At 49.2% G+C, this 136863-nt stretch overlaps 11 protein-coding genes, 2 long non-coding RNA genes and 1 pseudogene across 35 annotated transcripts; 5 read left to right on the top strand and 9 right to left on the bottom strand.

Moving 5' to 3' along the window:
* Nucleotides 1-3749: 3749 nt before the first annotated feature.
* Nucleotides 3750-5994, bottom strand: LOC134810289 (uncharacterized). Its single transcript, XR_010157973.1, has 3 exons — nt 5498-5994; nt 5173-5294; nt 3750-5072 (listed from the first exon to the last, which is right to left on the bottom strand). It is a non-coding gene; the product is annotated as an uncharacterized LOC134810289 (long non-coding RNA).
* An 826-nt stretch (nt 5995-6820) lies between these two features.
* On the bottom strand, nt 6821-28573 carry VPS52 (VPS52 subunit of GARP complex). 4 transcript variants are annotated; one of them, XR_010157971.1, is made up of 20 exons: nt 28289-28428; nt 26909-26993; nt 26709-26761; nt 26454-26529; nt 26200-26267; nt 25724-25899; nt 25209-25359; nt 24818-24918; nt 24575-24707; nt 24392-24449; nt 23898-24031; nt 23267-23422; nt 21482-21600; nt 21074-21197; nt 20708-20803; nt 20465-20579; nt 20184-20249; nt 8401-8512; nt 8059-8177; nt 6821-7530 (listed from the first exon to the last, which is right to left on the bottom strand). XR_010157971.1 is itself a non-coding variant. In XM_001169608.5 (20 exons), exons 1-20 carry the CDS (start codon nt 28376-28378, stop codon nt 7384-7386), a joined length of 2172 nt encoding a protein of 723 aa, XP_001169608.2. In that variant the 5' UTR covers nt 28379-28573; the 3' UTR covers nt 6821-7383. The 4 variants fall into 4 exon arrangements, 3 of the variants coding, with proteins under 3 accessions (XP_001169608.2, XP_054541672.1, XP_009449281.1); XM_001169608.5 differs by having other exon boundaries at nt 20472-20579; nt 28289-28573; XM_054685697.2 differs by lacking the exon at nt 28289-28428 and adding an exon at nt 27917-28055 and having other exon boundaries at nt 20472-20579.
* A 54-nt stretch (nt 28574-28627) lies between these two features.
* Nucleotides 28628-33175, top strand: RPS18 (ribosomal protein S18). Its single transcript, XM_063812884.1, has 6 exons — nt 28628-28824; nt 29323-29421; nt 32465-32551; nt 32633-32734; nt 32844-32935; nt 33059-33175. Exons 1-6 carry the CDS (start codon nt 28822-28824, stop codon nt 33132-33134), a joined length of 459 nt encoding a protein of 152 aa, XP_063668954.1. The 5' UTR covers nt 28628-28821; the 3' UTR covers nt 33135-33175.
* Nucleotides 33176-33645: 470 nt separating this feature from the next.
* B3GALT4 (beta-1,3-galactosyltransferase 4) lies at nt 33646-35491 on the top strand. The gene has a single exon (XM_009451007.5). It carries the CDS (start codon nt 34086-34088, stop codon nt 35220-35222), a length of 1137 nt encoding a protein of 378 aa, XP_009449282.1. The 5' UTR covers nt 33646-34085; the 3' UTR covers nt 35223-35491.
* Nucleotides 35492-35773: 282 nt separating this feature from the next.
* WDR46 (WD repeat domain 46) lies at nt 35774-45925 on the bottom strand. The gene is made up of 15 exons (XM_518401.6): nt 45784-45925; nt 45486-45695; nt 45296-45376; nt 45040-45152; nt 44830-44917; nt 44647-44708; nt 44296-44400; nt 44041-44191; nt 43777-43912; nt 43483-43582; nt 37361-37674; nt 37115-37209; nt 36430-36525; nt 36163-36276; nt 35774-36040 (listed from the first exon to the last, which is right to left on the bottom strand). Exons 1-15 carry the CDS (start codon nt 45850-45852, stop codon nt 35942-35944), a joined length of 1833 nt encoding a protein of 610 aa, XP_518401.2. The 5' UTR covers nt 45853-45925; the 3' UTR covers nt 35774-35941.
* PFDN6 (prefoldin subunit 6) lies at nt 45874-47614 on the top strand. 3 transcript variants are annotated; one of them, XM_054685699.2, is made up of 5 exons: nt 45874-45962; nt 46452-46602; nt 46856-46926; nt 47008-47132; nt 47398-47614. In XM_054685699.2, the coding sequence occupies exons 2-5, from the start codon at nt 46539-46541 to the stop codon at nt 47525-47527; spliced, it is 390 nt and encodes a 129-aa protein (XP_054541674.1). In that variant the 5' UTR covers nt 45874-45962; nt 46452-46538; the 3' UTR covers nt 47528-47614. The 3 variants fall into 3 exon arrangements, with proteins under 3 accessions (XP_054541674.1, XP_009449284.1, XP_009449285.1); XM_009451009.3 differs by lacking the exon at nt 45874-45962 and adding an exon at nt 46163-46310; XM_009451010.3 differs by lacking the exon at nt 45874-45962 and adding an exon at nt 46206-46302.
* A 720-nt stretch (nt 47615-48334) lies between these two features.
* RGL2 (ral guanine nucleotide dissociation stimulator like 2) lies at nt 48335-56313 on the bottom strand. 9 transcript variants are annotated; one of them, XM_063812877.1, is made up of 19 exons: nt 55556-55711; nt 55141-55337; nt 53900-54029; nt 53718-53801; nt 53284-53462; nt 53100-53150; nt 52714-53011; nt 52194-52445; nt 52005-52108; nt 51813-51897; nt 51663-51731; nt 51374-51448; nt 50715-50747; nt 50476-50597; nt 50285-50380; nt 50094-50205; nt 49697-49987; nt 49111-49225; nt 48335-48994 (listed from the first exon to the last, which is right to left on the bottom strand). In XM_063812877.1, exons 5-19 carry the CDS (start codon nt 53454-53456, stop codon nt 48783-48785), a joined length of 2088 nt encoding a protein of 695 aa, XP_063668947.1. In that variant the 5' UTR covers nt 53457-53462; nt 53718-53801; nt 53900-54029; nt 55141-55337; nt 55556-55711; the 3' UTR covers nt 48335-48782. The 9 variants fall into 9 exon arrangements, with proteins under 9 accessions (XP_063668947.1, XP_016810741.1, XP_527362.2 ...); XM_016955252.2 differs by lacking the exons at nt 53900-54029; nt 55556-55711 and adding an exon at nt 56066-56313; XM_527362.8 differs by lacking the exon at nt 53900-54029 and having other exon boundaries at nt 55556-55843.
* Nucleotides 56314-56379: 66 nt separating this feature from the next.
* Nucleotides 56380-71119, bottom strand: TAPBP (TAP binding protein). 9 transcript variants are annotated; one of them, XM_009451014.4, is made up of 8 exons: nt 70695-71101; nt 70384-70554; nt 69907-70167; nt 61704-62102; nt 61012-61353; nt 60843-60932; nt 60670-60704; nt 56380-56780 (listed from the first exon to the last, which is right to left on the bottom strand). In XM_009451014.4, exons 1-8 carry the CDS (start codon nt 70729-70731, stop codon nt 56649-56651), a joined length of 1467 nt encoding a protein of 488 aa, XP_009449289.1. In that variant the 5' UTR covers nt 70732-71101; the 3' UTR covers nt 56380-56648. The 9 variants fall into 9 exon arrangements, 8 of the variants coding, with proteins under 8 accessions (XP_009449289.1, XP_001170532.1, XP_063668953.1 ...); XM_001170532.7 differs by having other exon boundaries at nt 56380-58480; XR_010157972.1 differs by lacking the exon at nt 56380-56780 and adding an exon at nt 57772-59094 and having other exon boundaries at nt 60116-60704.
* ZBTB22 (zinc finger and BTB domain containing 22) lies at nt 71108-74750 on the bottom strand. Of its 2 annotated transcripts, none has more exons than XM_063812879.1 (2): nt 74567-74750; nt 71108-73675 (listed from the first exon to the last, which is right to left on the bottom strand). In XM_063812879.1, the coding sequence occupies exon 2, from the start codon at nt 73604-73606 to the stop codon at nt 71702-71704; it is 1905 nt and encodes a 634-aa protein (XP_063668949.1). In that variant the 5' UTR covers nt 73607-73675; nt 74567-74750; the 3' UTR covers nt 71108-71701. The 2 variants fall into 2 exon arrangements, with proteins under 2 accessions (XP_063668949.1, XP_001170858.1); XM_001170858.7 differs by lacking the exon at nt 74567-74750 and adding an exon at nt 74342-74437.
* A 504-nt stretch (nt 74751-75254) lies between these two features.
* Nucleotides 75255-79692, bottom strand: DAXX (death domain associated protein). The gene is made up of 8 exons (XM_001170728.6): nt 79560-79692; nt 78420-78678; nt 77437-78268; nt 77081-77292; nt 76706-76925; nt 76075-76549; nt 75692-75914; nt 75255-75497 (listed from the first exon to the last, which is right to left on the bottom strand). The coding sequence occupies exons 2-8, from the start codon at nt 78624-78626 to the stop codon at nt 75438-75440; spliced, it is 2229 nt and encodes a 742-aa protein (XP_001170728.2). The 5' UTR covers nt 78627-78678; nt 79560-79692; the 3' UTR covers nt 75255-75437.
* Nucleotides 79693-85625: 5933 nt separating this feature from the next.
* On the bottom strand, nt 85626-86096 carry SMIM40 (small integral membrane protein 40). The gene has a single exon (XM_054687003.2). The coding sequence runs from the start codon at nt 85958-85960 to the stop codon at nt 85721-85723; it is 240 nt and encodes a 79-aa protein (XP_054542978.1). The 5' UTR covers nt 85961-86096; the 3' UTR covers nt 85626-85720.
* Nucleotides 86097-86625: 529 nt separating this feature from the next.
* On the top strand, nt 86626-96198 carry LOC471984 (myosin regulatory light chain 12B-like; annotated as a pseudogene).
* Nucleotides 96199-102034: 5836 nt separating this feature from the next.
* LOC129144429 (uncharacterized) lies at nt 102035-108448 on the top strand. The gene is made up of 3 exons (XR_008548865.2): nt 102035-102341; nt 102464-103064; nt 108157-108448. It is a non-coding gene; the product is annotated as an uncharacterized LOC129144429 (long non-coding RNA).
* Nucleotides 108449-121025: 12577 nt separating this feature from the next.
* Nucleotides 121026-122654, bottom strand: LOC456622 (acyl-protein thioesterase 2-like). Its single transcript, XM_054687004.2, has one exon. It carries the CDS (start codon nt 122543-122545, stop codon nt 121850-121852), a length of 696 nt encoding a protein of 231 aa, XP_054542979.1. The 5' UTR covers nt 122546-122654; the 3' UTR covers nt 121026-121849.
* Nucleotides 122655-136863: the final 14209 nt, after the last annotated feature.

Below are 136863 nucleotides of genomic sequence, written 5' to 3' on the forward strand. Positions count from 1 at the left end.
TGTTTGAATGGGAGCATCAAATGAGTCCCCAGCCTTGGAGGTTGGGTTCGTCTGGGGAGGAAAACTAATTGTCCTTTCAGCTCAGCTATATCATCATTCCCAAGGCAGACGTTCAGAAGATTCTTTTCTAGTTCATAGGGAAAATGACACTTAATCCTATGAGAGCCCCAAAGGCAGAGGACATGGGATGTGGTATCAGGAACCTGGAAGACATGCTTTTGCAATGGGGTACACAGCACTTAAGTGAGGGAAACCACCAGGAAGTGGTACTGGCCCTGGAATTCCCTTCATGTCACACAGGGACAGAGAGGAAACTAACAATTTCTAAGGACTTATTCCATACCAGGGGCTGCACATTCTGTGTCTTATATCTATTACAGACTGTTTCTTCATAAGGCAGGTGATTTGTTTTTCTTTTCTTCTTTTCTTTCTTTCTTTCTTTTTTTTTTTTTTTTTTTGAGACAGGGTCTCCCTCTGTCACCTGGGCTGGAGTCTAGTGGTGCCATCTCGGCTCACTGCAACCTCTGCCTCCCCAAGCAATCCTCCTGCCTCTCAGCCTCCGGAGTAGCTGGGATTACTGGCATGCACCACCACACCCAGCTAATTTTTGTATTTTTGGTAGAGACAGAGTTTCGCCATGTTGCTCAGGCTAGTCTCGAACTCCTGTGCTCAAGTGATCTGCCCACCTCAGCCTCCCAAAGTGCTAGGATTACAGGCATGGACCACCATGCCCTGCCTGTTTTGTGATCTGCCCGCCTCGGCCTCCCAAAGTGCTGGGATTACAGGCATGAGCCACCACGCCTGGCTAGTGCCTGTATGTGTGTATGTATACATACATACATATATATATATATATATATATTTTTTTTTTTTTTTTTTGAGACAGAATCTTGCTCTTTTGCCCAGACTGGAGTGAAATGGTGTGATCTTGGCTCACTGCCAACTTCTGCCCCCTGAGTTCAAGCAATTCTCCTGCCTCAGCCTCCCAAGTAGTTGGGATTACAGGCACCTGCCACCATGCCTGGCTAATTTTTGTATTTTTAGTAGGGACAGGGTTTTGCCATGTTGGCCAGGCTGGTCTCAAATTCCTGACCTCAGGTGATCCACCTGCCTCAGCCTCCCAAGTAGTTGGGATTACAGGCGCCTGCCACCATGCCTGGCTAATTTTTTTATTTTTAGTAGAGACACGGTTTTGCCATGTTGGCCAGGCTGGTCTCAAATTCCTGACCTCAGGTGATCCACCTGCCTCAGCCTCCCAAAGTGCTAGGATTACAGGCGTGAGCCACCGCACCCAGCCTTTTCATATTATATATATACTTTTTTTTTTTGAGACAGAGTTTCGCTCTTGTTGCCCAGGCTGGAGTGCAATGGCGCAATCTTGGCTCACCACAACCTCCTCTGGGTTAGGGCAATTCTCCTGCCTCAGCCTCTCGAGTAGCTGAGATTACAGGTATGTGCCACCATGCCTAGCTGATTTTTTATATTTTTAGTAGAGATGGGGTTTCTCCATGTTGGTCAGGCTGGTCTTGAACTCCAAAACCGCAGGTGATCCGCCCACCTCAGCCTCCCAAAGTGCTGGGATTACAGGCGTGAGCCACCGCGCAGGGCCTCTTTTCATATATTTTTAACTAAATTAATAAAACAGCTGGGGCAGTGGCTCATGCCTGTAATTCCAACACTTTGGGAGGCCGAGGTAGGAGATCACTTGAGCTCAGGAGTTCAAGACCAGCCTGGGCAACATGGTGAAACCTCATTTACCAAAAAATACAAAAATTAGCCAGGTGTGGTGGCACATGACTGTAGTCCCAGCTATCCCAGAGGCTGAGGTGGGAGGATTGCTTAAATTCATGAGGTCGAGGCTGCAGTAAACTGTGATCATGCCACTGCATTCCAGCCTGGGTAACTGAGCAAGACTCTGTCTCAAAAAAACTAAAAATTAGGCAGGCGTGGTGGCTCATGCCTGTAATCCCAGCACTTTGGGAGGCCGAGGCGGGCAGATCACATGAGGCCAGGAGTTCGAGACCAGCCCAGCCAACATGGCAAACATGTATTTCAGTGTCTACTGAAAATACAAAAATTAGCTGGATGTGGTGGTGCGTGCCAGTAATCCCAGCTACTCAGTAGGCTAAGCCAGGGGAATCGCTTGAACCCGGGAGGCAGAGGTTGCAGTAAGCCGAGATGGTGCCTCTGCACTCCAGCCTGGGCAACAGAGCGAGACCCTGTCTCAAAAACACAAACAAATAAAGAAAACTCCAAAAAACTGAAAAGTAAATAAATAAATAAAACAAAACAAAATGTGGAAGCAGTAGCAAAGGCTTGACCTTGCTCCAAAATCACAGGTTTTTTTTAAGCTGCGTTCTTATAAACTTCCAAATGAGATGAAGATAAACTTCTGCTGAGAGGGGCATGGTCATGACTTACAGTTTGGGCAGGACAAAGTATTTTCCATCACACACACACACACACACACACACACACACTCACCTTCACACATACAGTGTTATTTCTACTAAGTTGTACTTGATTCTTCTCCAGTGGCTCTGTCTGGAGTTTATTTAATGTTACTAGTTTGCCAATGAATAGACTAAGACAATAAGCAATTTTGCTTTTATTTCTTTATTTTAAAAAACTGCTTGTTAGTCTTATGAGAAAACAAAGTGAAGAATAAAGGTAACTACTGCATGTACCACAGTAGCGAGAGAAAAAAGAGTGTCAATTAATCTAATTGATATTCAGAGGATTGCGTGGCTATTAGTGATGGAGTCGGGATTTGGGCACGTGTACATTTGTTGGATTTTGCAGCCTGGCATCTATATCCCATTTGTCTGGTGGCAGGATCCCATTTTTGCGTTGGGGCCATTATCCTCCAACATTGGGTAGTCTATGGTACTATTCCTCAAAGGACCCTCCCCTTCCTCAGATGAATGTGAGCACCTGACCCACCCTAAGCCTATTGGAGTTCTCTCTTTTTGATCCAAAGTAGAAGCACTGACCATTGGTGTCTGCTGCCTGGATGCTGGAACTATCCTGGCTTCTGTCCTTTCCAAAGACCGCCTGTTCAGCTTTTCCTTCAGTTCTGTAAATATTTTTTCAATAATTTACTATTACTTATTAATCTGCTGCTTCTCTACAACCGGCTGCCTCCTCAGCTCCATGACTCCCAGCCTGGAGTCATAGAACAAAAGCTGAATGTGGGCACAGAAGGTTCAGCCACTGAGTGCCTATATGGTTTTGAACTCATTATTTGAAATTCAAGCTCATTACCTGAAACAGGAAGAACACCTCCTCATAAGGCTGGTATGTGAATTCAATTAGATGAAATATGTGCTCTCCGAGATCAAGGACTTTGATTTAGTCTCTGCTGAATCCACAGTGCCTATCACAGAACACAGAGAAGAGCTTCAATAAATGTGTTGGTTTAATGACAACTGCTTCTGAAAACACTTTGTTAACGCTAGTACGTAACATGAATAGCTGTGTCCATTATGTCCAGGGTGAAGTCAGCCAATTTCGATTCTCCTCTCCTTAAAGTTTTGTCTTGCTTTCTCTTTCTTTCCTTGAATCTTCACACTAAATCTACTTTGTTTTTTAATTTTTTAAAAAGAGATAGGGTCTCACTCTGTCACCCAGGCTGGAGTGCAGTAGTGCAATCATAGCTCACTGCAATCTCTAACTCCTGTTCTCAAGCAATCCTCCTGCCTCAGCCTCACAACTAGCTGGGACCACAGGCATGGGCCACCATGCTTGGCTTTTTGCTTTTTTTTTTTTTTTTTTTCTGGTAGAGATGGGTCTCCCTATGTTGCCCAGGCTAGTCTCAAACTCCTGCGCTCAAGATCCTCTGGCCTCTGCCTTCCAAAAGGATTACAGGCATGAGTCACCACCCTGGGCCTCTGACTACTTTATTTTAAAGCCCAGCCAATTTATATCTTATTATTATTATTATTATTATTATTATTTTTGAGACAGAGTCTCACTGTCACCCAGGCTGGAGTGCAGTGGCCATCTCGGCTCATTACAACCTCCGCCTCCCAGGTTCAAGCGACTCTCCTGACTCAGCCACCCTAGTAGCTGGGATTATAGGCAGGCACCACCACACCAGGCTAATTTTTGTATTTTTAGTAGAGATGGGTTTTCGCCATGTTGGCCAGGCTGGTCTAGAACTCCTGGCCTTAAGGGATCTTCCCGCCTCGGCTTCCCAAAGTTCTGGGATCCCAGGTGTCAGCCACCTTGCCAGGCTGCTTGATATCTTAAAATCAGAAAAGCCACCCATCTTAAGTGGAGGGTAGGTGGGTCCATATTTACAGGAATGGAAGAAAGGAGGATGTTCCCTCTCTTTTGTCCACGTTCAGCAGCTCTGAAATTAATGCCAAGGCGAGCAAACGCCCGCCCCCCACCCCCTGCCGCCCTCGCCTTATGCCGAGACTTTGCTGTTGAACACGAAGTAAACGTTTCCCAGAAAGCCCAGTTTAAGAAACAATTCAGGGCGAGGTGAGGGCACAAAGGTAGAGAAATAAGGGGAAATGATATTTCTTTAAAGAACAGAGATCCCTGAATAGCACCGGGGGCCGTTACAGCCCATGAGGACATCTCCGAGTCCTTCTATATGACACTAGGGACCCCCGTGCCATATACAGACACTGTTCTCAGAGATTAGAAGGGGGAAAGAGGATATTGCCACAGTTCTGTCCTTCGAAATGATTCCAGATGCTTCTGAGTCTGTGAGGCCCCTGTGTCCGTCATCAGCAAAACAAGTGAGGGAGAAGTTTGAGGAGTGATGACCCTAGCAGTTATGGGTTTAAGCCTGGGAATCTTAAGCCACAGAGCAGAGGATTTGGGGGCTGAAGAAAAAGACCCTCCGCAGCTTCAGCGCGAAGAGGGCGGCGGGGGCCGGGGTGGTGGGGGTGGAACCTCGCCGCCTTCCGAAGCAGGAGTAAGCTGCAGAGGCTGCGCGGGGGTTTGAGCGGAGCGAGAACAGCTCCTTCCCTCGATCATGCTGCCCTCCGGAGGTCAGTTTAGGTACCGCCGCTCCCTTTCACGCTGTTTTGTCTCTTCATTGTCTGTTCTGGATCATCCTGTCCAGAGAGACCGTTGGGTCAGAGGGTTCCTGTGGACCCCTGGGGCGAGCTTAATGTCCCCGAAAACTGCGTGCTTCAGTATCACTTGAATGCCCACCGGGTTCCAGAATCACGAGTCTCCAGAGCTGTCCCTTCGCCCCACGGCTCACATTCCAGGTCTGCCCCTCAGTGACTGCTGCAACAACACGCGCTTCTCGATCAGCTCTGAGGATTTGGGTTCTGCGACGGACAGGGGAAGGAAAGAAGGAAGGCTGTGAAGAACCGTGGTGCCTGCCTGCACAGCCCTCCTCGCGTGCGAGCATTAGTTGGCTAAAGTCGCCTGTCTCGACAGTCTCCCCTGCGGGGTATCTGGGGACCCTTTCTTTGGGAATCCACGCTCTTTGTCAGAGTAGCCAATGCCTCTCCTGTCCAAAATCTCATACCCTTGGCCCTTCTCCCGTCCTCGCGCTGAGGCTGGAGTCAGGTCAAATGTCAGAACATCTGGATGTCCCAAGAGTGACACCTGGGAGTGGGTGGGCAAGAAACCAGTAGCGGGAAGGGAAAGTGGAGGAGCAGAGGATTCCCGGGGCCGGCGTCTGGGGTGAGCTCGCGGCCCCTCAGAGCCTGGCACATCGCGGCCTGGCATCCGGCAGGCGTGAGGGAACGCATAGCGCAGCGAGTCAGGCGGGGTAAACCCGGAGCAACGCGGAGGCGGTGAGCCGGGCAAGGGCGAGGTCAGTTAAGGACGCAGTTCTGGCCCCGCCCTCAAGGCACGCCTGGCCAATCAGGAATCGCTGATTCACCAAGCCTCTCCTCCTGCGCTCGCCCTCTTCTGCACTTCGGTCTCAGGCGCAAACACGTTCAAAGTCGCTAGGCCAAAGCGCTGAGATACGGTTTCCCAAGCCAATTAGAGAGCGGCTCTCGGATATGGGGCGGAACCCTGAAAAGGCGAGAGCTGAGATGCCGCTCCGTTCTGCCTTACCACGCCGCCCCCCAGCGTCCGCCAATTAGGAGAGCCCGGAGCCGGATCCACTCTCAGCCTCAGGAAGCAGCAGCCTCCGCTCCGCGGCGGGTGTGCTCGGCAGTCACAGACCCACTCAGGACACCTCCCGTTGCCGACGGGCTAGACCTGCATCCGAAGGGCCTAAGCGGGGAGTAACCGCTTTCTTTCCACCACTCTCCAGGGACCTGGGGAGGGAATGTTTAGGCCGTAGGGGTGGAGGACACAGGAAACATCCCCAAATTACCATTTTTCCTTAACTGCGCCTCTCTTCTTAGGCCTTAAAGGGGTCCCCGTGTCTCTCCAGTCTAGAGCCTAAGTTCAAACGAGGCGTATAGGCGAGGACAGCAGGAAGGCTCCAAGTCAAACAAATGGATGGTACGAATTTCGCCTGGTCTAGCCCTGCCCCAACGGTGTGGGTGTGGGTTGGGTGCTGCAGCCCCCGAGCAAGGGGCTGTCACAGCCACAACCAGAGGAGCTATGGAGCTGCTACGGAGGAGGGATTCCAGAGTCAGCTTGGGCTTGTCCCAAGGGAGCCCTCGGGACAGTGTCTGGGGCTGCGCGGCCTGGTTCTCAGCCCTTGCAGCATCTGCTATTTTAGCCAGGGGCCACCTTCCTCCAATGGCCTGGGAGTAGCTAGAGGTTAGAGGTTACACCCACCAGAAGGGATGTAAGCCCAGGAAGTAGTCAGAAAGGAAAGGTCATTCTAGAGATGGGGCCACCTGAAAAACCTTCAGGAGGAAGGAGAAAGGAAATGGGATAAGTGTCATGTCATATTAAATATTTATTTTCTGCAGACTGACTTCGGAGTAATTCTTGAGCCAGGAGGGGAGAGGTTAGTGTTCAAATTGCTGAGATCTTAGGTCAAAAAGCTACAGAAAAGAAATCACTTTGAAAAACACAATGACTCAGAGGCAGTCACCCCTTGCCAGCAATTCCAAGAGCTGAGGAGGCTTCATGCCTCAGGACATGGTGACTAGTTGAGTGAACCAGAGATTGAGGCAGTGGTTTTTACAGGGGAAGAAACAAGCCTTGGGTGTATGGGAGCAGGAAAGGAGGGTGACAGACTGGTGAAATGATAAAGGCCATTTTGGAAGCCCACAGGGAAGTGGTCTTGGGAAACCTGAAGACACTGGGATATTCAGAAGGCCAAGGGGATCCAGCTTATCCTGTTGGGCAAGGTGCTGGGAGTGAAGGCAGGTAAGCCATGTCAAGGGCCTGGGAAGCAAGGGGAAAACTGGAAGGGGGACCCCAGGTGAAGAAGGGTATGGAATGGGGTGCAGAAGTCCATGGAGATGACCGGCAGATCTCAGGGCGGTTTCTGGCACATCAGAAGTTGGGCTTATGCTTCTTGAGCTCCACCATAAGGTGGTGAATGTTGATGAGCTCAGCCCGGGCAGGGAGGGCTCGGAGCTGCGGCTGGGACAGCACCCGGTGGAAGCGATGATAGAGCTGGATCAGCTGGGTCAGCGCTCCCTGGTCAAAGAAAGTCATTGAGGGATCAAACCGTAAAATGGTGCTAATAGTGATGATTAAGAATCAGGTTAGGCGGCCAGGCGCAGTGGCTCACACTTGTAATCCCAGCACTGTGGGAGGCCATGGCGGGCAGATCACGAGGTCAGGAATTCGAGACCAGCCTGGCCAACACAGTGAAACCCCATCTCTACTACAAGTACGAAAATTGGCCGGTTGTGGTGGCAGGCGCCTGTAATCCCAGCTACTTGGGAGGCTGAGGCAGGAAAATCACTTGAACCTGGGAGGCAGAGGTTGCAGTGAGCCGAGATTGTGCCACTGCACTCCAGCCTGGACAACAGAGCTAGACTCTGTCTCAAAAAAAAAACAAAACAAACAAAAAAAAGAATCAGGTTAGGGCTCATACAGAACTTTGGGCACAGCTAGTAACTGAAGACCAAGGGTCACTTAGATGATGCTGAGCCCAGCAAAAAGATGGGGAAAATAATTAATAATGGGGGATCTGAGTGGGGCCTGGGACTTGCAGGTCACCTGAATGATACTGGTGCCATTTCTGAAGTTGGTGAAACTCCGCATTACATCCTGACTCAGAGATTCCACTGATGATTTCCAGGAACTACCAAAGCCACGGATCAGCTGAGTTACCCGGGCTAATAGCAGGAGGAAACAGTGTCAGAGAGGGATCTGGCTGATCTTCAACTCCACTAAGTTCTCCCCAAGGTATAGCCATCCTTATCATCAAACCCTCTTTTCTGGTATTCTCTCAATCCAGTCTTTCATACTCTATTCCCCCACCATGTAATCTGCATCCTTTCATTTTTCTTTTCCACTTCCCTTACCACTGATCCCATCATTACCATATTTTCCTCATACCTTCTTCCCCTCGAAGTCGCTCAGCCTGTCCACGCTCAATCAAAGCCTCAGCCTCCTTCACAAATGCCACTAAACCCCCAAAAGGGGGAGACAGCAACTCTTCAATGAATTCCTGGAAAGACACAAACACATATACACAGGTGTCCTGGTGTCAGCAGATTTGCCCAATTCTGGCATCATGACTAATGTAGATCCATCTGAATGGCATCTTTCAGCTGCTGCAAAAGTTAAGGAAAATCCTCTATGGAGAAAAATATCCTCAATCCTAATTTTGGCCCATACAGTTCCCCTGGTTAAGATCAAACAATGAACTCAAAGATCACTAGACACAAAAGCAGGGCAGCTACCAAGAGAGTCAGCAGACACAATAAGCAATAGCTGCTGACCTTAAGAACTATCCGATACGGATAGCAGTTGTACTGTGTGCAATGTCTAAAGTTAAGGATAGGCCGGGCACAGTGGCTCACGCCTGTAATCCCAGCACTTTGGGAGGCTGAGGTGGGCAGATCACCTGAGGTCAGGAGTTCAAGACCAGCCTGGCCAACATGATGAAACCCCGTCTCTACTAAAAATACAAAAATTAGCTGGGCATGATGGTGGATGCCTATAATCCCAGCTACTCGGGAGACTGAGGCAAGAGAATCACTTGAACTTGGGAGGCGGAGGTTGCAGTGAGCAGAGATCGTGCCACTGCACTCCAGCCTGGATGACAGAGCAAGACTCCGTCTCAAAAAAAAAAAAAAAAAAAAAGGATGTAAAAATGACCAATTAGTAAGAACTATTAGGAATGAACAGACTTGAAAAAAGGAAATTTTTTTAGATATGAAAAGCCAGTTTTAGAAAGTCAACAGATTAACAAGAATTATACAATGAATTAGAATTTATAACTGAAGAAAGGACTCAGAATGTAGCAGAGACAGAAGATGGAAAATTTTGAGATAGTAGGAGATACAGAAATCTAATTAATGTATCTAGGCACTGAAATTGATGGCTACTAACATCACAAAGAGAGCCAAGAAGACATTATGCGCTTCCTGATGGAAATACATACCACTACCTCTCAAATATCCCTGTAGAAAAAAAAAAACTAATTTAAATCTGACCAAGCCTTTCCATCTCATTACACACTATGAGAAATACACCAGACAGAGGAAGTTTGGCCACACCATGGAATGCAGTCAGCAAAATCTAAACTGTACATCATTCTAGATGACAAATGACTCAATAACTCAGTTTCTTCCAAAAATAAATTGCAGAGGAGATGGAAGGGAAATCTATAGACTAAAAAAAGACACATATATGGACTTTATATGGATCCTGATTTGAACCATAAAAATCATTTATGAAGGCCAGGCACAGTGGCTCATGCCTGTAATCCCAGCATTTTGGGAGGCTGAGGTGGGTAGATCACCTGAGGTCAGGAGTTTGAGACCAGCCTGGCCAACATGGTGAAATCCTGTCTCTACTAAAAATACAAAAATTAGCTGGGCGTGGTGGTGGGTGTCTATAATCCCAGCTACTCAGGAGACTAAGGCAGGAGAATTGCTTGAACCCGGGAGGCAGATGTTGGAGTGTGCCAAGATCGGGCCATTGCACTCCAGCCTGGAGGCAACAAGAGTGAAACTCTGTCTCAAAAAAAAAAAAAAAAAAAAAATCACTTATGAAATAACTGGGGAAATCTGAAGTTATTTTAAATAAGATAATTTTTTTAAGTGTGATAATGTATTGTAGTTTTTAAAACCATCTGTTACCAGGTGTGGTGGCACACACCTGTAGTCCCAGTTACTTAGGAGGCTGAGGTGGGAGGATCACTTGAGCCCAGGAGTTCGAGGCTGCAGGGAGTTATATCATGCTACTGCACTCCAGCCTGGGCACTACAGCAAGGCCCTATCTCAAAAATAATTTTCTTAATAAAAATAACATTCTGATACAGATGAAGTGATAATATTCATCTGTATATGTATAAGATTTAATTCAAAGTAACTGGGGGACACAGAAGGAGGATAAGCAATAGGTGTTGGTATAGATGAAACAAAACTGTCCGTGAACTGCTATACACTGAATATCACTGATGATGCCTGGGGGTTCACTATGCTTTTCTAATAGCATATTGAAATTTCCCATAATAAAATGTTAATTTTTGTTTAATGTAAAAGGGAGATTCAAACAAAAAAACTCAGAAAAGCAAACAACCCAGACAGAAAGATCTGGTAAGAAGAAAGTGAAATTATTATTCCATTTAAAAATAAATTATTAATACTAAAATTAGCCAGGTGTGGTGGTGCATGCCTGTAATCCCAGCTACTCAGGGAGACTGAGGCAGAAGAATCACTTGAACCGGGAGGCAGAGGTTGTAGTGAGCCAAGATCATGTCACTGCACTCCAGCCTGGGCGACAGAGCAGCAACTTGTCTCAATAAATAAATAAATAAATAAATAAATAAATAAATAAATAAATAATTGTATCTTTTCTATTCTTCCCTCAAAATATTCACTTATATCCACTGAGGGTGTCAAATAACTAATATGCTGCAAGGAAGGATCTTTCTATAATCAAGGCATCTTTGTGATGTGATTTTGGACACAGATTAAATAACCAAATTCAACCTATTACAGTTGCCCAAATGCAGTCTCACACACACATATACAAACAATAATGTAGCAGTATATGGTGGGGCACAGGGAGTAGACTTGCCAAAGAAAAGTTGAACTAACAGTGATGACCCCGGCTAGGCAGGAGCCATAAATTATATAATGTGTTGTAAGCATGATATATACACCTGATTTTGAAGACTTCATCTTAGAATAAATTTTAAGTATATCTTTTTTTCTTTTTTTTTTTTTTCGGAAACAGGGTCTTGCTCTGTCACCCACGCTGGAGTGCAGTGGCACAATCACAGCTCACTACAACCTCAACTTTCCTGGCTCAGTGATTATCCCACCTCAGCCTCCTGAGTAGCTGGGACTAACAGGCATGTGCCAACATGTCCCACTCATTTTTTTTTTATTTTTTGTAGAGATGGGGTTTCACCATGTTGTCCAGGCTAGTCTCAAACTCCTGGGCTCGAGCGATCCTCCCTGCCTTGGCCTGTGCTGGGATTACAGGTGTGAGCCACCGTGCTGGCCTCAGTACTATTTTTTATTGATTATATGTTGAAATAATAATCTTTTGGATGTAGTGGTTTAAAAAATTATTTCATCTGTTTCTCCTTACTTTTTAATGTAGCTTCTAGAAAATTTAAAATTATTTAAGTGGCTCACATTTGTTTCTCCTTTTTAATGTGGCTTCTAGAAAATTTAAAATTATTTAAGTGGCTCACATTTGTTTCTCCTTTTTAATGTAGCTTCTAGAAAATTTAAAATTATTTAAGTGGCTCACATTTGTTTCTCCTTACTTTTTAATGTGGCTTCTAGAAAATTTAAAATTATTTAAGTGGCTCACATTTGTGGCATGCATTATATTCCTATAGGAGTACTGGTCTGGACTTAGATGAACTTTAAGCTTTCTGTAACGCAAAAGAGAACACCTTGATAGCAGAGGAGTGACCAGAGGAAACAGTGCACTGGGCTTTAACAATCTTTCCTACGTAGTATGAAGCAGCAGCTGACCAAAAAGGACCAGAAGCATTGATGGCAGCTGGCGAGTCTCTATACCTGGCAAATCCAGTGACAAATCCCAGCTGCTCTCAGCAGAAACAACTGGTTTAAGTGCATCTTTGTGGGTGCCTTAATCTCCTGCAATGATCCCGCCTCAGCCTCCCAAGCAGCTAGAACTACAGGTGCATGCCACTACGCCTGGCTTTTTTTTTTTTTTTTTTTTTTTTTTTAAAGAAATGGGGTCTTAGCCGGGCATGGTGGCTCACACCTGTAATCCCAGCACTTTGGGAGGCCAAGGCGGGCAGATCACGAGGTCAGATCAAGACCATCCTGGCTAACATGGTGAAACCCCCCGTCTCTACTAAAAATACAAAAAATTAGCCGGGCATGGTGCTGGGCACCTGTAGTCTCAGCTACTCGGGAGGCTGAGGCAGGAAGAATGGCATGAACCTGGGAGGCGGAGCTTGCAGTGAGCTGAGATCGCACCACTGCACCACTCCAGCCTGGGAGACAGAGGGAGACTCTGTCTAAAAAAAAAAAAAAAAAGAAAAAGAAATGGAGTCTCACTATGTTGCCCAGGCTGATCCCCTCAAACTCCTGGGCTCAAGAGATTCTCCCATCTCAGCATCCCAAAGTGCTGGGATTACAGGCATGAGCCACAGCGCCAGCAACAATTCTTTCAAAATCAGGAATATGAAAAGGGTTCTCACTATCACCTTTCTGTTCAACTTCTAAACATCATCCTGGGAGTGTTAGCCAGTAGAATAAGAAATCAAAAACATAAGACGTTAAAGACAAAAGACTAGAAAAGATTTATTTATTCCTAGTAGAACTAAACATACGTATTATACCCACCTAAAAATATGGCAAACGACTTACAGTGTCTTTGTGCTGAAAATTTTAAAAGGTTATCAAAAGACATTAAAAGACTATCTTAAAAATTGGAGGAGGCGGCCAGGTGGAGTGGCTCACATCTGTAATCCCAGTTTAGTGAGACACTACAAAAAATTAAATTTTTAAATTTTGTATTCTCTACAGAAAAAAAAAAAAAGCCAAGTGTGGTGCTGTGTGCCTCTAGTCCTAGCTACTCGGGAGGCTGAGACAAGAGAAGCACTTGAACCCAGGAATTCAAGGCTGCAGTGAGCTATGATTGTGCCACTGCACTCCAACCTGAGTGACAGAGCAAAACCTGTCTCAAAAAAAAAAAAAAAAAAAAAAGGATAGGGAGCCCATGATCATGATCATGGATAGGAAGTTTCAATATCATAAAGTATCAGTTCTTCCAAATTAATCTATAGACAATGTAATTCTAATCAAAATCCTTAAAGCCTTTTTAAAATGTGAAAACTTTTCGAGACCAGCCTAGCCAACACGGTGAAACCCCATCTCTACTAAAAATACAAAAATTAGCTGGGTATGGTGGCACATGCCTGTAATCCTAGCTACTCAGGAGGCTGAGGCAGGAGAATCACTTGAACCCAGGAGGCAGAGGTTGCAGTGCGCTGAGATTGTGGCCCTGCACTCCAGCCTGGGTGACAAGAGTGAGACTCTGTCTAAAAAAAAAAAAAATAAAAAAAATAAAAATAAAAAAAAAAAAAAAAAAGAAAAGATTTTCTATAAATGGTTCTGGGCCAACCATCCACATAAAAAAAAGAAATAGATCCCTACCTCACATCACACACAAAAATTAATTCCAAGTAAATTTGAGACTTAAAGGTAACAAAAAAAATTCTCTCTATATATTTTATTCTTTAATTTTATTATTATTTTTTGAGACAGGGTCTCACTCTGTTGCCCAGGCTGGAGTGCAGCAGCACAAACAGGGCTCACTGCAGCCTCGACCTCCCAGGCTCAAGTGATCCTCCCACCTCAGCTACCTGAGTAGCAGAGACTACAGGTGTGTGCCACTATGCTTGGCTAATATATTTTTTTAATTTTTTGTAGAGATGAGGTCTCACTATACCGCCTAGGCTGGTCTCAAACTCCTGGCTTCAAGCAATCTTCCTGCCTTGGCCTCCCAAAGTGCTGGAATTACAGGCTTTAGCCACTGCACCTGGCCAAAATTCTACAATATTAAGAAGAAAATGTAGCATAATATTTTTCTGGCCTTGGAGTAATAAGGAATTTCATTTTTTTTTTTTTTAAACGGAGTCTCATCTATCACCAGTCTGGAGTGCAGTGGCATGATCTTGGCTCACTGCATCCTCCACCTCCCTGGTTCAAGTGATTCTCCTGCCTCAGCCTCATGAGTAGCTGGGACTACAGGTACACATCACCACGCCCAGCTAATTTTTTTGTATTTTTAGTAGAAACGAGGTTTCACCATGTTGGCCAGGATGGTCTTGATCCCGTGACCTCGTAATCCACCCGCCTCGGCCTCCCAAAGTACTGGGATTACAGGCGTGAGCCATCACACCCAGCCCAGGAATTTCTTAAACAGGACAAAAATAATCAGACGTGGTAGATGGTGGCTGTAAGCCCAGCACTTTGGGAGGCTGATGCGGGAGGATCACTTGAGGCCAGGAGTTTGAGACCAGCCTGGGCAACATAGTGAGACTCTGTCTCTACAAAACAACAACAACAACAAAAATTAGCTGGGCATATGGCACACACCTGTAGTCCCAGTTACCTGGGAGGCTGAGGGAGGAGGGTTGCCTGAGCCCAGGAGGTTGAGGCTACAGTGAGCCATGATCACACTACTGCATTCCAGCTTGGGTGACAGAGCAAGACTGTTACTAAAAACAAAGACATAAAAATGAAGGACAGATAAATTCAATCATATTAAAATTACAAATTTCTTTCATCAAAAAGCAACATTAAAAAAACAAAGGCTGGACGCTGTGGCTCATGCCTGTAATCCCAGCATTTTGGGAGGCTGAGGCGGATGGATCACCTGAGGTCAGGCGTTCAAGACTGGCCTGGCCAACATGGCAAAACCCATCTCTACTAAATATACAAAAATTAGCCAGGCGTGGTAGCACGCGCCTGTAATCCCAGCTACTCAGGAGGCTGAGAAAGGATAAGTGCTTGAACCCGGGAGGCAGAGGTGCAGTGAGCTGAGATCACGCCATTGCACTCCAGCCTCGGCAACATGAGTGAAACTCCGTCTCAAAAAAAAAAAAAAGGTGCAAGGATCTCTTGAGCCCAGGAGCCTGGGCAACACAGAAAGACCCTCATCTCACCAAAAAAAAAAAAAAAAAAAAAAAAAAGTAAAAAGATACATACTAAAAGATAATCTGTAACCTATGTATAATCAACAAGATTAGTATGTAGAAGATGCAAAGAACTCTTATAAATAAAAAATACTAGCAGACTTATTTTTTTCTTTATTTTTTGAGAGAGTCACGCTCTGTAACTGAGGCTGGAGTGCAGTGGCATAATCTTGGCTCACTGCAACCTCCGCCTCCCAGGTTCAGCGCCCCTGAGGAGCTGGGACTACAGGCATGCGCCACTATGCCTGGTTAATTTTTGTACTTCTAGTAGAGACAGGGTTCTGCCATGCTGGCCAGGCTGGTCTTGAATTACTGGCCTCAACTGATCCATCCGCCTCAGCCTCCCAAAGTGCTGGGATTACAGGTGTACACCCTGCCCAGCCACAAGCCGATTTTTAAAAGGTCAAATGCTATGACAGCCATTTTACATGAAAAAAAAAATTGTATAGTTGTGGTGACGCTCCTCACACAGAGCACCAGCTTCAGGGAGTCTGTCCCTTGCAGACCCCTGACCCGGCAACGGATGAATGAGGTACACTGACATGCAGATACTCTGCTTTGCCAGTCCAGCTTAGTGTGTCCAGGCTGTTTACAGACTCCCTGAAGAGTACTGTAAACAGTTGCAATGGCGGCCCTGACCAGCTAGTGAGACTCGCATTTATTCAGTAAAGATTAATTGACAAAGACTTGAGTCAACACCACTACGGGGTAACTGACATTGTGGACTTCCTGAGTAGTAAGCAGTTAAGCACCTGCGGTACATCAAAGGTTAGTCTTAAGACCATATGAGTAAACAAGCTACCTAGATAACTTCCCCACATTCCTTTGTTATTACTCTAATTTATTTAACTAAAGGTAAAGATCAGGTCGCCTTCAACCATATCTATTACCGAAGTTATGCAAACTCTTAGGCCTTCCAAGAGGGTTTGTGGCTATCGTAACTAATATTTTTCCCACCAGCCTGACTGAACCCCTACATATAGTTACTAAACATTTGAAATGATGCTCAATGTTATTAGTAATCAGGAAATTACAAATAAAACTCACTGAAATACAGGTTGAGTATCCCTAATCCAATAATCTGAAATCCAAAATGCTCCAAAATCCGGAATTTTTTGAGTATCAACATGATGCTCAAAGGTAATGCTCTTTGGAGCATTTCAGATTTCAGATTTTCAGGCTACAGATGCTAACCAGTAAAAATAATGCAAGGAATCCAAAATCCGAAAAAAATCAAAATCTGAAACATTTCTGATCCCGAGCATCTTTAGCAGCATCCTTGGTCTCTAAAAAAAAAAAGAAAAAAAATGGCAAAGACCTGATAATACCACATGTTGGAGAAAATGTGGCTCAGTAGGAATTCTTACATATTGCTGGTGAGAAGGAACTACTTAGGAAAACAATTTATCATTGTCTCATAAAGATTAATACTGCATATCTTATAAGCAGCAAGACTACTGTCCTAGGTTTATACCCAAGAGAAACTTTTGATGAAGATAATCAATATCTATGTGTGCTAAAAGACATGATTATTCATAAAACAATGCTCACAGAAGCAAGAAACTGGAAACAATCCATTTATAGAATATGTTTAATCACACAAGTCATATATGGCAGTGAAAAGGAATGAGCTATAGCCATATGCAATAACATGACAATATTAGAAAAATCATGCATGAAAAAAATCCTGTGATTCTGGGGTTTTTTGTTTTGTTTTGCTGTTTGAGACAGGGTCTTGCTCTGTTGCCAAGGGTAGACTACAATGGCATGATCATGGCTCACTGTAACCTCGAACTCCTGGATTTCAAAGTGGTCCTCTCGCCTTTGTCTCCCAAATAGCTAGAACTACAGGTGCATACCACCATGCCTGGCTTTTTTTTTTTCTTTTTAGCCTTGCTGTTTTCTTGCCTTGTCTCATCAGTGTTTATATCATTAAAAAATAAAACAACCCAGTGCAGTGGCTGTTTTGTTTTTTAATGATATAAACACTCACAAACACACCACACAATCCAAGAAGTAGCAGCTTGGCAAAAGTCACCATCAAACTATGAAATCCTACTGAAACCATCCCTGTGCTTCTCGTGCACAGGTACTCGTTGATCTATTGCATTTATTGTGTTCTTGCTTTTTTCCCCCTTTTTTTGTGTGTGTTCTTGCTTTTAAAAGTAAAGCTATATATATACCAAAACAAAAATTCGTTGTTTTCCAGTGTCATTAAAAACAGAATCTAGGCCGGGTGCAGTGGCTCATGCCTGTAATCCCAGCACTTTGGGAGGCTGAGGCGGGTGAATCACCTGAGGTCAGGAGTTTTAAGACCAGCCGGGCCAACATGGTGAAACCCCATCTCTACTAAAAATACAAAAATTAGCTGGACATGGTGGCACGTGCCTGCAGTCCCAGCTACTCAGAGGCTGAGGCAGGAGAATCACTTAACCTGGGAGGCGGACGTTGCAGTGAGCTGAGATCATATCGCTGCACTCCAGTGTGGGAGTCAGAGTGAGACTCCGTCTTTAAAAAAAAAAAGAATCATAAGATTTTTCACTTGAGGGCAGTAATTCAAGACCAGCCCAGGCAACAGTTGTCTTTTGTAAAGACAACTGTCTTTACAAAATTAAAAAATTAGCTGGCACACACCTACAGTAAACTCATTTTTGATAAAAGTGCCAAGAACATACACTGGGGAAAAGATAGTCTCTTGGTCAGGCACGGCAGCTCACGCCTGTAATCCCAGCACTTGGGAGGCCAAGGTGGGAGGATCACTTGAAGTCAGGAGTTCAAGACAAGCCTGGCTAACATGGTGAAATCCCGTCTCTACTAAAAACACAAAAACTTGCCCGGCGTGGTGGCAGGCATCAGTAATCCCAACTATTCAGGAGGCTGAGGCAGGAGAATCACTTGAACCAAGGAGGCAGAGGTTGCAGTGAGCCAATACTGCACCACTGCACTCCAGCCTAGGTGACAGAGCAAGACTCCGTCTGAAAAAAAAAAAAAAGAGAGATAGTCTCTTCAATAAATGGTGCTGGGAAAACTGGCTATCCATTACACAGAAGAATGAAACTATACCCCTATCTCTCGCCACATATGAAAACCAAATCAAATGGATTAAAGACTTAAATCTAAGACCAAATTATGAAACTACTACAAGAAAACACTGGGGAAAATCTCCAAGACACGGGTCTGGGCAAAAATTTCTTGAGCCATACCCCACAAGCACAGGCAACCAAAGCAAAAATGGCCAAATGGGATCACGTCAAGTTACAAAGCTTCTGCACAGCTGGGCACGGTGGCTCACGCCTGTAATCCCAGCACTTTGGGAGACAGAGCTGGGCAGATCACCTGAGGTCAGGAGTTTGAGACCAGCCTGACCAACATGGTGAAACCCCATCTCTACTAAAAATACAAAATTAGCCAGGCATGGTGGCACATGCCTGTAATCACAGCTACTCAGGAGGCTGAGGCAGGAAAATTGCTTGAACCTGGGAGGCGGAGGTTGTGGTAAGCTGAGATCGCACCATCGCACTCCAGCCTGGACAACAAGAACAAAACTCCATCTCAAAAAAAAAAAAAAAAAAAAAAAAGCTTCTGCACAGCTAAAGAAACAATAAAGTGAAGAGACAAAGAATATTTGCAAATCCCATCTGCCAAGGGATTAATAACCAGAATATATAAGGGGCTCAAACAACTCTACATGACAAAGTCTAATAATCCTATTAAAAAATGGGCAAAAGATTTGAATAGATATTTTTCAAAAGAATACAAATGGCAAACAGACATATATGAAAAGGGGCTCACCATCACTATTATCAGAGAAATACAAATCAAAACTACAATGAGATCTCATCTCACTCCAGTCAGAATGGCTTTTATCCAAAAGACAGGCAATAACAATGCTGGCAAGGATGTGGAGAAAAGGGAACCCTTATACACTGTTGGTGGGAATGTAAATTAGTACAAACACTTTGGAGAACAGTTTGAAGGTTGCTCAAAAAACTAAAAGTAGAGCTACCATATGATTCAGCAATCCCACTGCTGGGTATATACCCAAAAGAAAGGAAATCAGTACATTGAAGAGATATCTGCACTCCCATGTTTGTTGCAGTATTGTTCACAATAGCTAAGATTTGGAAGCAACCTAAGTGTCCATCAACAGATGAATGGGTAAAGAAAATGTGGGATATATACACAATGGAGTACTACTCAGCCATAAAAAAGAATGAGACTCATTTGCAACAACATGCATAGAATTGGAAATCATTATATTAAGTGAAATAAGCCAGGCACAGAAAGACAAACGTCATGTGTTCTCACTGATTTGTGGAATCTAAAAATCAAAACAATTGAACTCATGTACTCATGTACGAAGAGAGTAGAAGGATGGCTACCAGAGGCTGGGAAGGCTAGTGGAAGGCTGGGGAGAAGGTGGGGATGATTAATGGGTACAAACAAAAATAGGAAGAATAAATAAGACCTACTATTTGACAGCACAACAGGGTGACTATAGTCAATTATAACTTAATTGTACATTTTAAAATAACTTAGAGTGTAATCGGATTGTTTATAACACAAAGGATAAATGCTTGAGAGGATAGATAAAGAAAAAAATAAAATTCATTCTAAAAATAAAAAATTAGCTAGGCGTGGTGGCTCGCACCTGTGGTCCCAGCTACCCAGGGGGCTAAGGTGGAAGGATCACTTAAGCCCAGGCTGTTGAGGCTGCAGTGAGCCATGTTCATGCCACTGCACTCCAGCCTGGGTGACAGAGTGACACTTTGCCTCAAAAAAAAAAAAAAAAAAAAAAAACCAAAGACAAAATAAAATAAAATAGACCAATAATGACAGTATGTTGTGAATCAAGAGTTACAGTAATTCCGCATACCTGAGGTCCATTATGCCACTCCCTACACACACACACACACACACACAGAGCTGAAAACAGCACACAAGGCTGTCTCTTCCCTTTTCCCCACACCCCTACCTGTGTCCGAGCATTGAGCAGCTGCTGGAAGCTCTCAACCTCTTTGCTGTCATCTGCAGCCCGCTCCTAAGGGAAGACAAAGGGAAATGTCTAGTTTGGGGAAAGCAGTCCTTCACTTCAGGATGTCCCCTTCATTCCACACTTATTGTACTAAGCTGGACACTGTGTCAGACTCCAAGAGTAAAACACTGAACAAGACAGGCATCATCTCTGCCCTCACAGAGCTAACAGCAGTGAGGGAAACCGAATTTTCTGGGTAGGAAGGCAAGGAGAAGGAGCACCTATTACCATCAGCACACCCAGCATCATGTCATAGTTGTTGATCAGAAACACAAGCTGCTCCTTCCTTGAGGAGAACTCAGCTGCCACTCGGAGGACAAAATTCTCCACCTCCACCTGAAAAGGCAGAGAGGAAGAGGTGATACCAGAAAGCAAGGTCATCTGGGCCCCATCTGGCTCCTCCTCAGACTCCACCCACTGGCAGCAGCCCTGCTGCTGGGAAGTGTCTCCTGTCTGACCCTCACCTGCAGCTGTCCCAGCAATTGCATGGTCCGTTCATTAGGAATTGTCTGGTTGATGCTGACAAGAGCGGAGGAGAACTCTGCATAGCGGCGTGTGATCTAGGAGAGAGTGGGAAGGAAAATCACACCCACCTCCTGGCCCAACCAACACAACCTCCCAACTTCCTTAGCCAACCCACCTCCATGTGATGTGACTCTACCTTCAGTCCCTCCTACCCACAGTGCACCACTCACCATGAGTTTTACCACGCTCCCAGAACACCTGCTCATAGCGTGGCCCATGACACAACTGTGACCTTGGCCAACCCCCACAATGATGCTTAGAGCCCTGCCTTTCAAGAACCCTTTGTTACCCTTGCCCTCCCTCACATAGTGGGGCCGAGTATCCAACCCCCCTAGGCGCTGGGGGTCAGTGCTTCGGACGCTCTGAACATTCATCTCCAGGATCAGTTCAAACCGTGGCCATAGCAAGGCAAGCACCTGTTCCCAGTACCTGTAGGCTTAATCAGAATCAGAGGTCAGCCAGCAAGGAATGTTGGAGGGGGATGGGAGGGAGTGGGGCATCATTCAGTTTAATGGTCAATAGCTAGTTGTGGGGGTTGGGGGGCAGTGGTTGGAGAAAGGTGAGTCAAAAAGCAGCAGTACTGCCTCTGGAGCAAATGAATGGGAATAAAGGTTGATGATACCAGGTCAGTAGGAGTCTAAGGTCAGGGCAGAGTCATGCAAGACCAAGAGAGTTCGTGGCCTGTTGGGCATCAAGGACCAGAATTCAGTGACCTGTCCAGGGCAGGAACATCCCTCTTTGCTGCAATGTTACGGAACCGGAGAACAATGTGGATACAGAGAAAAACAGCAATGGCATCGTAGCAGTCAGCTAGATAGGAATCCAGGTGTTTCTGTGTGATTGGGGAACAAACAGGATTAAAAGAGAATGTCAGTTTGTTGTCCTCAGTGACTATGAACAAATGCATTTGTTTCTTTGGGGATGATGCACTGGACAGGACAGAAGGGAGAGACGTAAAATGGAACTGCCCCCTGCTTTCCTGTCCAGGATCTACGTTTTTGGCTTTTTTTTTGTTTTTTGAGATAGAGTTTCACTCTTGCCACCCAAGCTGGAATGCAGTGGCACAATCTCGGCTCACTGCAACCTCTGCCTGCCTCCCAGGTTCAAGCAATTCTCCTGCCTCAGCCTCCTGAGTAGCTGGAATTATAGGCGCCTGCCACCACGCCCGACTAATTTTTGTATTTTAGTAGAGATGGGGTTTCATCATGTTGGTCAAGCTGGTCTCGAACTCCTGACCTCAGGCGATCCGCCCACCTCAGCCTCCTAAAGTGCTGGGATTACAGGTGTGAGCCACTGCACCCGGTGTTTTTGGCTTTAGAGACAGGTTGTTGTTTTGTCACCTAGGCTGGATTGTAATGGTACAATCATAGTTCACTGCAGCCTCAAACATCTGGGCTCAAGTGATGTTCCCACCTCAGCCTGCCAAGCAACTGGGACCATGGGTGTGTACTACCATGCCTGGTTAAGTTTATTTTTAAATTTTTTTGTAGAGACAAGGTCTTGCCGCATTGCCCAGGCTGGTCTCGAACTCCTGGCCTCAAGCAATCTTCCTGCCTTGGTCTCCCAAAGTACTGGGATTGCAGGCATAAGCCACTGCACCTGGCCGCACCAGGATCTATGATCACAAGCCTATCACAGCAGAGTTCAGGGCTGAGCTTGGGTCAGGGGTTTGAGCACCAAGATTTGGGGGACCCTCAGTTTTCACGTGCTATTGCCTGATTGTGGGTCAGCAGTAGGGGTAGTCTCAGGGACCCTAAGCACTGAGGATTTCATGGGGGAGTAACACTGTGACAAGTCTAAGTAACAAGTTTTTTTTTTGAGATGGAGTCTCGCTCTGTCACCCAGGCTGGAGTGCAATGGCGCAATCTTGGCTCACTGCAATCTCCTCCTCCCAGGTTCAAGCAATCCTCCTGCCTCAGCCTCCCAAGTAGCTGGGATCACAGGCCACGCACACCTGGCTAATTTTTGTATTGTTAGTAGAGACAGGGTTTCATCATGTTGGTCAGGCTGGTCTCGAACTCCTGACCTTGTGATCCTCCCGCCTCAGCCTCCCAAAGTGCTGGGATTACAGGCGTAAGCCACTGCACCTGGCTATTTTTTTTTTTTTTTTTTTTTTTTTTTTTGAGACAGGTCTCACTCTGGAGTGCATGGCTCACTGCAGCCTTGACCTCCTGGGCTCAAGCAATCCTTCCACCTCAGCATCTCTAGTAGCTGCGACCACAGGCACACATCAACACACACCGGGCTAATTTTTCATTTTTTGTAGAGATGAGGTTGTTGCCCAGGCTGGTCTCAAACTCCTGAGCTCAGGCAATCCTACTGCCTTGGACTCCCAAAGTGCTGGGATTATGGGTGTGCACTACCACGCCCAGCCAAGGCTTAGACATTTTAGAATGAGGCGATCCTGATTTCAGTTCTACCAGAGTCATGACCCCACTATGCTGCTGATGAAGACTGGGGACAAAGGTGTTGAACAGTACAGGAAACAGGAGTCTTACCAGGGTCATGCTGAGTGTACGGCCCATGACAGCATGGAACAGGTCGTGTGCAGCTGGGCCAGACACAACAAAAAATTCACAGATGAAAAGGTATTCGCGGCAGGAATTGTCTAGGAGGGCGTAGTGCTGGCTGCGGAAGAGGGCCTCAAATGGATACTGGGAGAGGAGGAGTAAAGAAGAAAAACAGAAGGGATGGACCCCAACACTGACTTCCCATGGATATGGCTGGAAAATCAGTAAACCTGAGTAATAAGAGCTAGGCAGACCCTTCGCATCTATCTAGGTCCAGGCTGTCTAAGAGCAAGCTGAATGGGCACTGAAAAGGTGGGGGAACATAGGGGTACAAAAAGGGCCTACACCCACCTGCTGTTGCTACTCCTGCATCCACCTCAACACCTGCCTCTGACTGTCATTCCCCTCATCCAGTCTCTCCCCTCTGCATGCCCTTAAGTCAATGGTTCCCAGCTCTTTTCACATCACAGCAGGCTGGAGTGATTGGAGAAGGCCACTCCCAAGTCTAAGGGGATTAAGACAGGGCCTGCAGGTTGGGAAGCTCTGCCCTGAGGTCTGGCCTTCCCTCCCCACCGTGCTCAGAGCCTCTTTCGTGACTGAAGCTTGTTCCTCCTCATACCCTCTGCTCTCCGCGCTGCGCTGTGTGAGGCACCAGGATGGGGGCCTCAAGTTCAGTGGGGGAGATGACAGAGCCGCGGGTTCCTAGGGTGAAAATGGTGTTCCTGCTGCGGAGCGATGGCTTTGAGAAGAATCGTAAGATGGGTCAGAGTCAGGGAAAACAATGAGACCATAACTGGGCCCAAAGACTCACTATCTGTGGGGACCCCAGACAGGCAGACGTGGCCTAGCCAGCCCTCTTTCCCAGTACTAGGGCCCCACGTGCTGACATCTGTGAATGGGCTTCAGGGTGTCTCTCCCTCCCCTGCAATCATATGCAAAACTATGTGTCAAAATAATGTGTGCATCTTTCTGGGGAGGGAGGCTATAGCTTTCATCACATTCTAAAAGGTTTCAGTCCCATAGGAAAAGGTAAGGAGCAGTGCATTGGTGGCTGGAGTCGAAAGTCCTCCCACTCTCAAGGCCTGGCATGAGGGTTCCCCAGTACTAGGATATCTTTCTTTGCTGTATCTTCCACACCCATTAGATCATCTTTCTCAGCGACTTCCTCATACTAAGGAAAGAGAAAAGAGAACTGATAACCGTCTCTTCCCACAACACAATAAAATATTCCTTGCCCAGGGATGTCCCCTCCTCCCAGTCCATGTGCCCAGGAATACCTCTCCCTCCTGACCTTACCTGCACCTTCATGAGCCGCCCCAGGTAAGAGCGGTAGTAAGACAGGTAAATCTTGCTCAGCGTCTCCACATATTCATCCCTGATCTCCTTTGCTGTTGCTCGTTCATTGCCCAGCAGAAACTGATAGAAGAACCTAGGGGGTCAGGAACATGTCAGTCTACCTGTCTCCCAAGAAACCAGATGCCCACACTAGGCTGCTCAAAAGCTCAAAGGCCATCCCATGCACTTCCTTGGGGTTGTGACCTGTACTTCAGCAGGGCCGTCTGGGGGATCTGATAGTTGGTCATGGGTTTCCTGAAGGAATAAATCTTCTGGAGGATAAACTCTCGGATCTTCGTCACTGCCTAGATGTGGGGAACCAAACACAGGGCATGAAGCTGCAACCCTTTTGCTGTATGAGAGGAACTGGGGGAAGCAACAAATGGTAAACATAGGCAGAAGGGTGGTGAATATCTCTTTGGTATTTCTCAAGATTTTCAGGGAAACCCAGAGAGGCAAGAATGGGGCTGCCCAGAAAAGGCATGGTGAAGTTCTTGGAGACAGGCTACAGTGAGCTCTGCCAAGGAAATCCATAGTGAAGATCTTGGGAAGGCTGCTTCCAGTAGCCTCCAGGGTATCCATCCCTACTTCCCACCTTGACCCGGAGCCGATCGAGCACGCCTCTGACATCTGCGCAGGCTGCTGTGCCTCTAGCTTCCTGCTCTCTGACTGCGGCTGCCTTGGCATCCAGCTCCTGTAGCTGCTCCAAGAACCTGGGCTCTGTCACTGGAGCCTCCAGAATTGCCCTGGTTAGCAGGGAGGGGTGGGATGAGTTACAAGGGAGACCCAGACATCCCTAAACCAGACCCAGACCACACTCCTTACCTCCAGCCCCTGTCATCTCTACCACCTTGCATTGTACCATATAGTCAGGACACATGTACAAAGTTTTCTATTCCTGGACCTCCCCACTATACACCTGATCTTACATCATTCTTAATCTTAATCTTTGATGCCTAATGCATACCTAAAGAAATGGTGGTTAACCTGGCTACTAATTTCTAAAAAGCACTTAACCTGGAGCCAGGAGACCCATATGGTAAATAGGGTGGGTCACCCCAGCCCATCCACCTGCTATGGACATTATAACCCTTCAAACTGGTAACTCACGTGACCAGAGCAGAAGGCACCACCAGACCATCAACAAGCTCCCCAAGTTTCCCCCGAACTGCCTGGCGATTTCGAAGTCGAATGTTCATGGCTCCTGACTGTTCCTGCAGTGTCCGGATCTCAGAGCTGATGGAGCTGAGGTCACTCTGAAAAGCTCCCAACATCTGCTCCATTCGCTGTAGGGAGGGTAGATGTTGCTGGAGTGCTATAGGGTTTGTAGGGGATAAGTGGGCCACCAAAGACTCTTGGTGAAGTCTTCAGTATTTATCAGTCCTTGAGGGTGGCAGATGATGAGACACCCCAGATTATCAGGAAATAACATTAAATATGGCAGTAATAACAAAAAAGGCTCCTGAAGTCATCTTGAAAATGACCCTAACCTGTCCCTATCTTGAGGCTGATGACCTAAAAATGGCACCAGAGTCCATGATCTGGTTCAGAGTGGCTATTAGGGGTCACAGATCATAATTACTAACCTCCAGGACAGCATCACAGGCTGTGATCTGGTTGTGTAGAGATGCTATATTCTCACTCTCTTGAATATCTGATCCACAAAAAGTCAAGGGGCCTCATGGTGAAGATGGGAGATCCTCAGATTTGTAGTACCTCTCCAATTTCTCTTTGAAGTGATAGAAACCTCAGAGATGTTGACCCCAGCTGGGACATCTGTACCACACGCCACAAAATCCCCATGTCAATAGCACCACCCCTTCCCTCTGCTGGAGGATACAATCCCGAATGGATTTCTGTTCAATCTGCTGTAGCTCCAGCTCAACTTGCTTTGAATAGTGACGGAGATCTACACCCTGGGAGAACATAAAGATGACAGGTCAGAAGGAAGTCTCAGTAAAGGGACACTGTAACAGAATCAGTGAAGGACTAAAGGGTCAGATACCAGGCTGATACAACAAAAGCAAGAGACTGTTGTTTTTCCTTTTGGGGTAGAATAGATAGAAGGGCAGATTAGTACAGGGGAAAGCCTCACCGTTTTAAGAGCTTCCTTTACTAACTCATCCTCCAGATTTGCCTGAATGTGAACTGGAAATAGAAGTTTATCATAAGGGTCCAGCTCCACAGCTCCCTCTCCCCACATTGAGTATCTGCACACCAATCCCTACCTTATTCCTTCCAGCCCCCATGCCTCTCAGATTACAGGTACTGCACCCACCCCATGCCATTGCTTACCATCCACTTCATCCAGGATGAATTCATCAGAAGTGATATCCAACTCCCCAAGTTGCAGTGGTTCCTGGAGCCCAGGACCACCCGCCTGGAAAGGGATAAGTTAATGGGAGTAGGGTGCGGTGAAAGACAGAAAGAAAAAATATAATTGGATATCCCCAGTCCTTCAAGTGAGAAGGAGCTGCTTTTACTGGGAGCCACAGGTACTGCTTTGAAAAATTCTAAGAGTCTCACGTTGTACCCACTCTCCTATTTTGTGCTGATGGGTAAGGAATACGACAAGGAGTGAGACGATCCAGTGAGACAGTGGAGGTAGCCCAGCATGGTGGTGGGCTCCTTGTAGTCCCAACTGCTTAGAAGCTGAGACGGGAAGATTGTTTGAGGAGATCAGGAGTTCAAGGTCAACCTGGGTAACACAGGGAAACCCGTCTCAAGAAAAATAAAAAAGGTAAAAGACAAGACAGTGCAGTGGAGGCCGGGCGCAGTGGCTCACGCCTGTAATTCCAGCACTTTGGGAGGCCGAGGTGGGAAGATCACGAGGTCAGGAGATCGAGACCATCCTGGCTAACACAGTGAAACCCCGTCTCTACTAAAAAATACAAAAAATTAGCCGGGCGTGGTGGCGGGCGCCTGTAGTCCCAGCTACTCGGGAGGTTGAGGCAGGAGAATGGCGTGAACCCGGAAGGTGGAGCTTGCAGTGAGCCAAGATCGCGCCACTGCACTCCAGCATGGGCGACAGAGCAAGACTCCGTCTCAAAAAAAAAAAAAAAAAGGGCAGTGGAGATGACCGAATGAGGAAAGCTAGGAATTGCAGAGGATAGAGCAGAACTTGCACTTAAATTTAAGACCCTCAGACTCCTGCCATCTTGGGTGTTCTATCACACCTCTGGGGAACCCCAGGCTTTCTAGAAATGTCAAAACACATAGTGTTTACCTGCATGCCAGGTGCAATCTTACACATATTCATCTAATCCTAACGACGATGTATACAATAGGTTCTATCTTCCTCACCTTATAGGTGTGAGAAATGATGGCACAGAGAAGCTGGTTAACTTGCCCAAGGGCACACAGCGTGTAAGTGGCAGAGATAGAACTCAGGCAGTCTGGCTCCAGAGGCCATGTTCTTAACCTTTACACTATACTACTTCGTGACTCTACCCCAAAATGTGGAGTGAAGTTGAAATTTTGTGCCCCAGAACATGAGTTTCAGCCACTAGGGTCCCGCTCAGGGTCGGGTCTGATCACAGGGAAGGGTACGGGGAGCCAAACAGGTAATATCACGGGTAGCAGCCAAGTTCCCACCCTTGTGCCTAAACCCAGCTCAGGTCTTTCTGAAGCTAGGAGCACCGGAACTACGGAGGAGAAACAGCTCCGCGCTCTCACCAGCGGGCCCTCTTCCTCCTCCATATCTGAGGTCCCAGCCCGCAACACCAGTTCCCGGGCGGCAGCCGCCATGGTCGCAGCGGCGGCCATTCCCCGCAGCCTCACTTCCGGCAACTGTCAGTCCCGGCGAGTCCGTTCCCCGGAGTGGAGCTACAAGTCCCAAAGGGTCTTCCTCAGCGCGAAATCGTTCCCAGATATTTGAGTTAAGTTGTTTACTCCAGCTGTCCCCTTTCAGCTCTAACCACTTCACCCAACTGCAAATGGAAATATGGAAGTCTGAAACACAAACTAGCCCCGGAACCTTCGCTGTTCTCATACCTATGAACCTTACGAACTGTAAAGAAAGGCGCACCGGAAGTTGTGGTACCCAAGCCATACTCTCATAAATCCAGCCAGGTCGCGCTGAAACAGTTTCCGGAAGCACTTCTCCTAGATCGCACCGCCTCTTCCTCCTGGAAGCTATATAATGATATCGCGTCACTTCCGCTCTCTCTTCCACAGGAGGCCTACACGCCGCCGCTTGTGCTGCAGCCATGGTAAGACTGGAATCCGTGCCGTGATCCAGCGACATCGCAGCTCGGGCAAGGAAAGCCGGCTGTCAGGGTTCTGGAAACGTCCTGTCCTGAGGGCCTGCGACTTTCTGTATGGAGCCTTGGATCGCGTCCCTGGAAAGGGACACCAAAGATTTCCAATTCCGGAGAGCGGGCCCGAGGAAGGGTCACTGCTCGGGCGCACGAAAGCTGTCTAAGGCTTGGGCGTATATGGGGAACTCTGGCTTTTGCCACGCACTTTTGGGAATGGGCAGGAGACCTGCTTCCTCTCTCCAGAGGTTGCATTTTCCCAAGCTTGAACGCTTCATGTGCCTACTCTGCAGGACTGAGGAGTTTGCTCTGTGGTGTGAAAACCTAAGGAATGGGGGGCGGGTGTCTTGCCACTTGTGTGACAGGCTTAACCTTTTTGTATGAAGTTCGTTTGCCTTATCGGCCTTACTGTTTTACTGTGTCTGATTTCTTCCCCCGTACTTTTTCAACTAGTCTCTAGTGATCCCTGAAAAGTTCCAGCATATTTTGCGAGTACTCAACACCAACATCGATGGGCGGCGGAAAATAGCCTTTGCCATCACTGCCATTAAGGTAAGTGAAGTAGGGTAAGGAATAGGGAATGTAAATGAGAATTGGGTTGTGAAGACATAAGCAAAAATGAAGCAAGGTTGGGGAGACTTGAGTCTCATCCAGATCACCTTGACTGCTGGATTAAGAAAAGAAAGTGGTTTAGGGAGAGACTGACCCCTTTAGCATTTACCACAGAAAATAAGTGATTAAAGCCAAGAGAGTGGTCTAAGGTCAAGCCAAAACATTTCACCTGGGGAAGTGGGGAGGAGGTATGGTTGCTCACCCGAATTCGTTAAGATTTTCCTGAACCACGAGCTTGTGAGATTTCTTCTAGATTCGGTTTCTTTACCCATCCCACCATCATAACAGCAACGCTTCCTGCGAAATTTATATTCCCTGAGAATTGGAGGATTATTGGGCATCTTGAGGAATAAGTAGAAATACCAACAGATAAAAAGTGTGAAGAAGCCTGTAGATGGAGGGTGGAAGAAGTCTGAGTGGGACATTTACTCAGATGCCATAATTGACACTCCTTTCCTGTCGAAGTGTGAAGGAGTACATCCATCTTTCTTTGGCTTTTAAGAATCGAATCAATGAATGCAAGAATATTATTTCACTTGAGTATTTCTCTCCACAAACCTAATGAATTCCTGGCTTTCTAGATACATAACGTTCTTTTTTTTCCCTTAAGTCAGAATGTGTAGTTAGTTGTGGAAATAGCCTACCAGTATGTGTCCATGTGTGCAGGGCTAGGCCTGTCTTCTCGGCTTCTGTTGCATGGTAGGTACTTAGGCGACGTTAGGGAATGGATAGTAGTAGGGATACTGTTGGCTCTGTTGAGGAATTCGTAGAGGGAAATTCCTTCTGTTGGGTGCTCTGTGAAACTAATAAGGCAGTGTGAAATACTGTACTTATTTCAGAGACCGGCTGTGAGGCTTAAGTAGAGGTGCAGCATTCATAAGTGTAATAGAGAATAACCTTCATGGATGTATCTAACTAAAAATTCGAAATCTTATTTCATCTATATCTCTTCCCACACCCATTTTGAAGTAAATCTTTTCACTTGTAAACATATAATTAAATTTGAGGCTTAGTGCAGTGGCTCACTTGGAGGCTGAAGTGGGCGGATCCCCTGAGGTCAGGAGTTCGAGACCAGCCTGGTCAACATGGTGAAACCTCATCATTTAATTAATAAATAAATTTGAAAGACCCTGCTCTCTTCTGAATCAACCTAATAATTTGACCCTTGGTCATGTTTATTTATTCCGAGACAGAGTCTCACCCCGTCACCCAGGCCGGAGTGCAATGGTGCAATCTTATTTCACTGCAACCTCAGCCTCCCAAGTAGCTGAGATTACAGGCACACGCCCAGCTAATTTTTGTATTTTTAGAAGAGATGGGGTTTCACCATGTTGGTCAGACTGGTCTTAAACTTCTGACCTCAGGTGATCCACCCACCTCAGCCTCCCAAAGTGCTGGGATTATAGGTGTGAGCCACTGCACCCAGGCTGGAGTGGCGGAATCACTGTTCACTGCAGCCTCGACCTCCAGGGCTCAAGTCAATCCTCCTACCTCAACTTTCCAAGTAGTTGGGGCTACAGGTGTGCACCACCACATCTGGCTAATCTGGATCTTGCTGTGTTGTCCAGGCTGGTCTTGAACTCCTGGGCTCAGTGATCCTCCAGCCTCAGCCTCCTAAAGTGCTGGGATTACAGGCATACAGGCATGAGCCACGGTGAAGCCAACCCTTGATCTCTTTCTTGCAGATAGGAACTGCCATTTGTTTTAGTTTCCTGGAGCCTACTGTAACAAGTTCATATAAACTAAGCAGAAAATTACTCTTGGCGCTGGAGGCACTTAAGAATCCTACCTTGCCTCTTCCTGTCTTCTGGTGGTTGTCAGTAATCCTTAGTGTTCCTTGGCTTGTAGCTGCATTACTCCAATCTGTTGCTGTCATCTCATGGTCCTCTTCGTGTGTCTCTCATGATTTGTCATTGGATCTAGAGCCCACCCTAATCAAAAATATAACGTCATTTTACCTAATTATTTCCGTAACGACCTTATTTCCAAATAGGGCCACATTCTGAGGTTCTAGTTGGACAAAATGAGGGGCAGGGCTCACTATTCAGTTCCTCCTTCACTCTCCAAATCACTTTGGTTCATGAGTTCAGATGGCATGGGTGCTAGTGCTGGTGTTGATGTGATGCTACCAATGTAAGCATTAGTTTCTTTTTATAATAACTTGGACAGTCACTTCTGGGCACTGACAAAATTGAGTTTGTGATCTTGGAATACTTTGATTATGGGGATACAGTGATTTGCCTAAATAATTGTGACCCTTAGAGATTCTGAGGAACTGACAGCCCAATACCTTAACCAAAGCCTGTAACTCATAAGACCCTGGTTTACTGCATCAGCTTGGAGTGGCAGGCCCCTTGTTCTCCTAAATGCAAGAATCAGAAGGCACTTAGTGACAACTACATATGCTGAGCAATGGGGGGGGGGGGAAAAAGATACTGCCTGCTTTCAAAGGGTTGTCTGTAATACTAAATTCTGTGTTCATGATTCAGTCATACCCCTGAACAAAGTTACTTTTTTCTTTTTTTGAGACGGGGTCTCACTGTCGCCCAGGTTAGAGTGTGGTTGCGTGATCTTGGCTTGCTGCAACCTCCACCTCCCAGGTTCAAGCTATTCTGCTGCAGCCTCCCAAGTAGCTGGGATTACAGGCACCTGCCACCATGCTCAGCTACTTTTCTTGTATTTTTAGTAGAGACAGGGTTTCACCATGTTGGCCAGGCTGGTTTTGAACTTCTGCCCTCAATGTCATCTGCCCACTTGGGCCTCCCAAAGTGCTGGGATTACAGGCGTGAGCCACTGCGACCGGCCCAAAGTTAACCTTCTGTCGAACGGTTTATATCTGGAAAGGTGGGTGAGGAAAGGGTGACCTAGGGGATTGCAAAATAGATTATTGCAGATCCTACCTTTGTGAGCTTTTTGAATGAGGCTATAAAGGAATTTAAAAATCAGATTCAACACTAATTCCGAAACCCCTCACTTCATTCAGGGTGTGGGCCGAAGATATGCTCATGTGGTGTTGAGGAAAGCAGACATTGACCTCACCAAGAGGGCGGGAGAACTCACTGAGGATGAGGTGAGGACAAGGAAGGGGGCTGGGGGTGGGGTCAGCCTCAGAAAGGGGGCCATCTAGATCTGACCTTGGTCTGCCTGCCAGGTGGAACGTGTGATCACCATTATGCAGAATCCACGCCAGTACAAGATCCCAGACTGGTTCTTGAACAGACAGAAGGATGTAAAGGATGGGAAATACAGCCAGGTGTGTACTGAAATGAGGGCAGGATTAGAGGAAGGGTGGAGGGTCCTAACAGAATTGGGCATAGGAGGTCAGGGGATAAAACATCCCTTGCCCCCTCCTCTGAATCCAGGTCCTAGCCAATGGTCTGGACAACAAGCTCCGTGAAGACCTGGAGCGACTGAAGAAGATTCGGGCCCATAGAGGGCTGCGTCACTTCTGGGGGTGAGTGGGGGGTCTCATCTCCCTGCCTACCTCGACTCAGCATTCCTCCTACTCGCTCTTCTTTTTCCCCAACCTTTTGTTTCTGCTGTGCATGACCTGTGACCCTTCTCTTTTTACCTGCAGCCTTCGTGTCCGAGGCCAGCACACCAAGACCACTGGCCGCCGTGGCCGCACCGTGGGTGTGTCCAAGAAGAAATAAGTCTGTAGGCCTTGTCTGTTAATAAATAGTTTATATACCTATGGCTTCCTGTCCTTTCTGTCCATTCTAATAGGGAATGTTAAAGTGCTGGGTCCTTTTTCCATTTAGAGCTGCCCTACTCAGTTGCCACACAGTGCTATTAGTTTTAGCAGTGGTGATGCTGCAGACCCCCCAGTCTCCCTATATGTAACTAGTGATGTCCCTGTCTGTAAAGAGAAATGTGAGGGGAAAACAGTTCAGCCTTGAGGGGCTGACCCAGACCAGTTTAGAGACCAACACCCTGGGGTTGGTGTGCAGCATCATTGTGGAGTGGGTTAGCTGAGCCTAGCTAGTTGCAGTTAAGGTGAGTTTGCAGGTCTTGGTCACTCTCGGTTTTTTTGTTTTTGTTTTTGTTTTTTTTAAGGGGTCATCTAGTCATAAGGGAAAATCCTTCGGGCTGTGACCGAAGCAACAAAGGCAAAAACGCGGACGTTGGTTATGAAGGGTGTGGTCTCCCTGGTGGAGTACGTGGGTGGGTTGGGATGGGGAGCGGCTGGACAGACCGGTCTCACTCCGTTTGGTGCCACTCCACCCGCCCGGGTTTCCGCGCCCTGCCGCGCTGCTCCGACGCCGCTTCCGGCGGGGATGGGAGCGCGCAACGCGGAAGCGGGCGGCAGACCGGCCGCCGGGGCGAGGCGGGGGAGGGGCCGTGAGTGCCGCAGTCGGCCAGCCATGGAGCGGAGCTTGCTGGCGGCGAGGCCGCGGCGACAAGGTAGCCACCCCCGCAGCATGCCTCGACCGCGGTCCGCAGCTGCACCGCCTCTCCCCGCCCCCCAGGGTGCGCTGGTCCCGGTCGCGCGCTCCGTCCTCCGCATCCCGGGCGTGGTCGGTTAAGTCCCCGGCCGTGACCCAGGCCCGGGGAGCTAGTCTCCGCCCTTCGCTCTTACGGATCCCCTCGGAGTACGCCGCACCATGCAGCTCAGGCTCTTCCGGCGCCTCCTTCTCGCCGCTTTGCTGCTGGTGATCGTCTGGACCCTCTTCGGGCCTTCGGGGCTGGGGGAGGAGCTGCTGAGCCTCTCACTAGCCTCCCTGCTCCCAGCCCCCGCCTCACCGGGGCCGCCCCTGGCCCTGCCCCGCCTCTTGATCCCCAACCAGGAAGCTTGCAGTGGTCCCGGGGCCCCTCCCTTCCTGCTCATCCTGGTGTGCACGGCTCCGGAGAACCTGAACCAGAGAAACGCCATTCGGGCTTCGTGGGGCGGGCTGCGCGAGGCCCGGGGGCTCAGGGTACAGACGCTATTCTTGCTGGGAGAGCCGAACGCACAGCACCCCGTGTGGGGTTCCCAGGGGAGTGACCTGGCCTCGGAGTCAGCAGCCCAGGGGGATATCTTGCAGGCCGCCTTCCAGGACTCCTACCGCAACCTCACCCTAAAGACCCTCAGCGGGCTGAACTGGGCTGAGAAACACTGCCCCATGGCCCGATACGTCCTCAAGACGGACGATGATGTGTATGTCAACGTCCCTGAACTGGTATCAGAGCTGGTCTTGCGAGGGGGCCGTTGGGGGCAATGGGAGAGAAGCACGGAACCCCAGAGAGAGGCTGAGCAGGAAGGAGGCCAGGTTTTGCACAGCGAGGAAGTGCCTCTTCTGTACCTGGGCCGGGTGCACTGGCGCGTGAACCCCTCTCGGACACCGGGGGGCAGGCACCGCGTATCAGAGGAGCAGTGGCCTCACACCTGGGGCCCCTTTCCACCCTATGCCTCAGGCACGGGGTATGTGCTGTCAGCGTCTGCTGTGCAGCTCATTCTCAAGGTGGCCAGCCGGGCACCCCTTCTCCCATTAGAGGATGTCTTTGTGGGGGTAAGTGCCCGACGAGGAGGCCTCGCCCCAACACAGTGTGTCAAGCTGGCTGGTGCCACCCACTACCCGCTAGACCGGTGCTGCTATGGGAAATTCCTGCTGACGTCCCACAGGCTGGACCCCTGGAAGATGCAGGAAGCCTGGAAGCTGGTGGGTGGCTCTGACGGGGAAAGGACTGCGCCCTTTTGCTCCTGGTTCCAGGGAGTCCTGGGCATCCTGCGGTGTCGAGCAATAGCCTGGCTTCAGAGCTGAGAGTGCCTGGGGCCACAGGAAAGGCAGGAACAGGACCTTCTCTCTCCCAGGCCCAACGCAGGGGCCCTCACTGGCTGCAGCTGATCTGTTTCCTTATACCAGATCCTCAGTCTCACTAAAGACAGCGATATGGGAGACACCCAGGGGCCTGGCCCGCCAGCCCAAAAGATGGTCATCGGGAAGAGAAAAAGAAAAAAATGCTGCAGTTGTTCTCTCAAGCTAGGGCAGAAGAGGGGTGTCAAGCTCCTCAATAAACTTGTCTCCACTTCTTCGAGTGCAGTGTGGTCTTCACCAGGACCCCCAGAACACCACAAACCTGGAGAGCCCAGAGGCTGCCAGACCCTGCTGCATGGGAAGGACATCTCCAGGGACATGGGAGAGAGGACAGCCTCTCTGAGGAGGAAGGCCCCTAAAAGGCAAAGCTAAGGCCACAGCAGCAACAAGGTATGGGGTGGGGGTAGAGGCAGGACACTGACCCCTCCGATCCTAGAATGGCCTCATGCTTGGCAAGGGGGAGGGGAACAGGTCCACAAGATGATCCAGACACATTATCCAAAAAATCGCTTTCCTCTTTAATACCAACCCACCCCAGGAGACAGCTGTCCACCCCCAGTTGGGGAAGGGGCCACACTGCCCCCACCTCCTTGTTCCAGGGAACACTCATTTCCCTACAGGTGATCTTGGGGAGAGACTGTTCCCAGGCAACCCTGGAGTCTGGCTCAGCGCACAAATCTGTCCAGGGCAGATGGCCGGGCCCCCGTGGGCTTGGCCTTCGCCTCCTTATGATGCTGCTGCTGAAGGCTCTGCCGGACCTTGTCCTGGGGACCGGAGACAGGGAGGACACAGGCACAGAGTGAGAAGTGGCAGGCTGACAAGGGCAGAGGCACAAGCAGGAGGGTGCAGCCTGTGGAAGGCCCGGCCCATCCCAATGCTCATTTACCCTGTGTTCCTCATCCATGACCTTCCTCTTCCTCTTCACCAGGCTTGCCGTGGAGCTGCGGCCCTTCTGCTTTGGCTTTGGCTGGAAGGGAGCCTTAGCCTGCGGGTCATAGCCCTGAGGGAGGGGACAGGAGTGATATCTGTTACAGCCTCGGAGTCAGGGAACTGGCAGCACCCACCTGCTGGCCGCACTTCTGGGGACAAGCCATGGTGGGGAGAGGATGTGTGGGAGAAGACGGGCCTGGGCATTCAGGGGCCTGCTCCATACCAGCCTCTCTATCTGCTCCTTCTTTCCCTGCTCCAGGGAGATGACATCCACCTCGGCCAGGGCTCGTGGGTCCAGACAAATAAGCTCTGCAGGTACCTGGGGGTGTCACAGAGGGACAGGACTCAGCAAGGAGCCACAGGAGGGTAGCACCAAAAAGAGAAGCCAGGGAGGCTGCTGAACCCCTCTACCCAAGACCCCCAGCATGAGACATCAGGAGAGCTTTCTCTACCTCCAACCCCAAACCACACCTTCCCCAGCAGCAGGGGCCTCACTCTCTGCAGCAGGGGAACCTCACCTCCAACAGGGGCAATCTCACCCTCTCCAGCAGGGGGGAACCTGACCCTCTCCAGGAGAGGGAATTTCACCCTCTCCAGCAGAGGGAAACCTGACCCTCTCCAGCAGGGGGAATCTCACCCTCTCCAGCAGAGGGAAACCTGACCCTCTCCAGCAGGGGGAATCTCACCCTCTCCAGCAGAGGGAAACCTGACCCCGTCCAGGAGAGGGGAATCTCACCCTCTCCAGGAAGAGGAAACCTTACCTTCTCCAGCAGAGGGGAACCTGACCTTCTCCAGCAGGGGGGAACCTGACCTCCAGAAAGGAGGAACCTCACCCTCTCCAGGACGGGGGAACCTGACCCTCTCCAGCAGTGGGGGGAATCTCACCCTCTCCAGCAGGGGGGCCTCACCTTCTCTAGCAGGGCCTTCACCTCCCACTCCTGGCGCTGCTTCCGGCTTCTGTATGGATTACTCTCCAGGCCATCGAAGTTGGGCTCACTGGCCCCTGAAGGGAGGGAGGGAGAAGCATGGAGCCATAAGGAAGAACCTCAGTCCAACAGCTCCAGCCCAACTAAGCCCCCAGTTCCTGGATGTCTCTGGCCCAAACTTCCACCCAGAGTTCATTCAGTTCAAACCCCATCCCCTGGCCCACTCACCAGGGACCAGCATGCTGGTGATGCCCCCAGTGTGCCCCACCCCCAGCACATCTTCAAAGGGGCAGAACTGAAGGCCATGCACAGGGCCTGAGAGCCGGTGGGTGAGGTAGGGCTGTTCAAGGGAGGGTGGGCTGGCCTTGCCCTGCCCTGCCCAGATGTTGACAACGTCACCCATTCCCGCCACCAGCAGTCCCCTCTGGGAGAAGGCCAGGTGCCCTGCTCCATGGGGCAGGGTCCGAGTGCTCAGAGGCTGGTACGTCCCTCGCAAGTCAAAGATCTTCAGCTGGTGGTCTAGGCCAGAGGTGGCCATGTACCTGGTGAGAGAAGAGGGATCAATTAATATGTCAGTAAATGGGTTTACCAAGCAAGCTGTGGCCAAGTCCAGGCATCAAGTCTGGCTGGGGAGAAAAAGATTAACAGTAATAACCACTGCCATCACCCTGAACACTCCGCAGGCATCCTCTCAGTTAAGCTGCACACAACTCTTACTATTTTTATTTCCCTTTAAGAGGTGAGGAAACTGAAGCTCAGGGAAAGGAAAGCTAGGTCAGTGAATGGTCAGGCCTGTCTCTTTAGCATCTGCCTCTAACCTGCTAACACCACACAGCCCTCTCAAGACACAGGCGTCAAAAGGAACACCCACACGACAGGCTGCACCTAAATGTGATGTCCCCCTGTACACACATGCAGCACACAGCCCAGCAAGGGGAAGGAGCATGTGCAGTGGTCAGAAAGGCTTCATGGGAAAGGTGGGATTTGAGCCATTCTAGATAATTCTCAAAAAATTACAGGAAGTAGATACACAGCAGGTTCAAATGCATTAACACCAGAGTGTTGAGACTGAGAGGGAAGCAGAGGTTTGTCAGCAGGATTGGTGGGAAACATGGTCAGGAAAATCAGGAGCAGACAATTTGTGAGGTTTCTTTAAAGTCAGACTGAGGACCCACAGCTCATGATCCCAACATTGCTCTCTGGCAGTGACAAATCACCAAGTGAAGGCTCCAAGGACTTGAGAAGACCTACTCAGGGAAGTGGGGAAGTAATGCACTGGAGGCCCTTGCCCTGCCCCTCTGTGTGCTTTCCCTGGAAGGAAGCAGGGAAGGTTGGTGACCAAATCCTCTCCAGGAATCATGTACTGCATAAGTTGTTTACTTTCAGAAGTTGGAGTTCCTTTTCTTTTTTTGAGACAGGGTCTCACTCTGTTGCCCAAGCTGGAGTGCAGTGGCATGACCCTGGCTCACTGCAGCCTCTGCCTCCCTGGTTCAAGTGATTCTCGTGCCTCAGCCTCCCAAGTAGCTGGGATTACAGGCATGCGCCACCACCGCTAATTTTTAGTAGAGCCAGGGCTTCGCCATGTTGACCACGCTGGTCTTGAACTCCTGGCCTCAAATGACCTGCCCACCTTGGCCTCCCAGAGTGCTGGGATTACAGGTGAGGTTGGAGTTTCTATGTTCAAGTTGTTCCTTAGAGAGGGAAGCTGAAGGGGGACCAGCCAGGTAGGGGATGTATGTTTGCCAAGAGGCCAAGGACTCTCTTTTTTGCCTTGGCTGTGAACCCAGGAGAAAGGAACTGAAGAGTTCTTATGAGTAGAGACTTGCACAGTGATGGAGCCCAAGAGAGGACCAGCTGGATACTTCCGACAAGATAATCAGCGCCCTGACTTTACCAAAGAGAAAGGCCATCAGTGCAAACCAGGAATTACCGAGCGCTCCTGGAACACAGGGTCACATCCTTTGGTGAACTAACAACTCAAGGATGCATGCTGGCTCTTCTCCCCTCCACACACCCATCTATGGGACCCCTGGGTAAAGACCAGCCCAGTGCCAAATGGGAGTCTACTGTACTACTAAACTTGCAAGCAGCAGTTCGGCTTTGAGAAGTCAACGCAATCCAATCATAATACAAGCTACCAGAACACCTCTTAAGAAAGATGGTCAGCCTCATCACTGGAGCCCCCGTGGCCTGACAAGCTCCTGAGGAGGACCAGAGAAAAGCAGGGATGGGCTGAAGATCACAAGGACCAGAGCTGTTCAGCATCAAGGTGTTGATTAAACTTCAGGCCTCAGCGAACTAGTGATTAAGCCCTAAGCACAGGAGTGGCTGACCCAGGTAGCCCACGGAGGGCAAGCTACAGCTTTGGCCCAGTGGCCCAGAGAGGGCAGAAACCCTTGGGCAGGCCTTCTGACTCTCCTAGAGCCCCGCTGGTATAGATATGGAGTAAAAAGGGCAGAACCAAATCACTCGTTCACAAAGATACAACTACAAAGGCCAGACACGGTGGCTCACGCCTATAATCCCAGCACTTTGGGAGGACAGGCGGGTGGATCACAAGGTCAGGAGTTCAAGACCAGCCTGGCCAACATGGTGAAATTCCATCTCTACTAAAAATACAAAAATTAGCCGGGTGTGGTGGCACACACCTGTAGTCCCAGCTTCTCAGGAGGCTGAGGCAGGAGGATCGCTTGAACCCAGGAGGTGGAGGTTGCAGTGAGCCGAGACCACACCATTGCACTCCAGCCTGGGTGACAGAGTGAGACTCCGTCTCAAAAAAAAAGATACAATTATGCAAAAACAGGGAGCGGGTGGTGGGGGGGGTGGTCCCAGCATCCTGGAGACTTTGAATAAGCTGGTGGCCAAGCTGGATGTGGTGGCTCATAGTAATTACTCTGTAATCCCAGTACTTTGGGAGGTTGAGGTAGGAGGACCGCTTGAGCCCAGGAGTTCAAGACAAGAGACCAGTCTGGGCTACATGGTGAAACCCCATCTCTACAAAAAATAGAAAAATTATCCAGGTGTGGTGGTGTGTACCTGAGTCAAATTCTGGGTGACAGGAAAATTCTGGGAGATGAGAGCAGGTCAAGAGAAACTTTAGGAGGCGGTGACCTATCCAGTGATGGACACATTGAGTCTGGGATGACAGAGGATAACTGTGTAGAAACTAATGGCATCACCTGAGCTAGGCGTGGTGGCTCGTGCCTGTAATCCCAGCACTTTGGGAGGCCGAGGTGGGCGGATCACCTGAGGTCAGGAGTTTGAGACCAGCCAAGCCAACATGGCAAAACCCCATCTCTACTAAAAATACAAAAATTAGCTGCATGCAGTGGCATGCACTTGTACTCCCAGCTACTCGGAGGCTGAGGCAGAACAATCACTTGAGCCTAGGAGGCGGAGGTTGTAATGAACCGAGATCGCGCCACTGCACTCCAGCCTGGGTGACAGATCAAGACTCCGTCTCGAAAAATAGTAATAAAATAAATAAATGCATCACCTGGCCAGTCATTCTCAAAAACCATAGCCATGGCCGGGTGCAGTGGCTCACGCCTGTAATCCCAACACTTGCACTTTGGGAGGCCGAAGCAGGTGGATCACGATGTCAGGAGTTCAAGACCAGCCTGGCCAAGATGGTGAAACCCCATCTCTACTAAACATTAAAAAATTAACTGGGCGTGGTTTGTGGGCGCCTGTAATCCCAGCTACTCAGGAGGCTGAGGCAGGAGAATCGCTTGAACCCCGGGGTGCAGAGGTTGTGGTGAGCTGAGATTGTGCCACTGCACTCCAGCCTGGGTGACAGATCAAGACTCTGTCTCAAAAAAAAAAATAGCCACAAGTTTTTATACCTAAAGGATAACTGGAGCACCACACCAGGGCAGGCTCAACGATTCATCCTTTTATCTCCAGAACCTCAGCGCAGAGCCCTGCCCACAGCAGGTGCCCAGTGAATACCTGATGACAAAAGGAATCAGAGGAAAATACAAATCAGACAGAAAAGCTGTGGAAAATGCAGATACTCCCTCAGGAACAGCAGAAATCCAAAGCAGACACCACCTCCACCCCTCACATCAGCCAGACCTGGAGAGAACGATCATCTTGAATGACAATGATGAACACAGCGCTCCCTATTTTGCTAAGCGCTGTGCTAAACTATATGCCTTAACTCATCTTAATGTCTACAACAGCTTATATGAGGGCTTTAAACCAAGGCTTGGTAAACTACTGCCCATGGGCCAAACCTGGCCCATCATCTAGTTCTGTATAGCCCACAAGCCAAGAATGGTTTTTACATTTTTAAGTGGTTGAAAAAAAATCAAAAGAATATTTTGAGACTGTGAAAACTGTATGAAATTCAAATTCCAATATCCACAAATAAAGTTTTATTGGAACGGGGCCACACTATTTACTTACACTGTGGCTGCTTTTGCTCTACAACACACAGCGGAGTGGTCACGACAGCGACTACAGCATCCTGATTTGCACTGCTGCTTTGTACACTACAAGTCACAGTGACACAGTCGTTAAGTGCTTCACAGCATTTCAAGCACCTCACATATCATCTATCATTACCTAACTGTGTGAAAAGATGTTTTCAAAGATGAAATACTTGCAATCTCTACAGATCAGCATGAACATGAATATCTACAGTCAAATTTGACCATTTGGAACACTAACTTTGTACATCAATTAGGCAAAATGTTAACCTCAAAAAGAGAAATTCAGTTCTTCCCATTAGTAGATCTGTATTACACAAATATCATATTTGATTATTATTATTTTTTTTTTTCTGAGACTGGGTCTCACTCTGTTGCCCATGCTAGAGTGCAGTGGCATGATCACAGCTCACTGCGGCCTTAACCTCCTGGGCTGAGGTGGGAGGATCACCTCAGCCTCCTGAGTAGCTGGGACTACAGGCATGCACCACCACACCCGGCTAATTTTTCTATCTTTTGTAGAGACAGAGTTTTGCCATGTCACCCAGGCTTGTTTCGAACTTCTGGGCTCAAGTGATCTGCCCACCTCAGCCTACCAAACTGTTAAGATTACAGGCATGAGCCACTGTGTCCAGTCTCGTATTATGTTTTGTTTGTTTGTTTGTTTTTGAGACGGAGTTTTGCTCTTGTTGCCCAGGTTGGAGTGCAATGGCGCAATCTTGGCTCACTGCAACCTCTGCCTCCCAGGTTCAAGCAATTCTCCTGCCTCAGCCTCCCAAGTTGCTGGGATTACAGGCCCCCGCCACGACACCCGGCTAATTTTGTGGATTTTTAGTAGAGACAGAGTTTCGCCATGTTGGCCAGGCTGGTCTCAAACTCCTGACCTCAGGCGATCCACCCGCCTTGGCCTCCAAAGTGCTGGGATTACAGGCGTGAGCCACTGCACCTGGCCATATTACGTTTAATTTTATAACTTAAAAATGTGTGGGCCAGGCACAGCGGCTCACGCCTGTAATCCCAACACTTTGGGAGGCCGAGGCGGGCAGATCACCTGAGGTCAGGAGTTCAAGACCAGCCTGGCCAACATAGTAAAACCCCGTCTCTACAAAAAAATACAAAATTAGCTGGGCATGATGGCAGGTGCCTGTAATCCCAGCTACTTGGGAGACTGAGGCAGGAGAATCGCTTGAATCTGGGAGGCGGAGGTTGCAGTGAGCCGAGATCACGCCACTGCACTCCAACCTGGGAGACAGAGCAAGACTACGTCTCTCTCAAAAGATTAAAAAAAAAAAAAGGTCAGGCGCAGTGGCTCACGCCTATAATCCCAGCACTTTGGGAGGCTGAGGCAGGCAGATCACTTGAGGTCAGGAATTCGAGACCAGCCTGAACAACATGCTGAAATCCTGTCTCTACTAAAAATACAAAAATTAGCCAGGCGTTGTAGTAGGCGCCTGTAGTCCCAGATACTCGGGAGGCCAAGGCAGGAGAATCACTGAGAGGTGGAAGTTGCAGTGAGCTGAGATTGCGCCATTGCACTCCAGCCTGGGTGTCAGAGCGAGACTCCATCTCAAAAAAAAAAGTTGTGATAATTTGTTTTCTCTTGGTATTTAAATGCCTACATGGTACCCTTTGATTTTACCTCTTATCAGCAAATCATAAAATATTTACTATCTGACTCTTTACAGAAAAAGTTTGTGGACCCTTGAAATGGACACTCATATTTCCATTTTCGGGGTCAGGAAATTGTGGCACACAGAGGTTATGAAATATGCCTATACTTGCAAGGCCCATCCGTGGTAACACTGCGATTTAAACCTGGGCATCTTGGCTTTAGACTCTGTGCTCCTAAAGCACACTGCCTTCCACACCTTTCTGCCCACCTATGACTCCTAACACCTCACCCCACCAGTGACTTACGTGCCTGTAGAATCTACTGCCACAGCCCGGACCCCACCACGATGACAGAGAATCTTTGCCAGTGGCTCCTTCATAGCTGGACTCCATAAAGACACAGTACCTGGAAGAGAAGAAGAACCAAAGTTGCTAATACACACCTAAGCCTGAGGTTACTAAACATGGGAAAGATGGGAACTCAAGACCAAGAGATAACAAAAAAGGGAAATAAAAGGGTAACTAAGGGACTCATGAAGTACAAATATAGAAGAAAAGCAAGTCAGGATGGTCAGAGTCAAAACTAAGCCAGGTACTGACCATTGCTGTGTCCGAGATGGATGACGGCATTGTAAGGGTTCTGACTCATAACATCGAGCCGCCCAGCTCGAGCATTCAGAGCTGCCACAATCTTCCCCACTGACACATCCAGGTAGGTTAGAAACCCTGTTTCTGACTGAGAGAGAAAGACAGAGAGAATGACCCAGTCCTGATTGCCCTCTGTATTCCCTCTGCTGGGGTCCTAAAGGAGAGGTGGTCATCCCAAGGGCTTCCACCCAGTTCCTGAGCTCCATGGCCACTCACAGCTGTAGCCAGGAGGAAGTGGAAGGGCAGGAACTCAAGCCGTGTTACTCGGTCACAGCGGCGGATACAGTGGAGCTCAATGCCCTGATTGTCATAGATGTGGAGCCAGCGGTTCTGAGCAACAGCAAGCAGTGCCTCAGAATGGAGAAACCTGGGGGAGAGGAAGAGTGGTTCAATTGGGAAATGAGGTCACAGGCTATCATTCAATCGGGAATGGACTATCTCACCCCAACTGACCACTGACAGGCCACTGACCGGATGTCCCGCACCGCCTCCATGACGTTGATCTCGCACATAAGCTTCTTTGTTACCCAATCAAGGGCAGCCACATGACCTCGGCGCCCTCCAAAAGCCAGGTGTCTGTTGGAGGTGAGGGGCAGGCAGGGTGTTAAGGCAGGGGACCACCGACTCAGACAACTTGAGGTCTGCCCCATGCCAGCCCCATCTCTCCAGGCGGGCAGACACATGTTGCTGTAGGTGCTTACCCTCACACCCAAGCAAATCGAAGGACCCTCCCCTCATCAGCAACCCAAACATACACTGGGAATGGCTGAAGTGGTTAAGGAAACACATCTTAGTTCAAGAGTCACTAGAATTCAACCTTACCTTCCAGTTCGAGAGTAGTTTAGTCTGTAGGGTCCAAACTGCCGCAGATTCAAGTCAAAGTGCTGGGAAAGAGAAGAGTGAAAAAAAAGAGTGCCCTGCAGTAACGCCTTCTTCTAGCCCCCATTCCTCTATTGTCCTGCACCACCAATCAATCCCTTGGCTCCTTTACCTCCTCAGGCTCACCTTGGCTGCACTTGCAATGTCCACAGCCTCCACAATGTCAGCCTGGCATATCTTTGCTGTGTCTTCCCCATCCTCCCCTTCCAGAAACCTGAAAGCAAGGGTTAGGATGGCAGTAAAGCTTCCCAATATGAAGCAAGTATACCAACATAAAAACGAGAAAAGACAGCCCCATAAGGCAGGGAATGGGGGTCCAGATTAGGGCCCACTCACCCAGGTTCTTCAGCAAGGAGCAGCTCAGAACGAGCAGCTTTGATACTTGTTTCCTCTTCCTCAGCTTCAGCCACCTCAAGTCGGCTTCGAGTTTTGGCTTTAGAATGTGGTAGCTATAACATTGTTGGTGGGGAGGAGTAGCAGAAGAACCACAGGATAAGTGGGGTCACAGGAGAGCTACCTGTCCCAGCCTCCATCCAACTCACCCAGACACTCCCTGCCTCCAGCACTTCCCAACTCTCCGGCTGGACCTCACCTTTCGGGATTTGTCAATGCGACAGAACTTCTGGACCACTTCCACAGGGACGGGGGCGGGGCCTGGGAATGGATCTTGGGCCTAGGGGAAAGGAGGACGCAATTAGTAGACAGCCTTGGATTGACCCCAACCCTCTCACTCTCAAGGCACGAGGCGACCTGCCTCGCCACCCATCAGGTCCCACGCTCACCCCGGACAAGCCGCTCTGGGACTCCGGGTTCTTCCATTCTCGGGGTTTCTTCGGGACCTGAGGCTTCTTAGAGATCCGAGACTTCTTTAAGATGTGAGCATTTTTTGGTCTCTGAGGACGGAGCTCCCGATTCTTCTTGTTACGAGGAGGCCCTGGAGAGGCTCCGGCTGTGGTCGGAACGGTCTCTTCCTCCCAGTATCGCCGCGGTTTCTACAGGCACATCAGGAACTCCGCACTCACGCCCCGCCCCCCGACCCCACAGCTAAAAACTTCCTTTCCCACCCAGGGAGGCCTCTACCTTTCTCTTGGTCTGAAGTTTGTCTTTCTTGGGCGGGACATCCTTGCCCGGCTTGGGGGCTGTCTCCATCTCGCCCACCCGAACGGCGATCCACGTGCAAAACTCTTCTCAGAGGCCACACAGTCGGCTTGAAAACTCCCGGAAGCCCTCTGTCCTTCATCCAATCAGCAGCGTACCAGGTATGAAGCTCTCCAGGTGCCATCTTGAGTGAGGGCACGCTCTCCTTAGAGGGGCGGAACAGTTTTTGGCACCTTATCGCGAGCGGCAGCTTATGCAAGAGTGACTTAAAAAAGAAAGGCCGGTCCGGGGCCAGGGGCTAAGTAGCGGTGCGGTTTCTTTTTCTGGATTAGTTTCCCCATCTTGCCTAAAAATGTCCTAGTCTAGTCTTTTTAGCAGAACTCCACTCCCTAAACATGTCAGAACTACACTTCCCATCAAGGGTCAGAAAGAAACTTCCGGCACAGTCTTTTCCCAGCATTCCTTGTTTACTTCCGGGTTTATTACTACTGAAGGAAGAACGTGAGTAGGTTAGGATTTCGGTTGAGAGGCTTGGGGTCTTGCGTTTCGCCCACCATCTCCTGGGGACAGGGTGGAGTCGATATCCGGGACGGGGGGGAGGTTGCGGTGCCCCTCAGGGCTACCTCTCAAGAGTGCTATCATTTCCGCAGGCCAGATCAGAAAAGGGAGCTCAGGTACCTTCCAGAGAGTGAGACCCAGCGCCCTTGTCTCGCACCCAGTAGGCTTTCATCCCCGCCATGGCGGAGCTGATCCAGAAGAAGCTACAGGGAGAAGTGGAGAAATATCAACAGCTACAGAAGGGTAAGGGAACAGGGTCGGTATGGCCTCGCCCAATGCACTTACAACCCAAAGCCATTACCGAGATAAGGTTTGTTGCCCCATCTGGGCCCTCGCGTGCAGAGACTTCCCCGCCTCAGTCTCAGTACTCTTCCCTATTCACTCACCCGCTGCCCCCATCCTTTTCTGCTTCCTCAGATCCATATCCACCTGACTAGGATTGTGGGGATAGGTGGCACATTTGATGTTTCTAAATTGCCTTTCCTCTCATCCCCAGACTTAAGTAAATCCATGTCGGGGAGGCAGAAACTTGAAGCACAACTAACAGAAAATAATATCGTGAAAGAGGTGAGGGACTGGGATTTGTGGGGCGAGGAGGGACCTGTACTAGCCATGGTTCTGATCACATATGTCCCATCCCTCCATCAGGAACTGGCCCTGCTGGATGGGTCCAACGTGGTCTTTAAACTTCTGGGTCCGGTGCTAGTCAAACAGGAGCTGGGGGAGGCTCGGGCCACAGTAGGGAAGAGGCTGGACTATATCACAGCTGAAATGTGAGTTTTTATTCCACCACCGTGTGCTGCACCCTGTGATGCAAGTGAACCATTGGAGTAGAGGTGTTGAACCGTTGCAGAACAGCTCTCCATAGTGGCCCCTAGTCCTCCAGTTCCTCCAACCCTTTCCTTCCCTTTTAACCCCCCTTCTTCTCCCTCCCCTGGATCTCAAGTTTTCCACCTATCTCTTTCTTGCGTTTAGCACTCTCCATAGTAAGTCCTACTAATTTCTCCCTTTCTGCTTGTCTCCCTTGTCTCTCCTTAGTAAGCGATACGAATCCCAGCTCCGGGATCTTGAGCGGCAGTCAGAGCAACAGAGGGAGACCCTTGCTCAGCTGCAGCAGGAGTTCCAGCGGGCCCAGGCAGCAAAGGCAGGGGCTCCTGGCAAGGCCTGACCCCATGGTGGGGGGAGGGGAGGGGAGGGGAGGGAATGAGGCAGCTCTAGGATCTATACTGTAGCTAATAAAATGTAAAAACACCTGGCTCTGTTTCCTGACCAGGCACTTCTGTCATATCCCCACAGCCCCTTCCACCTTAACACACACCACCTGTATTACCCCCTCAGGTTCAAACTCTTGAACTTGGAATCTCTTTGTGGCACAGTGTTCTTTCTTGAAAGTGAAATCCTAAATGTCTTCAAACCTACTTCTTGCCTGTATATACAACCCTTAACTCTCCCTCATCTTGGTTGGCATGATTCTTTTGGAAGGGCATTTGCAACATACCATATTGCTAGGAATGTCGGTTTAATTGAAAAAGAATACACAGTTCTCTAACCTGAGGCCCCAGGATGAAATGTGGTTACCCTCCTTGCCAGCAGCCCTGGCATCTCTATTAGTACTTTTCAGCCTCTGTCTTCCTAGAATTTGCTTGAATGTAGCTTAAACGGACTTAAAATCCCAGCACGTAATGCTTTATGGTATTATAAGTCCTCCCAAGTTTATATGTTGTCCATAAAGTTGTTCTGCCATTTCCTTGTCCTAAAATTGTTTTATACACATTTGCAGCAAGGGACCAGTGGTAGAGAGGTTACTGGAGAGAAATTGTTCTGAGGAAACTTTTTTCACCAATACCTCACTTTTTGCTCTGTTCATGGGGACAGAAAACATTGTGCCCCTTCCTGTTCCATGGCATCTACCTTCAGCCAATTCCCCACCCCCACTCATAGCAGCCAGTTCATATGTACTGCAAGGACAGGGGAGTAGAATTCAGGTAGTGTTTTGGTTTATTATCTTAGTGTTGTCACAGTGATAGAAACCCCCAGAGTGGGAAGAAGAGCTCCTGCGAGGACCTACTTTTTGCCATTCCCCTCTGCCCTGGGGCTCAGAGCCTTGAAGCCTTTGCTTGGCCCTTGCATGTTAGGATATGGCCAAGAATCAGAAACTGATGCGTTTTTCCAGCACTACCTGTGTGCTGCACTCATGGAAGGTGGGAAGCTATACACAGGTATCCAACTTGGTTATCAGACACCAGTTCCCACAGGGCTGGATTTCTCAGCTGTCTGGTAAACCAGTGGCACTTCACTGCCCCAGGGTGGCTGGCTACCTTTCTGAATTTCTGTCTCAATGGGATATAACTGCCACCATTCAGGATGGCTACCCACATCTGGTATGAACACCATGACTTCTGTAAGCCAACGGGGCTTCCTCCTCAGAACAGTGCCCGTGCAATCTTCCTCCCTGTGGCCTTGATCCTGGGAAAGGAGCCCCCTCCTCCCTCACTCGGAGGAGTTCCTGAGGCAGACGGGCCACTGGTGACACCAGGTGTAGCAGTAGAGGACCTTCGCCGCTGCCGCAGGAGGAAATCGTGTGAAGCTCCATCCATGGCGTAGAATACATTAGCCGAGGCTGGGATAGTCAGCTCTGAAGGTTCAGGGGATGGATGTAAAGCACACACACATATGTTCCCCCCACAGCCGCCCAGATGTGGAAGTACTCCACTCTCCTCCCGAGTCTGCCTTTCCCTCATGGCCTCTGACCTCGCTCCCCTGGTAGCAGCTGTACCAGCTCATACTCTGAAGCCACTGCAGAGTCACGATTGTTTTTCTTAAGGACACGACTGATGACACTTGGAGCCTTGTCCTGGCTTGTCACCTGGCAGAACAGGAGACCAAAAGAGCAATCAATCAGCCATGATTTCCCATCCTTCTACCCTCAGCCACTGAACCCAACCACAAAATGTTACTAGTGTCCAAGGCTTTAAAATGAACAGGAAAACCCAATATGGTGGCTTCCTATACCCCATAAGCCAGCCCACATGGTGCCCAGTGAAACAGAGCTGCTTCCCTGTGGGGAAACTGCGGTTGATTCTGAAATTTTAACACGGCCACCAAAAGTTTAAGGTGTAGCAACTAATGCAAAATAGCCATCAAAATAAAACAAATTTCAGCTTCTATTGAAGACTAGAGTTTAGAAGATAAAATTAAAAATAAAACATAACTGCCAAAACCAAAGGTCAAAATTAAAACTACATTCAATTCCATTTGGCTGCCCAAACCTCAGACAACATTTATAGTCCAACAAGACACCATCCTTCACCCCAACTCCATCCCAAGGCTCCCTCACCAAAATGCTCTTATAGACACTGCCATCTTCCCCTAACTCCATCTGGACTCGGATGATACGGCAATCAGAGGCCCCTGGCCCAGATCCCCCTCCCCCATATCCAGTCCCCCCGGAGGCCTCTTCTGCACCCCCACTCAGCGGGGAGCCACAGGAGGCTGAGCGGCGGTGACCTCGAGAAGGCCTAGGGGAGGAGGCTGGTGGGGAGAGGTGGCTGGGGTCAGCTGGACTGTGCAGGGATGGACTGCTTTCCAAGGCAGAGTCTAGTGACGAGACAGATGGCCACTTCATGTGCTAGGAACAAACAACATGGGACTGGCATGAAGGCAGGGAGGTTTAAGGAAGAAACATTTACAGAGTGAGGGTCAGCGTCAAGGTCAGAGTCAGGAGCAGAGCTCACCTGGGCCAGCCGAGTCAGCAGAGGAGCAGGAGTTGTAGGCGCCTCATCTCCCCCAATACTGGGCCGGTCACAGGACACAAGCGGGGTAGGGACCCCAACAGAGCCCAAAACCCTGCAGTGGCAGGAGATTGGGAGGATCAGAGAAAAGTGGAAGTCCCAAGAAACCACCCCCCAGCCAGTGAATCTCTCACTCTGTCCACTGCGAGATGACCAATGTTGGCCGAAGCACCCGTGGGGCAGGAGGGTCACTGGAACCAGGTGGCTCCACCTCACAGGATACACGATGGCTGGGTTAGGGGGGCAATAGGCAGAGCTCAGGACATGACACCAATCCCCCACACCTGGCCAGAACCCTGGAGTCCCAACCTCACCCGCCAGTCACCTCTGAGCCTCTGTCAGTGGCCGGAGCCCCTGTAGCCACCTCTGGATATCATGGTCAGGTTGGAGGTTATAGCCACGACATTCATTCTGGAGCCGTCGCAACTCAGAAAGGACTGCAAACTCCTGGGAAGGAGCCCTCAAACTGCAGGAGCCAAAACTCAGGGACCCCTGACTTTTCCCCCTCCCCTTCCTGGAACATGGATAGGGAAGTCCAGCATCCAGCCCAGACACTCCGCTCACCTTCCTCCGCTTGTCAAAATTGATGTATCCATTCTGCGAGGAAAATGGGGACGGGGTGAAAGTTCCAACCCTACCTTCCAGGCCACAGAGAGAGAATATCCCCTCTCTTAAACACACACAGCCACATCCAACTCACAACCACTTCCCTCCAGCCTCTCTGACTCTTTGATCCCTCCCTGCCTTCCTCCTCAATCTGTCATGGCCTAAGCACTCCACTTGACCCTTTAAATTGAATTTCTCAGGTAGACAACGAGTCTGCTTTGCAGATGAGAGGACTGGATAGTATCCAATTCGACAGGATTCCTTATCCAGAGAGGATAAGGAACTTGTCCAAGGTCTCAGTATTTGTTTATTTAACAAACTCTAGCAATAGAGCAGGAGCCCATCACAAAACCTAGATGTGCTTACGTTTCAGGCACGTTCTAAGCACTTGACAAATACAAATTCATTTAACCCTTATAACAGATCAATGTAGATGCTATTTCTAGTTTCCCATTTACAGATCACTGAGGCGACTTGGCACAGAAACAGATCTGGCTCTGTCCCACACTCAGCTATTTGTGCCTTACAGCCCCTTGCAAGGGGCGGGGGGGGGGGTCTGTCCGACCCTGCAGCCCACTTGTTACATCATTGCAATGACACACACACACACCACTGACCTCCAACTCATCCTTGGAGGCTGCATCCAGCATCACAAGGTCCTTCAGGAAGGTGCCAAGGTATGGGACCACACCCTGAAGTCAGGGGTCAGGGTCAGAAGTGCCTGCCATTGACGTGAGGGCCCTCCATCCCTCCGCACTTGCCCTCCTCATTGCCTCAGAGAACAGATTTCATTCTCCTCACCCCTCTGTGCCTCCCTTACCCATCCTTCAGGCTGCTCCCCCAAAACATACTCCTCACCCCTTCATAATCACCACCCCCAAGCCCACCACCCCGCTAGTCACTCACCCCACCCCGGGAGCCAGACCTCGGGGCCTTCTTGGAGTGTGGCTCCAGAGGAGACTGCAGCTTCACCTCCTGGTGGTGACAAAATAAAAGAGACATGGGGGAGCAGTAGGGAACAAGGAGAGGTGGGAATGCCACAAACCAGGCTCTCACCTGCATGAGCAGCTCCCGACTCTGGGAATAATTATCCTCCTCGGAGAAAATCTGGCAGAGGCTGGAAAAGACTCTGAGGCTGTCCCTGGGGAAGGGAGAAAAGTGGCCCTGAGGACAGGCCTGGCTCTGTCACCCCCTCTTCCCCGCCTTCTGAGGAACCCCCACCCCAGTCCAATGCCTCAGCCTCCGCACCTGGTTGCTTCCCCCCAGGCTGCCCGAAGCCTGTGGATGGGGCTGGACTGCAGGGCTGACACCACGGCATAAACTGAAGAGAAGTTTCGGAGCAGCCGGCACTCCTGTGGGGGTCAAAGAGGAGAGCTAAGGCTATGGGAGGCCTCTCCATTCCATGGCCGCCAACCGTAGGGCAATCTTCTCTCTCACCTCTGCCACGCGGATCCACTTCTCCAGGAGCCGGGCCCTCTGTGGGGGACGGAGTGGCCGTATGGTCACCTCCCCAAGTCCCTCTCCAGTGGAAGTAGCCCCCAGGACAGAACTAACCACTGCCCCTGCCACCTTGTTGAACTGTGTGACAGTAGCTCGGACAGATGGGCAGAGGTGAGAATGTCCTGGCCGGTCTCTGTGACCCCACAGGCCTCCCAGGCACTGAGAGGGGATCAAATTGAGAAAAAGCTCCTGGAGGGTAGAGGTCAGAGGTTAAAGTTCATAGTCAAGTGAGGTCAGCCTTCCAATATCAGGGATCTGAGGATCTCAGGTGGCCAAGGGACCAGAGGGGCACAGGGTTTGAAGGGTAACGACCAAAGGGAAAAGGGGAGAATCAAAATGGTAGGTGTTGGAGGCTAGGAGCTGGATCAGGAAGGGGTGGAAGCAAGGAAAGGATCTGGAGTCAAGGAGAGGTTAGTAAGGGGTCAGGGGGCATAGGGGCCAGAGGTCAGGGTCTCACCGCATCTAGCAGGGTCAGCTGTTCGGCCAAGTGGTCAGCGAGGAACACCAGGACATCCGTGGGGTCAGCAGGGGGATCGCCGGGGAGGGCCAGGGGCTTAGGAAGGTCGGGGGCCTGGGGGTCCACCCGGGACCGGAGATTGCGGATGAGGTCAGCGCTGCCCCCCCCAACACCCTTCCCTGCTGCATACCCTGTCTGAAGTAAGAAGCTCTCAAGCCGGTCAAGCTGACCCTTGGCCTCAGAGCCAAAATCCTCAGGGTGAGAGGCCAGCCAGGTTGACAGTACAGAGATGGCTACCCTGGGAGAAGGGAATCAGCCAAGGGTGAGAGGTAAAGCTGCAGCCTGGGCAGAGGGGACTGTGAGATTAAGAACCAGGGGTCACTCACTCTGTTGTCCTCTCTAGTTCGTCGGTAGGATGAGATTCAAGGGCTTCCAGCCTGAGGGGGAGAAGAGGATCTATCTGTCCATTTTTCCCAAACCCTCAGTGGCTTTGACTATTTTGGTGGGATGTTGCGGCTTTAGGAAATCTGGGCAGATACTCCACTACCCTGCGTCCCTTATGACTCTGACCTGTCAGCCATAAGCCCTAGCAAGGCAGGCGTGGAGGTGAAGGCCCGGTGGGTAGCCAGGAAGGCTGACATGAAGGTCACATCAGTCCCTGATGTCCGGGTATCCAGTAGGTGTCTGACCAGGGCCTCCAGAGTGCCAGCTCGGAGCCGTCGGGAGGAACGTGGGGGAGGCATAGGGACCTGGAGAACACAGAGAGATGATCGCCAACCCTTTCTCCCACTCTGCACCTAGATTTCTGAGGACAATCCCAGACCCAGGAGATGTTCCAGACTCATTTTTCTGATATTCAGAGAGGGCAAAAGTCTTGGCCTATGTCACACAGCAGAGTCCAGGACTCCAGAACTCCAACCTAGCACTCTGGCCAGAAAGTCAGCCAGAGGAAGGAAAACTGGGAATGAAGAGTCAGAGGTGAGAAGCTAAAGTCATGATCTCACCAAGGGATCAAGAGGTCGATATTGGCGGCTTGTGACGGTAAACACGGCACCATCCTCCTCCTCATCCCAGACGGACACAGGGGCCTGGAGGAGCAAGGAAGGGGAAGTCAGACAGTTCCACACCACCCCCCATTGCCCTCAGCCTTCACCCCAGGCCCTGCTCCTCCCTCTGTACCCCTCACCTGTGGTGGCAGGGCATAGTACCAGCGAGTGCGAGGAAGGGTTGGGGGAGCTGGTGACCCCAGGTCTCCCCTACTGGGGCCCAGACAGCCCCACCCCAGCCGCCTCAGGGCCCCGGTGGAGTCGAAGGGGCTGCAGTGGAGGCGTGGATGGAGTACAGGAATTCTGATCCTGGAGACCCCCAAAGCCCCTTCTCCCCAGAGCTGAACCCACACACGACAAAGAAGCAGGGTACAAAGGGCAGGAGAGGGAAGCGAGAGGCAGCAAGCCAGAGGCAGCGACTAGGGGTAGCTGAAACCTCAGTCCAGGCACTGCCGCATGCCCCGCCCCTCCCGGCCAAGGACTATACCAGCCCAGAGAATTAGTCTTTTTCAGGACCCCTTTCACCCTGGTCCCTCGGGTAGTGCCTCCACTATCTCAGCCCTAAGGGACCCCCGAAGGTAGCAGCTCCAATCCCAGTACAGAAAGGAAAAGGGGAAGTGGGATGATGGGGGGTTGGGGGCAGTAGACTCAGAGAGTCACGTGGCCCCAGCCCCTCCCCCGACCGATCCCGAAAAACCAGCCCTGCCAGTCAACCTGCCCTCACCTAGGATCTGGACCTAGGAGTTTAGGGCCTCGGGGCCCCAAATCCAAATTCTGGCCCCTCCTGAGGCCCGAAATCCTGCTCCTGGCCACCACCATTAATCCCTAATGAAAACAGATGACCACTCTCTACCCACCCTAGGATCTTTCCTCCAGGTCCCAGAACCGTGGCTTCCCGGCCTCTACCCAGGACCGGGGCGGGGCGGGGGGGGGGGGCGGGGGGAAGGGGGAGAGAGGGAAGGAGGGGTCACGAAATCTGAGGGTTCCCTCCCCAATCCCAGAGTCAGAGGAGCTGGTTACTGTGGAAACAAACCCCTCCCCGCCAAACAAAAACAAGGAGGGAGACAGGGACCAAGACACCACTGCTCAGAGAGGTAGGCACACTCAGGCAGGCAGAGGTGGAGGGCCAGAGACCCGCAGGGACAGCCAGCCAGAAGTTCCAGGCAGGAACAGGGCAGGTTCCTGCGGGCAGGTCCTGAGTCACACTGACAGAGAACCACAGAGACGCCAGGACTCCCCGCAGCAGAGAAACGGGCCGACACCCAGGGAGGCGCGAGAATAACTGAGGCAAGGAGGAGGAGATGTAGGGACCCAGAGACAAGAGAAAAGTGGAGACTTCAGAAATACATACGCCCCCTACCTCCCACCACCCGCGTCTCACCTCTTCTTCTTCCTCCTCCTCTTCCTCCTGCCCCCCGCCCACGACCAGGCCACCTGGGCCCCCACCCTCTTCGGGGTCCCGGCTTCGGAAGCTGCTCAGTACGACTCCCCCGGGGGGGCTCGTGTCCAAAAGCAGCCGCAGGGGCCGCGGGAGCATGGCCGAGTGAAGGAATCAGCGGGGTCGGGCCATGGGGGCGCCTGGGGAGAGACGGGGTGGGGTGGGGGTGGAGAGTCAGGCAGGCGCGGGGGAACCGGGCAGGGAAGGGACGTGGGTGGGTGTCAAGAAGACCGGAAGGGAGTTCTGCAGGAAGGTTGGGGGAGGGGGCAACAGAAGGGTGGAATAGGGGGGCCCTTGGTGCAGTTGGGGAAGGAGGAGGTCACGAGTACGGGGACGCGCAGGGTGCTCAGGCTCTGACCTGCTCGGGAGGGGTGGGGGCAGCGTGGGTCCTGAGCCGCTGTTGCCGTCGGTCTCCGGCCCCGGACCGAGTCCCCTCCCCGGCTTTTCCGTACCCCCTTGAACCCCCCCGCCGGGCTCCTGGGCCCTCCCGCCCTTTCCGCTCCCCCCCGCGTCCGCCCGCTCCGAGAGCAGGAGCCAAAAGGGGAAGGAAGTGAGGACAGGAGCCAGGGCCGCGGACTAGGGGAGCGCTGGACGCTCAGGGACCAGGACCTAGGCGCCCGAGTCCCCAGCTCCACTGTCCTCCGCCTCTACACTCGGGGATTCTGGAGACCACGTCGCCCCGCACTGAACTGGAATAAAGATTCCAGTCTCCAGCCCCTGGGGGAAGGCAGGAGCAGAATTTGACATTCCCTTCCCCAACAATAACACGGCTAAAACTCCCGCGGGAAGCGTTTCAGGCGGAGAGAGAGCCGGTCACTCCATCCCCACGGGATTACCCTCCCTACCACAACCCACGAATGTAGCTGACCGAAATCCCGGCCGGGTTTTCCGAAGGGCCCTCGATCCCCGCCCCCTCGGCAGGGGGCGGGGCAGGAAGCAGCCACATCCGGTTCCAGATTCGGCTCTCAGAGGCTTCCGGCGCCGAGACCGAGATCCCCGTCGGCTCGGTGTATCCTCGCCGGTGGAGTACCCTCTGCTTGAGCGCATCTCATGCGCCAGTAGTGGCGCCCGCCCCGAACGGTGTCGACGGGGCGTTCTCTGAGCGGTTCAGGGTCACTGGAAGGGACCAGAGGTGATTGGAATATTCATTGAGCTTGGAAAGGGGTTGGAATGACAGAACCGTTAGGAAGCACTGGAATACAGCTTTATTCCTACACGATTAGACCCGTTACCCCGTCGGTCTGGCCGACCGTCCTGACTCGGAGATCCCTGAGCTGCGCCGCCGCTTCCTTCGTCAACATCCAGCAGCTACTTGATGAGCGCCCTCCAGTGGGCCTTAGGTCCCTATGCCGGCGCGGGGTTACAGCAGTGGACAGACAGGCCGGTTCCTGTCCTCGAGGAGCCCATGATCCGCGAGGAGACAGGCATTTAACGACGACTCACACGATCACTTAAATACAACTGTGGTGAACCGCACAAGAGGGACGCGCGGCGGTCTGCGGGGAATGACGAGGCCGGCCGACCTCGTCTGCGACCCAGGGAGGGCAAGGGTGGACCAGGCAAACGGAACAGAGGACTGGGACCTGGAGGTGGGCGGGAGGCGTTTGGTTCACTGGAGGAAAGGAATAGCCCTGTGTGTGATGAGCATTGAGAGGAGGGCTGGCGAGCACCATCTAGGGCTGGAGAACTAGGCAGTGGCTCCAGCGCGGGGCGGTGGGGGGGACAAGTGAGCCAAGGCAAGAAGAATGGATTTGGCCCTAGAGTACGGGTTCTCCAAATGTAACCTCGGCCCTACAGATCGCTGAGACTATGTCAGGGGGTTTGTGAGATTTTATAACAAAATTAAGATGTTAGTACAATATCGTGTTTCGCCGCCGGGCGCGGTGGCTCACGCCTGTAATCCCAGCACTTTGGGAGGCCGAAGCGGGCAGATCACAAGGTCAGGAGATCGAGACCATCCTGGCTAACACGGTGAAACCCCGTCTCTACTAAAAACACAAAAAGTTAGCCGGGCGTGGTGGCGGGCCCCTGTAGTCCCAGCTACTCGGGAAGCTGAGGCAGGAGAATGGCGTGAACCCGGGAGGCGGAGCGTGCCGTGAGCCGAGATCGTGCCACTGCACTCCAGCCTGGGCAACAGAGCGAGACTCTGTCTCAAAAAAAAAGAAAAAAAGAAAGATATTATTTGCAGCCGGGCGCGGTGGCTCACGCCGGTAATCCCAATACTTTGGGAGGCCGAGGCGGGCGGATCACCAGGTTAGGAGATCGAGACCATCCTGGCTATCACGGTGAAACCCCGTCTCTACTAAAAAATACAAAATATTAGCCAGGCATGGTGGAGGACGCCTGTAGTCCCAGCTACTTGGGAGGCTGAGGCAGGAGAATGGCGTGAACCCGAGAGACGGAGCTTGCAGTGAGCCGAGATCGCGCCACTGCACTCCAGCCTGGGCGACAGAGCGAGACTCCGTCTCAAAAAAAAAAAAAAAAGTTTTTTGCCTTCTTCATTCTATAAGTGTACAGTGGAGTTTTTCAGAAGCTACATGATATGTATTGACACCATGGTTCCCACAATGAATAGAATGTGTGCCTATGTATTCTCGTGTTTTAAATTTTTCTCACTTTTAAGTTCTAGTACCATAAATATTGATAGCTATAACCCACATACCCAAAAGCTTTTTGGGGTCCTTGATGATTTTTAAGAGGTCCTGAGAGAAAAAATTTTGAGAACCACTGTCCTAGAGCTCCAAGAAGGTGAATGCCATAAGATGTGTGTTTTTTAAAAAAGCATTTCTCGGGCCTGGTGTGGTGGCTAACGCCTGTAATCCCAGCACTTTGGGAGGCTGAGGCGGGCAGATCACCTGAGGTCAGGAATTCAAGACCAGCCTGGCCAACATGGTGAAACCCCGTCTCTACTAAAAATACAAAAATTCACTGGGTGTGGTGGCATGTGCCTGTAATCCCAGCTACTCCGGAGGCTGAAGCCACAGAATTGCTTGAACCCAGGAGGCGGAGGTTGCAGTAAGCCAAGATCATGCCACTGCACTGCAGCCTAGGCAAAAGAGTGAGACTCCGTCTCAAAAAAAAAAAAAAAAAAAGAAAAAAAGAAAAATTCTCCCTTGTATAAGTGAAAGAAAAAAAAAAAAAGCATTCCAGCCACTCAGTGGAGAGAGATTGGAGGGATTAGGAGCAGATGATAGGGTATTATTTTAGGGAGCTACTACAGAAGCTTGGGCCAGAGATGATGGTGGCTTCCACAGGATGGCAGTGAGTTCCCTCACTCTGCTTTCTGGAAGAGAGGAAGGTGGTGAGGAATTCAGGATATTAAAAGGCAGTTGAGGTGTACGTGGTCAGTCTAGAGACATATAAACTGTCATGGGCACAGATGATGGGAGAAGGATGAGGCTAATATTTTCTGCCCTCCAGACACTGTGCTGAGTGCTGTATCTCCCGCATCTTCTTAAGGAGATACACTGTCTTCCTTAATCCTCCTAAAAGTCCTCTCAGGCTCCGCTGTCCAATATGACAGCCACCACCCACATTAGGCTATTGAGCATTTGATATGTGGCTAGTCCGAATTGAGATGTGCTGACTATTTAAAATAAACACCTGTGTTTGAATATTTAAGGTGGGAAAAGGGCTGCAATTTCTTTTCTTTTCTTTTCTTTTCTTTTTTGAGACAGGGTCTCACTTTGTCACCCAGGCTGGAGTACAGTGGGACAACCTTAGCTCATTGCAGCCTCACCCTCCCAGATTCAAGCGATCCTTCTGCCACAGCTCCCCAAGTAGCTGGGACTATAGCTGTGTGCCACCATGCCCAGCTAATTTGTTTTGTTTTGTTTTGTTTTGTTTTTTGAGACAGAGCCTCACTCTGTTGCCCAGGCTGGAGTGCAGTGGTGCGATCTCGGCTCACTGCAACCTCCACCTCCCAGGTTCAAGCAATTCTCCTGCCTCAGCCTCCTGAGTAGCTGAGATTACAGGTGTGCACCACCATGCCCGGCTAATTTTTCTGTATTTTTAGTAGAGACGGGGTTTCACCATGTTGGCCAGGCTGGTCTTGAACTCCTGACCTCAGGTGATCCGCCCTCCTCAGCCTCCCAAAGTGCTAGGATTACAGGCGTGAACCAACGCACCTGGCCAAGACTGTAATTTCTTTTTCTTTTCTTTTCTTTTTTTTTTTTTTTGTTGAGACGAAGTTTTCCTTTTGTCACCCAGGCTGGAGTGCAATGGTGTGATCTCAGCTCACTGCAACCTCTGCCTCCCAGGTTCAAGCGATTCTCCTGCCCGTCTCCCGAGTAGCTGGGATTACAGGTGCCCGTCACATCTGGCTAATTTTTTGTATTTTTAGTAGAGACGGGGTTTCATCATGTTGGCCAAGCTGGTCTTGAACTCCTGACCTCAGGTGATCCTCCCGCCTCGGCCTCCCGAAGTGCAGGGATTACAGGCATGAGCCATCGCACCCGGCCTGTAATTTCTTATATTGTTTACATGTTGCAATAATATTTTGGATGTACAGGTTGAGCATCGCCGATCCAAAACTCTAAAATCTGAAATGTTCCAAAACCTGAAATTTTTTTAGTGCCAACATGATGCCACAAGTGGAAAATCCCACAGCTGCCCTCATGTGATGGGTCACATATATTATTAAAAATATTGTGGTCGGGTGCAGCGGTTCACACCTGTAATCCCAACGCTTTGGGAGGCCAAGGCAGCGGGCGGATCACCTGAGGTCGGGAGTTCGAGACCAGCCTGACCAACATGGTGAAACCCCGTCTCTACTAAAAATACAAAAATTAGCCAGGCGTGGTGGTGGGCGCCTGTAATCCCAACTACTCGGGAGGCTAAGGCAGGAGAATCGCTTGAACCTGGGAGGTGGAGGTTGCAGTGAGCCGAGATCGCACCATTGCACCCCAGCCTGGGCGACAGAGACTCTGTCTCAAAAAAAAAGAGAAGGAAAAAAATCTTCAGGCCATGTGTATAAGGTGTATAGGAAACATAAATGATTTCTGTGTTTAGATTTGGGTCTGATCCCAAAGATATTAAATATATGCAAATATTCCAAAGTCTGAAAAAATCCAACATCCAAAAACACTTCTGACCCAAGCATTTCAGATAAGGGACCAGAATTATTAGATTAAATAAGGTATATTATTAAGTTAATTTTACCTGTTTCTGCTTATTTTTTTAATGTGACTACTAGAGTATTTAAATTTACATATGTGGCTTGCATTATCTTTCTATTGGACAGCACTGCCTAAGTAACTTTTTAAAATCCCTACACCCAAGGAAACATATAGATTAAGTAGCATGCTCAAAGAGTCCTACAGTTAGGATATAGTGCCAGGTTTTAACCCAGATCAGTGTGAATTCCAAGCCTAGGTTCTGCCTACCACACCAGCAGCCTCCCTCCATGGGTTTTGAGATAGGATGAGGAGATAAAGTGACAAGGGAAAGATACAGAGAGGTGGAGCACTGTACCTTCTTTGAATCCTTGCAGGTGGACAGGTAGACAGCTGTGGGGAAAGATTGAGAAGGGATGGGATGCTGGAGTGGTAGAGGTGGAGGGCAGAGGGATGGGTGTCAGGCTTTTGGGAGTAGGTGGGGAAAGTCCACCAACCTCAGGTCATGGTCAGGGTAGGGCTGACACTTACCAGCCCAGCCCAGTGCCTTGAAGAGCCCGAGCAGAAGAAAGGCAGACAGGAAAAGGCCTACGCTGTCCTCAAGGGAGGGCCCTGAAAGACCTGGCAGGCAGAAGGGGTGAGAGTGAGCTCCTGTCTTCCTGGGTGCTGGCTCAGATTCCGCAGAGCTCCCAGCTCTTACCTGCTACCTCCAGGGTGACCTCAGCGCTGCGCCCCGAGGCAGGCAGGCTGGGATGGTGAATTCGACAGGCATAGCGTGCCCCATGCTGCTCAGTGGTGACTGGGGGCGGCTGCAAGTGCCCAGAGAGGCTGACAGAGCCATCGGAATGGTGGCGCAGGGCCGAGAGCCACCTCTGCCCCTCGGCCTTCTGAGAGCGGCCCCCTGGGCCACCCCGGAGTTCCCACTCCACCTCCAGGCCCCCAGAAGGGTAGAAGTGGGACACAAGGCAGAGCAATTCCGGGGGTGCCTCCCCTGGGGCGGCCCGTGCAAGGGTTGCTGGCATCAGGGACACTTTGGGGGGTTCTGGGGAAAGAGGACGAAATGAGCATAGGGAAATCAGTCCATACTGTCCTCCCTAAGAGACCCTCAGTTTGCCTGCTGGCTTCCTCAGAACTAAAGAAGGTTGGGTTTCTTCTCCTGAAATAGGGAACCCACTGTCTCTCCATTGGTGAGTCACAGAAATACCCATGTCAAAGCCCCTCAAATTTCCAGGAACCTTCTAGCCTCCCATTACCCCTCTAACTCCCAGGAACCTCTTTCTATCTCTACTTACTTGCCCAGGCACCCTCTTATCCATCATCCCTCCCCCTATTACGGTCCCCACAATCCAGTGCCCACCCTCTACCCCTGGAGACCTCTGTCCCCCAACTCACTGTACACAGCAAGCTCCAGGGTGACCTGTCCTTGCAGGTATGGCAGGTGTATGGTGGCCAGATAGGTGCCCTCCTGAAAGGGTTGAACTCTAGGCAGCCAGAAGGTCCCATTTCCGGTCCATGGGCCCCATGGCTCATCATCATCCCAAGCAGCAAATGCCACGGCCCCTTCTTGGGCTGCTGGCATCTGGCCATTCAGCCCAGGAGTTGCAGCCAGGAGCAGATGTCCCTTACCCAGGTGCTGGCGTCGCCACTCTAGCCCAAAGGGAGGGGGACCCGGAGCCAGAGATGAGGCGGCCTCGGAGGTGGGGGGCATGTAGGCAAAGCTCAAGTCCAGCAGAGCATCTTGTCCCAGTCTCACTCGAGGGGCAGGGGTGTGGGTGAGGACAGTCAGTACCACTGAGGAAGACAGGGAGATGAGGGGTTGGGAGGGGCATGAGGGAGAGAAAGAAGGAGAAAAAAATAGAGAAATGCAGTTATTGGGGAGGGCTAAACTGCAGTTTACCCACCCCTCAGAGGACACCTTTTCTGATACTCACCATTTCCTAGCCCTCCCTGCAAACTCCTTTTGCTCTGCGACTGGGTGGCACCTAGTGTGGCTGAAGGTGAGCAGAGAGGTCTAGGGGTGGTGAGTAGGGGCAATGAGGGGGTATGGCCTTTGAAGCCTACTCTGAACACATAGCACACTCTAGCTCGGGGGACTGCAGAATCCGAGGCCACTTCTGACACAACCTGAACCACTCTATCTCCAAGCACCACCCTTGAGGAACCAGGCCTTTCTTGATTACAGGCGAAGACAATGATTGAGCCATGACTGTCAGTCTTGTGGTGCTGTACAGAATATTTACTGACTCTAGAAGGTTCCAGCTCTAGCCTAGACCTGAGCACAGACCTCTATGCTCTACTGAAGCAGTACAGTGCAGTGGCTAAGTGCCTGGAGCCTGGCTGACTGGGTTCAAATCCCCTCTGCAGCTTATTTATATGGCCTTGGGCCACTTCCTTTTTCCATGGCTCAGCTTCCTAATCTCTAAAATTAAAAGTTGATGATAATAATAGTACCTACTTCATGAGGGTGTTGTGATGGTTAAATCATTAATACCTCTTGCTACTCAAGTCTATTCAGTTCCCAATTTTAGATAACAGAGACACCTACCCATGAAGGGTGCTTACAACACTGTCTGGAACACAGTAAGTCTACACGTGTTTGCTATAGTTACACCTAACTTAGCATACCCCAAGTCAACAGCATCTCTGCAACATTCCCCACCCTGCTCCAATGCCCAACTTCCCTGTCTTTGATGAATGATCACCAAGCCCGCCAGACACTAAAAGCAAACCCTTGGAGTTACTCAGACTCATTTATTCATTCAGCAACTATTGAGCACTGAAGATGTTCAAGGTATCCTGGTAGAAGACAGAATGGTGAACAAGACAAGCAGTCCCTGCCCTCAAATTGCCTATAGTCCAATGACAGACAAGCAAATTCTCAAAAATAATGTGCTATGTGCTATCCCCACCAGGACCTAACAGATCTCACATCTGTTTCCAATTTAGGTTCTCATCAATGTACGTTTAGACAATTATAACAGCCCTCCTGTCTGGTCTCCCTATTCTCAGTCTCTCCTTCAACTCCTTCTTCACACTGTAGCCAAACAAGGTGACTACAAGTCTGATCCCATCACCTACCTGTTTAAAAATCCCAAATATGGGCCAGACGCAGTGGTTCATGCCTATAATCCCAGCACTTTGGGAGGCCGAGGCGGGTGGATCACCTGAGTTCGGGAGTTTGAAACCAGCCTGACCAACATGGTGAAACCCTGTCTCTACTAAAAATACAAAATTAGCCTGGTGTGGTGGCACATGCCTGTAATCCCAGCTACTCGGGAGGCCGAGGCAGTAGAATTGCTTGAACCCGGGAAGCAGAGGTTGCAGTGAGCCGAGATTGTGCCATTGCACTCCAGCCTGGGCAATAAGAGGGAAACCCCGTTTCAAAAAAAAAAAAAAATCCCAAATATGGCCAGGCGTGGTGGCTCACACCTGTAATCCCAACACTTTGGTAGGCTGAGGCAGGTGGATTACCTGAGGTCAGGAGTTCAAGACCAGCCTGGCCAACATGGCAAAACCCTGTCTCTACTAAAAATACAAAAATTAGCCAGGTGTGGGGGCAGGCACCTGTAGTCCTAGCTACTTGGGAGGCTGAGGCAGAAGAATCACTTGAACCTGGGAGGTAGAGGTTGCCGTAAGCCGAAATCATGCCACTACACTCCAGCCTGGGCAACAGAGTGAGACTCCGTCTCAAAACTAAATAAATAAATAAAATAAAAATCCCAAATACCTAGGAAGTCAGCTGATAAAGGCATAGGCTGAAGCTATATGGCCTGGGTTCAATTTCTAGCCCTGCTTCTTTTTTTTTTTTTTTTTTTTTTTTGAGATAGAGTTTTGCTCATCACCTAGGCCAGAGTATAGTGGTGTGATCTTGGCTCACTGCAACCTCTGCCTCCCAGGTTCAAGTGAGTCTCCTGCCTCAGCCTCCTAAGTAGCTGGGATTACAGGCGTCCACAACCGTGCCCAGCTAATTTTTGTATTTTTGGTAGAGATGGGGTTTCACCATGTTGGCCAGGCTGGTCTTGAACTCCCGACCTCAGGTGATCCGCCTGCTTTGGTCTCCCAAAGTGCTGGGATTACAGGCATGAGCCACCACGCCTGGCCTCTAGCTCTGCTTCTTACACACTGTGTGTCCTTAGGCAAATTATTTAACTGGTTTGTGTCCCATATTTATCCGTATGCAATATAGGGATAATATTAAAACCTACAACCTATGGTTGTTGAGAGGAATAAGTGAGATTATGCATATAAAGTGCTTAGAACAGGGCCTGGCATATAGAAAATACTTGATAAATGTTAGCTGTTACTATTTTCATTACCTTCATCACTGTCATGGACTTGCTGGTTAACTTGGAAAAATCATTTAACCTGTATTTTCCTCACTAGTCCAAAGATCTGACCTTTGCCTATCTTTTAAAAGAATCAAGTAAAATAACAGGCTTTTTCCGGGCATGGTGGCTAACACATGTAATCCCAGCACTTTGGGAGGCTGAGGCGGGTGGATTACCTGAGGTCAGGAGTTCGAGAGCAGCCTGGCCAACATGGTGAAACCCCATCTCTACTAAAAATACAAAAAAAAAAAATTAGCGGGGCGTGGTTGTGGGTGCCTGTGATCCCATCAACTTGGGAGGCTGAGGCAGGAGAATTGCTTGAACCCAGGAGGCAGAGGTTGCAGTGAGCCAAGATCACCCCATTGCACTCCAGCATGGGTGACAAGAGTGAAACTCCGTCTCAAAAAATAAATATGTACATAATAAAAACAGGCTTTTTAGAATAACACGCCCTCCAAAAGAACTTCTGATGGTTCGCTCTCACCTACAGAACAAAGCCCAGCTTTCAAGGTATTTGAACATTCAGCCCCTAACCCACCCTTCCAGGCTTCTCCTGCACCCTACAAACCAGCCACATAGAACCCCTTTCTTGTGCCTAGTAGAAGTGGTCATCATTGGTCATCTCTTTGCTTTGGTCATGAGGTCCCTTCAGTTTACATTGTCTTTCCCATTTTCTCCCAAACATCTATCAAGCTTGTCCAACCTCCAGCCCAGGGACCACATGCAGCCAAGGACGGCTTAGAATACAGCCCGACACAAATTCATAAACTTTCTTAAAACATTATGAGATTTTTTCACATTTTTTTTTTTTAGCTTATCAGCCATCGTTAGTGTTCGTATATTTTATGCATGGCCCAAGACAATTCTTCTCCCAGTGTGGCTCAGGGAAGCCAAAAGATTGGAGACCCCTGATCTAAATACTCCATGTACATTAAGGTCACTTTCACTGCTGTTTCTTCCCAGAAATGTCTAGGTCCTTCAGGTAGAAGTAATCTTTTTCTTCTTGTAATTATTTTTATGTTCTTTTTAATCCTAGCTTCTGAGGCCTATAAGGTTAAACTGTTCTCATCTTCATGGAATTGTTCAGTAGAGTAAAAACAGTATGCAATTTCACTTAGTTTGTCAAAATCCAGAAACATACTTTTGAATTGTTAAAAAAAAAAAAAAAGATCCACAGGCTGGGCACAGTGGCTCACGCCTGTAATCCCAGCACTTTGGGAGGCCGAGGCCAGTGGATCACCTGAGGTTGGGAGTTTGAGACCAGACTGGAGAAACCCCGTCTCTACTAAAAATACAGAATTATCCGGGCATGGTGGCACACGCCTGTAATCGCAGCTGCTTGGGAAGCTGAGGCAGGAGAATCTCTTGAACCTGGGAGGCGGAGGTTGTGGTGAGCCGAGATCATGCCATTGCACTCCAGACTGCGCAACAAGAGCAAAACTCGATCTCAAAAAAAAAAAAATCCATAGAATTAATAAACAAAACCTGGCTGGGCAGGGTGGCTCAGACTTGTAATCCCAGTACCTTGGGAGGCTGAGGTGGAAGGATCACTTGAACCCAGCAGTTTGAGACCAGCCTGGGCAACATAGCAAGACCCCATCTCTATTTAAAAGAAAAAATTTAAAAAAAATAATAAACAAGACCTAAAGGTTTTACAGTTTAACTCTTTTTTTTTTTTTTTTTTTTTTTTTGGAGACAGGGTCTCACTCTGTCACCCATCAAAGGTGCAATCCTCCCAACACAGCCTCCCGAGTAGCTGGGACCATAGGTACATGCCACAACACCCAACCTTTTTTTTTTTTTTTGAGACAGTTTCACGCTTGTTGCCCAGGCTGGAGTGCAGTGGCATGATCTTGGCTCACTGCAACCTCCGCCTCCCAGGTTCAAGCAATTCTCTTGCCTCAGCCTTCCGAGTAGCTGGGATTACAGGCATGCACCACCATGCCTGGCTAATTTTGTATTTTTAGTACAGACGGGGTTTCTCCATGTTGGTCAGGCTGGTCTTGAACTTTCGACCTCAGGTGATCTGCCCACCTTGGCCTCCCAAAGTGCTGGGATTACAGGCATGAGCCACTGCGCCCAGCATTTTTTTAATTTTTAGTAGAGACAAGGTCTGGTTATGTTGCCCAGGCTGGTCTTGAACTCCTGAGTGCAAATGATCCTCCCACCTAGACCTCCCAAAGTGCTGGAAGTACAGGCGTGAGTCACCTCACCTGACTCCATAATATTTTAAAAGAATGGTGAGAATTAAACACTATACACACAAAGTATATTAAGAAAGTATAGGCCTGGCGTGGTGGCTCATGCCTCTAATCCCAGCAATTTGGGAGGCTGAGGTGGGTGGATCACCGGAGGTCAGGAGTTCAAGACCAGCCTGGCTAACATGACCAAACCCTGTCTCCACTAAAAATACAAAAATTAGCTGGGCGTGGTGGTGGGCGCCTGTAGTCTCAGCTACTCGGGAGGCTGAGACAGGAGAATTACTTGAACTCAGGAGGCAGAAGTTGAAATGAGCAGAGATCACACCATTGCACTCCAGCCTGGGCAACAGCGTGAGACTCTGTCTCAAAAAAAAAAAAAAAAAAAAAGTATATTTGGGGCCAGGCAGCTCACACGTGTAATCCCAGCAGTTTCGGAGGCCAAGGTGGGCAGATCGATTGAGCCCAGGAGTCCAAGACCAGCCTGGGCAACCTGACAAAAACCCATCTCCACAAAAAAAATACAAAAATTAGCTGGGCATGGTGGCACATGCCTGTGGTCTCAGCTACTCAGGAGACTGAGGCACGAGGATCACTTGAGCCACGGAGGTGGAGGTTGCAGTGAGCTGAGATCATGCCACTGCTCTCCAGCCTGCACTGCACTCCAGCCTGGGCGACAGAGGGAGACCCTGTCTCAAATAAATAAATAAGCATATTTGTCAATAAACATTTAAAAATATTTGATAAGACAAGTATAAATGTATATTAGCAAAATCATGAATGATCTTGGACCCTGGAGAGATTTCATTTCTAATTTTACATCAGTACAACAGCTTTCATTTTCTTAAATCCCTAATCAAGCAGAAATGCTTGAAAAGAAAGAGCACAGCCGGCCGGGTGTGGTGGCTCATGCCTGTAATCCCAGCACTTTGGAAGGCCAAGGTGGGTGGATCACCTTAGGTCAGGAGTTCAAGACCATCCTGGCCAACATGGTGAAACCTGTCTCCAATAAAAATACAAAAATTAGGTGGGCGTGGTGGCACGAGCCTGTAATCCCAGCTACTGGGGAGGCTAAGGCACAAGAATTGCTTGAACATGGGAGACGGAGGTTGCAGTGAGCCAAGATCATGCCACTGCAACTGTACTCTAGCCTGGGCAATAAGAGGGAGACTCCGTCTCAAAAATAAATAAATAAATAAATAAATAGCAGGCAGGCGCAGTGGCTCACGCTTGTAATCCCAGCACTTCGGGAGGCGAGGCGGGAGGATCACCTGAAGTTGGGAGTTCGAGACCAGCCTTACCAACATGGAGAAACCTCATCTCTACTAAAAATACAAAATTAGCTGGGTGTGGTGGCAGGCACCTGTAATCCCAGCTACTCGGGAGGCTGAGGCAGGAGAATTGCTTGAACCAGGGAGGCGGAGGTTCCGGTGACCGTGAGATCACGCCATTGCACTCCAGCCTGGGCAACAAGAGCAAAACTCTGTCTCAAAAATAAATAAATAAATAAAATAAAAATAAATAAATAGCACAGCACCTTGCTTTGACCCCAGTTGTTTGTGAAATACAGACAATCTTACCACCCGGGCACTTCCAGGGCTCCCTCTCTGCACGTCCTTCACTTTCTACTTTACACTATGATTATCCGTGGCAAATCCGCCCAGAACCTCCTGGAGAGCAGAGTCTACATCAGATCATCTTTGTGACCCTTAAGGGCACCCAGGGCCACCCCAGAGATTCTGATTTAATCGGCCAAGCTAAGCATGGGATTGAATCAGGTTTCAGTATATTTTAGAAACCTCCAACAGTGTGGACTGAGAACTGCTGAGTCCTAACTCATTCTTGGTGCTAATAAGTATTTATTGAATCAATGGATAAATTAACACAGTGCCATCTCTTGATAGTCACAACAAGAAAAGCAGCTGGGAAATAGTATCCACATTTTACAGTCGGAAAAACAAACTCAGAAAGCAAAGACCATTCTCATCATCACCTCGGTGGAGCCAGTAGCCCTAGGAAATATTCCACCCCACCAGAGAGAGCTACTGTCTACACAAGAGCAGTGTTCCTCAGCTTCTGCCAGGGTGGGGGCTTGAGACTAAGAATGGAGGTATAGGCAGAGGTGAGGGTTTCAGCGTGGGTTTCAAGTCTGTCTCCCTGGTTCTGTGGGTAATTCTCAGGAGGGTGGAGGGAAGGGAAGGTGCAGGGCTTGGTTGGGGTTGGCCTGTCCATCGGGCTGTGTCGCTGACATAAAATCCAGATAGAAAAGCTAAGAACTCTACCGGTATTCTACCCCGGAATACCCCGCCTCCGCTGCCAGGAGGGAGAGCTCCCAGATATCCAGGTCAGACTCTCCTCATTCTTGAATTATCTGCACAGTCCCTCCCACGTCCCAGCCTAGCAAAGCTTCTGACCCCTGGGCCTCAAACTGCAATGCACCTTTCAGTGCAATAGGAGCTATCCAATCTCCAGCCGCGTCCATCCGCCCACTCGAGCCCACCTGTTTGCGGACCACAGAGCGGCAGCACATCCCTACACGCGGCTGTCAGGCAAGGTCAACGCGCTAGAGTGCAAGAGCCTTTGCTTTGCGGATTGCCGCAGCGCCGGGTGTGGGCGCAGGTGGGGATAGAGTGCTGGGTTTTGAAAGAGTGACCCGCAAAGCTGAGGGTGCAGAGCAAGATACAGATCTGGGAAGAGCAGAGAAAAAACGCTCCTGCTTCTGAACCCCTCCCACCTCGCATCACCTGACAAGTCTCTCAAGGTCTGGTGTCGGGAAACCCCACCTCTTCAAAGCCCCGCCCTTCGAAACACCAGAAAGTAACCCCCCTGCCCGCCCCTGCTTTCCCCCTACCCCCTGCCAAGCTGCAGTTTTTTTTTTTTTTTAACTGGGTGAGGGCTAGAAGGAGCGGTAGAGATTGATTCATTCTAGCCAAACCACCTCTCTTAACAGAAAAAGGAAACTGAACCCCGATTGGCGAAATGTCTTGCTCAAGTCCATAAAGCGAGACCACCGGCTGATCTGGACCCTTAGAATCTACCCACCCTTCTCCACCTCCCCTCCCCAGCTACCTGTTGCCATGGTGATGAGAACAGGCTCCTGCTGAGGTTCTGGCTGTGGTCGCAAGAGGCTGGAGAGGCTGAGGACTGGGCTGGATATGCTGACCATCAGCCAAGCCCCATCCAGGGCCCGCGGGCAGTTCTGCGCCGGGGTCAGGCCGCTGGCCCATTTCGCAGAGGCGGGGAGAGGCACGAAGCGGCTCATCTCGCAGTGTGGTGCGGGGGCGCCCCGGGGATACCGCCTGAAGGCAGCCTGGAGGGCGCCCGCGGGGTCTGAGTGTAGAGAAGGAAGTTGCAGCTGTAGAGTCACCGCCGGGAAAGGGGCTGGAAGGGCAGCGTTCGGGGAACTTCAAATGCACAGACTACCCCGTAGTGAGACTCACTTTACAGAGGGGAAGCTGAGGCCCGAGGTCACTGCCGGATCTAAAGAGGAGGGGGTTTCGGTGGAGGCGACAGAGGTAGGGGGGCGGCGAGTCCCTAGAGACTCACCGTGTACACTGAGGTAGAGCTCAGGGTCGAGGTCCGGCCGGGGCGGCGGTTCCCCCGGTCCCTGGCGCAACAGCAGTGCACCGGGTCTCTTGGCCAGGCCCTTTCCGCTCGCATCCTCCACGAACCAACACTCGATCACCGCGGGTCCTGCCGAGACGGCGGTCGCCAGGCCTGGCGTATAGGGACGCGAGTGAGGAGCGGTTTGTATGTCTGGTGACCTGCCCCACTCCCACCCTGGCATCGGCTCCAGTGGGGCCACCTCCCTCCGCTTCCCTCTAGTTCTTGGGCGATGAGTCGCGGGGTTCGCTCACCCAAAGCCACAGCGAGGAGCAGAGACAGGGACTTCATGGCGCTGCGACCTCCTCAGCCATGAAGCCTCCTCTTCCTCCTTTCACTTTCACTTTCCTCCAAAGGGCGGCATGAGGGGCGGTGGAAATCCCCGCTCTGGTTAGGTGAAGGTGCCTGGGGAACCGGTGTTTCCCCACTGGCCAGGCAGGGACCCGGGTAGATCCTCTCCAGTTCTCACCAGGACACCCCAGCCTTACCGCGCCCTCCTGGACTACCCAGCAGCCCCGAGTTCGAGCCCTCCCCAAGCCCAGGCCCTCCCCCGCCCCCCAACTCCTGTGTGTGCTCTCCAGCATCCACTTGCCCGAAAACCATTACTCCGGCTTCCCCCTATCTGTGCCGCGTCCCCAGCAAACACACGGGTTGTCGGGAAGCCAAGTAAATGACCAATAAATATTTTAATCACTGTTAAAAAAAATAAAAACCTTGTACTCCTACGACTTACTCCCTCCTTGTCTCCACCCACTCCTCCATGAGAACCGAGTTGGGAATTTCCACGGGAAGTCGGGGGTGGCGGGGAGAGACAGGGTAGAAATAATGGGCGCATCCTTGAGAGGGGGTAGGTTCTAGGACAAGGGTGGGGCTCAAAGGCCTTGTCTCCACGACAACACAAACACAGACTTCAGGCACAGACTACAACCACCTGACCCCTGACCCTGTGACAGCAGGATGTTCAACACGCCCCCTCTCCCTCCCTCCATGTGCAATCTACTCTGTGGAGCAGGGGCTTCAGTGTACCCATCAGAGGGAAAGGTAGGGTTTAGTTCTGGAAATACCTTGGGGGGGAGGGGTTGAGTAGTAGAATGGGAGGGCGATGGTGAAACTGTGGTTCCCCTTCCAGAATATATACAAGTCCACAGAGATAAAGGAAGACAGTAAGTGTGGTGGGAGATCACCCGGGGGCCACAGCGCCCTTGCATCGTGCTCCTTATTCCCTTTCCCGAAAGCTACCCCACCCCAGTAGCCTGCCCCTTCAGTTTGCTCCTCCACCTCCACCGAAGCCCATCTCCACCTTGTGGACGCTGGGTGGGGACCAGACACGTCTGCTGGACGGGGGCGTGGCCGCACTCGCTTCGTCGCCGCTGCCCCCGCCCACTCCGGGAGACTCTCTCTTGGACGGCAAGGATGGCCCCGTGGGCGTCCCAGGCCCAGGTACGGCCCCGACCCCGCCCAGGCGGTGCCGGCGCTCACAGTGTCCTCGGTGGCGCATGAAGCTGTCTCGCCACATGAACTTCTTGGCGCAGACTCCGCACTCGTAGGGCTTGAGACCTGTGTGCGTCTTCATGTGCTCAGTCAGATGGTGCTTCATCTTGAACTTTTTGTTGCACACGGGGCAGTCAAACGGCCGCAGATTGAGGTGCATGTTCACGTGCCGGTCCCGCATGCTCTTGTGGGAGAAGGCCTTCCCACAATGGCACAGAAAGATCTTATTCCCGTCCCCACTGCCAGTCCCTCCAGGGACCCCACCAACGCTACCCGGCACACCCAGGCTCCCCACCGACGTGCCCCCCACGGTCACTGCCCCGTGTTCTGCTTGGTTCCCTGGTGGTTGGCCAGGAGCCTGTGAGGATGAGGATGAAGACGACGACGGGAAGACCAGGATCTGGTTGCCCTGCATGTCCAAGGGAAGGAGCGGTCGAGGAGGGTGGGAGGGGGCATAGGAAGAGGGAGTTGGCCCCCCTGAGTCATCAAGACCTGCCACAGGACCCCCACCCTCATATGGGCCAAAGTCATTAGAGGACTCACAGAAGTTGACCTGCTCCTCCCCCTTGTCTGGGGGCTCACTCAGGGTACGGACATCACTTATGCTGAGGGTAGCCTCAGGCCCTCCCCCCACTGGAACCCTGGAGCTACCCCCTAGTTCTTCATCTTCATCATCCTCACAGGTCAACACCAGATCTTCCTCCTCCTCTTCCTCCTCCAGATCTGGGTCTTGGGGAACCAGGGGTGCTGGCGCTGGGCAATTACCACCTCGCTTCACGTATACCCAGTGTTTCTGTGGCATGATGCTAGGGGGTGTGTAGGTGGGTCTCCGGAGCCCAGCCCCAGGAACCACTGCCCCCCTCCCATCCCCACCATCATCGCACAGCTCATCTGCCTCCAGCAGCAGCTTTCCAGATGTGGCCCCTCCACTGCCAACGACAGGGGCTGGGAATACAGGGCCACCTCCTCGACGCTCCCCACTGCCCACTGCAGAAGCTGCAAATGCCTCTTGGGAGGAAGATGAGAAATCAGTGGACTCCCTGGGGCTGAAGTAGTTGCTGCTGCTGGGAGATTGATTCTCACTGGCCCGGCTGGAGGCATGGGAGCGCGCAGAGCCCATGGTAGCAGAGGCCACAGTGCCCCCACTCCCGGATGGCACCCCAGCACCAGGGACAGTGACAGAGGTGGCTGCAGCAGTAGTGATGGTGGTGGTAGCTGAGGCCCGGCCTTCTCGGAGTAGTTCAGTGCACTTGTCCACAATGTGCCACATTTGGAGCACAGACCCCACTGTAAGGAAGTTGACAATGTCAGCAGCAGCCATGCTGAGGCGGCCAGTGTAAGCGGAGGCTAGGACAGTCTCAAAGGCGCCTGGGTCCATGACACTGGGCAGCGAGATGGAGGTCATGCCTTTGAGTAGGACCTGATCATGGAAGTAAGGGGAGGAGGCAGCCAGGACAGCCCGATGAGCCCGGAACTCCCGGCCCTGCACTCTGATAGATACATCGCAGAGCTGGCCCTGCAGACGCTGCTGATTGAGGGACTCCAAGAGGGCACTAGTCACCTCAGGGAAGGACACATGTACCACTGCAGCTGCTGGCAGGGGTAGTGGGGGCGGAGCCAGCGACAGCGGCAGGGGAAGTGCTGCCCCACTGGGAGACAGAGGAGATGGCTCCATGTTGTGGAGGGAGGGGATACCCCCCCAGCCACAGGAACAAAGAAAGGAGGAGGGCGGCCGGGGGGGTCTCTGGGAAGAAAAAGAGAAAAGAATAATGATAACATCTCATAACGACACAGCCCGTTACAACTCAAAAATATGTTCACACTCATTATCTGTGTAACTCCCCACAACAGTGAGGTAGGTATTCCTCTCAACCCCATTTGACAGATGAGGAAACTAAAGCTCAGAAAGATTAAGAGATTATCCAAGGTCACACAGCAAGTGGCAGGGCCAGCAAACACAGGTATCTGACAAATCCTGTGCCCTTTCCTTGGAGGTTAGAGAAATAAGGTGCTCTTAGGGGCTGGAGTGGCTTCCTTCGGAATTATACCCTATTTCCGACTTACCTGAGAGCCTGACATTCCAAAATCTACCTTTTTGGTGTTTTGCACCCACTTTTTGGGAGGGGGCAGGGCAGCTCCGCTACTGAAAACCAACGCTTGCTCCATCTCCCCTCAGGCTATGCCCCCCAAGCTCTCTCTCCGACCACGCCCCCTTTCGCCCCAGCTTCTCTAGCCCCGCCCCTTTCCAGGCCCACCCCCCGTGCCCCGCCCACTATCGGGCCTTTCGACCCCGCCCCTTGTCTACCTCCGCCCACAACGGACCCCGCCCCCCCCCGCTCCGCCCCAAGCGCCACCTCGGCCTCTTCTCCCACCCGGAAGGCGCCCCCCAACCTCGCGCGTCCCCGCTTACCGGGCCGCGAGCCCCCGGGCCCCCCCCGCCCCTCACTCGGCGGCCAGAGCAGCAACCTGGGCCCCTCCCGCCGCCATCTTGCGCCGACTCCCTCCGCCCTCCGCCTCCGCTCCGCCTCCCGCCCCTCCGCCTTTAAAGGCACAGCCGGGCACCCCGCCCGTGCCGCTGGGCAATACTCGGCCGACTCGGCCACTTTGCCTTTAAAGAAACATCGCCACATTCCACCTTAAAAGATCAGGTCCCCTCCTCCGCTGGGAGCTCAGGACTTGGTTCGGCCGAAGCATTTATTCCCCTTTAAAGCTATAAGCCTGCCTTTTCCCATTGGCGATGGGTCCAGGTATCGTTCCCCAGGCTCCGCCTCTGAGCTGTGACCATTAGCTGGTTGGTGGGATCTAATAGCCCTCTTCCTAGCTCCTTACAGTCCCACTGAAGCCCCGCCCCCTTTCTCCGGGCCTGGATTGGCCAAATAACCTTGAGTCGGCCCCTCATTGGCTTTCTCACTCCTACTGCACGAAGTGAAAAAGTAAAGTGCGTTAAGGCGGCTGAAGCACTTAAAAAAAAAAAAAAAAAAGTATTGCCTGAACAACGTGGCGAAACCCTGTCTCTACAAAAAATACAAACAACAAAAACAAAAATTAGCCAGGCATGGTGGCACGCGCCTGTAGTCCCGGCTACTCGGGAGGCTGAGGCATTATCGCTTGAGACTGGGAGGTCCAGGCTGCAGTGAGCTGTGATCTCACCACTGCACCCTGGCCTGGGCAACACAGCGAGACAAAAAAAAAAAAAAAAAAAAAAAAAAAGGCCAGGCTAGAAAGGACAGAGCGGGACTACCCCGGGGATACTGGGCTAACCCTGAGCAAGGGGACAGCTAATGCCAATCTGTAACAGTAGAAGGACAAGAAAAAGACAGTGATACAGTAAGAAAAGAACTTTATTGTTTATTAATGTTTCTGTGTAAAACTTAAGCTTTTTTTTTTTTAAAGAAACACCACCAAAAGGGGATTAGCTTAGTCCATCCCTTCCTCAGTCATCTGCTTCCCACCTTCCTCCAAATGTTATCCCAGAACATTCTGGAGGCAGGGAGAAGGGGAGGCAGCTAATCAGAGTCTGAGAGCACGATGATCTCTTCTGGATCGCATTGTGTGGCCACACTTGTCTGCAGGGAAGTGAGAGACAAAGAGTCAAAGAGATCTGGAGTACAGGAGAAAAGAAATAGGAGGATTTAGAGGATAAAATGGGTGGGAAAAAGGAAGAGACAGGATGTGGCACGTGCAATATTCAGACAGAGCAGCTGAAACAGACAATGAAAGAGAACAAATTGTCAGAGGAAACACGCCCTCCCCTTCTTACCTTGCAAGTACCAGGCCGAGGAGGCTGTGAATGGGGGGTTTGGGACAGCCGGGCTGGAGAAGGGATGCAGAGGGAGCTGGTCACCAGGCCATGGCTGGGAGAGTCCACCCTCGTGGAGGAATCAGCAACTGGGGCCAAGGAAGCCAAGGGGGAAGGTGGGCTGGGCAGGGTACATATCTTTTTCCCATTCTTCTCATGCACTGACCTTTGCCTTTCCACATAGCTAGAAACAGAAACATAAATATGTGGAGGGGTACGGGAAGACTGAGGCTGGAGGGGGGCAGTCCAGTCTCTCCCAGCAGACTCAGTTCCCCAGTATTGCTCTCCGAAAGTCCCCTGCAATCCCTCCTTGGCTTCCCTCTTCCTCCTCCTCTTGTTATTACCTGTTTCCTAATGGCCCTGATCCTGTTTGCTTCTTCTCCTTCCGAGATTTTTTGCAGGGGGGACCAGAATCTCCCCAGTTGTGAGGAGAGACGCCTCCATTGAAGGAAGTAGAAGAGACCATGCCTGCTCCATTCTCTAAGACAGTGGTGAAGGGCTCCTCTGATTGCTTCCTGGAAGAGGAAATGTCCGTCTCCACAGAGGAAGGGGTATCCAGGGGCAAAGCTTCAATCTCTAGCTCAAAGAGCTGAGACACAGGGCTTTCTTCCTCCAGGGTCAGCTCCTCAGGCTGTTCTCCATTGCTTTCAGCATCTATGCTGGAGGGGGCCAGGGGTTCTTCTGACAGTAACGATGGTGACACTATGCGTCCTTTGTTTTGCTGCTCCCCTGAAGATCTGCTGATCTGTTTGCCAGGTTCCAGGTTCTTTTCATTGGAGATCTGTGGTGAGGACATGGGGCTCTTGTCTCCATCTTTACCTGGAAAAGAAGAAAAGGGGAGAGGGTAGCCTGAGAATGAGGGGGAAAAAATACTGCTGAGAGGACACTAGGAGGAGGAAGGGAAAGGTTTCAAACAGGTGGCTCATGCCTAACAAAACAGAAATGACAGGTGAGGAGAATGTTCCCTTGACATACCTGCTGCTGCTTCTTCCTCTTCGTCCTCCTCTTCATCATCCTCCTGACCCTCCTGCATCTGTTCCAGATCCTCCTCCTCTTCAGAATCTGTGGCCTCCTCCTCTTCTTCTTCCTCCTCCTCCTCCTCCTCCTCTTCCTCATCACTCTCCTCATCGTCTTCGTCATCTGTCTCAGCTCTGGAGGCAGAAGGGCACCCCTGGGATGCCATTCCACTAGGGCCCTGGGAGACAAAGAAGTTTCTCTAAGGAATCCCTTGCCCCAGAGGGTTTGGTTCTTGCTTTCCTTCTCATGCTCCCCCATCAGTCAACCTGGACTCCCTGGTGGCCAGTGCAGGGGAAGGACAATGTCTCTCTGAAGGCTGTACCCCATCCACACCTCACCAGAATCCAAGGAGGCTTCGGGGGTGTCTGCAGAGTGGGAAGAGGTGCCTTGGAGCCGAGCTCTTCTCTTTTTTCTCTCGCCCTCCTCACTTTTGTCTTGCAACATTGCATATTTGGAGATGACCTCATCCAGCCGACTCATGGCCAAACTCCGGTTTTCCCGAAGGCGCCGGGCCAACACAGGATCTGATAGTGCAGGGTCAACGCCTACGTGGGAAGACATAAAGTCAGAACACTCAGCCCTTGAAGGGACTAGAAGAGTAAAAACCCTAGAAAGGACTAGAGAGATGCCCCATCTGCCTCATACCTGACATATAAGGGTCACTGAGAGGCATCCCACCAACCTCCTACCTGGCCTATAGTCATCTGTGAGGTGGCAGCCAAAGTTGTAGATGAGATCGAGGTGACGTCGCTCCTGTAACCTGATGCCCACATCTCGGAAGGCATCCTGAGCCATGAGCTGGAGCTGCTGTCGGGGGAGGCCAAGGCTGTGTCGGGCAGCTGCCTTCTCTACAGCCCGAAGCACATCCCCATAGTCAGGGAAGGTATCAGGCCCTGGCTTGTTGATGAGCCGCTCAATGCGCCTGTTAACCTCTGGGTAGCGGGTGCCACGGTAGGGGATGCGCTGCTCTATGACACGGCCGGTCAGTGAAGAGCAGTCTTTCAGCTCACATAGTCGCCCAAAGAGGCGGATCAGCTTACGCTTCAACCGTGCCTCCTGCAGGTATGCGGAGTCTGGGTCATCCAATTCTGAGAGATCCAACTCCTTTTCCTGCAGCCGCCGGATCTCTGCCACATAGAGCGCCAGCAGCTGCTCCAAGCGCTGGATCTGCCGCCGGGAACCACGGGTCCTTGGAGACTGAGAGGCAGTGTTTTCAGCATTTGTGGGGTCCAAGGAGAGGTGTGTGGGAGGGTTATTCCCAGAGGGCTCATTGGAGGTGGTGGCGGCAGGGGCCAAGTTCAGCTTCTTTTTGGCTGAGTGGGCCTTGAGAACAGTGCAGAGCTCATTGATGTAGACATAGAGCTTGGCTGGCCGGCTCCGGGCCCGAGACAGGACCCTAGAGAGGATGTTGCAGAACTCCGCCGAGGCCAAAAACAGAGAGTGGGCACGTTGCTGCCGGTTATAGAGGAATGGGACCACCTCAGGGTGGTCTGCTGTCTGCATCTTACAAAGTTCAAGGAACTAGAAGGTTCAGGGGAAGAAGGAAGGGGAAGAGAGACAAGGGAGGGGGTTGAGAGAAAGGGGAGGTGGGGTTAGTGGGAAAGAAAGGACAGGAGAACCAGTCAGCCATCCCCCTCCCTGGGGTACAACAATCTTCCCCGCTAAAGCTCACCTCTTCGAACAGCTTCTCATTCTCCAGCTTGTAGCATTTCTTGCCGCCCGAACTACTGCTTCCTCTGGCCCCATGAGGCTCAGAGGAGCTAGGGGCTTCTGCCCCAGGTGAGGCCGCATTGGGGAGTGGGTGGGAGGGCCCTGGCTGAGCAGCTGCTTCATCTTCGTCATCATCATCCAGCACGATGATGCTGTTAGCGGTGGCCATAGGGGATCAAATCCCCCGGAGGGAGGAAGTGGTGGGGATTTCAGAATTCCTGCTGGAAGGGGATGGGGCCTCAGAATGAGCCCCTCCAGCATAGCCCCATCCCTTCACCTCACACATTTTCTGAACTCCTTGGGTTTCCGTAACATCCAGCCCTGACCAACACTGTCTTCACCACCTGATTTCAATAACCATTAGTTCTATATGCTTTTTGGGGCCCTTCAAGTGGTGTGTGGGGGGGAACCACCCCCACACCTTAAGTTGCCACCTTCTGCTCCACCCCTCACGTCGATTTCCGGTCTTTCTGTTGCATTTCCCCCCTATTTCTTAGAGTTGGCAAGTTGATTCTTCCTCCCACACTGCACCCCAAATCGTCCTGACACCCCCTTGCACAGATAACACACTCCTGTGGGCGCCACCTCATGTGTTTGCCCCCTCTGCTCTCAAACAAGTCAACCCCACACCCACCCTATCCTGAATGATCACCCCAACTCCTAGACTCTCTGAGGTGAAAGAGGTTCCCTCCCAACAGTCCGTTCTCTTTTCTCCTCCTTGAATTATCTCCATATTTCACCCTCCGATGAGTCTCCTCAAACTGGGGCTTTAGGTTGAAGATATTTCACCCAAGTCCCCTCCCTTTCACCCCACCCTAATTTTCCCCATTCTCTCGGTGACCCGTAACTGATCAAAAGTCCCCCCGCACCGCGCTACGCTCTCGCGATTCCTCTTAGATCCCAACCGTGGGTCCGGCCGGTCCGGTAGATGCGCTTCCCGCCAAATCCCCCTCCCCCAGTTCAGCCCCCGGCCGCTCCACTCCCTTTCAGGGACAGGAAGGTACCACAGCTTTCCCCTCAGACTCAGCGCCCAGCTCTCCCCAATACCTCTCCCTCTATATCCCCGCCCCCGCCTCTGATCCCCGCACCGTCCGGCCCCCACCTCAGAAACCGTCTCTCGAGGCGACCCTCGCCGCAGTTCTCAGAACCTCGCATGGTTCCCTCCGCCTTCCTTCCCACTCCCACCGCAGGCCCGACTACGGACCGGAAGTCACAGAGTTTCCGCCTGCATGCAACTAAGAGCCGCCATATTGTCGTACGGAACACAGGCTTCCTGTGGCCGGAGGTGGCAGTAGGCCCGCCCCGCGAACACCTCCAGTGCGGCCCACATAGTCAGCGGTCTCTTCCAGGTCGCAGTTTGTCTCCCCGAACCCAGGCGTCCCAAAGCAGCTGGGGGCCGCCATTTTGCCGTACGGCACTGGCTACGCCCGGACTCCGGTGCGCAGCCAGTGGAGCTCTTTTCACCCGGTGCTTCTACGACTCCGCCAATCAGAAACTTCCTGCCTGGGGCCCAACCGCCGGAGAGTAGCGTGTGGGGAGGACCGAGCCTCGTTTCCAAGGAGGGGCAGGGGAACCGAACAGGGTGGATTGGGAATTGGGCTTTCCAAAGCTGTGCAGAGTTTCAGGGAAGGGCAGAAGTCTCTTAAAAGGGAAGTAAAACCTTTTCTTTCAGTTGGGCTATTGGCAAGCTATCTGGCCCTGCTTTCCTGTCCCCCAGGTTCCCATTTCCACGGCTTATTCGGCTGACCCAGCCCCTTCCCCTGCAAGGGCGGCGCGCTCCTTGCCGCTGTCCAGCAGCTGTTTCTACTGCCAGGTGCTGCGTCCCGCGATCGTTATAACACATGCGTACAAATGAGCACAACGCGCCATAAAAGTGTTATTGTTATTACTATTGTTGCTGATTTGCTTTTCAAGCTTCACCACAGAACTAATGACCAGCCAGACCGTTGGGACCTGAATGGTTCTTCTCCAGAGGGGGTCCTCGAAGGGCCGTCTGTGCTGACCAGGAGGCCGTGCTTTGTCGTGGGAGGCCTAGGGTCTGCGGATGGGCGATGATGGGGTGGGGCTTGGAGGAGAGTTTGTGCAAATTGCCGCTGCGAGGGCTGCTGTGAGGCGAAATGAGGCTCATAAAATACTTTGGGTCTCCTCCTCCTCCTCTTCGGGGAGAGGGGAAAAAAGAATGAAGGATGAAGAAACAGATTTGATACCCACCTCGTTGTGTTTAGGGAGGCTGGAGGGACTCGTGGAGGCAAGGCTGGGTCCAGAGGTGAGCTTATGAGGAAACCAGAAAGATTAACAGGGTCCCAATCGCTAAGATTCCCATTTCCACAAGTGGTGGGCATCTTGCCACTTAACTAGGGTCACAGAGCTTATTAGATCCCTAACGCTGAGTCCTAGAATCGCAAACACCCGTCCGTTGAACAATCCCACATCACTTCTCTCCAGTCGTCAAAGTCTACAGCTTTCAAAATGGGGAACATAAAAACTCTCCGCGAGGACTGGAACTTGGAAGATGTAAGGGATTTAATTTCAAGAACCTCAACTTTCCCAAAATTGGTCTTCCTAAGGAAACACCTGCAGTACAGGTTCTCATTCTTCACTTCTCCTTTTACAATAGAGTCACCCTCTTAAGAAAAAAAAAAGAATAGTTCTCTTTTTTCCCCTCCCCCCTCAAAAGTATAGTTCTCAACCATGAAATCTCCTGGGGTAATCTTACCTGTTTAAAATAAAGGGAAATGTACCCTGTTTCTTTCACCAAGGCACCATGAATACCACCTTTTCTTTTCTTTTTTTCCTTTCTTTTGTCTTTTTTTTTTTTTTTGAAAGGCAGGGTCGGCCGGGCGCGATGGTTCACGCCTGTAATCCCAGCACTTTGGGGGTCCGAGGTGGGCGTATCATGGGGTCAAGAGATCGAGACCATCCTGGCCAACATGGTGAAACCCCGTCTCTACTAAAAATACAAAAAAATTAGCTGGGCGTGGTGGCAGGCGCCTGTAGTTCCAGCTACTCAGGAGGCTGAGGCAGAAGAACCGCTCGAATCCGGGAGGCGGAGGTTGCAGTGAGCCGAGATCGCGTCATTGCACTCCAGCCTGGGCGACAGAGCGAGATTATCTCAAAAAAAAAAAAGGAAAAAAAAAAGGGTCTTGTTCTATCACCCAGGCTGGAATGCGGTGGTACGGTCATAGCTCACTGTAACCTCAAATTCCTGGGCTCAAGCCATCCTCCCACCTCAAGTAGCTAGGACTACAGGCGCACACCACCTCACCTGGCTAATTTTTTTAAAAAAAGTTTTTTGTGGAGGCTGGGCGCGGTGGCTCATGCCTGTAATCCCAGAACTTTGGGAGGCCGAGGCGGGCGGATCACCTGAGGTCAGAAGTTTGAGACCAGCCTGGCCAACATGGTGAAACCCCGTCTCTACTAAAAACACAAAAATTAGCTGGGCTTGGTGGCACGCGCCTGTAGTCCCAGCTACTCGGGAGGCTGAGGCAGAAGAACCGCTCGAATCCGGGAGGCGGAGGTCGCAGTGAGCTGAGATCAGCCACTGCACTCCAGCCTGGCGACAGAGCAAGACTCTGTCTCAAAAAAAAAAAAAAAAAAAAAGGTTTTTTATAGCGACAGGGTCTTACTGTGTTGCCCAGATGGATCTTGAGCTCCTTGCCTCAAGCAATCTTCCCACCTCAGCGTCTCAAAGTGCTGGGATTATGGGCGTGAACCGCCACTCCCAGACTACTATCTTATTAAATATTTCCTTTTAACAGTTATAAAAATGTTTACGATCGGCCATGCACGGTGGCTCACGCCTGTAATCCCAGCACTTTGGGAGGCCGAGGCAGGAGGGTCACGAGGGCAGGAAATCGAGACCACCCTGGCTAACACGGTGAAACCCTGTCTCTACTAAAAATACCAAAAAAAAAAAAAAAAAAAAAAAAATTAGCTGGGCGTGGTGGTGGGCGCCTTGTAGACCCAGCTACTCCGGAGGCTGAGGCAGGAGAATGGCGTGAACCTGGGAGGCGGAGCTTGCAGTGAGCCGAGATCGCGCCACTGCCCTCCAGCCTGGGCGACAGAGCGAGACTCCGTCTTAAAAAAAAAAAAAAAAAGTGTACGATCACATGTTTATAAGAACATTCTGTTCTTATAATAATTGTAACAGTAACTCCTCCAGAATAATTTTTAACAACTAGAGTCTTACAATCACAAGAAAGATATTTTTCATCTCAATTAATATACATGTATATGCAGGAAGATGTAAAAGATTGGTCAATAAAGGACTTTCAAGTATAAAAGCATAAAGTTTGTGGGGAAGTGGAGTAGTCGTAGGAGCTCAAGGAAAAAAGAGGTGATGAAAGAAAAAAAGGAATGATTCCCAACTGGTAAGAACTAATTTATACTTTTTTTTTTTTTGAGATGGAGTCTTGCTCTGTCGCCCAGGCTGGAGTTCAATGGTACAATCTCTGCTTACTGCAACCTCCCACTCCCGGGTTTAAGCGATTCTCCTGCCTCAACCTCCTGAGCAGCTGGGATTACAGGCACACAACACCATGCCCAGCTAATTTTTTGTATTTTTTGTATTTTTTTTTTTTTTAGTGGATATGGGTTTTTGGCGTGTTGGCCAGGCTGGTCTCAAACTCCTGACCTCGTGATCCACCCAACTCAGCCTCCCAAAGTGCTGGGATTACAGGCGTGAAGCACTGTGCCCGGCCATCACTATGATATTTCAATTCCACTGGACAATAAATGGTGATCTAATTGTTTTATTTTAAAATGTGGGGCCAGGCATGGTGACTCGTGCCTGTAATCCTACCACTTTGGGAGGCCGAGGCGGGCAGATCACTTGAGGTCAGGAGTTCGAGACCAGCCTCACCAACATGAGGAAACCTCGTCTCTACTAGAGATACAAAAAATAGCCAGGCGTGATCGTGGGCACCTGTAATCCCAGCTATTTGGGAGCTGAGGCAGGGGAATCCCTTGAATTTGGGAGGCAAAAGTTGCAGTGAGCCAAGATCACGCCACTGCACTCCAGCCTGGGTGATAGAGCAAGACTCTGTCTCAAAAAATATAAAAATAGGCCGGGCGTGGTGGCTCAAACCTGTAATCCCAGCACTTTGGGAGGCCAAGGCAGGCAGATCACCTGAGGTCAGGAGTTCAAGACCAGCCTGGCCAACATGATGAAACCCCGTCTCTACTAAAATTACAAAAAAATTAGCTGGGTGTAGTGGCGGGCGCCTGTAGTCCCAGCTATTTGGGAGGCTGAGGCAGGAGAATCGCTTGAACCCGGGAGGCAGAGGTTGCCGGGAGCCAAGATCGCACCACTACACTCCAGCATGGGCAACACAGAGAGACTGTGTCTCAAAAAAATAAATAAATAGGCCAGGTGCAGTGGCTCATGCTGTAATTCCAGCACTTTGGGAGGCCGAGGCAGGCAGATCACGAAGTCTAGGAGTTCGAGACCAGCCTGGCCAATATGGTGACACCCCGTCTCTACTAAAAATACAAAAATTAGCCAGGCGTGGTGGCTCGCGCCTTTAGTCCCAGCTACTTGGGAAGCTGAGGCAGAAGAATCGCTTGAACCCAGGAAGCGGAGATTTCAGTGAGCCGAGATGGTGCCACTGCACGCCAGCCTGGGTGACAGAGCAAGACTCTGTCTCAAAAAATAAATAAATAAATAAAATAAAATGTGGCCAGCTGTGGCTCACCGCCTATAATCCTAGCACTTTGGGAAGTTGAGGTGGGTGGATTGCTTGATCTCAGGATTACAGACCAGCCTAGGCAACATAGTGAGACCTCATCTCAATAAATCAATAAATAGGCTGGGCGCAGTGGCTCATGCCTGTAATCCCAGCACTTTGGGAGGCTGAGGTGGGCGGATCACTTGAGGTCAGGAGTTCCAGACCAGCCTTGCCAACATGGTGAAACCTCGTCTCTACTAAAAATACAAAAATTAGCTGGGCATGGTGGCACACACCTGTAGTCCCAGCTATTTGGGGGCCTGAGGCAGGAGAATCGCTAGAATCTGGGAAGTGGAGGCTGCAGTGAGCAGAGATCACTGCCACTGCACTCCAGCCTGGGCAACAGAAGGAGACTCTGTCACAAAAAAAAAAAAAAAAAAAAAAAAAAAGAGTTCAAGACCAGCGTGGCCAACATGGTGAAATCCCCATCTCTACTAAAAATATAAAAATTAGTCAGGCATGCTGGCGCACACCTGAGGTCCCAGCTACTCAGGAGGCTGTGGCAGGAGAATTGCTTGAACCCCAGAGGCAGAGGTTGCAGTGAGCCAAGATTGCACCACTGCACTGCAGCCTGGGCGACAGAGCAAGACTCCATCTCAAAAAAAAAAAAAAATTAAAAAATAAATAAAATGTGAATATTTTCAATATGCCAGAATTACATCCTTGAAACAATTTTTATTTATTTATTTTTAATTTTTAATTATTTGTTTATTTATTTTTGGAAGGAGTCTCGCTCTGTCACCCAGGCCGGAGTGCAATGGTGCGATCTCGGCTCACTGCAACTGCCTCCCGGGTTCAAGCAATTCTCCTGCCTCAGCCTCTGAGTAGCTGAGGCAGAGAATCAGGTGCCCACCAACTTTCCCGGCTAATTTTTGTATTTTTAGTAGACATGGGGTTTCACCATATTTGCCAGACTGGTCTTGAACTCCTGACTTTAGGTGATCCCCCTGCCTTGGCCTCCCAAAGTTCTGGGATTACAGGCATGAGCCACTGTGCCCGGCCACAATTTTAATTTATGATGAAAATTTTTAGATACCTACTTAAAGATATATGAAGGAGTATATACTTCTTCAAAATTATTTCCCTGAGTATAGGTGCAGAATTTAAGACTGCTGCCCTGGCCGGGCGCAGTGGCTCACACCTTTAATCCCAGCCCTTTGGGAGGCCAAGGCGGGCAGATACCTGAGGTCGGAGTTGGAGACCTGCCTGACTAACATGGAGAAACCTTGTCTCTACTAAAAATACAAAATTAGCAGGGGGCGGTGGCGCATGCCTGTAATCCCAGCTACTCAGGAGGCTGAGGCAGGGGAATCCCTTGAACCCTGGAGGCAGAGGTTGCAGTGAGCCAAGATTGTGCCATTGCACTCCAGCCTAGGTAACAAGAGCAAAACTCCATCTCAAAAAAAAAAAAAAAAAAAAAAGACTGCTGCCCTAAGCTATCCAAGCATCTCCTCCATAGCCCCCAACACTCCCATTTCCCTCCTGTCTCCCCTCTCACCTCCTTGGTGGGGAAAGAAGATGTTTATAGGAAAGGTAGTCACAATTCCAGCTCCTCCTCCTTCTGAGGTGTCCCCAGGAGCCAGTCCCCTAACTTTGCCCATGGTAGTAACCACAGCAGCTTATAAGCAGCCTCCAGCATCAGCAGTGTCAGGAAGAGGGCCAAGAAGATAAAGAAAGCCTTGTCCAAGGCACGTCGCACGGGACCCCTGGGAGGGGAGGGACCCTGGGCAAATGCCAGGAACACATCCGCCTCGTCCACATCACCTTCCTCTGCCATCCTGACTCACAGTCAGACAGCTGGCTGGATCAGGGGGCTGGGATGCAAGGCCTTGCTCAGCACTGCCAGGATTAAGGAGCATGGCCGTGGCAAGTCCTGCACCTGCCAGTCCTGACCTTAATTCCCACACCTAAGAGAAAAGAGAGAGGACCCTGTGAGCCTTCAGATCAATTATTTAAACATCCAGTGTGATGTGAAAGGTCTGGACTAAATGATCCATGAACTCTATTCAGCTTTTTCATAGTATAATTCTGTGATTTGGAAACTGAAGGCCCAACCTGAAGGCATAAGCTAGAACTGCCTGTCACTCTGGGTCTCAAGTCTCAAAGACTCAAGGCTCAAAATCTTGGGCCCCAACTGATAGAGAGTGAGGAAATGGACCTACCATGCATCTGTGAGCCATGGTCAGTCAAGGATCTAAAGCCCCTTCTGGCTGGATGGTAGGGGGTGAGATGGTCTATCCTAACCAAGGCGGGTAGGAACAAGCAGAGGGGACTTGAGTTCTCACAGGAGTAGTTCTCCCCACTGGGTCTGCAGGCAGCTAAGTTTGAGATGGTATAACCCAGAACACTCTCTTCCTAACTTTTGGTCTCTGCAGTACCAAGGGAGGATTATCATTGACTGCATGAGCCCAAGGGGAGGCTTATAAAAAGACAAAGACCGTGATGGATCAGCAGGGCAAGGGTATGTGATTGGGACTTGGCTGTTGGGTTGGGGTTATTTTACTTTACTTTACTTATTTATTTACAGACGGAGTCTCGCTCTGTCTCCCAGGCTGGAGTGCAGTGGCACAATTTCGGCTCACTGCAACCTCTGTCTCCTGGGTTCAAGCAATTCTCCTTCCTCAACCTCCCAAGTAGCTGGGACTACAGGCATGTGCCACCATGTCCGGCTAATTTTTTTGTATTTTTAGTAGAGACGGGGTTTCACCATGTTGGTCAAGCTGGTCTGGAACTCCTGACCTCAAATGATCCACCCACCTTGGCCTCCCAAAGTGCTGAGATTACAGGTGTGAGCCACTGCACCCAGCCAGGGTAATTTTAAAGAAGAGTGAAGTTTTGCCATCGATGGTCCAGGTCGCAGAGGCTACCAGTGGAGGATGTGGTTGAGGAGGTTGTAGGAGCAAGGACTGAAGACCTTTTCTTTTCTTTCTTTCTTTTTTTTTTTTTTTTGACTGATTGAAGACCTTTTCTTAGGCCAGGCGTGGTGGCTCACGCCTGTAATTCCAGCACTTTGGGAGCCCGAGGCAGATGGATCAATTGAGGTCAGGAGATCAAGACCAGCCTGGCCAACATGGTGAAACCCTGTCTCTACCTAAAATACAAAAATTATCCGGGAGTGGTGGCGCATGCCTGTAATCCCAGCTACTCGGGAAGCTGATGCAGGAGAATCTCTTGAAACTGGGAGGCGGAGGTTGCCATGAGCTAAGATCATGCCACTGCAACTGCACTCCAACCTGGGTGACAGAGTGAGACTCTGTCTCAAAAAAATAAAAATAAAAAAAGAAGATGTTTTATTGACCCTGTTCCCCAGGCATTGGCCTGAAGGTTGGGTAATGAAATTGAAGCCCATCTGGAAACAAGGGATTCCCCCAAGTGAGGCTGAGGGAGGGGAGGGGGAACGGTGGAGGAAGCAGTGTGTGTAGCAGTGAACCTTATACTGGGAACCTTTGGAGCCTCCTACCTAAACTATTTCATTTTCATTTTCACCTCAATAGGAAGATCTTGTTCCTTTTTTTTTTTTTAACCGGATCTTTTTTTTTTTTTGAGATGGAGTCTCGCCCTGTCGCCCGGGCTGGGGTGCAATGGCACGATCTCGGCTCACTGCAACCTCCGCCTCCCGGGTTCAAACCATTCTCCTGCCTCAGCCTCCCAAGTCGCTGGAATTACAGGCACGTGCCACCACGCCTGGCTAATTTTTTGTACCTTTAGTAGAGACGGGGTTTCACAGTGTAGGCCAGGCTGGTCTCGAACTCCTGACCTCGTGATCCACCCACCTCAGCCTCCCAAAGTGCTGGGATTACAGGCATAAGCCACCGCACCCGGGCTACAGGATCTTGCTCTGTCACCCAGGCTGGAGTGTAGTGGCTCAAACGTGGCCCACTGCAGCCTTGATCTCCCCAGCTCAAGCAATCCTCCCATCTTAGCCTCCTGAGTAGTTGGGACCACAGGTGTGTGTCACCACGCCTGGCTCATTTTTGAATTTTGTAGAGACAGGGTCTTGCTATGTTACCCAGGCTGGTTTTTAACTCCTGAGCTTATTAAACAATCCTTCCACCTCAGCCTCCCATCATTCTGGAATTACAAGCATAAGCCACCATGCCTAAGAATACCTTCTTTACTTGGGAAGTCAGGTCACCCCCCAAAAGAGCAGAAATGATGTTATAATGTTGTTTTGAGGGCTGGGCGCGGTGGCTCACGCCTGTAATCCCAGCACTTTGGTAGGCCGAGGTGGGCGGATCACAAGGTCAGGAGATTTGAGGCCATCCTGGCAACACGGTGAAACCCCGTCTCTACTAAAAATACAAAAAATTAGGCCAGGCGCGGTGGCTCACGCCTGTAATCCCAGCACTTTGGGAGGCCGAGGCGGACAGATCATGAGGTCAGGAGATCGAGACCATCCTGGCTAACACGGTGAAACCCCGTCTCTACTAAAAATACAAAAAATTAGCCAGGTGTGATGGCGGGTGCCTGTAGTCCCAGCCACCTGGGAGGCTGAGGCAGGAGAATCACTTGAACCCAGGAGGCAGAGTTTGCAGTGAGCCAAGATCGTGCCACTGCACTCCAGATTGGGCGATAGAGTGAGACTCCGTCTCAAAAAAAAAAAAAAAAAAAAAAAAAAAAATTAGCCGGCTGTGGTGGCGGGAGCCTGTAGTCCCAACTACTCGGGAGGCTGAGGCAGGAGAATGGCGTGAACCCCAGAGGCGGAGCTTGCAGTGAGCCGAGATTGCTCCACTGCACTCCAGCCTGGGCGACAGAGCGAGACTCTGTCTCAAAAAAAAAATGTTGTTTCAAGTCATGCCGCATTGTCTTTTGCTGCAGCTGCAAAGGAGTCTCGAAAAAGTGAAAAAACCCTGGACTAGAATTTAAACTGATCACTTAGTTGTGTGAAGCTGTGGACAAGTCACATGACCTTTCTTTAGTGTTTTGTTTTGTAATAAAATCAGAAAAAGCTCTTGCCTCCCAGAATTATTCTGAGAGATAAATGAAATAAAGGTTTTTTGATGTTGTTGGTTTTTTGTAAATTATAAAGCACTATGTAAATGTAACATATTAATCTGATACCCTCACTTACATCCCAGGCAAGTGTACAATAAGGCCACACAAACACCTTTATTGTCTCTTTACATGGTAGGTTCAGCACCAACATCTTGTGTAATAAATAAACCTAGCATCTTGTTGGAATTTTTTTAATTTTGAAATAATTTTCAGCTTACAGAAAAATTTAAGAACAGTTCCAAGAACTTTGGCATGTACCTCTTTCACTCAGATTTTCCATTTGTCAACACTTGGCTGTATTTGTTCCATCTCGCTCTCAACCCCAGTATAACCATGTGTTACAGGTTGAATTGTGTCTCCTAAAAATTCATATGTTGTGCAGCCATAAAAATGAACAAGGGCTGGGCTGGGCGCAGTGTCTCATGCCTGTAATCCCAGCACTTTGGGAGACCGAGGCGGGCAGATCACAAGTTCAAGAGATCGAGACCATCCTGGTTAACACACTGAAAGCCCGTCTCTACTAAAAATACAAAAAACTAGCCGGGTGTGGTGGTGGGCGCCTGTAGTCCTAGCTACTCAGGAGGCTGAGGCAGGGGAGTGGCTTGAACCCGGGAGGCGGAGGTTGTGGAGAGCTGAGATCGCACCACTGCACTCCAGCCTGGCAACAGAGCGAGTTGTTGCCAAAAAAAAAAAAGAAAAAAGAACAAGATCAGGCCAGGCGCGGTGGCTTATGCCTGTAATCCCAGAACTTTGAGAGGCCAAGGTGGGCAGATCACAAGGTCAGGAGTTTGAGACTAGCCTGGCCAACATGGCAAAAACCCATATCTACTAAAAATACAAAAATTAGCTGGGCTTGGTGGCAGGCCCCTATAATTCCAGCTAGTGACATGGGAGGCTGAGGCAGGAGAATCACTTGAACCCAGGGGGCCGAGGTTGCAGTAAGCTGTGATCTCACCATTGCAATCCAGCCCCAGTGACAGTACGAGACTCCTCTCAAAAAAAAAAAAAAAAAAAAAAAAAAAAGGTGAAGAATTCATTTGTTCGCATGTTCTCACTTACAAGTGATGATGAGAATACATGGACACACGGTGGGGAACAACACAACTGGGTCCTGTCTGGGGGAGTGGGGGAAGGAAGGGCACCAGGAAGAATAGCTAATGGATGCTGGGCTTAATACCTGGGTGATGGGATGATCTGTGCAGCAAATCACCATTGCACACGTTTACCTATGTAACAAACCTACACATCCCACACATGTACCCCTGAACTTAAAATAAAAGTCGAAGGAAAAAAATAAAATTTATATAATGAACTCCTAACTCCCAGTTCCTCAGAATGTAACCTTATTTGGAAATAAGGTTGTTGCATATGTAATTGGTTCAATGAGGTCATACTGGAGTTGAGTGGGCCTCTCACCCCCTTTATTAGAAAGGGAAGTTTGGACATAGGCTTGCGGATAGAGAGAATGACATGTGACCATGAAGGCAGAGATCAGGTTGATATGTCAAAGATTGCCAGCAGGCCAGGCGCCATGGCTCATGCCTGTAATCCCAGCACTTTGGGAGGCCAACACAGGTGGATCACCTGAGGTCAGGAGTTCGAGACCAGCCTGGCCAACATAGTGAAATCCCATCTCTACTAAAAATACAAAAAATTGGCCGAGCACAATGGCTCACGCCTGTAATCCCAGCACTTTGGGAGGCTGAGGGGGGCAGATCACGAGGTCAGGAGTTCAAGACCAGCCTGGTCAACATGGTGAAACCCTGCCTCTACTAAAAATACAAAAATTAGCAGGGCATGGTCATGGGCGCCTGTAATTCCAGCTATTCTGGAGGCAGGAGAATTGCTTGAACCTGGAGGCGGAGGTTGCAGTGAGCTGAGATCGTGTCACTGCACTCCAGCCTGGGCAACAGAGCAAGACTCTGTTTCAGAAAAAAAAAAAAATACAAAAAGTTAGCCGGGCGTGGTCGTGGGTGCCTGTAATCCCAGCTACTCAAGCGGGAGGCTGAGGCAGGAAAATTGCTTGAACCTGGGAGGCAGAGGTTGCACTGAGCCGAGATCTTGCCATTGCACTCCAGCCTGGGTGACAGAGCAAGATTCCGTCTCAAAACACACACACACACACACACACACACACACACACACACACACACACAAAAGATTGCCAGCAAACCACTGGAAACTAGTAGAAAGGCCTGGAACAGATTCTCCCTTACACCCCTCAGAAAGAACCAACCCTGCCTACACCTTGATCTCGGACTTCCAGCCTCCAGAACTGTAAGGCAATACATTTCTGCTGTTTAAGTCTCTCAGTTTGTGATACTTTGTTATGGCAGCCCTAGCAAACTCAAACACCATTCTAATCAGGAAATCAATATCACTCTTCAATTCATAGATCCCATTCAGATTTCACCAGCTGTCCCAGTAATGACTGACTCTTCTTTTTTAAATTATTTTTTTTTTTTTTTTTTTGGAGACAGGTCTGTCACCCAGGCTGGAGTGCAGTGGTGCGATCTCGGTGCACTGCAACCTCCACCTTCCGGGTTCAAACAATTCTCCTGCCTCAGCCTCCCAAGTAGCTGGGACTATAGGCACACGCTGCCACAGCCAGCTAATTTTTTGTATTTTAGCAGAGACGGGGTTTCACCATGTTGTTCAGGCTGGTCTTGAACTCCTGAGCTCAGGCAATCCACCCGCCTAGGCCTCCCAAAGTGCAATTATCTTTTCTTTTAACAGCTGTTTCTTTCTTTTTTTTTTTTTTTTGAGATGAGGTCTCACTCTGTTGCCCAGGCCAAAGTGCAGTGGTGCTATCAAGAGCTCACTGCAGCCTCAAACTCCTGGGCTCAAGTGATCCTCCCACCTGAGCCTTCCAAAGTGCTGGGACTACAGATGCGTGCCACCATACTTGGCCTATCTGTCCTTTCTAGTCCAGGATCACATACTGCATTTGACTGTCACATATCTATCTGTAGTCTCCTTCAATCCGGGAAGTTCTCAGTCTTTCCTTGTCTCTCATGAATTTGACAGTTTTGAAGAGGTCTTTCATTTCTTTCTTTTTTTTTCTTTTCTTTTCTTTTTTTTTTTAAACAGGTTCTTGCTCTGTCGCCCAGGCTAGAGTGCAGTAGCAGGATCATAGCTCACTGCAGCCCCAAATTCCTTGGCTCAAGCAATCCTCCCACCTCAGCATTCTGAGTAGCTGTGGCTACAGGTGTGTGCCAGCACATCTGGGGAATTTAAACATTATTTGTAGGCTGGGCACAGTGGCTCATGCCTGTAATCCCAGCACTTTGGGATGCCGAGGCAGGCAGATCACAAGGTCAGGAGTTTGAGACCAGCCTGGCCAGTGTGGTGAAACCCCGTCTCTACTAAAAATACAAAAAATTAGCCAGGCATGGTGGCACATGCCTGTAATCCCAGCTAGCTACACAGGAGGCTGAGGCAGGAGAATTGTGTGAAACCGGGAGGCAGAGGTTACAGTGAGCCGAGATTGTGCCAATATGCTCCACCCTGGGAGTCAGAGCAAAACTCCATCACAAGAAAAAAAAAAGACAGGACTTTCTACTTGCTAGCCTCTCTATTGCTGGCTTTGATGATGTAAGATGCCATATTGGAGAAACCCACATGGCAAGAAACTAGGTGTGGTCTCCAAACACTAACCAACAGGGAACTGAGACCCTCAGTCAAAAAACCCTTTAGAAACTGAATCCTGCAAACAGCTATGTGAGTGAGCTTAGAAGCAGAACCTTCCCCAGTTAAGCTTTATTTTTATTTTTATTTTTATTTTGAGACAGAGTCTTGCTTCATCACCTAGGCTAGAGTGCAATGTGCTATCTCGCCTCATTGCAACCTCCACCTCCCAGGTTCAATCGATTCTCCTGCCTCAGCCTCCCAAGTAGCTGGGATTACAGGTGCCCGCCACAACACCCAGCTAATTTTTGTATTTTTAGTAGAGACTGGGTTTCACCAGGTGGGCCAGGCTGGTCTGGAACTCCTGACCTCAGGTGATGCACCTGCCTCAGCCTTCCAAAGTGCTGGGATTACAGGCATGAGCCACCGAGCCCGGCCCTGAGCTTTCAGATGAGATCACAGGCAACTCATAGACTGCAGTCTTATGAGAGCCTCCGAAGCAGAGGATCCAGCTAAGCTGTTCCCAGATTTCTCCCCCACAGAAGCCATCAGATAACAGTGTGTTGTTTTGAGCCACCAGGTTTTGGGGTAATTTGTTACACAGCAATAGATAAGTCATACACTGTGCTAGAATTGAGCACCAGATCTTCAGTAACAGATACACCCATATATTCCTTCCAAATTTATTCTTTTAACATTTATGATATGTGGGGCCTTCTGAAATGTGGGGCTCCAGGCAGGATCTCCTCTTGCTTGGATATAAGAGCAGCACTAGAATTAGTCTATCAGTCTTCACATTTTCTTGCTTGCATGCTCCTTAAAAACATTTTGGAAAATTATGTGCCATTTTGTATATATTTTTATTTGGCATCTAATTTTTTTCCTTGTTGATTTAAATAACTGCAAAGAGTATAACAAATCGGCTTGGTGCAATGGCTCACACCTGTAATCCCAGTACTTTGGGAGGCTGAGGCAGGTGGATAACGAGGTCAGGAGTTCAAGACCAGCCTGGCTAACATAGTGAAACCCTGTCTGTACTAAAAATACAAAAATTAGCTGGGCATGGTGGCGTATGCCTGTAATCCCAGCTACTCGGGAGGCTGAAGCACAAGAATTGCTTGAACCTGGGAGGCGGTGGTTGCAGTGAGCCGATATCATACCACTGCATTCCAGCCTGGGCAACAGAGCGAGACTCCATCTCAGAAAAAAAAAAGAGTGTAACAGATCTTGTGTCTTATATAAATATTGACATTGTAAAATAAAACTGTCAACTGGGCACGGTGGCTCACGCCTGTAATCCCAGCACTTTGGGAGGCCGAGGCGGGCGGATCACGAGGTCAAGGGATCGAGACCAGCCTGGCCAACATGGTGAAACCCCATCTCTACTAAAAATACAAAAATTAGCTGGGCATGGTGGCACGCGCCTGTAGTCCCAGCTAATGAGGAGGCTGAGGCAGGAGAATAGCTTGAACCCAGGAGGAGGAGGTTGCAGTGAGCTAAGATCACACCACTGCACTCCAGCCTGGCTGACAGAGCCAAACTCCATCTCAAAAAAACAAAAACAGGCTGGGCACGGTGGCTCACGCTTGTAATCACAGCACTATGGGAGGCCGAGACAGGCGGATCACGAGGTCAGGAGATCGAGACAATCCCGACTAACATGGTGAAACCCCATCTCTACTAAAAATACAAAAAAATTAGCCGGGCATAGTGGCAGGCGCCTGTAGTCCCAGCTACTCGGGAGGCTGAGGCAGAATGGCGTGAACCTGGGAGGCGGAGCTTGCAGTGAGCCAAGATCGCGCCACGGCACTCCAGCCTGGGCAACAGAGCCAGGCTCCATCTCAAAAAAACAAACAAAACAAAAACAACAACAAAAAACAAAAAACTGTCTGGCTGGGTGCAGTGGCTCACGCCTGTAATCCTAGAACTTTGGGAGGCTGAGGTGAGTGGATCACCTGAGGTCAGGAGTTCAGACCAATCTGGCCAACATAGTGAAACCTTGTCTCTACCAAAAATACAAAAATTAGCCAGGCATGGTGGCACATGCCTGTAATCCCAGCTACTCCAGGGTTCAAGCAATTCTTGTGCGTCAGCCTCCCAGGTAGATGGGATTACAGGTGTGCACCACCACACACCTGGCTAATATTTTTGTATTTTTAGTAGAGATGGGGTTTCACCATGTTGGCTAGGCTGGTCTGGAACTCCTGACCTCAGGTAATCTGCTCGCCTCAGCCTCCCAAAATGCTGAGATTACAGGCATGAGCCACCACACCTGGCCACAAAATAAATAAGGAAATAAATAAATATATATATGTAAAAAATATATATGTAATATATGTAAAATATATGTTATATATGTAAAAATATATATATATACACATATAGTTTGTTTGTTTTTGAGATGGAGTTTTGCTCTTGTTGCCCAGGCTGGAGTGCAATGGCACGATCTTGGCTCACTGCAACCTCCGCCTCCCGGGTTCAAGTGATTCTCCTGCCTCAGCCTCCTGAGTAGCTGGGAATACAGGCATACACCACCACGCCCGGATAATTTTTTATTTTTAGTAGAGATTGGGTTTCTCCATATTGGTTAGGCTGGTCTCGAACTCCTGACCTCAGGTGATCCACCCACCTCAGCCTCCCAAAGTGCTGAGATTATAGGTGTGAGCCACTGCACCCAGACCGCTCTGTCTTAAATATGAGTGCCCAGTTAAGGAACACCAGATATTTGAGGAAGACTTCAGACATGAGCAAAAACCCAAAATTAAAAGTAAAAACGACACAGCATTGTGCTCTTCGCCTTCCCTCGTCGTCTGGCGCAGGGCAGCCCCACTTCTGGTGTTTGGCGCTGGAATTAAACAACCACCATGTGGAGCAAAAAGGCAAGACCAAGACCACCAAAAAGCGCCCTCAGCGCACAACATCCAATGTGTTTGCCATGTTTGACCAGTCACAGATTCAGGAGTTCAAAGAGGCCTTCAACATGATTGATTAGAACAGAGATGGTTTCATCAACAAAGAAGATTTGCATGATATGCTTGTTTCCCTAGGGAAGAATCCCACCGATGCATACCTTGATGCCATAATGAATGAGGCACCAGGGCCCATCGATTTCACCATGTTCCTCACCATATTTGGTGAGAAGTTAAATGGCACAGATCCTGAAGATGTCATTGGAAATGCTTTTGCTTGCTTTGATGAAGAAGCAACAGGCATTATTCAGGAAGATTACCTGAGAGAGCTGCTGACAACCATGTGGGATCGGTTTACGGATGAGGAAGTGGATGAGCTGTACAGAGAAGCGCCTATTGACAAAAAGGGGAATTTCAATTACATCGAGTTCACATGCATCCTGAAACATGGAGCAAAAGACAAAGACGACTGAAAAGAACTTTAGCTAAAACCTTCCAACTACATTGTCTTACTCTGTTTTATTTCTCAGACACTTCCCCCATCCTCATAGAACCTGTTGCATGCAACTTAGTTTCACAGCTTTGCCTCTTTTTTTTTTTTTGATGTATTTATTCCAGACCTTTCTGCCACACAGCACTTGTATAATCAGACTGAAAATGGGGATGAGGGTGTAAATTGTATTGAAAAAGAGATCATGGCCGGGCGCAGTGGCTCACGCCTGTAATCCCAGCAACTTGGGAGGCCGAGGCGGGTGGATAACCTGAGGTCAGGCGTTCAAGACCACCCTGACCAACATGGTGAAACCCCGTCTCTACTAAAAATACAAAAAGTTAGTTGGGCGTGGTGGCGGGCACCTGTAATCCCAGCTACTCAGGAGGCTGAGGCAGGAGAATCGCTTGAACCCAGGAGGCAGAAGTTGCAGTGAACCAAGATCACACCATTGCACCCCAGCCTGGGCAACAAGAGCAAAATTCAGTCAAAAAAAAAAAAAGAAAGAAAGAAAGAAAAGAAAAGAAGGCCAGGCACGGTGGCTCACGCCTGTAATCCCAGCACTTTGGGAGGCTGAGGCGGGTGGATCACAAGGTCAGGAGATAGAGACCATCCTGGCTAACACGGTGAAACCCCGTCTCTACTAAAAATACAAAAACATTAGTCGGCCATGGTGGTGGGCGCCTGTAGTCCCAGCTACTCGGGAGGCTGAGGCAGGAGAATGGCATGAAGCCAGGAGGCAGAGCTTGCAGTGAGCCGAGATTGCGCCACTGCACTCCGGCCTGGGCGACAGAGTGAGACTCCGTCTCAAAAAAAAAAGAAAAGAAGAAAAAGAAAAAGAGATAGCAAATAAAAATCAACAAATGTGAAAAAAAAAAGTAAAAACAAACATGGAGGAAAGAGACAGAAGAGGAAAACTTCATATAAACTATAATAAATTTCCACACTGATGAGAGAAAATGAGTATCAGAAGAAGAAGAAGAGTTGTAAGATCAACAGGATATGAGAAATGAAAACTTGAGCCAGGTGCAGTGGCTCACACCTGTAATCCCAGCACTTTGGGAGGCTGAGGCAGCCAGATCACTTGAGGTCAGGAGTTCAAGACCAGCCTGGCCAACATGGTGAAACCCTGTCTCTACTAAAAACACGAAAATTAGTCGGGTGTGGTCATGGGTGCCTGTAATCCCAGCTATGCAGGAGGCTGAGGCAGGAGAATCGCTTGAGCCTGGGAGGCGGTGGTTGCAGTGAGCCGAGATCGCACCACTGCACTCTAGCCTGGGTGACAGAGTGAGACTCCATCTCAAAAAAAAAAAAAGAAGAAGAAAGAAAAAAAACCTTGAACCCAATTATAAGATCTAGATTTTGGCCAGGTGCGGTAGCTCATGCCTGTAATCTCAACACTTAAGAGGCTGAGGTAGGAGGATTGCTTGAGCCCAGACATTTGAGACCAACCTGGGCAACATAGGGAGACTTGTCTCTACAAATAATTTAAAAATTATCAGGCAGGGCGCAGTGGCTCATGCCTGTAATCCCAGCACTTTGGGAGGCCAGGGCAGGCAGATCATGTGAAGTCAGGAGTTCGAGACCAGCATGACCAAAATGGTGAAACCCCATCTCTATTAAAAATACAAAAAAAATTAGCGGGGCATGGTGGCTCGCACCTGTAATCCCAGCTACTTGGGAGGCTGAGACAGGGGAATTATTTGAACCCAGCAGGTGGAAGTTGCAGTGAGCCAAGATCGCACCATTGCATTCCAGCCTGTGTGACAGAATGAGACTCTGTCTCAAGAGGGAAAAAAAAAAACATTAGCCAGGGCCGGGCGCGGTGGTTCATGCCTGTATTCCCAGCACTTTGGGATGCCAAGGTGGGCAGATCACTTGAGGTTAGGAATTCGAGACCAGCCTGACCAACATGATGAAACCCCGTCCCTACTAAAAATACCAAAAAATCAGCTGGGTGTGGTGGTGCATGCCTGTAATCCCAGTTACTCTTGAGGCTGAGGCAGGAGAATTGCTTGAACTTGGGAGATTTTGCAGTGAGCCAAGATCGGGCCACTTGCACTCCAGCCTGGGTGACAAAGCAAGACTTCCTCTCAAAAAAAAGAAATCCATGGCCGGGCGCAGTGGCTCACGCCTGTAACCCCAGCACTTTGGGAGGCCGAGATGGGTGGATCACGAGGTCAGGAGATCTAGACCATCCCGGCTAACATGGTGAAACCCCATTTCCACTAAAAATACAAAAAATTAGCCAGGCATGGTGGCGGGCACCTGTAGTCCCAGCTACTTGGGAGGCTGAGGCAAGAGAATGGCGTGAATCCGGGAGGCGGAGCTTGCAGTGAGCCGAGATTGTGCCACTGCACTCCAGCCTGGACAACAGGGAGAGACTCTGTCAAAAAAAAAAAAAAAAAAAAGAAATCTCAAAAAAGAAAGAAAAATGGCCAGGCACAGTGGCTCATGCCTGTAATCCCAGCAGTTTGGGAGGCTGAGGTGGGCACATCAACTTAGGTCAGGAGTTCGAGACTAGCATGATCAACATGGTGAACCCTGTCTCTACTAAAAATACAAAATTAGCCTGACGTAGTGGCACATGCCTCTAGTCCCAGCTACTCAGGAGGCTGAGACAGGAGAATCACTTGACAGGAGGCAGAGGTTCTGGTGAGCTGAGATCACACCATTGCACTCCAACCTGGGCAACAAGAGTGAAACCCCAGTTTAAAAAAAAAAGGAAAAAAAAAGAAAAAAAAACCACGGTAGCGTGCACCTGTGTTTCCAGCTATTCAGGAGGCTGAGGCAGGAGGATCATCTGACCTGGAGGTCAAGGCTGCAGTGAGCCATGATCACACCACTGTACTCCAGCTTGGGCAACATAGTGAGACTCTGTCACCAAGCCTGCAGTGCAGTGACGAGATCTTGGCTCACTGCAATCTCTGCATCTCAGGTTCAAATGATTCTCTGCCTCAGCCTCCCAAGTAGCTGGGATTTACCGGCATTTGCCACCATGCCTGGCTAGTTTTTGAATTTTTTTAGTAGAGACAGTGTTTTGCCATGTTGGCCAGGCTGATCTGTACCTAATTTTGTATTTATACTTTTGGTTTTTTTTTTTTTTTTGAGACGGAGTCTCATTCTGTTGCCCCGGCTGGAGTGCAGTGGTGTGATCTCAGCTCACTGCAACCTCCGCCTCCCGGGTTCAAGCGATTCTCCTGCCTCAGCCTCCTGAGTAACTGGGATTATAGGCACTCACCACCGTGCCTGGCTAATTTTTATATTTTTTTTTAGTAGAGATGGGGTTTGGCCATGTTGGCCAGGCTGGTCTCAAACTCCTGACTTCAGGTGATCTGCCCACCTCGGCCTCCCAAAGTGCTGGGATACTTTTGGTATTCTTTCTCTTAAAACAGGTCACCAAAATTGTACACGTGTCAGCCTCCCACCAACCTACATCTGCTACACTTGCAGAGATAGAGTCTATATATATAAGCATGTATTAATATATATGTGTATATGTATAAATGTATACATACATATAAATACATGATCACTACTCTTTTCCTTGCTTTTCCTCACTTAATACCTTGAAATCAAACAGAGAGGTGCTTCCTTCTTTTTTTTTTTCGGAGTCGGAGTCTTGTTTTGTTGCCCAGGCTAGAGTGCAGTGGCCCAATCTTGGCTCACTGCAACCTTCACCTCACAGGTTTAAGTTTTTCTTCTGCCTCAGCCTCCCAAGTAACTTGGACTACAGGCGCACACCACCATGCCTGGCTAATTTTTGTATTTTTAGTAGAGATGGGGTTTCACCATATTGGCCAGGCTGGTCTCGAACTCCTGACCTCATGATCCTTCTGACTTGGCCTCCCAAAGTGCTGAGATTACAGGCGTGAGCCACCACGCCTGGCCTCTTTTTTTTTTTTTTTAATTTAATTTAATGGAGATGAGGTCTCTCAATATGTTGCCCAGAGTAGTCTCAAATTCTTGGGCTCAAGTGATCCACCTACCTTGGCCTCCCAAAGTGCTGAGATTATAGGAGTGAGCCACCGCACCCGACCCCTTGTTTGTTATAGTGCTCCCTTGACTCTCAAAAATGTCCAGTGTAGGCCAGGCGTGGTGGTTCACACCTATAATCCCAGCACTTTGGGAGGCCAAGGCAGGTGGATCACTTGAGGTCAGGAGTTTAAGACTTGCCGGGCTAACATGGTAAAACCCTGTCTACAAAAAATACAAAAATTAGCTGTGCATGGTGGTGCGCACCTGTAATCCCAGCTACTCAGGAGGCTGACTGAGGCAGGAAGACTGCTTGAACCTGGGAGGCAGAGGCGGAGGTTGTAGTGAGCTGAGATTGTGCCACCGCGCTCTAGAGCAAGACTCCATCTCAAAAAAAAAAAATGTCTAGTGTAAATGTATGTTCTTTGAAGTAGAATTGCTAGGTCAAAGAATACGTAAATACTTGATTTGGGTAGATATTTTAAAAATGCTTTCTGTAGAAGCCGCACCAGTGTACCTTCCTTCCTGTCGGCAATGTGTGACAGTACCAGTTTCCTTTCCCCACCCCATCAGCTGAGTGTGTTATCAAACTTTTTTCTTTTTTTGAGACAGAGTCTCTCTCCATCGCTCAGCCTGGAGTGCAGTGGCATGATCTCGGCTCAATGCAACCTCCACCTCCTAGGTTCAAGCCATTCTCATGCCTCAGCCAGTAGCTGTGATTACAGGTGCATGCCACCACCAGCTGATTTCTGTATTTTTAGTAGAGACAGGGTTTTGCCATGTTTTTTTGTTTGTTTTGAGACAGGATCTTTCTCTGTTGCCCAGGCTAGAGTGCAGTGGCATGAACATGGATGGTTCACTGCAGCCTCGACCTCCTGGGTTCAAGTGATCCTTTTGTCTCAGCCTCCCAAGTAGCTGGGATTCCAGGTGGGAGCCACCATGCCCTCCTAAACTCTACCTTTTGGTGAGAGTGACTAGCCACCAAGGCACACTGTAAAGGCCTCAGATAACAGGAAGTGGTAGAGAACTGCAGCCAATCTAACACCTAGACAAATTCAAGGTGGGACCTATCAGGTACTATGCTTGTTACTTGGATGATTAAATTACCTGTACACCAAAGCCCCATGACACACACTTTACCTATATAAGGAACCTACACATGTACCCCTGAACCTAAAGTAAAAGTTAAAAAATAAAATAATATAATTCAAAGTTTGGGCTACAGAGTATAAGTGAGAGATATTCAGCTACTGGGAGTTTATAAAAGACCCACAAACATCGCACAAGAGCAAAAGTCAATTTGAACATCCACCACAGCCAGAGGAAACCAAAACCACTTCCAGTGTATGGCCGTCAGGTAAAGCATTTTGTCCCCCTCACCTCCTCTGCTTCTGGCTGTGAGGGAGAGGGTGGAGAGTCAGACACAGGAAGGCAAGAAAGAAATTCTTGAGGAAGCCAGCCACTCTGCCAGTTTCACACTGGCAGCTTCCCATGTCAAACCACTCAGTCGGAGCTGGCCGAGAGAAAAAACATAATTCAGAATGATGCTTGGAGGATTTTTTTTTGGTTCCAAGGATTGAGCAGGTATGCTCTGTGGCCTGCCTGAGTTATCTTTCATGGGCAATGGGAGAACTAGCCCCACACGACATATTTAAAGGGGTGGGGACACTTGAGTGTGGGGGGTGCACAACAACATATTCAAGCTTATGTACGTGGCATCTGAGGTCGGGGCATGGAAAAATACTGAGGCACTGTGTGTATGTTATTTGTGCGTGAGAATGAAACTCCTTGACCCTGAAAACAGGACAGGGAGTGGAGTGTGTGGTGTGATAAGGAACGCTGAAAACAGCCTCCTGAGAATGCGGTTTGAGTGCTTTTACGAGGCCGCAGGTGTCTCACGACCCGACCTCAAAAAAGCCATCTAGTGGATGTTTGTGGTTTAACAAGCCCTTTCAATAAATACTTGGCAGACGGATGCTGGGGCGGGTTCTCTTAGAAGAAATGCCCCCCCCATTCCCCCGGCCCCACTCAGCTGGAATTGTCTAAGAACTCATTCTTGGCCTTCACTGCAAGCTATAAACTCTGCAAGTGGTGCACCCGACATGATCGCCTTGAAGTTATGCGTGAAAGGAGGAGAGTTCATCAATTTTCGGAAAATCCCGGTAAGGGACAGTCCTGACTACCATCAGGTGGACAGGACCCACGCGAAAAATACAAGGGGTTCAGTTATCATGGGTCAGGAAATGAACAAAGAATAAATTTTTTTTTTTTTTTTTTTTTTGAGATGGAGTCTCACTCTGTCGCCCAGGCTGGAGTGCAGTAGCGTGATCCCGGCTCACTGCAACCTCCGCCTCCCTGGTTCAAGCTATTCTCCTGCCTCAGCCTCCTGAATAGCTGGGATTACAGGCGCGCGTCACCCCACAACAGGACTTAATTAACCTTGACTTCAAGGTGTACAATAATAGAGAAAAGTTACAATTACTTGCCTCTGCTGTGAGACAAAACACAGCTGCACCTCCAGCACACGAGAACTTCAAAATGCCTAAGCCGCACATGCCTAAACCGCAGTGGTCAAGCATTCCTACAGGACCTTCTTCATCAGGATCTTGCTTCAAGTGCCAGAAATCTGGCCACTGGGCCAAGAAATGCCCGCAGCCCGGGATTCCTCCTAAGCCGTGTCCCATCTGTGCAGGACCCCACTGAAAATCAGACCGTTCCACTCGCCTCGCAGTCACTCCCAGAGCTCTGGGATCTCTGGCCCAAGACTCTCTGACTGACTCCTTCCCAGATCTTCTCAGCTTAGCGGCTGAAGACTGATGCTGTCCAATCACCTTGGAAGCCTCCCGGGCCATCACAGACACTTTGGGTAACTCTTACAGTGGAGGGTAAGTCACCCTTCTTAATCAATATGGAGGCTACCAACTCCACATTACCTTCTTTTCAAAGGCCTATTTCCTTTGCCTCCGTAACTGTTGTGGGTGTTCATGGCCAGGCTTCTAAACCTCTTAAAACTCCCCCACTCTGGTGCCAACTTGGACAATATTCTTTTATGCACTCCTTTTTAGTTATCCCCACCTGCCCAGCTCCCTTATTAGGTCGAGACATTTTAACTAAATTATCTGCTTCCCTGACTAATCCTAGGCCACAGCCACACCTCGTTGCCGCCCTTTTCCCCAGTTCAAAGCCTCCTTCACATCCTTCCCTTTTATCTCCTCACCTTAATCCACAGGTATGGGACACCTCTACTCCCTCCCTGGTGACCTATCCCACGCCCATTACTATCCCATTAAAACCTAATCACCCTTACCCCGCTCAATGCCAGTATCCCATCCCACAGCATGCTTTAAAAGGATAAAATCCTGTTATCACTCACCTGTTACAGCATGGCCTTTTAAAGCCTATAAACTCTCCTTACAATTCCCCCATTTTACCTGTCCAAAAACCAGACAAGCCTTACAGGTTAGTTCAGGATCTGCGCCATATCGACCAAATTGTTTTGCCTATCCACCCTGTGGTGCCAAACCCATATACTCTCCTATCCTCAATACCTCCCTCCACAACCCATTATTCTGTTATAGATAAACCTAGCTGACCCCATAGATCCTAAATCCTTTCCCCTCTCCCCTTTCCATTCCTTAAAACACAGCTCCCACACTAGCTCTCCCTGACTCATCCCGACCCTTTTCATTACACACAGCCGAAGTGCAGGGCTGTACAGTCAGAATTCTTACACAAGGACCAGGACCGCACCCTGTAGCCTTTTTGTCCAAACAACTTGACTCACTGTTTTAGGCTGGCCATCATGTCTCCGTGCAGTGGCTGCCACTGCCCTAATACTTTTACAGGCCCTCAAAATCACAAACTATGCTCAACTCACTCTCTACAGTTCTCATAAATCTATTTTCTTCCTCACATCTAACACGTATACTTTCTGCTCCCCGGCTCCTTCAGCTGTACTCATTCTTTGTTGAGTCCCCCACAGTTACCATTGTTCCTGGCCAGGACTTCAATCCAGCCTCCCACATTATTCCTGATACCACACCTGACCCCCATGACTGTATCTCTCTGATCCACCTGACATTCACCCCATTTCCCCGTATTTCCTTCTTTCCTGTTCCTCACCCTGATCACACTTGGTTTATTGATGGTAGTTCTACCAGGCCTAATTGCCACACACCAGCAAAGGCAGGCTATGCTATAGTATCTTCCACATCTATCATTGAGGCTACTGCTCTGCCCCTCTCCACTACCTCTCGGCAAGCTGAACTCATTGCCTTAACTCGAGCCCTCACTTTTACAAAGGGACTACATGTCAATATTTATACAACTCTAAATATGCCTTCCATATCCTGCACCACCATATTGTTATATTGGCAAAAAGAGGTTTCCTCACTACGCAAGGGTCCTCTGTCATTAATGCCTCTTTAATAAAAACTCTTCTCAAGGCCGCTTTACTTCCAAAGGAAGCTGGAGTCATTTACTCCAAGGGCCATCAAAAGGCGTCAGATCCCATCGCTCAGGGCAATGCTTTTGCTGATAAGGTAGCTAAAGAAGCAGCTAGCATTCCAAATTCTGTCCCTCACGGCCAATTTTTCTCATTCTCATGGGTCACTCCCACCTACTCTCCCGCTGAAACTTCTACCTATCAGTCTCTTCCCACACAAGGCAAATGGTTCTTGGACCAAGGAAAATATCTCCTAACAGCCTCACAGGCCCATTCTATTCTGCTGTCATTTCATAACCTCTTCCATGTAAGTTACAAGCTGCTAGCCCACCTCTTAGAACCTCTCATTTCCTTTCCATCATGGAAATCTATCCTCAAGGAAATCACTTCTTAGTGTTCCATCTGCTATTCTACTACTCCTCAGGGAGTGTTCAGGCCCCCTCCCCTCCCTACACATCAAGCTCAGGGATTTGCCCCTGCCCAGGACTGACAAATTGACTTTACTCACATGCCCCGAGTCAGGAAACTAAAATACCTCTTGGTCTGGGTAGACATTTTCACTGGATGGGTAGAGGCCTTTCCAACAGGGTCTGAGAAGGCCACTGCGGTCATTTCTTCCCTTCTGTCAGACATAATTCCTCGCTTTGGCCTTCCCACCTCTATACAGTCCAATAACAGACTGGCCTTTATTAGTCAAATCACCCAAGCAGTTTCTCAGGCTCTTGGTATTCAGTGGAACCTTCATACCCCTTACCATCCTCAATCTTCAGAAAAAGTAAAACAGACTAATAGTCTTTTAAAGACACACCTCACCAAGCTCAGCCTCCAACTTAAAAAGACTGGACAGTACTTTTGCCACTTGCCCTTCTCAGAATTCGGGCCTGTCCTCAGAATGCTGCAGGATACAGCCCATTTGAGCTCCTGTATGGATGCTCCTTTTTATTAGGCCCCAGTCTTATTCCAGACACCAGCCCAACTCGGACTGCACCCCAAAAACTTGTCATCCCTACTATCTTCTGTCTAGTCATACTCCTATTCACCATTCTCAACTACTCATAAATGCCCTGCTCTTGTTTACACTGCCGGTTTACACTGTTTCTCCAAGCCATCACAGCTGGTATCTCCTGGTGCTATCCCCAGACCGCCACTCTTAACTCCCTCTTAAAGTAAATAAATAATATTTGCTGGCAGGGCACACTCCAATACTTTCACCCTGATGAAGTCCTATTCTTTACTTTTATACTCACTCCTATTCTTGTTCCCATTCTTATGCCACCCTCTACCTCTCCCCAGCTAGCTCCACCACACTATCAATCTCATTCACTCTCTCCTAGCCGTTTCGAATCCCTCCTTATCGAACAATTGCTGAATTTGCATTTCCCTTTCTTCCTGCGCCTACACAGCTGTACCCGCCTTACATACAGACTGGGCAACCTCTCCTGTCTTCCTACACCTCCAAACTTCCTTTAATAGCCCTCACCTTTACCTTCCTAAAGAACTTCTTTACTTTCTAGACAGGTCCAGCAAGACTTCCCCAGACATTTCACTTCAGCAAGCTGCCGTCCTCCTCCGCACTTACTTAAAAAACCTTTCTCCTTATATCAACTCTACTCCCCCCATATTTGGACCCCTCACAACACAAACTACTATTCCTGTGGCCGCTCCTTTATGTATCTCTCCGCAAAGACCCACTGGAATTCCCCTGGGTAACCTTTCACCTTCTCGATGTTCCTTTACTCTTCATCTCCGAAGCCCAACTACACACATCACTGAAACAATTGGAGCCTCCCAGCTCTGTATTACAGATAAGCCCTCTATCAATACTGGCAAACTTAAACACATTAGCAGTTATTATTGCTTAGGAAGACACTTTTCACTCCATCCTTGGCTACCTTCCCCTTGCTCGTCAGACTCTCCTCCCAGGCCCTCTTCTTGTTTGCTTATACTCAGCCCCATAAATAACAGTGAAAGGTTGCTCGTAGACACTCAAAGTTTTCTCATACACCATGAAAATCAAACCTCCCCCTCTACGTAGTTACCCCATCAGTCCCCATTACAACCTCTGACGGCTGCCGCCCTAGCTGGATCCCTAGGAGTCTGGGTACAAGACACCTCTTTCAGCACTCCTTCTCATCTTTTTACTTTGCATTTCCAGTTTTGCTTCGCACAAGGTCTCTTCTTCCTCTGTGGATCCTCTACCTACATGTGTCTACCTGCTAATTGGACAGGCACATGCACACTAGTTTTCCTTACTCCCAAAATCAATTTGCAAATGGGACTGAACATCTTCCTGTTCCCCTCATGACACCGACACGACAAAAAAGAGTTATTCCGCTAATTCCCTTGCTTGTCGGTTTAGGACTTTCTGCCTCCACTATTGCTCTCGGTACTGGAATAGCAGGCATTTCAACCTCTGTCACGACCTTCCGTAGCCTCTCTAATGACTTCTCTGCTAGCATCACACACATATCACAAACTTTATCAGTCCTCCAGGCCCAAGTTGACTCTTTAGCTGCAGTTGTCCTCCAAAACCACCGAGGCCTTGACTTACTGCTGAAAAAGGAGGACTCTGTATATTTCTTAACGAAGAGTGTTGTTTTTACCTAAATCAGTCTGGCCTGGTGTATGACAACATAAAAGAACTCAAGGATAGAGGCCAAAAACTCGCCAACCAAGCAAGTAATTACTCTGAACCCCCTTGGGCACTCTCTAATTTGATGTCCTGGGTGCTCCCAATTCTTAGTCCTTTAATACCTGTTTTTCTCCTTCTCTTATTTGGACCTTGTATCTTCCGTTTAGTCTCTCAATTCATCCAAAACTGTATCCAGGCCATCGCCAATCATTGTATATGACAAATGCTCCTTCTGGGATTACAGGCGTGAGCCACCATGCCCAGCCATTTTTTTTTTTTCCTAAAGATGATAACCATTCTTTTCCAGCTGTCTTTTCTTTTCTTTTTTTTTTTTTTTTTTGAGACAGAGTCTCGCTCTGTCGCCCAGGCTGGAGTGCAGTGGTGTGATCTCAGCTCATTGCAACCTCCACCTCCTGGGGTTCAAGCAATTCTCCCACCTCAGCCTCCTGAGTAGCTAGGATTACAGGCACCCGCCATCATGCCTGGCTAATTTTTTTTTTTTTTTTTTTTTTTTTTGCAGAGACGGGGTTTCACCATGTCAGCTAGGCTGGTCTTGAACTCCTGACCTCAGGTGATCCGCCCGCCTCAGCCTCCCAAAGTGCTGGGATTATAGGCGTGAGCCACAGCACCGGGCGACAAATGCTCCTTCTAACAACCCCACAATATCACCCCTTACCACAAAATCTTCCTTCAGCTTAATATCTCCCACTCTAGGCTCCCACACCGCCCCTAATCCCGCTGGAAGAAGCCCTGAGAAACATCACCCAGTATCTCTCCATACCACCCCCAAAAATTTTCGCTGCCCCAACACTTCACCACTATTTTGTTTATTAATATAAGAAGATAGGAATGTCAGGCCTCTGAGCCCAAGTTAAGCCATCATATCCCCTGTGACCTGCAGGTATACATCCAGATGGCCTGAAGCAATTAAAGATCCACAAAAGAAGTGAAAATAGCCTCAACTGATGACATTCCACCATTGTGATTTGTTCCTGTCCCACCCTAACTGATAAATATATTCTCCCCCACCCTTACGAAGGTACTTTGTAATATTCTCCCCTGCCCTTAAGAATGTAGTTTGTATGCCTATCCCAAACCTATAAGAACTAATGATAATCCCATCACCCTTTGCTGACTCTCTTTTCGGACTCAGCCCGCCTGCACCCAGGTGAAATAAACAGCTTTATTGCTCACACAAAGCCTGTTTGGTGGTCTCTTCACACAGACGCCCATGACACTATTTTCCTAAGCCGTCTGGCTGGTAGCCCCTAATTGTTCAGCTATTCCTCTAACAGCATCTCTAGTGTAGTTAATAAATCACTATTGGTTGTAATAGACGTAGTTTACCCAATCTACACTTTTATTAATTGTTACCCACCAAAATATTGACTTAAATCCTGCAGCAATTTGATTTTGGGCTTTAAATTGATCTGGTATTCCCCATGGGACTCTTAATTGTGTCTAAATAGACGTGAGAGTCGAAAGACCCATAAGGGGCTTCTCTTGCTTTATGATACTTATTTTTCCTTCCTGTCGTTGATGAAATGCCAGGGTGAAAGGGATAGCCAATTGGAATAAAGCACAAGTGCCATTCCAGTTATTTGGCAGTGTCCAGTAAAGATCCACCACAATACCACCACACATCCACTCGGGGATGAACAAGGGCTGACTGATTGATAAGCTCTTGAAAATTCTTAAGCTCACTGCATCCCTTCAGGTCTCCAAGGAATGCTAAGTTTCCTCCCTATTGGGAGAGACACGAAGTGAACTTAGTGTTGGGAGACAGAAGCTGGATGGCCCTCCGGGGCTGACGCGCAGGGTGCCGGACTTCAGGATATAGCAGAGAGAGAGCTTGGCATGAGTTATTAGTCCAGGCTGTAGAATCCTGGAAAAGAGCTACCATGCAGCCCACACCTGGTCGACTGGAGGACCACCTTAGCAGAAAGGGGACAATCTGGGCCTCTGGCCTGCCGTGTGCACAAGCATAACAATTGCTTTTGTTTAATGTGGACGGAATATTTGATCCATTCCAACCAGGCATTTGCATCTTGGTATCCTGTGTTAATTGCCAAAATGTTTTTTAAGTCTTTAACTTCTATGATCCTCTAGTAAAATGAATATATGGTTTTAGGAAATTACAAAAACTGGTTGGGGCAGTCCATACTTGCTCTTTAGTGATCCACAGAACGTTGGACTGACTACGGCATAAAAGCTCTACATTGGGGGTCAAGAATCCTGGTTGACATTGGGGTCTTTATCGAAATCCCCCCGGATTCAGTGGTCCTAATTTACTAATGCCCAGTGTGAGGAGAGTCAGGAGGGACAGAGGTACTTTTCAGAAGTAGAGAGCTGTCTTTGACTTGGCAAGTTCCTACAGGATGTAACAAGGCAAGCACTAAATGCAATAGTTTGAGGCGAAATTGACTTGGTTATGTTAATAACTAGATGGTCAGCAATAGAGCGAGGAAAGGAGAAAGAGTAATAGAATAGATGAAAGAGTTAAATTTTTCTTAGCTTTAATTTGGTAGGGTTTCCCCCTGGGACTATGGCCCACAACTCTGGAGGGGGTGGTGCTTTCTTGACTCGGGTGTGATGAATCCATCCCTTTTTCGCTGTACAAACTGCAGTCTCGGTGGTTGGCAGCACAAGGTAGGGTCCTTCCCAGGCTGGCTCGAGTTTTCCTTCTTTCCACCCTCTGATGACAACATGATCTTCAGGCTAGTGCTGGTTTACCAGAAATTTTAGGGGTGGTACATGTGCTAAAATATTTTTAGTTTTGAGGGAAAGGAAAGTGGAAGATAAACCAAGCATATAATTTCTAAGAAATTGACCTTTTGTTTTAAATGTGGGGACATCAGCAGCAGACTTTATAGTCCTTGGTGCCTTCTTACTGAGAAATTTCCTTTAGCACTTATTTTTATTAGTTTTTTAGACCAAAGAATGCCAAACACCATTTTATATTTGACAGTGCTTCTTGTATGATGTTTATACCAGATAAGCTAAATTTCACCTTTATATTAGTGTGTTATTAATTTTTTTTTTTGAAACGGAGTCTCACTCTGTTGCCCAGGCTGGAGTGCAGTGGCGCGATCTTGGCTCACTGCAACCTCTGCCTCCCGGGTTCAAGCAGTTCTCCTGCCTCAGCCTCCCAAGTAGCTGGGACTACAGGCGCCCATCACCACGCCTGGCTAATTTTTTGTATTTTTAGTAGAGACGGGGTTTTACTTGTTAGCCAGGATGGTCTCTATCTCCTGACCTCATGATCCACCCACCTCGGCCTCCCAAAGTGCTGGGATTATAGGCGTGAGCCACCGTGCCCGGCCCATAAGGTAAGATTTTTATAGACTTTTTTTTTTCTTTTTGAGAAGGAGTTTCGCTCTTGTTGCCCAGGCTGGAGTGCAATGGTGCAATCTTGGCTCACTGCAATCTCTGCCTCCCGGGTTCAAGGAATTCTCCTGTCTCAGCCTCCCAAGTAGCTGGGATTACAGGCATGCACCACCACACCCAGCTAATTTTGCATTTTTAGTAGAGATGGGGGGGGGGGTTTCTCCATGTTGGTCAGGCTGGTCTCGAACTCCCGACCTCAGATGATCTGCCTGCCTCGGCCTCCCAAAGTGCTGGGATTACAGGCATGAGCCACCGAGCCTGGCCTGTTTTTAACTTTTTATAATTTTTGTTAAAGAGCAGGTTAGTGCTTTAAGAAAAACCCGTTGTGTTTTTATTTTAATGTTCAGTTCACAGAAAAACTGGGTGATACCCTTTTAACCTTAGCCAATATGTTTACACACATAATTTCCATTACAATTAACATTTTAAAACTTGCTTAAACCTTCAAAACAAATTTTTTTTTTCTTTATTGAGATGGAGTCCCACTCTGTCACCCAGGCTGGAGTGCAACGGTGCGATCTCGGCTCACTGCAACCTCTGCCTCCCACGTTCAAGTGATTCTCCTGCCTCAGCCTCCAGAGTGAGTAGCTGGGATTACAGGTGCCCACCACAACGCCCAGCTAATTTTCGTATTTTTAGTTGAGACGGGGTTTCACCAGGTTGGCCAGGCTGGTCTCAAACTCCTGATCTCAGGTGATCCACCCACCTTGGCCTCCCAAGGTGCTAGGTAGGATTACAGGCGTTAGCCACCATGTCTGGCCACAAAAATTTTTTTTAACCTTTTAATGTAGGTAAAAATCCACATTCTTATGCCTCCTTATAATCCTTTTACTAAAAGTATATTTTACTTTCCTTATACACCTTGCACATAAATTGTTTCTTCAATAGTTTTACATTCAGGGTAAAACCCCTGGTGGCCTTCGGAATGTGTCCAGACTTGCTGGCTTCTTGCTTCTAGCACTCCCATTATCTCAAGTAGCCATACGTTTCAAAGAAAGTGCTAAACCATCACATCTGTAGTTCATTAGCTTGATACACTGCTTCCTTTCAACCCCCACATCCTCACCCCCTGTTTGTTTGATCACCAGTAAATAGTGTGGGCTTCCAGAGCTCCGGGCCTTCGCAACCTCCATGCTAGTGTTGGCCCCCTGGTCCCACTTTCACTCTTAACTTGTGTTTTCTCATTCCTTTGACTCTGCTGGACTTCGTAGCCCCCACGGCCTGGTGTTGGGTCTGATCACCCCAAAAGGTTGATGGCCCTTTTTTTTTTTCCTGCATTGCTGAGAGCTTGGGTTATTCCTTGCACTGGGTAGGTCTTGATTTTTCACCCCTGAGGCCGCCACAATAGGGCGGGGTGCACCTCCTCAAGAGAGAGAACCAGAGACCACCCCCAGAGGGGAATGTAATCCCAGACAAGCCCCCAAATTGTTATATATAAAGTTTCGGTGCCGCAAAAGGAATATCACTCAAATATAAAATTTTCCTTTTAATTCTCAGCAAGGCTAGGTACTTCTATATAGAAGGGTGCACCCTTACAGATGGAACAATGGTGAGCGCACACTTGGACAAGGGAGGGGAAGGGGTTCTTATCCCTAATGCACGTGGCCCCTGCTGCTGTTTCGTTCCCCTATTGGCTAGGGTTAGACAGCACAGGCTAAACTAATTCTGACTGGCTAATTTAAAGAGAATGACAGGATGAGTGCTTTGGCGGGAGTCAGGGCAGAGCAGGTGGCAGGTGATCAAAATGAGTTAGGGTGGAGCAGGAGATCAGAATGAGTCAGGGTGGAGTAGGTAATCAAAAAAGATTGCTTTACGAGGAAGTTAAGTTTAAAAGTAGAAGGTAAAGAATTGAACATAATGACAATTATTTGAAAAGAAATTTAGAACTCATATCTAATACCCTGGAATATAAGAGGAAGTTGCATGCTGCCTCCTCGGTTTTATCCCAGGTAGCTCTACCTTTCTTGCTGCCCACAGAGGCCTGGAGCAGGAGAGTTGCTAAGATGCCATGGAGTGCCCATTTGGCCACTGGCAGTCTGGGCAGGTTGCCCCTTTCTGGGTTTGTGGTGACGGAGGGGAGGCCAAAAGGCACAGACTGAGTCCCCAGGTGGCTGCAGGCAGCTCCAGCCCAGTCCTGAGGATCCTCCTCACCATGGTCACCTGCCTTAGTAACTGTGCCCAGGAAGTGGCCTGCTGCTTGCTGTGCTGCTGCTTTTCCTACTTCTGCCCTTCCCTGCCACCCCTCACATGTCTCAGTTGACAAGCAATTCCTTGTCTCCCCTGGCCCCCTAGGGAAAGGGCTAAGAAACAGTCCATGTACACCTCGACCTTACTAGCCTAAGGTGGGCAAAGGAGTGTGGAGCAGCCTAGAGTACAGAGCCCTGGGGGAGGAGCCCGCTAATAAGGGACGCTCTCCTATAGCCATATTTAAATGCTAGCTAGGCTGAGGTGGACGAGCTCTGCCAGCTGCTGTCATCTTCAGAAGATAGACGCAGCAGTAAGGAATATTTGTTTTGCTTTTTTATAAAATGTTTAAAAGCACTGTGGCTAAGAAACTTCAGGCCGGGCGCGGTGGCTCATGCCTGTAATCCCAGCACTTTGGGAAGCCGAGGTGGGCGGATCATGAGGTCAGGAGATCGAGACCATCCTGGCTAACACGGTGAAACCCCGTCTCTAAATTAGCCGGGTGTGGTGGCGGGCGCCTGTAGTCCCAGCTACTCGGGAGGCTGAGGCAGGAGAATGCTGGGAGTGGTGGCATGCGCCTGTAGTTCCAGCTACTCTGGAGGTCAAGATGGGAGTCCAGGGCGGTTGAGGCTGCAGTGAGCCAAGATCGTGTCACTACAACCCAGCCTGGGCAACGGAGCGAGACCTTGTCTCAAAAAATTAAAATAAAATAAAAACTCCCACAAGGAAGAAAGTAGTCATCTTTATAGAGTCCTCTCCATGTAGTGCTAGCACAATCGCTCAAGAGGCACCCAATGTAGAGAAACGACGGTGAGGTTAGCAGTACCAAGGAGCAGGGTTTGAATCCCGGCTCTTTCTTTTTTTTTTTTTTTTTTTTTTTTTAGTATTTATTGATCATTCTTGGGTGTTTCTCAGAGAGGGGAATGTGGCAGGGTCATAGGATAATAGTGGAGAGAAGGTCAGCAGATAAACACGTGAACAAAGGTCTCTGGTTTTCCTAGGCAGAAGTCCCTGCGGCCCTCGGCAGTGTTTGTGTTCCTGGGTATTTGAGATTAGGGAGTGGTGATGACTCTTAAGCATGCTGCCTTCAAGCATCTGTTTAACAAAGCACATCTTGCACCGCCCTTAATCCATTTAACCCTGAGTTGACACAGCACATGTTTCAGAGAGCACAGGGTTGAGGGTAAGGTTATAGATTAACAGCATCCCAAGGCAGAAGAATTTTTCTTAGTACAGAACAAAATGGTGTCTCCTATGTCTACTTCTTTCTATGCAGACACAGTAACAATCTGATCTCTCTTTCTTTTCCCCACATTTCCCCCTTTTCTTTTCGACAAAACCGCCATCGTCATCATGGCCCGTTCTCGATGGTCGCTGTCTCTTCAGAGCTGTTGGGTACACTTCCCAGACGGGGCGGCCTGGCAGAGGGGCTTCTCACCTCCCAGACGGGGCGGCCGGGCAGAGGCGCCCACTTCCCAGACGGGGCGGCCGAATCCCGGCTCTTTCATGTTTTAGCTGTTGGGCTTTGGGGAAGTTATTCTATCTCTTTCAGCCTGTGCACCCTGTCTCATCATTAAAAAATGAGAATGAGGCCAAGTGCAGTGGCTCATGCCTGTAATCCCAACGCTTGGGGAAGCGGAGGCAAGAGAATTGCTTGAGGCCAGGAGTTTGAGACCAGCCTGGGCAACATAATGAGATCCCAATCTCTGCAAAAAAATTTAAAAATTATCTGGGCATGGTAGCACACGCCTGCAGTTCCAGCTACTCAGGAGGCTGAGGTGGGAGGATCACTTGAGCCCAGGAATTTGAGGCTGCAGTGATTGCTCCACTGCGCTCTAGCCTGGGTGACAGAATGAGACCCTGTCTCAAAAAAAAAAAAAAAAAAGTGAAAAGTGAAAATGATAATACCTACTATGAAGGATTGCTTTAAGAAGAAATGAGATAATGTACACAAAAGTACATCACATATCGCTTAGCATGTGGCTGAGACTCAGAAAAAATCCTGGCTTTGTTTTCCTGCATTGGGAGTTTGTTGTTGTCAAAGTGATGGTTCCAAGAAGTCAAAGGAGAGCCAGAGCACTGGACAGCTCAGCAGCAGTTTGGGTCACCAAATGCCTCTCTTCCCTCCCGATTGCCACTGACTTAGATCCTGGAGATGTAAGGTTTTAAAAACAGCAGCCTATTATCTTATATTTTTGGTAATCCTTGTAACCTGGTTCCCTATCTTAATGAAAAAAACCAATGGTTCTGGCTTTATTACCTAAAGAAAGGAATGACGTATAACACCAATTATAAATAAATGGGTCAAATTTTTGGCTTTAGAGTTTCAAAGACTTATGGCATTAAAAAAAAAAAAAAGAAAGAAAAAATGGACCAGGCGCAGTGGCTCACGCCTGTAATCCCAGCACTTTGGGAGGCTGACGCGGGTGGATCACTTGCAGTCAGGAGTTCGAGACCATCCTGGCCAACATGGTGAAACCCCGTCTCTACTAAAAATACAAAAATTAGCCGGGTGTTGTGGCACGTGCCTGGAATCCCAGCTACTTGGGAGACTGAGGCATGAGAATCCCTTGAACCCGGGAGGCAGAGGTTGCAATGAGCTCACTGCACTCCAGCCTGGGCGACAGAGCAAGACTCTGTCTCAAAAAAAAAAAAGAAAAGAAAAGAAAAAAAAAGAAAATGAAGAGTTCCTTTTCTCAACACTCTCATCAATACATGCATGCACACACACTCTTTCATGCAGCCATGAATTCTCATGTGTGCATACACACATTCAAAGGACTAGATAAAGATTCTCCAGACTTTGCAATAGGGAAGTCAGGTGGAAGCAGGGAGCTAGAATGGATAATGTATGAAGAAACTATTAATGTGTTTTTTCCTTTTATACTCTTCTCTTTTGCCTTCAGCAAGTAAATGACCTCTTTCTTATTTGGTTGTGGCAGCAAACTGCTTGTGAGGAGATTAAGATTGTTTCAGAAGAAATATAAAGAGAAGGAAATGATAATATGCATCTATTGAAATTCAAAATAGGATTTTGCAGCAAGACAATGGACTTGAAAACTGGACTATGAGAAAGAAATTGTTTTCTGCATTCATTTAGCTCCCATTTAACATAATCAAGAGCCAGATCTAGAATCAAGTTTCTACCAAAGGAGGAGGTAATTTAATCTCTCATCTTTGATTTCCTATATGTCCATAATGAGGATAATAACAGCTACCTCAACAGATTGTTTCCAAAGGGAACCCTTGTCTTTTGAAGTGGCAATTAGAGCTAGGAAGCCAAAGATAAGATATGAAAAGAATAAAAGAGAAGCCTACCACTTCTCATCTTGGGGTTTCAACAAGATGAAGGCAGGGAGGTGAGAGTCAAGGAGATGCCTTGGAATTGGGGGAATGGCTTCAGAAACATCCAGAAAACAGAAGAGATCACTGAAGCTGCTACAAAATTTTGCCCATTGTAGATAAGTGGGCAAATCAGGATGCACTGGCAGGGAGACAGGGTCTGTTTTGTGTTACCAGCCCTTTTCCAGTGATGGGTATTGAATTGAGAGCCATGGGCCTGCCACGGGGCATGGGGGGTAGGAAGAGGGTGACCTGGCAGCAGAGGCATGTGGTTTGCATAACTTGGTTAGGAGCTGAATGGGAGACATGGTAGAGATTCAGGGGTCCCACTGGGCTACCGAGAGCCACAGGGAGGTTGAGTCAGCCAGAAAGCACCAATGAGATCAGATCCAGCCAAGAGATCCACGAGAAACTCTAAATGTTGACTTTAGCCAAAGGCCCCCAGGATGAATGTGACCAAGTACATACTGACTCATAAACCGGAGGAGCCGGAGGACACTCTGAGAACCCAAGGACCCTTGCTGTCCTCCTATACCTGTCCCCAGGAGATTGCTTAAGCCACTCTATTTATTTTCATGCTTATGGGTTTGTGAGTTGTCTGTGGTTTGTCTAATCAGGCTGGGCTTGACAGGGCTTGGTAGGACTCCTTTAGTCCTGGTCCAGTGTCTATTCTGGGTCACAGCTGAAGGGGCAATGGATATCTGGAATTTGCCTTTCTCTTGTCAGATCACAGGAGTGCAAGGGGCCAAGCCAAACTACAAAAGCACATTTAAAGCATCTGCTTGCATCGTGTCCTCTGACATTCTGTTGGCACAAGCAAGTCACACAGCAACGGGGATGGATGTACACTTAAATAATAAGGAGGAAGCAAAGAATTGGGAATAACAGTCCAAACCACCACAGGGCCCTACCTACCCCCAAGAAGTAATATCCTCAGATTGATCTGGGAAATCCAAGAGCAGATGATGTTTCCCATGTGCCAAGAATATCAGTGGAGTATCACACAGAGGGCCCCAAAAGCCAGCACGCCAAGGATGATGGAGCAGGATGAAGAGACCCTGGGTCTTAGATAATGTCGTTAGGGGGCTTACTGGCTGCTGACCTCCGGACATTTTTGAAATATGAAACAATTAAATGTCTTTATTAACTGACATTATTAGCTGAGTTTTCTGTTGCTTTCATCTGAATGCATCCTCACTGCTGCAGGACTCTATTTTTATTTTTATTTATTTATTTATTTTTGAGATGGAGTTTCACTCTTGTCACCCAGGCTGGAGTGCAATGGTGCCATCTTGGCTCACTGCAACCTCCACCTCCCGAGTTCAAGTGATTCTCCCACCTTAGCCTCCCCAGTAGCTGGGACTACAGGCATGTGCCACTATGCCAGGCTAATTTTGTATTTTTAGTGGTGACAGGTTTCACCGTGTTGGCCAGGCTAGTCCTGACCTCAGGTGATCTGCCCACCTCGGCCTCCCAAAGTGCTGGGATTACAGGCTTGAGCCACCACGCCCAGCCTTGTTGCAGGACTCTTATTAACCCTATTTGTCCATGAGACCCAGAGACATAAAGGCGGGAGTTTGGGTTTTTTGTTTTGTTGTTGTTTTTTCAGGCAGCCCCCTGAACCAAAATGGGTTCAGAGAGACTCCTTGGAGGTTGGGTTTGATCTCAGACTTTGTCTCCAGAGCACATGCTTTTACCCACCACTGTGTTATCCTACCTTCCAAGCTTGCGTGAGGCTGAAGTGTCTTATGTACTTGTAGTTTATTCAAAGGATAAAGTGGTAAAATGCCCTCATAGTGAAAAAGTGAAAGGACTGTGCATGGCAGTAAAAAAGTGCCAATGTGACCTTGGTCTGGCCGGTAGCTGGTCAACTCAGGGAAGAGTCAGCTCCCAGAGGCCCCTACTCAGTTGTAAGGCTTGTCTTGGGATTGCCCCAGCTTTACTCAGAGAGGAATGTTGTAGTGATGGTGACTCCATCCAACAATTTAGTCAAACCTGCTTGCTTGAATCAGGCCCTCTGAATTACCTCCTCCCTTCATTACTCTATTCTCCTTTGAGATACTGGGAAGGAAATTTAGCAAATAGCTGGTCTAAGCCATCAGCTCTCAGATCCACTCTATAGATTAAGATATCTGGATCACATGGAAATATCTGTCTAAGTTGATACCAGGGACAGACACAACCATGGTCTGCCCCCCAGGAGGTGCTCAGTCAGGGTTTACTAATAAACAAACAAACCATCATCTAGTATTAAGGACTGATGATTGTCACTAGGATCCAGGGATAACTTGACTTAAAGTTCTATTTGCCAGAATATTCAGGGTTATTGACATTCAAGGGAACTGACTGACGCTAGCCAAAGTCACACAAGACTGATAGGTAAGCTAGAATACCTGGGACATTGGTTTTTCCAGTGAGTAGTGAATTCTTGTTCCTCTGCCTAAGGCACTTCCTGGTACTAAGGTGCAGATGCAGACTAAACAAGATGATTACCCAACATGAGCCAGAGGGTCAGAACCTGGTGAGGGAAGTTTCTCCAGGGCCCTGCAGAAGCCACTGAGCTATCCGTGCCTTGGGTGGATTTAGGAATTTTGAAAGTGTGACTTAGGCCGGGTGTGGTGGCTGACGCCTGTAATCCCAGCACTTTGGGAGGCCGAGGCGGGTAGATCACGAGGTCAGGAAATCAAGACCATCCTGGCTAACATGGTGAAACCCTGTCTCTACTAAAAACACAAAAAATTAGCTGGGCGTGGTGGTGGGCGCCTATAGTCCCAGCTACTCAGGAGGCTGAGGCAGGAGAATGGCATGAACGCGGGAGGCGGAGCTTGCAGTGAGCCAAGATCGCACCACTACACTCCAGCCTGGGCGACAGAGTGAGACTCCATCTCAAAAAAAAAAAACAAAACAAAAAACAAAAACAAAACAAAACAAAAAAACTGGAAAATCTAGTCCTGCCCAAGCTCCTCTCTCTGTCTTTGAGGGGAGGCAATCTCCAGAAATCTCTGCTGTCTTCCCCATTACCCTGCATGGCTGCTGGCTCCCAGGTGACCATCCCAGAATCTCCAAGTGTTCAGGGCCACCTCTGCTGCATCTGCCAGAACTCCCAAGCTTCACTGACCTCCTATGATGATGGGGCCCCTGGTGCTGACACAGCTCGGCCTCTTTATGAGAGGCTCCTGCACAGAGGGACCAGGACTGCACTGACACCTCCTGGCCTAGGGCTCTGCTTCCACAACTGGGCTGTAGCCCTTCTTTCTTCCGGTCTTCTCCTTTGTTCTGAAGCAGGAGGCCTTCCCAGGGCACTCCAGTTTGCCGTGTTTCTTTCACTCATTCCGCCAAACATATTTATTGGTGGCCAATTTTGTGACATCAATGTGCTAAGCACTGGGGTAGTGGTGAACAAAAGTTAGGTCCCTGTCCGTGTAGCTTAGGGTCCAGCTGAGAATACCAACATTTAATGAGACATCACAATGAAATGTGCTGAGAGTCATGGAACAGAGACACCTAATCTAGTGGGAGAGAAAGCAAAGCCCTTTCTAACAATATGAAGTTTATGATGAGAACTGGAGAATGAGTAGAAATTAGCCCCGTAAAAGAATGGGGGCGAAGAGGCTTACTGTTTTATACAAATTGCTTCCAATAGCAGAAAAATGCTTCATGAGATAATTACCTAGATACAGAGTTATAACCAACATTAAAAACAAAACAAGCGGCCAGGCGTGGTGGCTCACGTCTGTAATCCCAGCACTTTAGGAGGCCGATGTGGGCAGATCACGAGGTCAGGAATTCGAGACCAGCCTGGGGAAGCCAACATGGAGAAACCTTGTCTCTACTAAAAATACAAAAATTAACCGGGCGTGGTGGTGGGCGTCTGTAATCCCAGCTACTCAAGAGCCTGAGGCAGGAGAATCGCTTGGACCTGGGAGGCAGAGGTTGCAGTGAGCCGAGATTGTGCCACTGCACTCCAGCCTGGGCAACAGAGCAAGACTCCGTCTCAAAAACATAAAAAAAAGAAAGAAAAGAAAACTAAAAACAAACAAGCAAAGAAAAAAATGCCTTTCAAAAAGAGAGTATACTTTCAAACTATTTTATAAGACTTAATATAACCCAGTCTGGTAGCAGTGGCTCATGCCTGTAACCCCAGCATTTTGGGAAGCCAAGGCAGGTGGATCTCTTGAGGCCAGGAGTTCGAGACCAGCCTGGCCAACATGGCAAAACCCCATCTCTACTAAAAATTTAAAAACATTTTTAAAAAAAATTAGGCGACCATGGTGGCACATGCCTGTCATCCCAGCTATTCGGGATGCTGAGACACAAGAATAGCTTGAACCTGGGAGGTGGAGGTTGCAATGAGCTGAGATTGTGCCACCGCACTCCAGCTTGGGTGACAGAGCGAGACTCTTATCTCAAAAAAAAAATTAATATAACCTCTATAACAATATTAGACAAAGACAGTGAAAGAAAGGAAAGCTATAGGCTAATCTCACTGACAAACATACCTGGAAAAATCCTAAATAAAAGTTTTGCAAATGAAACCAAGCCGTGTGTGTGAGCATGTGTGTGTATTTGTGTACAATGCTAACTTGACAATGAAAAATAAAAAATCCATAAATAATGACTTATTTCACTTAGCATAATGTTTTTGAGGTTCCTCACCGTTGTAGCATATAATGTATCACTACCGCATTCCTTTTTTTTTTTCTTTCCTTGAGACAGGGTCTTACCATTGCCCAGGCTGGAGTGTAGTGGTGTGATCATGTTTCACTGTAGTCTCCGCCTCCTGGGCTCAAGTGATACTCCAACCTCTTGCCTTCCGAGTAGCTGGGACCACAGGCACGAGTCACCATGTCCGGCTAATTTTTTTTTTTTTTTTGAGGAAGCAATTCCTTTAATTTTATCAGAATCCAGGACACAAGAAGAAAAACACCCAAAAACCACATGGAGACAGAAGACGAGACACAACTCCTCCCCCACCGCCTCCCTGCTCTAGAGTGGGGACAAAGTGGGGGTGAGACAGCTGTGGGGAGACCTGAACCTCAGTCCAGCCCTACAGGCTCCAGGCCTGCAGGGAAGGAGGGCAACAGGGAGGCAGGGCCCAGCCCCCCAGTGTGGGGAAACAGCTGAGGGAAGGCCCCCCTCAAAAGGCTCCACCTCCTCACCAGCACTCCTGCCCAGGGACAGGGAGCCCACAGCAGCAAGGGGACCCCGGGGCCATGGCCACGTTCATGACTGAGAAGCAGCTGAGTGGAGGCAGGAGACACACGATTATCTGGGCAGAATCAGTTGGGGCAGGGGCCTGGGAGGTCCCCATGGGCCAAACCCTAAGGTTACAGGAGGGGGCCCAAAGCGGGGCTAGTGAGTGAGGTCCTGAGTGAGTGGGTCAGTGGCTGGGCCTCTTTCTCCAGCTGCCTGTAGTCCCTCCAATACTGCTGCCAGGGGGGCCCGCCTCCAGGCAAATGGGATAAGAAAGCAGCCTGCCCCTGCTGCAGACAGAGCCAGGTGGCTGAGGCCAGGAAGGAAGGCCCAGCCAGGCCTTGCCACCTGCCCCTAGAGGCCTGTGGGAAAAGGACAGGTCAGGAAGGGTGGGGACAGGGGCTCGACCAGCTCAGACCCAAGATGGTGCCATGCTTGCTTCCTGAGTCCCCCATGAGCTGGGGTACTGCACTGGGGCCAGCGACTAGTTAGACAGGAGGCAGCAGCTTCTCAAGAAATTCCTTCACAGCTGCCATCTCCTGAGGACAGGAGCTGTGCATGACACCCAGGTATGTCTGGAACTGGACCCTGGCAGGTGTGACAACAGACCAGAGCTTCTCAGCCATCAGGGCCCCAAACCGTACGGGCACCATGGGGTCCAGCTCCCCATGGCACTGGAGGATGGCCAGGTCCTTGGCACTGCCATTAGCTGCCTGGGGGAAGGCCCGGTGCAGAGGCGGCCAGCAGCTCAACGCCAGGATGCCAGCCAGAGGGTGGGGGCAGGTGAGGGCCGTGTAGAGGGACAGGGCCCGGCCCTGTGAAAAGCCTCCCAGGATGATTTGATTGGCAGGGATCCCGTTCTTCATTTCATGCTCAATCAAGGCCTTGATGTTCTCTGCTGCCTTCTTGATGCCAGCCTCGTCCTCTGGGGCATCTGGACTCAGCCCCATCAGGTCAAACCAGGAGGGCATCACCATCTTCATGTTGAGGGTCACAGGGATCCTAGGCGCATGGGAACAGATGTACTTGACGTGAGGGAGCCGAATGGCGGAGAGGGCGTCAGCCCAGCTGTGCCCTGTGTCTCCAAGTCCATGTAAAAAAATAACCACGGCCGTTTCCCGCTCAGCTCCAGACACGGTGGCAGCATTGTTGAGCAGGGGCACAGACATGGTGTTACCACACATACACCACACGGCTCCATGGCAGGGGCCTCCACTCCCTGGGACTTCTGAGGCCGCTTGGGTGATTCTCCTCTTTCTCCCGCAGACACACACTCTTCCCCATCGGCCGCCCCCGCCGGAACATAATTTTTTTATTTTTTTATTTTTAGTGGACATGGGGTCTCCCTATGTTACTTACCTAGCCTGGTCTCAAACTCCTAGGCTCCAGGGATCCTCTTGCCTCAGCCTCCCAAAGTGCTGGGATTACCATGCTCAGCCCATCACTCCCTGTGTTCCTTTCATTTATTTTTTTTCTTTGAGACAGAGTCTTACTCTGTCACCCAGGCTGGAGTGCAGTGGTATGGTCATGGCTTACTGCAACCTCGACCTCCCAGGCTCAAGTGATCCTCCCATCTCAACCTCCCTAGTAGCTGGCATTCCTTTTTATGGCTGAATAATACTCCGTTGCCTGTACAGATCACAATTTATTTATCCATTCATCAGTTAGTGGGCATTTGGGCTGTTTTCACCTTTTGGCTATTATAAATAATGTTGCTATAAACATTTGTATACAAGTTTCTGTGTGGATATATATCTTCATTTCTCGTGGGTATATACCTGGGAGTGGAATTGCTGGATCATCTCATAGATAAACAAAGCCAGACACTAGCTAAAGTGGTAAGGACAGGACAGGCACAGAGGCTCACGCCTGTAATCCCAGCACTTTGGGAGGCCGAGGCAGGCTGATCACTTGAGGCAAGGAATTCGAGACCAGCCTGACCAACATGGTGAAACCCCATCTCTACTAAAAAACAAAAATTAGCTGGGCATGGTGGTGCACACCTGTAATCCCAGCTACTCAGGAGGCTGAGGCAGGAGAATCGCCTGAACTCGGGAGGCAGATTTTGCAGTAAACCAAGATTGTGTCATTGCACTCCAGCCTGGGCCACATAGCAAGTCTCCGTCTCAAAATAATAAATAAATAAATAAATAAAGTGGTAAGAACAGATTTTAATCAGTGACATATTACTGCAATAGGGAAAAGAGTCTAGCTTGAACTGAACTCAACTTTGATTTGTAGAGATAACTGGGCATTTTAAAGCAAGAATGAAAGAACAGAGAGGGTGAGTGGGGACTCAATGACATCAGAGAAGTGACAGATTACAAAAAGTGGGAAGAGGGTTGGTCTGTGTTAAGCCCACCTGGCCTTGTTAGCTGGGGCTTATCATTAGGCTCCTACACTCTCACAGCAGCGGGGAAACAGGGGCCTTACCTTCATCTGTGGGCTGGAACAAACAGTACATTCTTTTGGCAGCCTTGAGTTCTCTCAGTCAGACACTTTAAAGGGCATTAGGGTCATCCTAGAGATGTGGCCTTGAACTGTTAGAAACTATGTTAGTGTTCATGAAAGTCTTTATCAAGTCGGACGCAGTTGCTCACGCCTATAATCCCAGCACTTTGGGAGGCCGAGGTGGGCGGGTCACTTGAGGTCAGGAGTTCGAAACCAGCCTGGCCAACATGGTGAAACCCCATCTCTACTAAAAATACAAAAAAAACTAGCTGGGCTTGGGGGCAGGCGCCTGTAATCCCAGCTACTCAGGAGGCTGAGGCAGGAGAATTGCTTGAACCCGAGAGGTGGAGGTTGCAGTGAGCTAAGAACGGGCCATTGCACTCCAGCCTGGGGGCAACAAGAGTGAAACTCTGTCTCAAAAAAAAAAAAAAAAAATCCTGGTTTTTTTTTTTACCTTTTTTTTTTTTTTTTTTTTTTTTTTTTTGAGACAGAGTCTTGCTCTGCTGCCTTGGCTGGAGTGCAGTGGTGCGATCTCGGCTCACTGCAACCTCCGCCTCCCTGGTTCACGCCATTCTCCTTCCTCAGCCTCCCAGGTAGCTGGGACTACAGGTGCCTGCCAACACACCCCGCTAATTTTTTGTATTTTTAGTAGAGGTGGGGTTTCACTGTGTTAGCCAGGATGGTCTCGATCTCCTGACCTTGTGATCTGCCCGCCTCAGCCTCCCAAAGTGCTGGGATTACAGGTGTGAGCCACCGTGCCCAGCCCCTGGTTATCTTTTTGTACCTTTTGAAATATATGTAAATATACTGGTTTTGCAAACATTAAATTAATAATAAAAGCCATGCCATAGCAGACTTCATCATATATAGGTATATAACCAAGAAAGAATTACTGTCTAGAATTTACAAAGAACTCCACAAATCGATATGAAAAAGACAACCAACCCAAGAGAAAAAAAAATTTAAATATAGGAAAGACAATCCCTCAAAGAGAAAATAGAAAATGCAAATTAATACTGACATTTTGGGCTTCAAAAAAAAGCAAATTAAAATAACGACAAGGGCTGGGTTCAGTGGCTCACGCCTGTAATCCCAGCACTTTGGGAGGCTGAGGAGGGTGGATCATGAGGTCAGGAGTTCAAGACCAGCCTGGCCAAGATGGTGAAACCGCATCTCTACTAAAAATACAAAAATTAGCCAGGTGTGGTGGCAGGCGCCTATAATTCCCGTTACTCAGGAGGCAGAGGCAGGAGAGTTGCTTGAACCCAGGGAGGGGGTGGGGGCGCAGAGGTTGTAGTGAGCTGAGATCGTACCACTGCACTCCAGCCTGGGCAACAGTGAGACTCCGTCTTAAAATAAATAAATAAATAAATAAAATAAAATAAAATAACGATGAGGTGAAAAAAATAAAATTAATAAAATTAAAAATAAAATAATAAAATAACAAGGCGACATTCATTAAATTGGCAAAGACAGGTTTGGGAATATCAGATGTTGTTGAAGCTCCAGGGCAACAGGGACTCTCTTCTAGTGGATGGGAGTGTAAACCAGAAAAACCACTGTGGAGACCATTTGGCAATATCTAGTAGAGTTGATAATACAACTCTACTTATGAGCTTATACCCAGCCTCTCCCACATTTGCTCAAGAAGGCATGCAGAAGTATGTTCATTGCAGCATTTTTTAATATAACAGTATATAAAGTAATTGGAAATACTTTAAAATCCATAAACAGAAGAATGGATACATTATTTGTGATATATTTATATAATTGAATATTAAAGAGCTGCGTTATCCAACATGGTAGCAATGAGCCACATGAGGCTATTTAAACTTAAATTTAAATAATTAAAATTACGTCTATGTTTCACATTTTAAAAATTTAAATTTAGTTCCTCGGCCAGGCACGGTGGCTCACGCCTGTAATCCCACCACTTTGCCGAGGCGGGCGGATCAGGAGGTCAAGAGATCGAGACCATCCTGGCCAACAGGGTGAAACCCCATCTCTACTAAAAATACACAAATTAGCTGGGTGTGGTGGCACACGCCTATAGTCCCAGCTACTCAGGAGGCTGAGGCAAGAGAATCGCTCGAACCCTGGAGGTGGAGGTTGCAGTGAGCTGAGATCATGCCACTGCACTCCAGCCTGGCGACAGAGCAAGACTCCGTCTCAAAAATTAGTTCCTTAGTCACATTAGCCACATTTCAAGTGCTCAGTAGCCACATGTGATTAGTGAGTACCCATATTAGACAATGCTGATATAGAAAATTTCCATCATTGCAGAAAGTTCTATTGGACAGCACTGTTCTACAACATAAAATGAGCTAACTGGGTCTAAATATTTCAAAAAGAAAAAAAAACAAAAAACATCAAAATATAAGACTCAAAAATATGAAGTTCATCAGAAAAAGAAGGCAAGTTGTAGAACACATAGAATATCCTCCTATTTAAAATTTGGTACAGCATGATGACTATAGTTAATAACAATGTATTGTAGGCGCGGTGGCTCACACCTGTAATCCCAGCACTTTGCAAGGCTGAGGAGGGCAGATCACCTGAGGTCAGGAGTTCGAGACCAGCCTGGCCAATATGGTGAAACCCCATTGCTACTAAAAATACAAAAATTAGCTGGGTGTGGTGGTGCGCACCTGTAGTCCCAGCTACTTGGGAGGCTGGGGCAGGAGAATCTCATGAACCCGGAAGGCAGAGGTTGCAGTGAGACGAGATCACACATTGTACCTCAGCCTGGGCGTCATAGCAAGACTCCCTCTCAAAACAAACAAAGTAAAACAGGCCAGGCATGGTGGCTCATGCCTGTAATCCCAGCACTTTGGGAGGCCGAGGGGGGCGGATAACGAAGTCAGGAGTTTGAGACCATCCTGGCTAACACGGTGAAACCCCGTCTCTACTAAAAATACAAAAAAAAAAAAAAAAATTAGCTGTGTGATGGCTGACGCCCGTAGTCCCAGCTACTTGGGAGGCTGAGGCAGAAGAATGACGTGAACCCAGGAGGCGGAGCTTGCAGTGAGCCGAGATCGCGCCACTGCACTTCAGCCTGGGTGACAGAGCGAAACTCCATCTCAAGAAAAAGACAAACCAAACCAAACCAAACCAATATATTGTATTCTTGAAAAATGTTAAGAGATTGAATGTTGTGTTCTCACCACAAAAATGGTAATTATGTGAGGTAATGCATATGTTAATTAGCTAGATTTAGTCATTCCAAGTTTATATATGCTTCAAAATAGCATGTAATACCTATGGAAACTAAGAATTAGGCTGGGCACAGAGGCTCACACCTGAAATCCCAGTGCTTTGGTAGGCCAAGGCAAGAGGATTGCGTGAACCCAAGAATTTGAAACCAACTTGGGCAACATAGGCAGGCCATGTCTCTACAAAAAATACAAAAAATTAGCTGGGAGTGGTGGCTGGAGCCTGTAGTCCCAGCTATAGGCTGAGGTGGGAGGATCACTGGAGCCCAGGTGTTTGAGACTGCAGTGAGCCTTGACTGTGGCAGTGCACCCCAGCCTGGGAGACTTGTCTCAAAAAAATAATGAAAATAAAAATAAAAAAGCAGGCCAGGCGCGGTGGCTTACGCCTGTAATCCCAGCACTTCAGGAGGCTGATGTGGATGGATCACTTGAGGCCAGGAGCTCAGGAACAGTCTGGACAACAAGGAGAAACCCCATCTCTATCAAAAAATACAAAAATTAACTGGACATGGTGGTGCATGCTTGTAGTCCCAGCTACTCTGGAGGCTGAGGCATGAGAATCTCTTGAATCCAGGAGGTTGAAGTTGCAGTGAGCCAAGAAGATCACTCTACTGCACTCCAGTCTGGGTGACAGAGCTAGAATTTGTCTCAAAAATAAATAAATAAATATTTAATAAATAAATAATCAAACCAAAACCAAACCATCATGTCCTATATGATAAATATGTAAAATTTATCTGTCAATTTAAAAATAATAGGCTGGGCACGTTGGCTCATGCCTGTAATCCCAGCACTTTGGAAGGCCAAGGCAAGTGGATCACCTGAGGTCAGGAGTTTGAGACCAGCCTGGCCAACATAGTGAAACCCTGTCTCTACTAAAAATACAAAAATTACCTGGGCGTATAATCCCAGCACTTTGGGAGGCTGAGGCAGGTGGATCATGAGGTCAGGAGATTGAGACCATCCTGGCTAACATGGTGAAACCCCATCTCTACTAAAAAAAATACAAAAAATTAGCCAGGCGTTGTGGCGGGCGCCTGTAGTCCCAGCTACTCGGGAGGCTGAGGCAGGAGAATAGCGTGAACCCAGGAGGCGGAGCTTGGAGTGAGCCGAGATTGCGCCACTGCACTCCAGCCTGGGTGACAGAACGAGACTCTGTCTCAAAAAAAAAAAAAAAAAAATTAACCTGGGCGTGGTGGCGGGCTCCTGTAATCCAGCTACTCTGGAGGATGAGGCAGGAAAATTGTGGAACCTAGGAGGTGGAGGTTGCAGTTACCCGAGATCACGCCACTGCACTCCAGCCTGGGTGACAGAGTGAGACTCTGTCTCTAAATAAATAAATAAATATAATAAAATAGGCCAGGCGTGGTGGCTCACGCCTGTAATCCCAGCATTTTGGGAGGCTGAGGCTGGTGGATCACCTGAGGTCAGGAATTTGAGACCAGCCTGGCCAACATGGTGAAACTCTGTCTCTACTAAAACTACAAAAATTAGCTGGGTATGGTGGCACAGGCCTGTAAACCCAGCTACTCGGGAGACTGAGGCAAAAGAATCACTTGCACCCGGGAGGCAAAGGCTGCAGTGAGCCAAGATCGCACCACTGCACTCCAGCTTGAGCAACAGAGGGAGATTTTGTCTCAAAAAAAGAAAACAATAATAATACTAATAATCCAGAAATAAATAAATAAAAAGTTTGGAAGAAATTGATGACATTCATTGTCTCCAGGGGAGGGAAGTATGTGGATGAGGGATGAAGTGGGAGGGAGATTGTCACATATACCCTTTTTCTTCTTTTACACTTCAAACCCTGCAGTTGTATCATGTATTCAAAAATAAAATAAATTTTCCAGTACCAATCAAGCCAAGAAAAAGGCCGAATATGTGTACAATCTGTATGGATGTTGACATACCATATTTATTAGTTATTTATTGAAAGCCATCCACCAGGTTATTATTTTTTATTTTTTATTTTTGAGACAGAGCCTTGCTCTGTCACCCAGGCTGGAGTGCAATGGTGTGATTTTGGCTCACTGCAACCTCCGCCTCCTGGGTTCAAGCGATTCTCCTGCCTCAGCCTCCTTAGTAGCTGGGATTACAAGTGTGTGCCACCATGCCCGGCTAATGTTTGTATTTTTAGTAGAGACGGGGTTTCGCCATTTTGACCAGGCTGTTTTTGAACTCGCAACCTCTAGCCTCTAGTGATCTGCCCCCCTCGGCCTTCTAAAGTGCTGGGATTACAGGCATGAGTCACCTCACTGTGCCTAGCCCTAGGTTATTTTTAAAACATACTCTTGTGATTCTTCTCTGTGATGATTCTACATTTCCAAAGTGTGAAATTTATCAGTACTGACATTTCCTGTCTTTTTTTTTTTTGAGACAGAGTCTCGCCCTGTCGCCCAGGCTGGAGTGCAGTGGCACGATCTCGGCTCACTCCAAGTTCTGCCTCCCAGGTTCACTCCATTCTCCTGCCTCAGCCTTCCGAGTAGCTGGGACTACAGGCGCACACCACCACACCTGGCTAATTTTTTGTATTTTTAGTAGAGACGGGGTTTCACCATTTTAGCCAGGATGGTCTCGATCTCCTGACCTCGTGATGTGCCCACCTCGGCCTTCCAAAGTGCTGGGATTCCAGGCGTGAGCCACCACGCCCGGTCTTTTTTTTTTTTTTTTTTTGAGATAGAGTCTTGCTCTGTCACTCAGGCTGGAGTGCAGTGGCAGGATCTCAGCTCACTGCAACCTCTGCCTCCCGGGTTCAAGCAATTCTCCTGCCTCAGCCTCCCGAGTAGCTGGGATTACAGGTGCCCGCCACCATGTCCAGCTAATTTTTGTATTTTTAGTAGATACAGGGTTTTGCCATATTGGCCAGGCTGATCTAGAACTCCTGACCTCAGGTGATCCGCCCATGACGGCCTCCCAAAGTCCTGGGATTACAGGCATGAGCCACCGCACTGGGCCTGTGTTACTTATTTTAAAAAAGAGGGCAAATTATTAGTGTTGGTGTGGTATAAGGTGAAATATATTTGATCTTTGTTCCCGTTCCCGTCACAACTCCTAACAGTTGGAATTTCCAGAGTGATGAGTGTCTTTTGTTGTTTTATTTTTTTCTGAGACGGAGTCTTGCTCTTGTCACCCAGGTTGGAGTGCAATGGCGTGATCCCGGGTTCAAGCAATTCTCCTGCTTCAGCCTCCCAAGTAGCTGGGATTACAGATGCGCGCCACCACACCAGGCTAATTTTTGTAGTTTTAGTAGAGATGGGGTTTCATCATATTGGCCAGGCTGGTCTCGAACTCCTGACCTCATGATCCGCCTGCCTCAGCCTCCCAAAGTGCTGGGATTACAGACGTGAGCCACCTCGCCTGGCTGTTGTTTTATTTTTTAACTTTTTTTTTTCCTTGAATAGAGACAGGCAAATTACTATGCTGCTTAGACTGGTTTTTAACTCTTGGGCTCAAGTGATCCTCCTGCCTCTGCTTCCCAAAGTGTTGGGCCACAGTGCCAGGCCAAGAGTGTCTTTTATTATTCATAATGAGCTCTTTTGGATCACACCAGAGTTTATGCTAATGAGATGAGTTAGGGTGAGGCCCCTAAGTAGCCTCAGGATGGGGCTGGGCACCAGAAAGACCAAGGTATTAAAGGAGTAGATTTGGAATTTTCAGCCTCACCCACCAACTTCCAGGAAAAGGAGTGGTGTTTGAAGATTAAGCTTTATAAAAACTCCTTTTTTGGCTGGGCATGGTGGTTCATGCCTGTAATCCCAGCACTTTGGGAGGCCGAGGTGGTTGGATCACGAGGTCAGGAGTTTGAGACAAGCCTGGCCAACATAGTGAAACCCCTGTCTCTACTAAAAATACAAAAATTAGCCGGGCATGGTGGCGCACGCCTGTAGTCCCAGCTACTCGGGAGGCTGAGGCAGGAGAATCGCTTGAACCCGGGAGGCAGAGGTTGCAATGAGCCGAAATCAGGCCACTGCACTCCAGCCTGGGCGACAGAGCGAGAATCTGTCTCAAAAAAAATTTTTTTTGAGACAGAGTACTCTGTCGCCCAGGCTGGACTGCAGTGGCGTGATCTTGGCTCACTGCAACCTCTGCCTCCCCGGTTCAAGGGATTCTCCTGCCTCAGCCTCCCGAGTAGCTGGGATTACAGGTGCCCACAACCATGCCTGGCTAATTTTTGTATTTTTAGTAGAGATGGGGTTTCGCCATGTTGGCCAGGCTGGTCTCGAACTCCTTACCTCAGGTGATCTGCCCATCTCGGCCTCCCAAAGTACTGAGATTATAGGCGTGAGCCACCACACCTGGCCTCTAAGAACTCTTTTTTTTTTTTTCCGAGACGGAGTCTTGCTCTGTCACCCAGGCTGGAGTGCAGTGGCCCGGCCATAAAAACTCTTGAACAAGAATGGATGGGGGCTGGGCACGGTGGCTCATGCCTGTAATCCTAGCCCTTTGCTGAGGTTGGCAAATCACTTGAGGTCAGGAGTTGGAGACCAGCCTGGCCAACATAGCAAAACACTGTCTCTACTAAAAATACAAAAAGTAGCCAGGCGTGGTGGAAGGTGCCTGTAATCTCTGCTACTCAGAAGGCTGAGGCTGGATAATCCCTTGAACCCAAGAGGTGGAGGTTGCAGTGAGCCGAGATCTTGCCATTGCACTCTGGCCTAGGCAACAGAGTGCAACTGCCTCTCAAAAGAAAAAAAAAAGAATTGATGGGTTGGCAGGGTACTGACACTTGGAGGTGCTGGGAGGGTGGTGCCCAGATGGGCCATGGAAGCGCCAAGCCTCTTCCTCCCGAAAGCTCACCCTATGCATCTTTTAAATCCAGCTATTCATCTATATCTTTAAAACGTCCTTCATAATTAAGTGATAAACGTGTTTCCCTGAGTTCTGTTAGCAATCCTAGCAAATTATGAAGCCAAGGAGGGGGTTGTAGGAACCCTGATTTATAGCAGGTTTGTCAGAAGCACAGATCACAGCCTTGGTCTTGGAATTGGCATCTAAAGTGGGAGGCAGTCTTTTGGGACTCAGCCCTCCCCCTGTGGAATCTGATACCATCTCCAGGTAGCTAGTGGCTGAATTGAATCAAATAGGCCACTCAGTGTTTGCTGGATAGTTAACTGTTTGGTGTGTGGAGAAAAAGTCCCATACATCTGGTCACAAGTGTTTTGTGTTGTGTGAGCAGACAGGGAGGGTCTTCAGGGATTACAGAAATTTAATCACCCTGAGCAATTGGCTTGTTTTACAGCCTCCTGCCCTGCAGCCTCTTTTTTCCTAAACCCTGTGTTGAGTGCAGTCACCTAGTTGGTTAAAACTGGCTCCTGGCAGACCCCAGAAACTTGTAGATAAACCCGAGTGAAAGTTCCTCATTACCATGCTGAAATCTCCATCCTGGGAGGAGCTGTGGCTTCATTCTCATAGCATGTGACCTGTGTGCGGGCGTGAGGATTCACTGTGTTTCCAAAACTGGGACCCCTCCTCTACATGCAATGAGGCACCCTCTCCCCTCCCCATCGCCCCCTAAAATCCTCCTGTCACTTCTCTCCGGGAGACACTGCTTTGAAGAATCCTCCCAGTGCTCTCCTTACTTGTGACGAGTAATTAAACTCCTATTGATTAAAACCTGCCTTGTGGAGAGTCATTTGTTATTTGCCAGGCAAACAAATCCTGTTTTTTTTCAGGTAACGAGAGTATGGTGGAAGAAAACAGTTTAGGTCAGGCACAGTGGTGCATGCCTATAATCCCAGCACTTTGGGAGGCCGAGGCAGGTGGGAGGAACACTTGAGCCCAGGTGTTGGAGACCAGCCTGGGCAACATAGTGAGACACCCCCAACTCCACCCCCATAAAAAAAAAAAAAAGATGTAATCCCAGCACTTTGGGAGGCTGAGGCAGGCGGATCACCTGAGGTCAAGAGTTGGAGACCAGCCTGGGCAACATGGTGAAACCCCGTTTCTATTCAAAATATAAAAAAATTAGCCAAGCATGGTGGTGGGCGCCTGTAATCCCAGCTACTCCAGAGGCTGAGGCAGGAGAATTGCTTGAACCCGGGAGGTGGAGGTTGCAGTGAGCCGAGATCCTGCCATTGCACTCCAGCCTGGGTGACAGATCGACACTTAATCTCCAAAAAAAAAAAAAAAAAGAGGCCAGGCACAGTGGCTCACACCTGTAATCCTAGCACTTTGGGAGGCCGAAGCGGGTGGATCACCTGAGGTCAGGAGTTTGAGACCAGCCTGGCCAACATGGTGAAACCCCATCTCTACTAAAAATACAAAAATTAGCCGGGTGGAGTGGCATGGGCCTGTAATCCCAGCTACTTGGGAGGCTGAGGCAAGAATTGTTTGAACCCGGGAGGTAGAGGTTGCTGTGAGTTGAGATCGTGCCAATGCACTCCAGCCTGGGTGACAGGGTGGGACTCTGTCTCAAAAAAAAAAAAAAAAAAAAGTTTGTGTTTACAGTTGTATAAGGAAGTGGTGAGTCTGTGAGGTTTGCTGAGGCTCAGAATACCCCAAAATATGCCAACACGCTGAACTGAAGAAGAAACTTCAAGGTTTCTCTGACCTCTCTTCTCAATCAGCTCTCCCACAGGCAGGATGAGTTATTCTCTGAAGTTCCTTTATCTGCTTCAAGTCCAGACATACCACAAAGAATAATTGTTTTCTCTTCCCCTCCCTGTAAGATCAGGAATGGAATCACACCTGAGCAGGTCCTTTCCCAAAAGAGTCTGTCTCTCAGCTCATTCACATTCCACAGAGAACTATTCAAAACTCAATCTCTATCTCTGGGCCCATTCATTCTCCCTAATAATCGCCTATGGCCCCTCAAGAGAATTCCTGTTCCCTATCCCATAACCTGTTTTGCCAGGATGGTAAATAAGCTCCTGAACCCTGTGGTGGATTGGTTAATTACTCTGTGGTTCTCTCTGTGTACACATTAATCCATTTATATGCCTCTTCTCCAATGCACCTTTTTTTTTGTTTGTTTGTTTTTTGGACAGACTCTCGCTCTGTCGACAGGGCTGGAATGCAATGGCACAATCTCAGCTCACTGCAACCTCCACCTCCTGGGCTCAAGTGATTCTCCTGTCTCAGCTTCCCGAGTAGCTGGGATTACAAGCACACGCCACTGTGCCCAGCTAATTTTTATATTTTCACCATGTTTCCAGGCTGGTTTTGAACTCCTGACCTCAGGTGATCCACCCGACTCAGCCCCACAAAGTGCTGGGATTACAGACGTGAGCCACCGTGCCCAGCCTGCATCTATCTTTTGTGAGTTAATTTTCCAGCCAACCTTCAGAGGGCGAAAGGGAAGTTTTCCTTTGGCCCATACAGGTTCATTATAGCTATTCTATGTAGTTTTCTACTTAAGTATGTCATAATTTCAAAAGAGAAAAAGAGAAGGGAGAAAATTGTTCTAAGCTTTCAATGTGAAGGCCTGGCACTTTTAAAGAATAACAGCTTCTGTGGCCAGACTTTTAGTGTCAGTGTGGACTTTCCCTGGAGAAGTCCAGCCAGATGGGCAGACTGGGCAGATGCTTATACTGATTAGCTAGATTTAGCTAATGGGCAGAGCCGTCACAATGCACTGGTTGAAATGGTGCAAAAAATAATGTAAGGCTTTTTTTTTTTTTTTGGTACAGGATCTGGCTCTGTTGCCTATGCTGGAGTACAGTTGCTCAATCTTGGCTCACTGTAACCTCCGTTTCCTGGACTCATGCCATCCTCTCGCTTCAGCCTTCTGAGAAGCTGGGACTACAGGAATGCACCACCACACCCGGCTAATTTTTGTATTTTTTGTAGAGATGGGGTTTCACCATGTTAACTAGGCTGGTCTCATAACCGCCCAATGTGTTTACCTTGCCCGCTGCCTAGACAGAGCCGATTTCTCAAGACAGAGGAATTGCAATATAGAAAGAGTAATTCACGCAGAGCCTGCTGTGTGGGAGACAGGAGTTTTATTATTACTCAAATCAGTCTGCCCAAGAATTCGAGGAGCAGAGTTTGTTTTTGTTGCTGTTGTTTTGTTCTGTTTTTTGAGATGGAGTCTCTCTCTGTCACCCAGGCTGGAGTGCAATGGCAAAATCTTGGCTCACTGCAACCTCCACCTCCCAGGTTCAAGTGATTCTCCTGCCTCGGCCTCAGTAGCTGGGATTACAGGCCTGTGCCACCATACCCAGCTGATTTTTGTATTTTTAGAGACAGGATTTCACCACGTTGGCCAGGCTGGTCTTAAACTCCTGACCTCAGGTGATCCACCTCCCTCAGCCTCCCAAAGTGCTGGGATTAGAGGCACGAGCCACCTCGCCCAGCCTGGGGAGCAGAGTTTTTAAGGACAACTTGGTGGGTCAGGGGAAGCCAGTGAGCCAGGAGTGCTGATTGGTCAGAGATGAAATCATAGGGAGTCTAAGCTGTCTTCTTGCCCTGAGTCAGTTCCTGGGTGGGGGCCATAAGATCAGATGAGCCAGTTAATCAATCTGGGTGGTACCGGCTGATCCATCAAGTGCAGGGTCGGCAAAATGTCTCAAGCACTGATCTTAGGAGATGTTTAGGGAGGGTCAGAATCTTGTAGCCTTCACCTGCATGACTCCTAAACCGTAATTTCTTTCTTTCTGTTTTTTTTTTTTTTTTTTTCTTGAGACAGAGTTTCGCTCTTGTTGTCCAGGCTGGAGTGCAATGGCGCAATCTCGGCTCACTGCAATTTCTGCCTCTGGGGTTCAACCCATTCTCCTGTCTCAGCCTCCTGAGTAGCTGGGATTACAGGCACATGCCACCACGCCCAGCTACTTTTTGTATTTTTAGTAGAGATGGGGGTTCATGATATTGGTCAGGCTGGTCTCGAACTCCTGACCTCAGGTGATCCGCCCGCCTCTGCCTCCCAAAGTGCTGGGATTACAGGCATGAGCCACTGCACCCAGCCTAAACCATAATTTCTAATCTGTGTTAGTCCTACAAAGGCAATCTAGTCCCCAGGCAAGAAGGAGGTCTGTTATTGTCTTTGTTTTAAAGGGCTATTAAAACAAAGGGAAAGGGCTATTATTGTCTTTGTTTTAAATTATAAACCAAGTTTCTCCCAAAGTTAGTTCAGCCTAGGCCCAGGAATGAATGACAGCTTGGAGGTTAGAAGCAAAATGGAGTCGGTTAAGTTAGATTTCTTTCACTGTCTCAGTCATAATTTTGCAAAGGCAGTTTCAGTCTCTAACTCCTGCGCTCAAGCAATTCACCCACCTCGGCCTCCCAAAGTGTTGGGATTACAGGCATGAGCAACCATGCCCAACCTGTAAGGCCTTTTTTAAAAAATATAAAATCAGATATGAAGTTTTCTTTGGACTGGGCGTGGTGGCTCATGCCTGTAGTCCCAGCACTTTGGGAGGCTGAAGAACGTGGATCACCTGAGGTCAGGAGTTCGAGACCAGCCTGGCCAACATGGTGAAATCTCATCTTTACTAAAAATAAAAAAAAAAACTATCCAGCCGTGGTGATGGGCGCCTGTAATCCTAGCTACTCAGGAGGCTGAGGCAGGAGAATCACTTGAACCTGGGAAGTGGAGGCTGCAGTGAGCCGAGATCTCGCCATCGCAAATCAGCCTGGGCAACAAGAGGGAAACACACAACTCTGTCTCAAAAAAAAAAAAAAGGTTTCTTTGAAGAATTGTTGCCAGAAAGTGGTCACGATCCAAACCCCAAGAAAGAGTTCTTGGATCTCATGCAACAAAGAATTCAAGGCAAATCCATAAAGTGAAAGCAAGTTTATTAGAGAAGTTAAGAAACAAAAGAAGATTACTCCAAAGGCAGTGCAGCCCTGAGGGCTGCTGTTTGCCCATTGTTATAGTTATTTCTTGATTATATGCTAAA

The sequence above is a fragment of the Pan troglodytes genome, chromosome 5 (assembly GCF_028858775.2).
Source record: "Pan troglodytes isolate AG18354 chromosome 5, NHGRI_mPanTro3-v2.0_pri, whole genome shotgun sequence".
NCBI lineage: Eukaryota > Metazoa > Chordata > Mammalia > Primates > Hominidae > Pan > Pan troglodytes.

Bases quoted from the DNA above. Each gene is read 5' to 3' on its own strand.
- TAPBP (XM_009451014.4), bottom strand. From the start codon at position 70,731: ATGAAGTCCCTGTCTCTGCTCCTCGCTGTGGCTTTGG. The intron at 70,168-70,383 runs GTGAGTCTCTAG...CTCTACACTCAG, and splicing joins GCTCTACCTCAGTGTACACG to ACCCCGCGGGCGCCCTCCAG. The intron at 60,933-61,011 runs GTAAGAGCTGGG...TCTGCCTGCCAG, and splicing joins GGTCACCCTGGAGGTAGCAG to GTCTTTCAGGGCCCTCCCTT.
- B3GALT4 (XM_009451007.5), top strand. From the start codon at position 34,086: ATGCAGCTCAGGCTCTTCCGGCGCCTCCTTCTCGCCGCTTTGCTGCTG.
- WDR46 (XM_518401.6), bottom strand. From the start codon at position 45,852: ATGGAGACAGCCCCCAAGCCGGGCAAGGATGTCCCGCCCAAGAAAGAC. The intron at 44,709-44,829 runs GTGAGCCTGAGG...TCTCTTTCCCAG, and splicing joins ACATTGCAAGTGCAGCCAAG to CACTTTGACTTGAATCTGCG. The intron at 36,041-36,162 runs GTAAATGAGCAT...TCCGGTCCCCAG, and splicing joins TCATGGATGAGGAACACAGG to GACAAGGTCCGGCAGAGCCT.
- SMIM40 (XM_054687003.2), bottom strand. From the start codon at position 85,960: ATGGCAGAGGAAGGTGATGTGGACGAGGCGGATGTGTTCCTGGCATTT.
- DAXX (XM_001170728.6), bottom strand. From the start codon at position 78,626: ATGGCCACCGCTAACAGCATCATCGTGCTGGATGATGATGACGAAGAT. The intron at 78,269-78,419 runs GTGAGCTTTAGC...TGAACCTTCTAG, and splicing joins ATGAGAAGCTGTTCGAAGAG to TTCCTTGAACTTTGTAAGAT. The intron at 75,498-75,691 runs GTAAGAAGGGGA...ACTTCCCTGCAG, and splicing joins CTCGGCCTGGTACTTGCAAG to ACAAGTGTGGCCACACAATG.
- PFDN6 (XM_054685699.2), top strand. From the start codon at position 46,539: ATGGCGGAGCTGATCCAGAAGAAGCTACAGGGAGAAGTGGAGAAATAT. The intron at 46,603-46,855 runs GTAAGGGAACAG...TCTCATCCCCAG, and splicing joins ATATCAACAGCTACAGAAGG to ACTTAAGTAAATCCATGTCG. The intron at 46,927-47,007 runs GTGAGGGACTGG...TCCCTCCATCAG, and splicing joins AAAATAATATCGTGAAAGAG to GAACTGGCCCTGCTGGATGG.
- LOC456622 (XM_054687004.2), bottom strand. From the start codon at position 122,545: ATGTGTGGTAACACCATGTCTGTGCCCCTGCTCAACAATGCTGCCACC.
- VPS52 (XM_001169608.5), bottom strand. From the start codon at position 28,378: ATGGCCGCCGCTGCGACCATGGCGGCTGCCGCCCGGGAACTGGTGTTG. The intron at 25,360-25,723 runs GTGAGTTACCAG...CCTGCTAACCAG, and splicing joins GTGCCTTCTGCTCTGGTCAC to GGCAATTCTGGAGGCTCCAG. The intron at 8,513-20,183 runs GTAGGGGTGTGG...GTGTCTTTCCAG, and splicing joins TGCTCAATGCTCGGACACAG to GAATTCATTGAAGAGTTGCT.
- RPS18 (XM_063812884.1), top strand. The intron at 32,552-32,632 runs GTGAGGACAAGG...TCTGCCTGCCAG, and splicing joins GAGAACTCACTGAGGATGAG to GTGGAACGTGTGATCACCAT. The intron at 32,735-32,843 runs GTGTGTACTGAA...CTCTGAATCCAG, and splicing joins AGGATGGGAAATACAGCCAG to GTCCTAGCCAATGGTCTGGA.
- ZBTB22 (XM_063812879.1), bottom strand. From the start codon at position 73,606: ATGGAGCCATCTCCTCTGTCTCCCAGTGGGGCAGCACTTCCCCTGCCG.
- RGL2 (XM_016955252.2), bottom strand. From the start codon at position 55,296: ATGCTCCCGCGGCCCCTGCGGCTGCTTTTGGACACGAGCCCCCCCGGG. The intron at 53,802-55,140 runs GTGAGACGCGGG...TTGCTCCTCCAG, and splicing joins AGGAGGAGGAAGAAGAAGAG to GCCCCTGTGTCCGTCTGGGA. The intron at 50,598-50,714 runs GTGAGCGGAGTG...GCTCCTTCCCAG, and splicing joins ATTTTGACAAGCGGAGGAAG to GAGTTTGCAGTCCTTTCTGA.